This window comes from Pituophis catenifer, unplaced genomic scaffold (genome assembly GCF_029215685.1).
Source record: "Pituophis catenifer annectens isolate HBS135680 unplaced genomic scaffold, rPitCat1.0.hap2 SCAF_16, whole genome shotgun sequence".
Lineage (NCBI taxonomy): Eukaryota > Metazoa > Chordata > Lepidosauria > Squamata > Colubridae > Pituophis > Pituophis catenifer.
In genome coordinates this window covers 7,951,317-8,095,495 of record NW_027256896.1, presented here as the reverse complement: position 1 = coordinate 8,095,495, position 144,179 = coordinate 7,951,317, and positions in this window count along the sequence as shown.

Here is a 144,179-nt window from a genome sequence, read left to right as displayed (position 1 = left end):
AAATGTGATTAGATTGAACAGAGCTAGATTGAAAAAATTATGTGTGGCTGTAACAATAGTTTTTCTGGACGTCTTCTAAAAATATTTGCAGGGAAATTGGCTGGAACGGATTCTAAGTTGGAACATGAGACTTTGAGGTCTTTCACTCCCCCTTTCATATATATTTTTTTTCCTTCTACAGGTACGTTGTTTTCATTTCGAAAAAAAAATGGATGCAAAGGTAAAACTCACACATCTGTTCTAACTACGGGATGAAATGGTGCCCTTGCTTTCTAAACTCCCAAGGACATTAATCAATCTTGGGTTTTTTTTGGGGGGGGGGGGTTGGGATTCTGGGGGAAGTTTAAAGGTTATTTAGTAGGTTTGAGTGCCTGGGGTGATTATGCGCACCTTGCTTATTCAACACTATTTCTACGAAAAAACATTTTATGCACCATAAGCTCTATTGCTTCTCATTTGTTTGTGATGCTTCACTTCCCATACAGGTGCCAGGTACCTGGTATATTATTCATCTCTGGGAAAAAGAAAAGTGCTTAGCCATGTTCCTTCCATTGGCTACTCCTGCAAATTGCTTCTGATTAATCACACTCAAGTTGTTGAACTTCTCGGAGCTGAGTCGGTAAGGAGAAAGGGTTGGAACAATTGAACAACAGAACATCAGCCTCTTCGCTTAGCTCCGGAGATCTTAAGGGAACTCTCTGGGGCGAGACGAGAAAAATAGTTTTTCCTCCTTAATTATGAGAATAACCTTTAGAAATATCGAATTAAGTTTACAGGAGAGCATTTTATATCGATGTTGATCAAGAGAGTAATGAAAATTGGATGATCCAGCAGACAAAAGAGTGGTGTCTTTGGCTCAGAGTGCTATCCTTTGATCAATAATATATTGGAGGGGTATTTTCATAAGATAAACACACTGTAATTTATTTCAGCCTACTAATTACTGAAGTCTTCTTCCAAGCGAGTGAATTTTTACCAAGGTTCAGGGGCCGAAATCTTGCTCATTTGGGGATAAATGAAAGGGAGATGATTGTATATATAGGTAGTCCTTGACTTACAAGCAGAGGCGGTATTCAGCCGGTTCAGACAGGTTCACCCGAACTGGTAGCAGAAATTGCTCCAGCTCTATGCTAATCTATTTAGGCACATTTTTGAGACTGGGAGCATGTGTGGAACACAAGCGTGCAAGCAAAGCACATGTGCGGAAGGCGGGCGCATGCGTGGAAGGCAGGCGTGCATGCAAATCAGGCACGTACACACATGAAGCGAGCGTGCACACGCACGGTGAACTAGTAGTAAGTGTTGTGGCCCATCAGTAGCCTATGCGGATTGTAGCTGATTCTGACAATGAGGAGGCTGGTGTGGTGCTGCGCCAGCAGCCTGTGCAACTGGTGCTCGAGTCAGACAATGAGGAGGCTGGAGAAGATGTAGTGCCAGAGGCGGGGATTCAGCCAGGGCCTTCAGAACCTCCAGAAGCTCCTTTAAGTGAAGAGGACAAAGAGGAGGAGCCTCTTCTCGATGCATGGGCGCGCAGAGCTGCTAAAAGGCAGGAATGGCTTCTCAGGAGGAGGTCTCCTCGAGAGTAAGGCTTGGGGCTAATTGGCCACTCCCTTAGCCTATTTAAGGAGGAATGCTGATTGCAGCAAGCTGTAGGGAACAACTTTAGTTCACTCTCCTTCGCGTCTGGATTCTCTGCACAATTGCTTCTGGGCTTTCTGCCAACTCTAGTAAGACTGTGATTACCTTATCTTAGAATGCTTGTAGGCTGTTAAGGAAGTTTATTAACAGCCTTTGGTTGAAAAAGACTGAGTTATTTGAGTAAAATCAGCTTTGTATAGATTTTGTGTGTGCTGCGTTCTTTGGGGTCCGTAGCTGGGACAGAACAGTAACATAATGTGAAACCTACCGCTGCTTATGACCATCAGTTCCAAGCACTGAAAAAAGTGAGTTATTTTTCACACAACTGTTGCAGCCTCCCCATAGTCATGTGATCAAAATTCAGACACTGAACTTTGACAATTGGTTCATATTTATGACAGCTGCAGAGTCTCGGGGTCATGCAATCACCGGTTGTGGCCTTCGGAGACGCAAAGTTGATGGGGAAAGTCAGATTCACTGAACAGCCGTGTTGCTAATACGGCTCTTAACAACTGTAGTGATTTACTTAACAAGAGCAAGATCTTAAAGACACTCACTTAACAAGAGTCTTGCCTAGCAACAGAAATTTTGGACTCAATTGTATTGGACTCTATACATTTCTATAATTATAACTATAACGATACATTTCTGAAGACGGCATTTAGTTTTGTTGTACCATGTGCAATGACAATAAAGTAAACGAAATTAAACTAAACATGTTATGCACTTTTTACCCTCATCAGAAGTCGGTTTCAGCAGGTTCTGACCAGTTCTGTAGAACTGGTAGCGGAAATTTTGAGTAGTTCGGAGAACCGGTAGTAAAAATTCTGACTGGCCCCGGCCCCATCTATTCTCTGCCTCCCAAGTCCCAGCTGATTGGGAGGAAATGGGGATTTTGCAGTAACCTTCCCCTGGAGTGGAGTGGGAATGGAGATTTTACAGTACCCTTCCCCTGCCATGCCCACCAAGCCATGCCCATAGAACCGGTAGTAAAAAATTTTGAAACCCACCCCTGACCCTCATCTGTAGTGTTCTAACAGACAGATATTAACAGATTAACAGAGTTCAAAGGGACCTTGTAAGGCATCTAGTCCAACCCCCTGCCCAAGCAGGAGACCCTACACCCATGATGGTGAACCTATGGCACGTGTACCATAGGTGGCACACATAGCCATATCAGTGGGCATGCCAGCTCAGCTCTGGTGCACATGCACGGGCCGGCCAGCTGATTTTTGGGTCCTCTGGGCCCACCAGAAGTAGGGAAACAGACTGTTTCCTGCCTCAGGAGGGCCTGGGGGTGGGGGGGGAAGGCCCATTTTTCTTTCTTACCTGGCTCCAGATCCTCTTTATGCATCTGGGGAGGACGAAAACACCCTTCCCCACCCCCTCAGAGGCCCTCTGGAGGCCTAAAATGGCCCATTTCCCAACTCCCGGTGGGACAGGAAGTGACGTTTTTTGCTGTCCCCAGCCTCCAGAGACTTCTAAAGAGGCTCACAGAACCAGATGTAAAAAAAAATTGAATTTCACCACTGCTATTGACTCTACCACCCAGATTCTGCAGGATCTGGAGATTCTGGATTTCATAGGTTGGCTTTATTCCAGCCTGATCCCAGCTACATTTGATGACTTGGTGACTCAGAAGAACAAATGATGAAGTTCAAAGCAATCAAAAAGTTAGCCCAGGAAGTTGAAGGAGACTGGAAGGACTGGGGGAAAAAAGTGAAATAGGCATAAAATTAACTAAATTTGATAGGAGTGGACGAAATACAATTCTAATTACTTTTAGATGGTCTATATTAAAATGGGTTAATTATGGCGTAAAAATGAAACTCACTGAAGCAATCATAGGGACACAAGGGCTTTAGGGAGCCTTGATGTTGGAGAAACACAGGCAAATTAGGAGGAAAAGTTACATATGTTTTTTTTTTCTAAGTTGCTCTCATCTTTTTTTTGACTTTCCGCTTTATTTTCTAATCTTGAGCCAAATACTATTGAGCCTTAAATCTGAACACGTGTGGTTAGTGAAATGGTAATCAAGATGCCAACAGATTTGAGCTAAATGGACAGAATGAAATGATGCTTTGAGAGCCAGTATCTGAAGCAATCATGTTTTCTTCAAAGCTTGGGAATTTCTTCTAGCTAGAGAAGTATATGTTTACGAAAGAAAAGAAAAGATTAAAGGAAAAACGCAAGAAGAAAGTTGACCAGTTTAGACTGAGTATCCTGAATGGAGTACTGCATAATACATTGATAAGTAGCCTTACGTGTAGAGTTTTCCCAGAATTTTGGAGGAATGTTGTGGGTATCTGCACAAAATGACTGTGAAAGGGAAGAAGGTGTTTTCTCTTAACTTGTTGGATAAGGCTATTCAAAAGACATGCATTTATCATGTGAAGATCACGTGAAGTATTAATACCACTTTATCTTGCCTTGGTAAGGCCACACTTGGAATACTGCATCCAGTTTTGGTCGCCACAATGTCAAAAAGATGTTGAGACTCTAGAAAGGCTAAAACATATGAAGAACGCTTACAGAAACTGGGCATGGCTAGTCTAGTGAAGAGGAGAACCAGGGGAGACATGATAGCAGTCTTCCAATATTTGAGGGGCTGCCACAGAGAGGAGGGAGTCGGGCTATTCTCCAAAGCACCTGAGGGCAGGACAAGAAGTAATGGCTGGAAACTAATCAAGGATAGAAGCAACTTAGGAGAAATTTCCTGACAGTTAGAACAATTAATCAGTGGAACAACTTGCCTCCAGAAGTTGTGAATGCTCCAACACTGGAAGTTTCCCTTCCCTTCCCTTCCCTTCCCTTCCCTTCCCTTCCCTTCCCTTCCCTTCCCTTCCCTTCCCTTCCCTTCCATTCCCTTCCATTCCATTCCATTCCATTCCATTCTATTCTATTCTAATCAAGCAAATAAGTATTTCCTCTCTGTCCCTTTCTATTTCCTCCAGGAGTCAGTCCTTTAAGGTAGACCAGATTAGAAAACTACGTAAAGTCGTGCATGCTAATACTCCCTTTACATAAAATCATAGTAACAGTCTCTTCTAAGCCTGAATATGCTTCCTCTCTGCCTCTCTTTATCTTTGTGAGAACTAGGAAAGGACTTGAATGCTTTCTCAGATTACATTTCTGTCCTGATTCAGGTTTCTTTTATCTGACTATTAAGTTGGGATGACCAGGCAGAGCCTGAGGGAGGGGTTAAGTGTGTCATTAGTCTGGAGTCCCTTCACACCCACAAGAGATCTAAGTCCTTGAATTCTGCTGACTTTTATACCACCAATTTGCCTTGACTGTTAATAGATTCTTGTTTAGAGGTTGTTGTGGTTGTTAGTTGTGAAGTCATGTCTGACCCATCGCGACCCCATGGATAATGTTCCTCCAGGCGTTCCTGTCCTCTACCATCCCCCAGAGACCATTTAAGCTCACACCGACTGCTTCAGTGACTCCATCCAGCCACCTCATTCTCTGTCTCCTTCTTCTTTTGCTCTCAGTCTTTCCCAGCATTAGGCTCTTCTCCAGTGAGTTCTTCCTTCCCATTAAGTGGTCAAAGTATTTGCATTTTATCTTCAAGGTCTGACCTTCTAAAGAGCAGTCAGGGTTGATCTCCTCTAGGACTGACCAGTTTGATCGCCTTGCAGTCCAAGGGACTTGCAGGAGTCTTCTCCAGCACCATAGTCCAAAGGCCTCAATTCTTTGGCGCTCAGCCTTTCACAGCCATACATTGCTATGGCTATGGGAAAACCATAGCCTTGACTATACACACTTTTGTTTAGAGCAGGGGTCAGCAACCTGTGGCTCTGGAGCTGCATGTGGCTCTTTCACCCCTCTGCTGTGGCTCCTTGTCATTCAAAATATGTGTCACAACCGGCAATGTGCGACAGTTGCCGGCACGCGATTTATTGAGCTTTTCAACCCTCGGTAGGCCAACCATGGATAAATCCAAGAAAAGTTTCAGAAGAAAAACAGAATGTTTAATTCAACTACATATGCTAGTTTTGTGGACGTTCAAGAAATAGTCGGGTATGGGAAGGGTTTTGTGGCTCCTGGTGTTTTCTTTTCTGTGGGAAACGGGTCCAAATGGCTCTTTGAGTGTTTAAGGTTGCAGACTCCTGGTTTAGAAGTAGCCTGGAATTAACTTGTATTCATTTGAATAACCCTGGTTCCTGATTTCTTGCACCTGATGTCTTTCTTCTCTTCCTCAAGGTTATACCTTCCATTCATCACATCTGAATTTTTCTTCTTCTTTTTTTTCTTCCCCCCCCCCTCCTTTTGGTTGGAAGTTATCCAAACTCAACACAGCAGTCACTCACCATCTTTTTTTTTTTTTTTTTTTTTTGAGAGTATCTTGTGGGGATTGTGTACCTTCTTGGAAATAAAAATTATGCTGGAGGTTTTAGAGCATGCCAACTGATTGTGGATGATCTTTAAATTAACTTCCTCCTGAAATTCTTGAGGCATTTTACTTTTGGTAATAACCATATAGATACACCGCTCACAGCTGTTGTTGCAGCCCACATTGAGTTGATGCTGCTTAGACAAACAAAAGATTTCCCTCTGGTTATTGAAAAAGAATTAAGCCACAGGAAGAAGATGGGAGGAAAAAGTACATTTTAAAAAGAGCAAAGTTCTGTTCCTTAGCGTCAGCCACAAACTATGAAATGTGCTAAAGGACAAACAATGCTTTGAGATTTGGTCATAAACATATAAAATACGTTGGAATTTGAATTCTTCAGAGCATTTCTAAATTGGGTACGCTAAATTATAATTTGTTACTCCATAAAATTGAAGGTCAATTGAAATCATGGCACTCATTAAACTTTTCCAAGGGAGAATTTCATCCCACCAAAATAATTATATGCCCAAAATTATTGTATCTTTTCAAACAGAGCCAGCCTCCCTAACTAGGAAAATCTTAATTTCATGGCAAAAAAAAAAAAAGACCATACTTAAATAGAAAATAGTTATATTACATCTTAAAAAATCTGAGAGGGATGAGGATTTCTTAATATGAATTATATATGTTTGTGTGTGTATGTATGTATATATGTATGTTTTGCAAATGAAATATGCTTTTCTATTATAATTTATTTCATTATAATGAAACATGCATTAAAAATAGAGATTAAAAGTTCAGATTCTTCAGAACATTTTTATAATAAAAATCCTTTTAGCTGACATGAAGACTAGATATAAAATGGCCTAAAAAGAGAAATGACTGAAATTTGCAAAATTCTCATCAAAATTCAGCCCATACCTTTCCTTATTAATACCTGTTATAAAATATAAAAAGTCTTTTCTGGGAAATTTATAATCACTGCAGGCAAAGAAACAGAAACTGCCAAATCTTTAAGAACTAAAAGATTATTCTATACATGGAGGAATGATTCTGACACTTGAGCCTACCTTTGGGCTCAGCCTGGTCATCTCCTACAATCAAATTTGCACAATTCTTGTTAATTTAGCCTTGCAATAAGGTAGAATCATGTTTCCTATCTGGTCTACCTAGGATAGGGGTCTGCAACCTTAAATACTCAAAGAGCCATTTGGATCCATTTCACACAGAAGAGAAAACACTGGGAGCCACAAAACCAGGGTGGGCGTGGCCAACTCGATGTCACTCACATCCCAGCCACGCCTACCCAGCCAGTCGTTAGGGCAGAGAACCAGTTGTTAAAAAACACTGGGAACCACAAAATCCTTTTGACATCTCTCCCTCCCTCCCTCCCTCCCTCCCTCCCTCCCTCCCTCCCTCCTTCTCCCTCTCTCTATGTCTCTCTCTCCCCCTCTCTCTGTATCTCTCTATGTCTCTCTCTCTCCCTCTCTCTGTATCTCTCTATGTCTCTCTCTCTCCCTCTCTCTGTATCTCTCTATGTCTCTCTCTCTCTCCCCCTCTCTCTGTATCTCTCTGTCTCTGCCCTGGCCGCTTCTCCCATCCCCTGCCGTCGCCCTTACCTTCTCAAGCCAGGTGAGGAGTGACTGCGAGGGGAGGGTGAGGGGCGGGGCCAGCCAGTGGTGGGATCACCTGACAGGGAGCCACAACAGAGGGCCCAAAGAGCCGCATGCAGCTCCAGAGCCTCAGGTTGCTGACCCCTGGGTTAGGAAGATTGTCAGTTACTGATTAAAAAAAAAAATGGAACATATTATTTATTTATTTTATTGAATTTGTATACCGCCCTACTCCCGAAGGACTCAGGGCGGTGAACAGCCATAGAATAAAACATATAAATACAAAATTTAAAATAGATTAAAACGAATTAAATAATTTGGCTGAACAAATTTAAAACCCCAATAATTTAAAACCAGATTTAAAATTTCCATTTAAAAGGGGAAGGACTTAGATCAGGCTGGCTTGGTGAAATAGGAAAGTCTTGAGCGTGCGACGGAAGGTATGCAGATCCGGGATCCTCCGTATCTCCGGGGGGAGCTCGTTCCAGATAGTAGGTGCCCCCACAGAGAAGGCTCTTATGGATGTACTTTCTGAAGGAGCACAGAAACTACACGTTTATACACACAGAATATGCCAATAATTTTTAGCAGAAATATTGAAGTCTGTATGCAAGGATTGTAGGAAGGGATATGGTAACATTGAAAACATTGGCTCATTTCCCCAAGCTATCACAGCTTTGGGAATCAATTAATCTTTAGGGAGCTTAATAAGATCTGCTTGCCCTTTCCCTTAGCAACACCAGAATAATGTCTTTCATCACTGTTCGAAAGAAGAAAATTAAGGCTCATTCTAGTGGGAACAAGAATATTGATAGCTCAGAAATGGAAACGGGAATAGCATTTCCGCGTTAGACCTTTGATACTTCAAACTGTTATAAAGATCCTTAATGAAGAAACTCGTGAATGCAGTACATCAGTTGAAGAGTAGCGGGTATAATATCCTTTCGCTCTAACTTGGAACGACTTCATCTAGCTTGTTAACAATTAAGAATGAATTAAGAGATTTCTCACTGATATGGATTTTGTGGGGCTAAGCATTTGGGAGGGGAGAATCTAAAAACTACCCTGAATCCATCAAAAAGGAAATTGTTACTCCATGTTACTTGCATAGCATCTTCTCCGGTAATATTGAACTGCTAACTAAGGCATATAAAACATTTGCTAAACCAATTTTCAAATACAGCTCATCTGTCTGGAACCTGCACTGCATTACCTCTCGTCACCTCTCGCCTTGACTACTGCAACGCTCTCTACATAGGGCTCCCCTTGAAGAGCACCCGGAGGCTCCAACTGGTCCAGAATGCAGCAGCGCGGGTAGTGATGGGAGCAGCATGGCGCTCCCATGTAACACCGCTCCTGCGCGAGCTGCACTGGCTCCCAGTGGTCTTCCGGGTGCACTTCAAGGTGTTGGTTATCACCTTAAAAGCGCTCCATGGCATCGGGCCTAGCTATCTTCGAGACCGCCTGCTGCTACCAACGACCTCCCATCGTCCCGTGCGCTCCCACAGAGAGGGCCTCCTCAGGGTGCCATCAGCCAATCAATGCAGGCTGGTGACCCCCAGGGGGAGGGCCTTCTCTGTGGGGGCACCTACCCTCTGGAATCAGTTGCCCCCAGAGATAAGGAGAATCCAAGACCTTAGCGCCTTCCGCCGTGCCCTTAAAACCCACTTTTTTCAGCAAGCCGGGCTGGCTTAAGAAGAAATTTTAAATGTTTTAATTGGTTTGTATTTTTAATTTTGGGCCAAATTTATATATATTTTAATTGTTTTTAATATTTGTATTCCATGTTTTTTAATTCTGGCTGTACATCGCCCTGAGTCCTCAGGGAGAAGGGCAGTATATAAATTTAAAATAAAATAAATAAAAATAAATAAAATAAAAATATCGGACATTAATACAATCAAACGAGTCCAGAGATATTTCACGAGAAGAGTCCTCCACTCCTCTGCTCACAACAGAATCCCATATGCCACCAGATTTTAAATTTTGGACCTGGACAACCCAGAACTACGCTGCCTTCGGTCTGACCTAAGTGTAGTACATAAAATTATCTGCTACAATGTCCTACCTGTCAATGACTACTTCAGCTTCAACCACAACAATACATGAGCACACAATAGATATAAACTCAAGGTAAACTGCTCCAAACTCGATTGCAGAAAATATGACTTCAGTAACAGAAAGGTCAATGCCTGGAATGCACTACCTGACTCTGTGGTTTCTTCCCCAAACCCACAAAACTTTAACCTTAGATTGTCTACTGTGGACCTCACCCCATTCCTAAGAAGTCTGTAAGGAGCGTGCATAAGTGCACCAATCGTGCCTACCGTCCCTGTCCTACTGTCCCTATTTATGAGTATCCATCTCATGTATTCATAATTATGTTTATACATGTATCTGTTATCAAATACATGAAAATAAATAACAAATAAATAAATTAGAAAGGTCCCTAAATGGCCCCTGTTCAATTTCTCCTGTGGACTTCCTCATAAGAATGAAGAAGAACATGCTGAACAAAACTAAATCTCCAATCTGCCCCAACCTAGGGCCTCCCAGATGGGTTGGAACTACAACACCCATAATTCCTAGCTAATATGGAATTCTGGGAGTTTTAGGCTTGATACATTCAGGGGCCTTGAATTTGGAGAAGACTTTATTTTATTTTATTTATTTATCTATTTATTTTGTCAAGCATATATAAGATTACGGATATAAGTATAAACATGATTATGAATACATAAAATGAATACAATTAAAGGGAATATTAGGACAGGGACGGAAGGCACGCTGGTGCGCTTATGCACGCCCCTTACAGACCTCTTAGGAATGGTGTGAGGTCAACAGTAGACAGTCTAAAGTTAAAGTTTGGGGAGTTTGGGGAAGAAGCCACAGAGTCAGGTAGTGCATTCCAGGCATTAACAACTCTGTTGCTGAAGTCCTATTTTCTACAATCAAGTTTGTAGCGATTTACCTTAAGTTTGTATCTATTGTGTGCTCGTGTATTGTTGTGGTTGAAGCTGAAGTAGTCATTGACAGGTAGGACATTGTAGCAGATAATTTTATGTACTATGCTTAGGTCAGACCAAAAGCAGCGTAGTTCTAAGTTGTCTAAGACCAAAATTTAAAGTCTGGTGGCATAAGGGATTCTGTTGCGAGCAGAGGAGTGGAGGACTTTTCTCGTAAAATATCTCAAGACTCTCTCGATTGTATTTATGTCCGATATGCAGTGTGGGTTCCAGACAGATGAGCTGTATTCGAGAATTGGTCTAGCAAATGTTTTGTATGCTCTAGTTAGCAGTCCAATATTACCAGAGAAGAAGCTACGCAAGATTTGGTTAACAACTCTTAGAGCCTTTTTGGCAATGTTGTTACAGTGGGCTCTGGCACTTAGATCATTAGTTATGAGTAGATAGATATGACTTCTATGCAACAAAGGACATTTTCCTATAATGAAACAATAGTGACAAGCAATGGGCTTAGTATCGCAAGTTTAAGGCTATTCTGTAAGACAACTGCAGTCCATTGCTTTAGCTCTTTTAAGATGTCGCCTTTAGGCGGAAAAATATTCTCTTGCTGACTGGGGAATTCTGGGAATTGAAGTCCATACCTCTTAAAGTTGCCAAGGTTGAGAAATACTACTGTGTGTGTGGAAGTAATACATTAGAACCAAGCATTAGTATATTTTATTGATAAGTCAGTTGACCGGATCAAAGCATTAGCATCAGCCACTGTAAGTTACATAACAAGTGATAAGGCAAGATACAGTGAAACGAGATAAAATAGACTCATTTTAAGATGAGACAGAATGAAATATAGTAGATCAGATGAAATAAAGATTAAAGCGTAAGATAAAATAGATTAAGGTGAAATAGAATGCAAAGATGTATAATCAAATGAACATTAAAGTTCAAAACCGGTGTGTGTTTAAGAGCATTAACGTTTAATGTTTTATATTCCTGTTTTATGATATTGTGAGCTGCCTGGAGTCACTGGACAGCAAAATGGGCGGCATATAAATTTAATCAATAAAAAAATAATAATAGATAAATCATTGGGTTTGCGAGAACCAAGCAACAGGGCTACACTGATTCTAAGCTTCTTCCATTTGTGCCCTCCCCCACTTCCCATTTCCACTGATGATTAATGCAGCCAAGTCTGGTCACTACCATACAAAAAGACACAGAAGCTGTAGAAAGAGTGTAGAGAAGAGCAACTAAGATGATAAGGGATCTGTAGGATAAATTGTACGAGGAACGGTTAAGGGAATTAGATATGTCTAACTTGACAAGAGAAGAATTGGGGGTGACTGACTGGCTAGCACAGTTGGCTGAGGAATTCTAGGAGTTGATGAGAACAACAAGGATATACATTCAATTTTGCATCTACTAAGTGTCATGCTCACATCTGAGTCTGAATTCAAAGGGGAAGATGAACAGCTGACAGAGAGCGAGAGAGTGGCTCTCTTGGCTATGGAGGAAACTGGGGAAGGGCAAAGTCAGGCTGGGCAGAGCAGGGGAGAGGTAGAACAAGGGGCTTCAGATGAAGACCAAGGGCCACCCCCTCCTCATCCTAGGGCATGCAGGGAAGAATGCCGAAGAGAGCAACGTGGGTTGCGTGGCTTACAAGGAAGGAAAGGGCCCCGATTCCCTTCACAAGGCACACCTGGGGATGGAGTTTAAAGGAGAGGCAGTTGGGAGGGGCATTTGTCGGGAACAAATGCTGAATTAATCTGGTGTTGAGAGTTGTGGCCTGCATTCCTGGCATTCCATCCTGACTGTTTGAATTACTGCCGTGCTATTGTGTGCCTATATTGTCTTGCTGGGATTATTCTTCTTGTCTGGGACTCATTATCTTGCCCTGCTGCAGTCATTCGGTTTACAGCATTTGGACTGGAGTATCTGCAGGTTTGTGGTAGAGCTTTGCTCCAGGCCATAAAAGGGACATTGGGGGGCAGAGTTAGTGCCAATAAAGGGATTCATACTGGTTCTCTGGCTGTGTTGCCTTCGTGCCATGCCCTGGGTCATCACACTAAGATTGTTGGCCAAGCAGGTACAAAAATAGCCATGGAAATGATTGAAACCTGTGAAATGGGCCTCTTGTCAATCAACAGGAATGCTAATTTATCACCAGTTTATCAGGGACTCAGGAGCTGAGGACTTGGCAACACAAGGAAACAACAGCCAACAACTTAATAGCTGACCCCAATCCACAACTAAAAGGCCGCACACAATCAGACAGCACATAAATACTACACGTAGAATATAGCCCAAAGCGCACATTCTGGTGAAAGAGAAGTTCCCTAGGATGGGGTCCAGCATGAGTCCAAAATTCACCGAAATCTCTGGTCTCGGAGACCAACCCAGATTGGACCCTTGTAGGAGTTGAAGTCTGCAAGTCTTGAAGTTGTCAAGGTTGGAGACCCCTGACCCTATAGCTAAGAGAGAAATGGGAAGCGGAAGCAATTTAGTGACTTTTTTTAAAAAAGAGATCTGCTCCAATTACTTCTCTCCCCTCACCAAAATGTACCCCTTCAAATGAGTCATAATATCATATCATTGTATCTGTAGAAATGAGTTCCAGTGTTTTCCTCTTCTCCTCTCCCCTGATTCCCCCATTTGTATCATTTCTTTTTTTTTTGGACCTTAAACCTGGTTGTGGAGGCTAACATGTGATTGATTTTATGTGAGCTGCTCTGGAAGCTTTTCTTAGATAAAGAGGAAGACAATATTTTAAATAAAATGAGTAAGGAGAAGCCGGATGCTAAAGTCATCTTCTCTCAACCAACTGGGGTCCTTGCTGTTAAGTACAACTGTCTTGCGGGGGTGCTATTCAACTGGTTCTGACCGGTTCTGGCAAACCGGTAGCGGAAATTTTGAGTAGTTCAGAGAACCGGCAAATACCACCTTTGGCTGGCCCCACTCCTAATCTATTTGCTGCCTCCTGAGTCCCAGCTGATCGGAGTCCCGGCTGATCAGCTTTTGCTACCCTGCACAGGAGAACGGAGCTGGAAAGCAGGTTAGTGGGGTGGGTTGGAAATGGAGATTGTACAGTATCCCTCCCCTGCCACGCCCACCAAGCCATACCCACAGAACTGGTATTAAACATTTTTTTGAATTCCCACCACTGCTATCTTGGCAAAGTTGGAAGAGGCAGCTTGAAACACAACTGACTCCCAGTGTCAGAATGTCGTTTGACAAGGGGAAATGTTGTTTTATTCTTTTTTACTTTGCTGTATACAGATCTTTTCCTTTATTCAAAGAAAGATTGTTCTCTGGACCATGAAAAGAGAACAGTGAATTTCTTGGCTGGGTGATAAACACTTTTGCGAACTCTTAGCTAGCTGGCTAATCTGACAAACCAACAGATGCCAAGATTTATTCATCCCACGTCTTACTAACATTGGGGGTGCGGGGAGAAGCGTGTTTCTTCCTAAAAATCATTTCTGTCTCAGACAAGAATACCCAATGACTTTATCTTGGAGGGAGGGAAGTCATACGGCCTCTGTTAAGAAGGACCACAAGACTGAAACAATGAATTCCTAGTCTCACATTTCCTTTTTGGTGGGAGGGGGGCAGGGGAATAAAATATTTCTGGGGTGAGCACACTTGGTCTGTTGTGTGGATGTTTGGGTGGTTTAGGGGTGGGGAATTTGTGGTGGGTGGGGGGGGTGTTTGGGGATTGTTATGTGTGTTGGACCTCATCTTTGGGTGTTAAGTGAATTTCGTTGTGTGCATATACTGTGTATACACGTACAATGACAATAAAGTTATTTATTTATTTATTTATTTATTTATTTATTTATTTATTTATTTATTTATTTATTTATTTATTTATTCTGCAACATTATATTGCTTGATTGAATCAGGGGTGGCCTTCAAAAATTTCAGCAAGGGGTTTTCTGCCCAGTTGCTGGGTGGGAATGGCCATAGTGGGTGTGGCCTAGTCGGCCTCCTGCATCACGCCGGGGGGGGGGTGTTTTTGCCCTCCCCGGGCTCCAGAGTTTTTTCTTGAGCCTCCGGGAGAGGGAAAACAGCCTCCCCAGGTTCCGGAGGCCCTCTGAAGGCCAGAAACCACCTTTCCAAACTTCTGGTATCCCTGTTTTTCACCCTCCCTGAGCCTCTATGTGTGCCCTGCACTTACCTGCATCCAAAATCGGCCACGTGGGGACTCCTGGGAGGGAAGGGGTGGCGTGGGTGGGGCCAGCCAGGAGTGGGATTTGGGGGTTCTCCGAACTGCACAGAATCTTAGCGAGAGGTTCTCCCGAACCCCTGCGAACCCCCAGCAACCCACCCCTGGATTGGATGAGATGGAGAAGATTTCAAACTTCTTTAAGTCCTGTCATTAAATCCTGTACCAATTTTACTTGCCTTGTTGATGCCCTCTATGAAAAGAAGAAAGAGTTATCACATCAACTATCTTTATTGCAGTCTTTGACCAGCCTTTACAATAAAAGAGTACAGTACATGGGAAAAAAAAAATACTTTAATGCAGGAAATAGTTATTAGGGAAGGAAGGAAATGCTAATAGGACAATAAAACAGCGTATCCAATTAAAAATTTTGCCCGGTTGCATAACGTGGTGAAAATATTCACCACGCCTGATACATGAGTGTAGGGCTAGTGTCCCTTAAAAAATAATAAATATAACATTTATTTGCGTGGCACACCTATTTGGAAATGATCGAGACAATCAGAGTGTCAAGTTTCCGAAAGATGCCCTAATTAATTCATGAGCCATGATCCAAACTTCAAAGGAAATATAGTGATTTATTAGGAGCAACATTTCCGGCAATACTCGGATGCAGTCAGGACTGATCCCACGTAGATTTACGTTCCCCTATGACCCTGTCTCTCCCCTCCTCTCTGGCCATGTCATAAATCACATTCTCCAATTAACCACTTTGGCTGGCTGTGAAATCCAACACCCTCCTTCTGATTGCGGTCAGAAAAATGTATGGAATTCACTTCAGTTCTCCCTTCCTCCTGCTCATGGCAACTTGAAAGCTTTGCAAGTTGACAAAGAGCACATCTATATCCTACGTCTATGGCCGTGATGGCAAACCTATAGCATGTGCGCCCGAGGTGGCACACAGGGCCATCTTTCCGGGCACTCGAGCTGTCACCCAACTCACCTGTAGCTGCGCATACACATGCGCCCCAGCTGGTGTTCAGACCTCCAGTGTGCATGCGTGCAATTCAGGGGACCCAGCTGGTCTTTGGAGCTCTCCTGCACAAGTGCGCCCATTTGCGCATGTGCTCGAGAGTACTTGCGCGCAGCGCGTGCATGCATAGATGGCATTTGTGCATGTGCATTGTGCATGTGAAAACTTTGCACATGCGCAGGGTACAATTGCACACGCAGCACATGGGAGCCACGCGAAAGCCACACGCATGTGCAAATGCTGTGGTTGCGCACACAGTGCACGGAGGGACATGTGTGCAATCCATGCACATGGGCAGATGGTGCAGTTGCGCATGCAGTGCATGGGGGAGGAGCCATGTGTTAGCACAGAAGCACGCGAAATGCATACCTGTTTGGCACTCGGTGAGTAAAAGGTTTGCCACCACTGGTCTAGGGGCATCATAGAAAGGGCACCATACAAAGACATGGGCAAGAGTTTCTATCACCCTAGGACCATAATGGCAAAGTCTCTATGAATAAGGGGGGGGGTCTCATAAAATCTTCCCTCCAATAATGGAAAGGTATCAAATCAGACTCTAGAAAAGAGCCGGCTATATTTGCTTGGGATGGTGTGTGTGTTGGCTCAGACATTAAGGTTCCTGAGCTTGTCAGCTGGAAAGCTGACAGCCCTGGGTTCGAGACCGGATTGCTGTGCGACGAGGTGAACTGCTGTCTAAAGCATGCAAATCAGAGGTGGGTTTCAGCAGGTTCTGACCAGTTCGGGAGAACTGGTAGCGGAAATTTTGAGTAGTTCGGAGAACCGGTAGTAAAAATTCTGACTGGCCCCGCCCCCATCTATTCTCTGCCTCCCAAGTACCAGCTGATTGGAAGGAAATGGGGATTTTGCAGTAACCTTCCCCTGGAGTAGGAAAGGAATGGAGATTTTACAATACCCTTCCCCTGCCACGCCCACCAAGCCACGCCCACAGAACTGGTAGTAAAAAAATTTGAAACCCACCACTGATGCAAATGCGAGTAGATAAATAGGTACCACTTCAGTGGGAAGGTAACAGCGTTCTATGTACCTCGGCATACAGTCATGCTGGCCACATAACCATGGAAGTGTCTTTCGACAACATTGGCTCCCTCAGCTAAGAAACAGAGATGAGCACTGCCCTCCCCCCCAGTCGAACACATGGATAGGAAAACCTTTACCTTTATATTTCCTTAGTGTTAAATTGTATAAGTATCCCACAATAGAGGCTTCCGACTGTCTAACAGTTGACAATAGAATTCAGGGGCACTGGTGAAAGAAGGAGTTAGTGTGACCTAAGCTTTCCTTTGTCCATGGGGTATTCATTGCAAAGGTACTGGAGTGGGTTGCCATTTCCTTCTCCAGTAGATCATGTTTTGTCAGAGCTCTCTGGTATGACCTGTCCATCTTGGGTGGCTCTGCACGGCATAGCTCATAGCTTCATTGCACTGCGCAAGCCCCTTCGCCATAACAAGGCAGCCTGGAGGAAAGTTGTCCATGGGGTTGTGATGGGTCAGACACAACTTCACAACTAACAACAACAACAAGCTTAACTCTAGGTCTCTAATTGCCTTTAAACCACACACACCATGTATAGCCAGGAGATGTTTCCTTTTCATGAATGGTTTTTAAATGTAGCATTGGCAAATGCCAAAAGGGGTCAACCCAGGGGTGGAATTCAGCAGGTTCTGGAGAACCAGTAGCAGAAATTTTGAGCAGTTTGGAGAGCCGGTAAATACCACCTCTGGCTGGCCCCAAAATGGGGTGGGAATGGAGACTTTGCAATATCCTTCTCCTGGAGTGGGGAGGAAATGGAGATTTTGCAGTATATTTCCCCTGGAGTGGGGAGGAAATGGAGTTTTTGCAGTATATTTCCCCTGGAGTGGGGAGGGAATGGGGATTTTCCATTATCCTTCCCCTGGAGTGGGGAGGGAATGGGGATTTTGCAATATCCTTCCCCCGGGAGTGGGGTGGGAATGGAGATTTTTCAATATCCTTCCCCCAGGAGTAGGGTGGGAATGGAGATTTTGCAATATCCTTCCCATAGGAGTGAGGAGGGAATGGAGATTTTGCAATATCCATCCCTGGAGTGGGGTGGGAATGAAGATTTTGCAATATTCTTCCCCAAGGAGAGTTGGACAGTGAGGAGGCTGGGGAGGAACATGGGCCAGTCCTGGAGTCTGGGGAAGGCTCGGATGAGGGTTCTGTGTCGGAGGCAGAGATGGGGTCAAGGCCATCTGGGAGTGATGTGCGGACTCCGGAGCCTCCAGAGTCAACAGCAGAGAGGCAGAGGAACAGGGGGAGCCTGTTCCTAGTGTGCGCATGCACAGAGCTGTCAGAATGCAAGAATAGTTAAAACAAAAGGGACGAATTGGGAGTAAGGCTTGGAGATGATTGGCCCCTCCCATAAGACATAAAGGAAGAGCAAAGGCCCGTGGGCCTTTGCAGGAAGCAACATTGTGGATGGTGTCAGTTTGTACTTTGAAGCTCCATTTTTGACTCTGTGTTTCCGTGTGGCCTTGCCAAGATCATTGCCAATTAGGTCTTTGGCAGCGTGTCAAAGAAGATGAAGGTGGGTGTTTACCAGCCTTATCCGAAGGACTGTGGCAGACTTCTGTTGGACTATTGATAAACTCTGGGTGATTCAGCACATGCTGTGAATGAAAGGAATTCACAGCCGTTAAAATAATAATAAAAAAGGAGTTTTTGGGACTAATTGTGTGCTTTTTACTTTATCAGGAAGCCTAAGTCAGAACAACCAGCTGCAAAATCCCATCTTTGTCCCTACCTCTGTGTTCTTTAGAGCAAATTCTAGATTTAGTAGTTGCCCTGTTTTTTGTTTAATTTTCTCTTGTGCGAGTACCTTGGAGAGCGACTTAGATTTGGGTTTCCTGCAGGCAAATAAATAAGGAAGTGACTTGGCTTGCAGGCATTAGCAAGCGATCAGGGTCATTTCCTTGTTGTGAAAGGTGTTACTTACTCTGATGGATATAGAGCAGGCTGTGGTTAAATGCAAAACAAGAAGCGAAGTCATTTTTCCAGACAGTTAGCAATCTCACGAGAGAGAGAGGGGGGGGGGGGTTGCCACAAAAAAGAAGGCAGTGGCGGGTGATTTATGGTAATGATTATTTTGCCTGGACAGCAGATGAAATTTTGAGTTATAACTAAATGATGCCTCTTGATTTGTGGATGTTAAATGGAATGGTCAAAGATGAAGAATCTTTTTTACAGACCAAGGCTTTCTCATTACGTGCAGAAAAATTCCCTCTTTGCTTGCATTTATTGTTGCAAGCATTGCTCTCTGTTGGCCAGTGTGTGCGTGCGTGCTTGTGTGTGTGTGTAGCTGGATGTGCGTGCAAGTGTTTTGTGTGCACCGAGGGACATTTAATTTTAAATGACAACTGACTTTTATTGTTTCCTAGACGCCTTGCATTTTTTTGGGGAAAAAAAAGAAAGAAAGTAGCCAATCCTGTCTGTGAGAGAATTAAGCAAAATAATGTTTAAGAGATACTCATTCTGTCTGATATAATCATTAATGGAGCAGACAGTATTTTAGCTGTCATATCAAAGGACAGAGATTCTTCGCCTGTAAACGATAGCATTTGATGAGAGTTTGGTTCGGAGTGGCAAACTTAGCATAGCTGACATTCAGAAGAATATATTCCGATATTCTGAAGGGTTTTGCTTGGCTCAGAAGCAATGTTGCATCACTCATTTGTGCAATATGATTGGCTCATTAAATACTGTTGATTCAGAATCACACATAGAGACCCACACCGACTGTTGAACATGGGCAATCAGGAAATCCAGGCAGTTCAAATAAATATAAAGGTTTTGTTGCAAGCGTAAAATCTGTACAAGAATCTCAACTACTAACAGTCAAAGCGAGTTGGCGGTAGATAAGAGTCAATGGAATGCAAGGTGGGCTGGACTTGTGGGTACAAAAGGGATTCAAAACTAATGATGTGTTTGACCCCTCCCTCGGGCTCAACCTGATCATCTCCTACACAGACATATAGATATACAAGTGAACCTCTGCATAGATTAAATCCACATGTGTTAAAATTAATGTAATTGCTTTCTTTTGACTTAAAAATTATGGGAACCTACCGTATTTTTCAAAGTATAAGATGCACCGGAGTATAATGAATTCACCTTAGTTTTTGGGGAGGAAAATAAGAAAAAAGCTGATTGGTGGGTGGATCGGCCTCCTGGAATACCTCCAATCAGCTGTTCCCAGTGATGAATTTTAGGAATAGGTTCCTTTCCTTGGTTATGAGCTCTGTGCCTTGCTTTTTTTTTTTTTTTTTGCTTTTTTTTCTGCCTCTGAAAGCCTTCGAAACAGAGCTTCAGAAAAAAAGCTCTGTTTGGAGGCTTTTTTTCTGAAGCTTCTTTCAGAGGCTTTTATTCTGAAGGACTATCTGTACTCTGTTCAATCTCATTTCTTTGGTATTGGTATATAGATTAACCTCTTCCGATCTGTTGGTTATTGTGTCATTCCCCAGATTTATTGGCATAGTTTGGTTAGAACCTTTACTGATTCTTCTTTTGTTGCTTGCCATAGTATTTTAGATAAAAGCCTTTCAGAGGCTTTTCTTCTGAAACTTTGTTTCTGAGGCTTTTTTTCTGAAACTTCTTTCAGAGGCTTCTTTCAGCCTCTGAAATCTCCATTTGCGAGGCTGGATGGGGCTACATTTGGAGTATAAAACGCACCCAGATTTTCATCCTCTTTTTTGGGGGAAAAAGGTGCGTCTTATACTCCGAAAAATACGGTAAATTACTGTAGTTTACAAACCATGGTTCATCTTGTATTTTTTTATTTACTTGAGAAGCTACCATTGGCTGTCGATGGTTTACCAGAAAAGTGTGCCTCCAGAATGAATTATTTTAAAATGATTTAAAATTGAATGTTAAAATTAAATTAAAGCTAAGAGGGATTAGTGTATAGAACAATGTGTTTTGAGGTCTTCTTAAGTGCCAACAGTGAGTTTGCTTTTTTTAAAAAATAATCTTTATTTACATTTATAATTAAAAACGAGAAAACAAAAGAAGGAACAAAACAAAACAAAACAAGAAACATAAAAGGATATAAACAATACATTAGTAAACTAATATTTTGCGTACGCCTGTACAATAAATTCATAATACAGTCCAGGAGAGACAAAACCACCTATTTGAGTTTATAAACCAATCAAATCTGTCCAACCTCACTCTATATATCCAGTAAAATATTTTCAATATATACAGCACCTATTTATGTTAATCTGATTGTTGTCTTCTTTTCAATAACCAAAGATACCATTTTTCCCAAGAGAGACATGATGACGTTTGGTCTCTGTCTTTCAATTTTTTCATCAGGCTATCTGCTTCCACACAGTCCAGTATCTTTTTTATTATTGCTTCATCTGGTGGGATATATTTGTCTTTCCAGAACTGAGCAAATGTTATTCTCGCTGCTGTAATAATATGTAACACAAGGTACCATGAATCTTTTTTGATGTTTTCCGGTCTAGAGCTGAGCAAGTATGTCTCTGGTCGCAATTCAAACTCCTGATTTAAAATTTCTTTTAGCCATTTTTTTAATTTCCCCCCAAAATTAAATTGCTTCTGGGCACGTCCATCATAGATGATAATAAGTACCCCGTTCAAATCTTTTAAACTTTTAAAATGATTTAAAATTGAATGTTAAAATTAAATTAAAGCCAAGAGTGATTAGTGTATAGAACAATGAATTTTGAGGTCTTCTTAAGTGCCAACAGTGAGTTCGCTTTTCTTACTATAATAAGAAATATAATTCAGCAACCTCAGGCAGTTAGAAGAAGGCTTAGCTCTGAGTTGCCAGCAGATGAGGCTGTGGCATCTCTCTGTGTGAACTCAATCAATTGTGGCTCACTTAATAAACCATAGGTAAGCATGGCTAAGGATGAGGTAATCAGAGAGATAGGGAGAAAGAAATGGAAAGCAGAAAAACTCAGAGTAAATAAAGGTGACAACGCTTTTGTAAAATGACAACTAAAGAGACATTCCCCTATAGATAGTTTTAGACTGATCTATAGTTACATTTTTGTTGTTTTAGACATTCATTGTGTTTTATTAGGAATTGCCCTTGAAGATCCAGATTCCAATGAAGCAAACTGGAAAAGTTTTATAAAAGACAAGAGAAAACTTGCACATAGTCACTCATTCTGGAGTCATCTCCCAGTTGGATTCCTGCAATGCCCTGTACATGGGGCTACACTTGAAGAGTATTTGGAAGCTACAACTGGTACAGAACATAGCAGTGCAGATACTGCTATGGTACAAGGGTACATGGGACACCACGGTTACATGAGCTGCACTGGTTGCCAGCAGGTCTGGGGACTCTAGGGTAGGGGGGAAATCCAGCAGGTTCTGACAGGTTCTGGAGAACCAGTAGCGGAAATTTTGAGCAGTTCGGAGAACCAGTAGCGAAAAATTTGAGCAGTTCGGAGAACTGGCAAATGCCACCTCTAGCTGGCCCCAGGAGTGGGGAGGGAATGGAGATTTTGCAGTATCCTTCCCCCTGGAGTGGGGAGGGAATGGAGATTTTGCAATATCCTTTTTCTGCCACACCCACCAAGCCACATACTTGATTGATGTTGTCAGGGGGTGGAGTTTATTAGATTTTATATTGGGGTTTTATTTCAGTAAACTGCCCAGAGTCACCGTGACTTAGGGTTAGGGTATAAATTTATAAAAATAACAGTACAGAACAGAATAACAGAATTGGAAAGGATCTTGCAGGTCTTCTAGTCCAATCTCTGCTCAAGCAGTAATGTCAACTCGCAAAGCATCCCTGGCCTGCTCTCGAGTTGCCATAGGCAAGGGGGAATGGGAAAACGAACTCTGCAGCTGTGGCGAGGCAGCAGATCAGTCAAAACAAAAGCACATTCCAGCCATATCTCTGTCAAGGCCATCTCCGTGGTTACCTACAGTGGCCGGAGGGGAATCATCCCTACAGCCTGTGAAATTGCTTCGTTGGAGAATGTGACTGATGACACACCTTGGAGGGAGGGGAGGAAACAGGGTCAGAGCTGGAACATAAATTACATGGGGTCAGAGTTGGCTTCATTTGGAACATGCTGATATGAAGCTCCTAATTAATAACTAGATTTCTTTTGAAGCTTGGCTCGAGGCTCATGATTTAATTAGGGCATTGGTCGTAAACCTGACAGCAGATCCTATATCACTTTAGACAAGTGGATCTTCAGTCTCTTCATAAAAGCCTCCAGTGATGGAGCATCCATAACTTCTGAAGGCAAACTATTCCACACTGGTTAATTGTTCTCACTGTTAGTAAATTTATCCTTACTTCTAGGTTGTTTCTCTTCTTGATTAGTTTCCATCCATTGTTTCTTGTCTTGACTTGTGGTGCTTTGGAAAATAAGTTGACCCCCCTTCTTCTTTGTGGGGGCCCCTCAAATATTGGAACAGTGCTATCATGTCACCCCTGGTCCTTCATTTCTAGACTAGCCATATAAATAAATATGCATAGCATTTTCCTGATCAGCCAGTGTGTTAACTCAATTATTAAAGAACCCAAGATAGTTTGGCATGACTCATTTAGCATTACTCATTGTTGGCTTCTATCAATTAATAAATTCCTATTTAAGTGCTCAAGGACATGTTGCTAGATAATCTGCAGAAGCACCTTGCTCAATATTGTTGCGAGAACCCAGGTCTGTGGTTTTTCTGGATCTTGGTCCTTCCCTGTTTCGAAAATAAGAGCAAGATCACTTTCTTTGAGTTAGGGTTCCATTTGTAGCACAACTACCAGATTGTGTAACAGCTTTGCTCCCTAGGCCATCCGTCTGGTAAGCCTGCAAGATTTGTTTGTCTTGCCATGTACATGTGTACATCTGAACTTTCTCTTTGTTTTTTCTCTGTGTCATATAATATGTGTGGGTATATGCGTAATTTTGTATGTATGTATGTATGTATGTATGTATGTATGTATGTATGTATGCACCATATTTTTTGGAGTATAAGGCACACCTTTTTCCCCCCTAAAAGAGGGTGAAAATTTGGGTGCGTCTTATACACTGAATGTAGCCCTGTCAAGCCTCTGAAATGGAGGTTAGAGAAGCTGAAAAAAGCCTCTTAAAGGGAGGTTTCAGAGGCTGAAAAAAAGCCCCAGAAACGGAGGTTTCAGAAGCTAAAAAAAGCCTCTTAAAGGGAGGTTTCAGAGGCTGAGAAAAAAGCCTCTGAAATGAAACTTTCAGAGGCTGAAAAAAAGACTCTTAAAGGGAGGTTTCAGTGGCTGAAAAAAAGCACCTGAAACAGAGGTTTCAGAAGCTGAAAAAAGGCTCTTAAAGGGAGGTTTCAGAGGCTGAGAAAAAAGCCTCTGAAATGAAACTTTCAGAGGCTGAAAAAAGCCTCTTAAAGGGAGGTTTCAGAGGCTGAAAAAAAGCAAGGCACAGAGCTCACAACCAATGAACCTGTTGCTAAAATTCACCTCTGGAAACAGCTGATTGAGGGTATTCTGGGAGGCCGATCCACCCACCAATCAGCTTTTTTTAAATTTTTCTCCTCAAAAACTAAGGTTATACTCCGGTGCATCTTACAGTCTGAAAAATATGGTATGTATGTATGTATGTATGTATGTATGTATGTATGTATGTATGTATTCTAGTCTACTCTACTCTATTCTATTCTATTCTATTCTATTCTATTCTATTCTATTCTATTCTATTCTATTCTATTCTATTCTATTCTATTCTACTCTACTCTACTCTACTCTACTCTACTCTACTCTACCCTACCCTACCCTACCCTACCCTACCCTACCCTACCCTACTCTACCCTACCCTACTCCATTCCATTCCATTCCATTCCATTCCGTTTTGCTTTAATTGTTTGACTGTTTTAGCTATATATTTACTCTCTGTTGCTTCAGATTGTGTGTAGCACATAGGCTGTAAATATCCAAAGTAGAGAAGTCAAGACAGTTGATGAAACGGCATTTCAGCTGAAGCGAAGCTGAATGAAAACTATTTGTACTGAGCAAGTTGAAACAAGAGAAAAGTGTAATAAGTGATCTTAAAAAAAAATAAAAAAGCCCCACCTATCTGTGATGTACACAGGGGTTGAGTAAAAACAGTTAAAGCTGGGGGGAAAACTGTGCTGTGAAAAATGAGCAGGTGAAAAATGAAATTACTTCTTGCAAGGGAAAATAAAAAAGAATTGCTTCTGCAAATTCATCTGACATTCAACCAGATTTGATTCCCAGATAATGAGTTGGAGGATTAAAATACCTCTGTTAGCACTTCGCTGACGGAAACTCTGCACAAGCCGGGGGTCTAAATTTGGGGCCGAATCCAATTTAGCTAGAAAGGAAATCTAATATTGGGAGCCAAATATATCTTTAGCAATTGGAGAAGGGGTGGGGAGTCAATGAGAAGGTAGCTCTGAAAGCTTTCGTTTTGTTGCTGACTCATAGAATCTTGTCCTTCCAAGAAACTATTTTGGTCAATTTCAATCTCCTGTTCAATATGAGAATCTAAATTAAAATGTTCAAAGCTGATGATTGTCCAACTCTGTTTGAAGAGACCCAACAAAGAAAAAAGAATCCGTATTCTCTGCTTTAATAGTTAGGAAGTTTTTTCCGGCATTTGGTTAGGATCTGCTTCCTTCTAATGCAGGGGGGGTCAAATTCGATTTCATTGAGGGCCACATCAGGGGTTGGGTTTGACCTTGGGGGGCTGGGGTGGGCTTGGCCAGGGTGGGTGTGGCCATCTCGACATCACTCATGTTGGGGGGGGGCTGTGGTGGCCTGAGAGCTCTGCCAGCGAAAATGGGCTCCTGAGCTCCTTTCAGATGCAACCAGTGGTGAGATTCAAATTTTTTTACTACCAGTTCTGTGAGCGTGGCTTGGTGGGCGTGGCAGAGGAAGGATACTGTAAAATCTCCATTCCCTCCCCACTCTGGGGGAAGATTACTGCAAAATCCCCATTTCCTCCCAATCAGCTGGGACTCGGGAGGCAGAGAATAGATGGGAGTGGGGCCAGTCAGAGGTGGTATTTACCGGTTCTCTGAACTACTCAAAATTTCTGCTACCAGTTCTCCAGAACTGATCAGAACCTGCTGAAACCCACCTCTGGCATACACAGGCTGGCTCATTATTTTGGAAACCTCTGTGGCATCATAATTAAAGTGCTGAACTCGGGATGAAAAGACTCAAATTCAATTTTTCTTTGAGGAAAGAACTCACCAGATTTTGTTTGAGCAAAAGGGTAGAAGCGACGTTTCAACAGAATCTCATCTGCCATCATCAGGCTTATGTGAGGGGTCTTTTGCAGTAACTGCTGTTACTATTTCAAATCTGGTGCTGGTAGTCTGGGATGGCTCCACCTTTTCATTCTGATTGGTTGGGAGTCCCAGTCTGTGTTTATTGGCTTGGCTTCTACCCTTTTAGGGATATGTTCACAATTACACGAGAAGAAACCCGAAATATTAACTGTACACACATATATACCCGTGAAAACTTACATAGACAAATTATATATATATATATATATATATATATATATATATATATATATATATATATATAGAGAGAGAGAGAGAGAGAGAGAGAGAGAGAGAGAGAGAGGGAGAGGGAGGGAGGGAGGGAGGGAGGGAGAGAGAGAGAAGGAGAGAGGGAGGGGGGAGGGAGAGGGAGAGGGAGGAGGAAGGGAAAGAGGGAGGGAGAAGGAGAGAGAGAGAGAGAAAGAGAGAGGGAGGGAGGGAAGGAAGGAAGGAGGGAGGGAGAGAGAGAGAGATTCTGAACATGATGCCATAAATTTAAATCACATCCCCAGTTCCGCATTTAAAATTTAATGTTCCTTGAGCAATACAAAGTGATTATAGCTCCCAACTGTCATGGTCTATTTTATTATTATTATTATTTGCCATGTGTCGTAACTCATCAGGCTCCATTGCTTCAACTGGAAAATGCAAATATGGAACGGCATCTAGTACACCTCTTCAGACCGCCAAGATCATGTAAAAGCCAACTTATTATTTTTTTTAAAAAAAAACTCATTTTAAATCTGACTTTGCTGTTTGATATAAATCAACCATTTCCCTGTCCCCCTGTTGAAATAAGATTTCTTTCTATAAAAAGGGCGCAGCGATACGTAATAATCTTTTTTTCACCTTGGCTCTAAAGATCCGTAATGCTGTCCGTGGTGCTGAAGTGTAAAAAAAGATGCCAATTGCTTAGACGATTAGATGGCATTAGATGGAAATTTTGGTAGCCTCTGCAGAAGAGAACAGAGAGCGAAGCAAATGGATTTCCCCTCCTCCATTCCCCAAAAAAACCTTTAAAACTTTCTTGAAGAAGTTTCATGAGAAAAGATCAGGTCGGTAGGTTGTTGACTATCAAGGTCAGTAGTAACACGGGGATGCGGTGGCTCAGTGGTTAAGATGCTGAGCTTGTCAATCAAAAGGTCGGCAGTTCAGTGGTTTGAATCCCTAGTGCTGCATAATGGGATGAGCTCCCGTTACTTGTCCCAGCCTCTGCCAACCTAGCAGTTTGAAAGCACATAAAAAACACAAGTAGAAAAATGGGGATCATCTTTGGTGGGAAGGGAACAGCGTTCCGTGTGCCTTTGGCATTGAGTTATGCTGGCCACATGACACAGAGACATCTTTGGACAGCGTTGGCTTTTCGGCTTTGAAATGGAGATGAGCACTGCCCCCCAGATTTGGGAACGACTAACACATATGTGCGAGGGGAACTTTTACCTTTAGTAACAGTACTCACCCCACAGCTAGTCTTTCAACTCTCCTGCCAAATTTTGGTTTGCTTCCGTTGAAAACTAAATCCAACTCCAAAAGTTTTTGTTTGTGTGTGTGTGAAATTTCGTGCACATTTTTCTAGCTTCCTGGTCAAGCTTTCGGTTCTGGAATAGTTTATACACCTTTTTCAGGGAATTACCACACAGGTCACGCAAAGACTTTGAAAGAGTGAAATGAAAAGCTTCAATTCCATCTCACAACTTCTAAGCCAACTTCGATATACATTTGGGAAAAATGCTTTGGACATTTATTAATGCCTAGGGTTTCTTACCAAGGAAAATAGATTTGAATTCTTCGGCGTAAAAGAAAGGAACAAAGAGGAAACAAAAAAAACCTGTCTTTTCTCCATATTTTGGGTTGTCCTGTAATTTTCTGGCCTAGAGCCCTCTGCCTTTTTCACTCTCTCTCTCAGAATATCATCATAATAAAAGAAAATGATTCCTTTCATTATTCTGAAAGGAAGTTAAAGAGGTTCTCTTTTTTCCCCTCCCTTTTCTTTCTCCTCAAAGTTTTCCCTTTCATTATGCATTTCCTTTGCTGTTTGCACCAGCTAGGAAAGCCAGCACTTCTGAAAAAACAATTTCCATTTATTTTATTCATTCCAACTTAAGAGATGAAGGCTGTTGTTAGTGAGAGCTTGGGGACTAGACTGCAAAACAGCAGAGATAGCAAATAAAAAATTCTGTTTCAAGAACTGGAATTGACATGGGCTTTTTAGAGTGTCCCATCATGATGGCATTTTTTTTTCCCAGGCGTTTCCACCACCCCCCTTTTTTTTATTAGTCAAACTTTTCTTCTTCTGTTCTTTTCAATAAAAGAAAATGAAAGCATCAAGGCCTTCAGACTGGAGAAGATCACTCAGATCTCTCATAAATTGACAATTGCTGAAAAGGTACACAGCTATAAACATTAATTCAGAATCTAGGAAGCTTTCAGATGCAACTCTTTGTAATGTTTTTTTTTTAAAAAAAAATGCAAATACCTCTAATACAAACACTCTAGTGCTGTGATGGCCAACCTTTTTGCCATCACGTGCCAAAAGCATGGGGAGTGTGGGGGGGGGGGGTCACGCATGAGCGGGCCCACACCCATAATTCAATGCATCCTGCCCCCCCACTTTTGGCACGTGATGGCCCGGTGGGCCCGGTAGGCCCATTTTTTCGCCCTCCCCAGGCTCCGGAGGCTTTCTAGGAGCCTGGGGAGGGCAAAAACTGCCTTCCCCATTTCCTCGGAGGCCCTCCAGAGGCTGGAAACAGCCAGTTTCCTGACTTCCAGTGGGCCTGGAAGGCCAAAAAAAATCAGCTGTCCAGCACGCGCATGCACACTGGAATTGAGCTAGGGCAACGTTCATATGCCCACATATATGGCTCCACATGCCACCTGTGGCACGCGTGCCATAGGTTCGCCATCATGGCTCTAGTGTATTCTAATATACTGACCATTCTAAGATACTGGCCATTCTAAGATACCGACTTAAGTTTATTTCCTACATTGTAGCAGAAGAGAAGGCAGAGTTGGGGGCAATGTTAAGTGTGTCATTAGCTTCGAGTCGTTACACTGCCATAAACAGTCCAAGTTCAACCCCTTTTGAATTCCATTGACCTTTAGCCATTGCCAATTTAGCATTGAACTTTACTTGACTAAGTTCTAGTGTATAGGCTTGAGCCATAAATCTTTTGGAACAGCAACTTAATGTGTGATCCTGGTTTTTCTCAACAGACATATGTATGTTTATTATTTACTAAAGGCATCTTTTCTAACTATAAATTTGTTGTGGGACATTTGTAAAGTCAAACTTGAATTTTTTTTGGTGGGATCCATTCATTGCTGCCCATCTGGGCATAGTGGAATCTGTTTAGAGAGAGTATACCAATTCTATTCCCTTCAAACTTTTGGCAGATTTATTTTCCACCTCTCCCGAAAAATGATGAGAGAACAATGTTCCAATTTGAATGTGGGTGATTTTAATTTGCAAGTTTTATTAGAACTTTAATAGGGTTTTTTTGTTGTTGTTTACTAGTTTTAGAATTAAGTGCACAGGCATATGCTTACAAGCAATGGAATTTATTTCAAGTATAAGTTAAACGAGCTCATGGTCTGCTACAAAAGAAATAATACATAATCTTGATTATTTGTTGTTGTTAGTTGCGAAGTTGTGTCTGGCCCATCACGACCCCATGGACAATATTCCTCCAGGCCTTCCTGTCCTCTACCATCCTCTGGAGTCCATTTAAGTTCACATTGACTGCTTCAGTGACTCCATTCAGCCACCTCATTCTCTGTCGTCCCTTTCTTCTTTTGCCCTCAATCGTTCCCAGCATTAGGCTCTTCTCCAGGGAGTCCTTCCTTCTCATTAGGTGGCCAAAGCATTTGAGTTTCATCTTCAGGATCTGGCCTTCTAAAGAGCAGCCAGGGTTGATCTCTTCTAGGACTGACCGGTTGGATTGCCTTGCAGTCCAAGGGACTCACAGGAGTCTTCGCCAGCACCAGAGTTCAAAGGCCTCCATTCTTTGGCGCTCAGCCTTCCTTATGGTCCAACTTTCACAGCCATACATTACAACCGGGAAAACCATAGCCTTGACTATAAGCACATTTTTTGGCAGGGTGATGTTTCTGCTTTGATTATAGTGATGGGGAACCTATGGCATATCTGCTGGAAGTGGCACGCAGAGCCTTCTCTCCAGGCACGCGAGCCGTTGCCTGTTGCTCTTCCGGGTTCTGATGCGCCGGCCAGCTGGAAGCGCCTGCACCTGCCGGGAAGTGCGCATGTGCGTGCTAGGAAGATGATTTCCGCTGTGCGCATGTGCACCGGCCACCCGGTCTTCCAGTTTCTGACATGCATGTGCACACAAAGACTAGCTGACTAGCACACGCACAAAGATCATCTTCCCGGCGCACGCATGCACACCGGGTGGCTGCTCTTCTGGTTTCCGGCACACACACACACACACAGACAGACACGGACACACACACACACGATCCTGTTTTGGCACTTGGTGCCAAAAAGGTTCGCCAACACTGGTATAGGGTCTCCTGCTTGAGCAATGGGTTGGACTAAAAGACCTCCAAGGTCCCTTCCAACTCTATTTTGTTATTCAGTTATTCTGCTACTGTCTTCCTTTCCCTGTTCAGTTTTCATTAAAGGTGGACTAGGGGTGACATGATTGTCTTCCAATACCTAAGCGGAGAATATGGGGTCAACCTGTTCTCCAGAGCATTGGAAGGCATGACAAGAAGGAATGGATGGAGACTAACCAAGGAGAAATCCAACCAAGAATGAAGGAGAAATTTCCTGACTGTGAGAACAATGAACCAGTGGAACAGCTTGCCACTAGAAGTTGTGGGTGTTCCATTACTGGAGGTTTTCAAGAAGAGATTGGACCACCACTAGTATGAACTGGTATATGGTCTCCTGCTTGAACAGTGGGTTGGACTAGAAGACCTCCAAGGTCCCTTCCAACTCTGTTATTCTATATTCTAAGTGTCATTCCATACAATTCATATGACAACTTCTCAGGCATTTAACAATTTGTCCCCTTGTTACCTTCAGGGGCTCTGAAAAGAGTCTAATTTTGCTCTTGATGTTGTTTGATTCACTGCCTTTGGAAATCCTCTCCTCCTTTTGCTTAATGAAAATTACACAATTGGAACTACATGCCAGATAGTCCTCAACTTACAACAGTTTGTTTCAAGGTTACAACAGTGCTGAAAAAAAGTGACTTATTACCGTTTTTCATACTTAACAACTGTTGCAGCTTCTCCCATGGTCACGTGATTAAAATTCAGATGCTTGGCAACTGACTTGTATTTATGATGGTCGCATGGATCTGGAGGTCACCTGATCCCCTTTTGCAACCCTCTGACAAGCAAAATCAACGGGGGATCCAGATTCACTTAAATGACCGTGTTACTCACTTATCAACGGCAGGGATTCCCTCAAACAACTCTGGCATGGAAGGTCGTAAAATGAGGCAAAATTCATCTAACCAATGTCTTGCTTAGCAACAGAAATGTTGGGCTCCATTGTGGTCGTAAGTGGAGGACAACCTGCCAACTATCCAAGGAGCCTTTGCATTTCTTTTTTTTGTAAAGAAAAAAAAAACATGACTCCTTTTTTGCAAAATGTTTTGCGGCTGTGGTCGGCTTTTTAGCACATCTCGAGCACTACTTAACACACCACGGCCGACGTATTTGGTATGTAATTATGCACTTAAAGGGTTTTTTTTTCCCTCTCCCTTTCTTTTTCTTTTTCTTTTTTTTTTTTTTAAAAAAAAGGCTAGAATGCAAATCACTTCAGCAGTAGTAGAAACCATTATTCCTAGCTCTTCAGGCTACTTCTTTCTCCCCCATCCCCTCCCTTCCCCAACTCATGCTCTAAAGCAGCCACCCACTGAGAGCTATTAATGTGAATTAATTATTCCTCCTGCCAGCTTCTTTACAACTTACTCAGATGAGGGATTCTTAAACGTATTGTGGCCTTGTGCGTTTCTTTTTTTTTTTACCCGTTGGAAGGGGCATCGGCAGCCAGACATTACAGTCATCTGCATTTTCCTGCTCACGTTTTCTGACATTTAAAAAGGAATCGCCAGGCATGGATGCCTGAGTCGTTTTTAATTCTTGAGGCAAAGAGTAAAGTGGGCCCTCCCTCAACCTCGCCGCTCCCCCTACCTGCAAATTCAAAGTACAAGAACGGACGAGATTAGGAACCGAAGCTTAATTCTACCCTGAAGATGGGCCCGGATGCTCCATTGTGTATGGCGGTGAGACTGTGTAGAAGTTTAAAGATGAAAGAGGCAAGCTGTGTGTCCTATTTCTTTTTGATTTTATATATATATATGATTTTTTAAAAGAAAAAAACAGAAGAATAAGAAAAGAACCAAACTAAGAAAAAGGAAGAAAAAAGGAAAGAAAGAGGAAAACATTAAAGAGAAAGCTAAAAAGGCAAGAAAGGGGGAAAAAATAAAAGAAGAGGAAAGGAAGAAGAAAAAGAAATATATATATATATAAATATATATATAAAAAGGTAGTTTCCAATCTTCTTTAGAACAATTATAAGTATGGTTAGGGTTAGGGTTTCTTATAATCTTTTCCTTCTCATCAATGTTGTGGTCCCCCAGCAGCCTGCGGAGCTGGCAGTGGAGTTGGACAGCGATGAGGCTGAGGAAGAACATGGGCCAGTCTTGAAGGCTGGGGAAGGCCCAGATGAGGGCTCTGCGTCGGAGGCAGAGATGGGGCCAGGGCCATCGGGGAATGAGGTGCGGACTGCAGAGCCTCCAGAGACTGATAGTAGTGAAGCAGAGGAACAGGAGGAGCCTGTTCCTAATGCACGTATGCTTTTTTTTTTACACATTCCCCCAAACACGATGAAATGAGAGGAAAATATATCCAGTTGCATTGTAGATTGTAGATTGTATTTTACAGTAATGGCACTATTGAATCGCTTCCTTCCATTACAAGAAGTAATGTGTGGAAGCTTGTCAAGGAGAAATCCAACTTGGAAATAAGGAGGAATTTCCTAACAGTGAGAACAATTAACCAGTGCAACAACTTGCCTCCAGAAGTTCATCGCAGGGAGGTTTTCAAGAAAAGAGTGGACAGCCCTTTTGACCGGGATGGTATTAAGCAGGGGGTTGGACCAGAAGACCTCCAAAGTCCCTTTCAGACCTATGATTCTATCCTTCCTTCCTTCCTTCCCTCCTTCCTTCCTTCCTGCCTTCCTTCCTTCCTTCCTTCCTTCCTTCCTCCATCCCACCCTCCCTCTCTCCCTTCCTTCCTTCCTCCCCCTCTCTCCTCCCTTCCTTCCTCCCTCCCCTCTCTCCTTCCTTCCTTCCTTTCTTCCTCCCTCCCTGTCAAAACAAATTCGTTCCTTCCTTCTTCCCTCCCTCCCTCCCTCCCTCCCTCCCCTCCTCCCTCCCTCCCTTCTTTCCCTCCTCCCTCCCTCCCCTCCCTCCCTCCTTCTTTCCCTCCTTCCTCCCACCACTCCTCCCTCCCTCCCTCCCTCCTTTCCTCCCTCCCTCCTCCTCCCTCCCTCCCCCTCTACTATGATGCAAACATATAATAAAGTCCCTCCCCATCCCCTTCTTCTTCCATGATGCTGGGCTACCAAGAAACAAGTCAATTTTTTAAAAAGGAGACAGCCTCAATATAAGAGTTGTACCATTATCATTTAGTGGGATGGGAGGCGGATGAAGAATATTGTCCTCCAAATAAAACTTAGAAGATGTTTGGCCATATCTGACTAAATGAATATGGTTTCACCCTAACTAGCTTCTTCTTCTTCTACAGCCTGCATCTTTTTGTTGTCTAGGCAGTTAGAATCTAGAACAACTCTAGTAAAGTCAGTGAAGTCCAAATTTGGACTTGCAAAATTGGTTCCCTGCTCCTCTTTTAACTTCTTCATTTGCTTGGGACAACTTAGAAGCCGTCTTCCAGCCAGCTTAAAAACCAACAAAAAACGCAACAGCTTCTGTTCAGATAACCCGAGATACGATTTGCCTCGTGTCACTTTCTGTTAGCTAGGAAGAAAGTGATAGGGGAGAAGAGAGAGAGAGAGAGAGAGAAACGGAAAGAATAAACACTGCATTTTGATCTGATTTCCCTTGGGTGGAAATCAGAATTGTTTTTGAGCTCTTTGATGTAATAATGCTTCCTGTCACATGTGAATCTTGGGAGGTTGTGTTTTTTTGTTTTTTTGTTTTTGGTAGAAATTGCTTACTTTGCTTCTTGGGATAAAACTTTACATGGTTAATAAATTGGTTGCAACACAGCCTCTGGTGTGTGTAAATTCAAGCATGTGGCTTAGCTTTTAGCTACTATCAATCAGATGGCTGTAATCAACAGATGGAACTCATAACTTGGCCCTGGGAAAAAGGTGGAGTAGCATTAAACTAAACTAAGCAATTTAGCCTCAGGCATCAAAGTTGTCCACTTTAACCATCATTAAAAGTAGCTAACTTCTATTGGGTCCTTGATGCACTGCACGCTTGGCTATTTTCCTGCAGATGTTTCATTACCAGTCTGGGTGACATCCGTACCTGGGAGAGTTGGAAACTAATTACACTTTATCACAGCTATTATGCCGGGCCCATCTTTCCTCATAGACCGGTGGCCTCACAACTCATCATAAGCCAACAAGTGTTTATTGCCCAGCAGATCTTAGCTTTGTAATAAATTAACATTTTCAAAGGATGGGCTGGTGTAAATCTTATCAGTTGCTGGAAGAGCAGAAACAGTTTTGTATCTGTTGAAGTGCCTGCCTGGAGATTTGCATTTAATGTTTCCAAGCCAAAGGGAAGTTGGTCTCTTATTGCTTATGCATATGTTTGTAAGTCATCATAGTTTGCAACTAGAATACGAGCAGAAGGCAACGGAGTAGGCTAATTACTACAGCTTAAAAAAAAACAAGTGCTGGTCTTCCATTAATCGGGTAGGTCTGATCTTCTCAACTAGGAGTGTCCGGAAAACTATCCTCCAACTTCCTAAACATTTTTTTCCCATTTTGGTCGCCACGATGTAAAATGTAAAAAATGTAAAGTGTTAATACCACTTTATCATTTACTCGCCCAGTTTTGGTTCCCACAATGTAAAAAAGATGTTGAGACTCTAGAGCAGTGGTCCCCAACCTTTTTATCGCCGCGGCCCGCTGAGCGCGCGCAGGGGTGGGGGTATGGCCCAGGAGCTTTTGCGCACGGCCCATTGCGCACGGCCCAGGAGCCTTTGCGCTGCAGCGTTGATGTCCCCCGGCTGCTGCGCGGCCCGGTGCCAGGTACTCCACGGCCCGGCACCGGTCCGCGGACCAGGGGTTGGGGACCACTGCTCTAGAGAATAGGCTGGACTTATTCTCCAAAGCACCTGAGGGCAAGGCAAGAAGCAACTGTTGGAAGATCATTAACCTAGAACCTAGAACTAAGGAGAAATTTCCTGACAGTAAGAATCAGTAGAATGGTTTGTCTCCAGAAATTGTGAGTGTTTTCAAGAAGAGACTAGACAGACATTTGTCTGGAATGAGCAGGGGGTTGGACTAGAAGACTTCTAAGGACCATTCCAATTCTGGTATTCTGAATTCTGATGTACTTTTCCAGCCTTCTTTATATGAGCCAGGGTGGCGTAGTGGTTAGAATGCAGTATTGCAGGCTAATTCTGCCGACTGCCAGCAGTTCGATCCTGACCGGCTCAAGGTTGACTCAACCTTCCATCCTTCCGAGGTCAGTAAAATGAGGAGCTAGACCAAGGGTCGGCAACCTTAAACACCATTTGGACCTGTTTCCCACAGAAAAGAAAACACCAGGAGCCACAAAACCCTTTTGACATCTAAAATGAAGATAACACTGCATATATCGTTTTTTTTTACCTTTATACTATGTATAAAAAAAACTATAGTGTGTTGTATTTATGAAATCAATGACCTGCTACAGAGAAAACAAATTTTTATTTCTGCATGCAACAAAAACATTTTTTTTATTTATTTATTTATTTATTTATTTATTTATTTATTTATTTATTTATTTATTTATTTAATTTGTATACTGCCCTACTCCCGAAGGACTCAGGGTGGTGAACAGCCAAATAAAATACATATAATACAAATGTTAAAAACGGTTAAAATACAATTAAATAATTGGCTCAGAGAACGAAATTTAAAACCCCCAAATTCATAAGACAAAATTTAAAATTTAGAAATTTTAAAAAGTTTAAAAGAGAGGTTAGGCCAGGCTGGCCTGCTGGAAAAGAAATGTTTTGATGGCATGGCGGAAAGCGCGCAGGTCCAGGATCCTCTGTATCTCCGGGGGGAGCTCGTTCCAGATGGCGGGTGCCCCCACAGAGAAGGCTCTCCCCCTGGGGGCCGCCAGTTGACATTGTTTGGCCGACCGCACCCTGAGGAGCCCCTCTCTGTGGGAGCGTACTGGTCGGTGAGAGGCTACTGGTGGCAGAAGGCGGTCTTGTAGATACCCCGGTCCTAAGCCATGGAGTGCTCTAAAGGTGGTAACCAAAACCTTGAAGCGCACCCGGAAGACCACCGGGAGCCAGTGCAGCTCACGCAGGAGGGGGTCACATGGGAGTGCCCCGTTGCTCCCATAACCACCCACGCGGCTGCATTCTGGACCAGCTGGAGTCTCCGGGTGCTCCTCAAGGGGAGCCCCAATTTGAGAGCATTGCAGTAGTCCAGGCGGGAAGTGATGAGGGCATGAGTGACCGTATTTAACAAGTCCCGATCCAGAAAGGGACGCAACTGGCGAATCAGGCGAACCTGATAAAACGCCCTCCCGGCCACAGCCATCAAGTGCTCTTCTAAAGACAGCTGTGAGTCCAGGAGGACCCCCAAGTTGCGAACCCTCTCCGTGGGGGCCAATGACTCGCCCCCAAAGTCAGTGATGGCACCAACTGACTATATCGGGATGTCGGAAACCACAGCCACTCAGTCTTGGATGGGTTGAGCCTGAGTCTGTTCCTCCCCATCCACATCCGAACTCTGAAAAAATAAAAAGATGGGTCGAAAAGCTCAATAAATCATGTGCTGGCGGGTGTCGCCCATTGGCGGTTGTGAGGCATATTTTGAGAGACAGGGAGCCGCATCAGAGGGATGAAAGAGCCACGTGCGGCTCCAGAGCCACAGGTTGCAGATCCCTGAGCTAGATCATTGGGGGCAATATGCTGACTCTGTAAACCACTCGTCAAGCCCTGCGAAGCGGTATATAAGTCTACGTGCTGTTGCTATTCTGGAAAGAATGAAAACCTAGTTCTACCAACTCATATGAGGGATCAAGCAGCAGCATATAACCATGGAGGCAATTGGTGAACTCACTGTGCTTCAAGATCATATTTCACAGACAGGATGATTTTGTTTGCATTTGTTTCTGATTCTCTCTGTAGAGAGTCACCGGCTCTTACAACTCTCCGATTTGCCCCTAAACGTGATAAGCTGCTGCGATACTTTGTTTGCTCGGACAGATTTCCATCTTCTCTTCTAAAACTGTTGTAGTTACTTTCTATTCCAATTCCATCTTTTTTTCTTTGCCAAGTAACGTTTTTAAACCACGCCAAGGGTGTTTTCAAGACAAGCGTATAAACATGCCACCATCACTGCATGTTATGAATGTCCTGCTTTGTCCCATCTTCTCATTTCTTAAGAAATGGCTTGTACAAACCTGAAATAGATGTTTTTTTTTCTTCTTCTCTTCTGAGGATGGCGTGACTTCGAAAACCTATTAGCTACCTTTTTCTTGAACTCCGTTGAACCGCCGTTAAATTCTTTTCATTCTCTCTGCGAGAGAATGGTGCTGAGAGACGGGCTGCCTTACATCCCTCTGACAGTTTCTACAGCAACCCCTGTTTACTCAGAAAAAGGCAATCATAGTTTCCCCGCAGTGGACGGTCAGGTTTTTACTTCTTGCCATCAGAGGTATTCGGGAAACGACCCCCTTCGTTCCGCCCAGCCGAGGAATATTAACTCTCAAAATATTCATCTTTTCATTCCCTCTTCCTCCGCTTAAAATTTCATTTCCAAACTCCTTTCGAATTTTTGTTGTTGTTGTTGCTGTTGTTCATTCACTCAGCAAGCCTGAAACAGGAGCTAGAGGATGCTCGTTGGAACGAAAGTTGTTATAATGCCATTTTCCCTCCAGCGTTATTTGCTATCATCCAGTTATAGCTACAGAAGGCCATCCATTACAACGCGCTGATGAAAATAAAGAGAATACTGACTTTCATAGCTGTATTAAAAATTCTCTCTCTTTTTTCCCCCCTGTGTTATGTCAAAATTGTTTCTCTCTGCTTACGGTTAAAAGCTTTGCCTTGATGTTCTTGGTTTTAACATGGAAACAGTAAGTCATACAGGAATGAAAATGATGTAATATTTAAATGACTGTGGAGATTCATAGTCATTCAGGTCATCGTTGTCTCAATGGTGCTTTTTCAAAAGGCAACTGAATCAGTGGTGGGTTTCAAATTTTTTTACTACCGGTTCTGTGGCTGTGGCATGGTGGGCATGGCATGGCTTGATGGGCGTGGCTTGGTTGGTGTGGCAGGGGAAGGATACTGTGAAATCCCCATTTCCTCCCGATCAACTGGGACTTGGGAGGCAGAGAATAGATGGGGGTGGGGCCAGTCAGAAGTGGTATTTACTGGTTCTCCAAACTACTCAAAATTCTGCTACTGGTTTTCCAGAATTGGCCAGAACCTGCTGAAGCCCACCTCTGGACTGGACATTGTTTTTCCTTGAAGTCGTTTTGCTTCTCATCCAAGAAGCTTTTTTCAGTTTTGACTGAATGGTGGAGGATGGAAGGATTTCTTGCTTTCTAGTGAATATAAATCATAAAGCACAGCTGATTGTTGGAAATACCAGTTTGGACCAACCGGTAACTTTTGCTTACTACCCGTTCACCGAACTGGTAGTTTTTATCACTACCAGTTTGACCGAACCTGTACAAACTGGTAGGATTTCACCACTGCCCCAGTCCTTCTTTTCATCAGACTAGACATGCCCAATTCCAGCAACTGTTCCGTATATGTTCCTTAGCCTCTAGTCCCCTAATCATCTTTGTTGCTCTTCTCTGCACTCTTTCTAGAGTCTCCACATCTTTTTTACATCGTGGCAACCAAAATTGGATGCAGTATTCCAAGTGTGGCCTTACCAAGGCATTATAAAGCGGTAGTAACACTTCACGTGATCTTGATTCTATCCCTCTGTTGATGCAGCCTAGAACTGTGTTGTCTTTTTTTAGCATTAGATGTAGATTAGGTATTTTTTTTTTAATTTTCATTTCATAAATTTGCTTACCACAAGACAACTCTTAATTTGTATTAGGTCGTGAGCATTAAAAGAATTACAGCCCAAATAGGATGGTGCACTAGGTCTTGAGAAAAAGCCTAAGAAAGATTAAGCATGCTCAATTGCTACAAAACATAGATTTTCAGTATAAAAAAAAATTGGAAGAGAAATGTCAGAATTGAAGGGAATCATTGCCACCTGAATGAGAGCATTCCTGTTAAGTAAGAAGGGGACGCTTCACCATAAAATGGGCCATATAACCAGTGGTGGGATGGTGCCAGTTTAACAACAGTTTTAGTGATCGCACATTTTACAAATACTAACCTTCTGTGTTACCGCTTGGGAATAATGCAGCCGAGGCGCGGCAATCCGCTCTACTGCGCCAATCAGCTGAGAAGATAAAGGTAAGTAAAGCGCAGGAGTGGGTGCAAACCAGTTCACTCCCAGCTGATCGTCAGAGCTACCGGTTCGCCTGAACCAGTCCGAACCGGTAGAATCCCACTCCTGCATATAACTTATTTTGGTATAACTTTTCTTGTGTGCATAGATGCAAATCACATCTTCCCAAGTCCTGGACTGGCAAGGGTCAAATCCTTTGTCTCTTGTGAAGAAGTACTTTTAGTTGACCGAATTGACCATATCCTCGTGGCCTGACTCTGCTTGCCAACCTGTTGAAAAGGGTGAACTTTTTCCTGTTGCTTCTCGCTCCGCATGCAAAGCAACAAGACCCTCGTAGTAATCTCCTCCTCTTGCCCTTTCCCGGCTCTGATGGTTTCTGCTGTTTTCCATCCTTTTTCGCTTTTTTTTTTTTTTTTTTGCCCTATAACGGCACTTTGGTGCTAAATGTATCCTGTCGCTTTTCCAAGATAGGGTTCTGACAGATGGTGCCATGATTAGGAAGCGGGTAGCGACATTGGACTCAGCCAACAGCTGGCTGTTTGGCTTCAGTTTGAGGACTGATGTGTACGGCAGATGCTCCATCTGTTTAATAGACTGGTTTGCTTCATAAGTAGCTGCCGGGCCATTTTCTAAGATGCTTGGCCCTGCTCGTATGGGAGGAAAAAAACAACTCATCTCTCTGAAGCTGAAAACAAGGACTCCGATTATATAGCTTCAGCCACTTTCTTTTCTGCTAATAATATTTGCATTCATTGAAACATTGAAACAGAATAATAGAGTTGGAAGGGACCTTGTGTTGTGGCCCGCCAGCAGCCTGCGCGGATCGTGGCTGATCCCGACGACGAGGAGGCTGGTGTGGTGTCACCTCGCATTGGACAGCGAGGAGGCCGAAGAGGATGTGATGCCAGAGGCAGAGACTCAGCCAGGGCCTTCAGAACCTCCAGAGGCTCCTTCCAGTGGAGAGAGTGAAGTGGAGGAGCTTCTCCTCAATGCTCGGGCACGCAGGGCTGCCAAAAGGCAGGAGTGGCTACTCAGGAGGAGGAGGTCTACTTGAGAGTAGGGCTTGAAGATAATTGGCCACTCCCTTAGCCTATTTAAGTTACATGCTGTTAGTAAGTTTCTTGCTAGAAACAACTTGTAATTACCATCAGAGCATTTTTTGGAAAAGTCTTATCGTATCTTGCTTTCTGGACTGGTTGCCAACCTTTGCTGGACTTTGGTTTATTCTTGCTACTTAATAAACTTGATAAGGACCATTGATGTGTGTCAATATCCTCGGGAATCCGGAGCTGGGGCAGAACACCTTGAAGATCTTCTTCTCCAACCTCCTGCTCAAGCAAGAGAGTCTATACCAGGGCTGTCAAATTCGTGGCCTGTGGGCCGGATGCGTCACATGCTGGCCACACCCATGCCCAGTTTAGCGAAGGGGGAGAAAGTTGTGATACGTCACATGATGACAGCGTTATGATGTGGGGTTTGACACCCCTGCCCTATGCCATTCCAAACAAGTGGCTGTCCATCTCTTCTTAAAAGTCTCCAGGGATGAAGCACCTACAACTTCAGCAGGCCAGCCATTCCACTGGTTAATTGTTCTCACTGTTAGGAAGTTTCTCCTTCGTTGTAGGTTGTTTCTCTCCTTGATTAGTTTCCATCCATTGTTTCTTGTCTTGCTTTTAGGTGCTTTCTTAAAATAAGTTGACCCCTCAGGGGCTACTCTAAAGTAGAGGGAGTCAAGCTATTTTCCAAAGCACCTGAAGGTAGGACAAGAAGCGATGGATGGAAACTAATCAAGGAGAGAACTAAGGAGAAATTTCCTAACAGTTAGAACATTTAATCAGCGGAACAACTTTCCTCCAGAAGTTGTGAATGCTCCAAATCTAGAAGTATTTAAGAAGAGGTTGGACAACCATTTGTCTGAAATGGTATAGGGTTTCCTGCCTGAGCAGGGGGTTGGACTAGAAGACCTCCAAGGTCCCTTCCAACTCCTATTCTATTCTATTCTATTCTATTCTATTCTATTCTATTCTATTCTATTCTATTCTATTCTATTCTATTCTATTCTATTCTATTCCATTCCATTCCATTCCATTCCATTCTATTCTTCCTCTTTGTGTCAACCACTCAAATATTGGAACAGTGCTATCATGTCACCCCTGGTCCTTCTTTTCTCTAGAGTAGCCATACCCAATTCTTGCAACCATTCATCATACGTCTCCAGGCCCTTAATCTTCTTAGTTGCTCTTCTCTGCACTCTTTCCAAAGTCTCAACATCTTTTTTTGTAATGAGGTTACCAAAACTGGATGCAGTATTCCAGATGTGGTCTTACTAAGGTTTTATAAAGTGGTATTAATACTTCACGCGATCTTGATTCTATCCAGTGGTGGGTTGCCCCAGTTCAGACCGGTTCACAAGAACCGGTAGTAAAACCGGCAGGAGGCCCCACCCACTGCCCCGGATGTTGTCATCGGTGATCTGCGCATGCGCGGGCAAAGTCAGCACATGCCCGCATCCCGTTGTGAACCGTTAGTAATGGTAAGTAGAACCCACCCCTAATTCTATCCCTCTATTTTTGCAACCCAGGATTGGTTCTCCTTCGCCAGTGAATCTGGGGACAATAGTGTGGTGAGTTATTGTTTGGCCAAAATAATTTCTGCATTCTGTAGAAGGGTGATGAGTAAAATGTGAGAATCCACCAAGGCTGCCTTGCTATTGCTTTCAAAAGCAAACTCAAAACGCTGAGTCTTTCCAACTGCTTTCACAGGCAGTCTCCAACATGTCCTTCCAGGACATTCAAAGTTAGATACTTGGCAGCTAAATGGGCTGTATCAGAAAGATGTCCAAGGAACAGGTACACATGACCAGGTTTGTGAATGACATTCTTGAATCCTGACCCTTGGCTCAGGGCAATAGAACATAGAATTAAAGGTTAGAAGGGATCTTGGATGTCATATAGTCTACCTCTTGCTCAAGCAGGAGATCTTATATACTCTGCTCCAGTTTCCATTTTAATTCTTATTGAACACTTTAAGTACAAACACAAATTACACTCGGGAAAAAAAAGAAAAAAAATAAAAAGTGCAAAGAAAGAAAAAGAAAAATAGAGAAAAAGGGGAAAAAAGTAAAATAAGCCAAAAGAAAAGGAATATGTAAAGAAGTGACTTCCAATTTTCATTTGTTTCAAATAGAACTCATCACACCTTGTAAAGTTACAAACACATGTCTTCCCATAAAGTATCTGTCCTTTTTGCAAAATGATAAATCATCAATTTTTCAGTCCTGGTATCAGCAAAAAGTCTGTAAAGGCAGACTTTAAAGACTAGAGCTTTATAATTACGTGTCTTATTTAAGTTTGATCAAACAAGACAACTTTATATTCCTTTCTTTTTAGTTCTAAGAATCTTGATCTTTAATTTATTCATAGGTTGTCTTCCTTTTTCTCATTTCAGAGGTTTCTTTGAGGCTTTAACAGATCCCTTTTGTAAATCTAGTGGAAAATCATTAACCGGGTCATTGTATTGGGTTTGTCTTTTGTATTTCCCCTTTGATTTTCAAAACTTTAACCAACTTCTTTTATGTATCCAGTAAAAATTATGCTCCTGTTTCAACATTCCAAATATTTAAATTGTAATATACCTTTTATATTTTCACATTCTGAAAATGTAAACTTGCCTATCATGCTGCAGAGAAGTGTGACTTTAGCATAAATATTTTCTCTAAATCATACCCATTGTCAAAAAACCATTCTTCAGGTTTCTATTATATTATTGACTTTAGATAACCTTACCATGCTCTTAGTTTTGCTAAAACAAAAAACCTTATATTGGAGCTCAAATAAAACAGACCCCAAAGAAATTTGTTTTTTTTCCCCCTGAGAAGCTGTTTGAAAAGATTCTTTTCCTTAAATAACCTTAGAATGGATATTTTCTCCTGAGGAAAATACAGACGTTTTGCAGAAATTTATTTGACTGTTGTAACCAGTAATTAGGATTTGAATTCAGTTTGCACTAGGTGGCATTGTATTCCTCTTCGAAGAAAGCAGCTGCCACCTGGAATCCTAGATCCTCAGCTGTCACTGCATTTCCAGGTAGAAGCTGTGTCAGTGAGCACAAAGGCACAATTACAGCTTGAATGCAAAGTGTGATTATTGCTACAGAATAGAATAGAACAGAACAGAACAGAACAGAACAGAACAGAATAGAATAGAATTTTTTATTGGCCAAGTGTGATTGGACACACAAGGAATTTGTCTTTGGTGCATATGCTCTCAGCGTACATAAAAGAAAAGATATGTTCATCAAGAATCATAAGGTACAATACTTAATGATAGTCATAGGGTACAAATAAGCAATCAGGAAACAATATCAATATAAATTGTCAGGATACAAGCAAAGTTACAGTCATACAGTCATAAGTGGGAGGAGATGGGTGATAGGAACAATGAGAAGATTAAGTAAATAGTAGTGCAGATTTAGTAAATAGTTTGACAGTGTTGAGGGAATTAGTTGTTTAGCAGAGTGATGGCGTTCGGGAAAAAACTGTCCTTGTGTCTAGTTGTTCTAGTGTGCAGTGTTTTATAGTGTCGTTTTGAGGGTAGGAGTTAAAACAGTTTATGTCCAGGATGCGAGGGGTCTGTAGATATTTTCACAGCCCTCTTTTTGACTCGTGCAGTATACAGGTCCTCAATGGAAGGCAGGTTGGTAGCTATTGTTTTTTCTGCAGTTCTAATTATCCTTATCAGTTGCAGGGCACTTGATAATAGGGTGAGCATGGCAATGTCTGAAAACTTTCGTGGGTACAAAATGCTGGATCAAAATACAAAATGCTACCGGTTCTGTGGGTGTGGCTTGGTGGGCGTGGCTTGGTGGGCCTGGCAGGGGAAGGATACTGCAAAATCTCCTATTCCTACCCTATTCCAGGGGAAGCATACTGCAAAATCCCCATTCCCTCCCCACTCCTGGGGGAAGGATATTGCAAAATCTCCATTCACTCCCCATTCCTGGGGAAAGAATATTGCAAAATCTCCATTCCCACCACGCTCTGGGGCCAGCCAGAGGTGGTATTTGCCGGTTCTCCGAACTGCTCAAAATTTCCACTACCAGTTCTCCAGAACCTGTCAGAATCTGCTGGATTTCACCCCTGACCCATCCAATAAAGAACAGTTTATTGGATATATTATATTGGCACAGGCTGGTGAAAACCGACTCTGAATGTCCCGCAGTTTTCAACTAATTAAAAGTAAAAGTTTTCTTCCACTTTCCCAAAACTATCAGTCACATGGTCCAATGAAGGGGCCGCCTGGTTGCTAGGTAACTTCACTCCTCCTCTCTCCAACCATCTCTGGGAATGTCCTTGGTTCCCAGGAGAAAGTATTTTATTTTGGCTACAAACCCCCAGCTATCTCTATTCCCCTCCCCATCCCTAACCCTCAGCCTGTCAGCGTTTCAACCCTGGGATAGAGAGCAGAGGAGAGCGAGAGATAAACTCTGAAACTTTTGCCTGCTAAATCCCTTTGAAGCCGGGTTGTCGTGGAAATGAGGGGAGGGGGCACATTCCTGGGAGATGACGAGAAAAGGAGTCTGAAGAATGACTTGGAAGATAGCCAATGAGAAGCAGAGATTTGGGGATCAGAAAGGGAGGGATTGGGGGGCAAAAGGTCAGTCTTGTCTGCGCGGAGTCATGATCTGGTGGCTGTGCTCAATTAAAGAAAGATTTCCTTAAAGATTGGCAGTTTGGAAATTCATTTAATTTTGACTTAGCACCGTAGTCTGACACAGCCCTAGTGTAGCAACACTGAAGCCTCAAAATGGCCTTGGTCAGGCCAGCTTCAGGGTTGACACAGAGATACACTTAACAACAGTGGTAAAATGGGATAAAATTCACTGAACCACTGTCTTGCTTAAGAACTGAAAATTGGGGCTCAATTGTAGCTGTTGAGTCGAGGCTTACCTCTCCTCTGTGTTCAGAAGAGGACAGATGTAGACAAACTCACATGAAAAGGTCAGCTGGGCAATGCAGGCACATTGGTGAGTTTCATCTTCGGGAAGAAAATCAACAGCATCATCTAGATAATTTGAAGGCAAACAGTAGATGGCAGGATGCACCTTAAATACTTTCTCTTTTTTTTTTTTTTTTGCACGAGCCTCGAAGTTTCCAATAACTAGTGGACTGGAACATGAGTTCTGCTAAAAGTGATTTACTTCAATAAAATTATCTGTGGGAACGGGGGTAAGGGGGGCCCAGGGTTGTCTCCCTCTGCCTATCTGTGTGACATTTAAACCATTCATGAGGTGTTGCTCAGAAGCCCATTGGGTGATCATTTTGAGTGACGTCCCAGAAAATGCCTTCTGACAGCCTTTGTTTCCCTCCCCTCCTCTCCCCATCCCCGGCACAAGGATACGGCATGTATACGTTATGGGGAAAATCTAAGTGCTTCTTGTAGAAGGGCAGGAGAAAAACCATTTCCTGATATGAATTAAGAGAACAATGCAATATACTGAAGTGGTTACTGTCTACTCGTGGGAGATAGATAGAGAGATATTTTTTTTTACAAGCCCCATTTATGTGTCTGACGATAACCATCAGGCTGAAGGGATAATGGCTGGGACTGACGCTTTCGGCGGCCATCTCCAGAGGGTTCTGATGGAACAACTTGATTTCTAGCACAAATATGATTTTGTGTTGCCGTGTGGCCAGCAGCCTTTTCACTTCTCTGAACACCGAAATGACAGGACTGCATTTCTAGAAATGAGAGACTTTGGCGTGAACATCGAGTTTAGGATTGACAGAGTTGGAAGGGGCTTCCCCAACTCTGTCTCTCGTCCAACTCCTTGCCCAAAGCAGGAGACTTTTTACCATCCTGGTCAAGTGGTTGTCTGATCTTTATGTATATGTGTATCAGAGGTGGGTTTCAGCAGGTTCTGACCAGTTCTGGAGAACGGGTAGTGGAAATTTTGAGTGGTTCAGAGAACCGGTAGTAAAAATTCTGACTGGCCCCACCCCCATCTATTCTCTGCCTTCCAAGTCCCAGCTGATCAGGAGGAAATGGGGATTTTGCAATAACCTTCCCCTGGATTTTTTTTTTTTAATTTGATTTATATGCCGCCCTTCTCCGGAGACTCAGGGCGGCTTACAATGCGCTAAGCAATAGCCTTAATTCTTTTGTATATTTATACAAAGTCAGCTTATTGCCCCCACAAACTGGGTCCTCAATTTACCTACCTTAGAAAGGATGGAAGGCTGAGTCAACCTTGAGCCTTGGCGAGATTCGAACCTGCAGTAATTGCAGGCAGCTGGTCTTAATAACAGGGTGCCTTAGACCACTGTACTACCAAGGCTCTTTGGGGAGGGATTGGGGAGGGAATGGAGATTTTACAGTATCCTTCTCCTTCTCAGAAGGAGCCAAGTTCTTAGCTTTACATACAATTGACTATCTTGGCTTTGTTTAGTGCAATTTTTCTTCAACCATGATAACTTTAAGCTGTGTGGATTTCAATTCTCAGAATTCTCCAGCTAGCTAGGCTGCTTGGAGAATTCTGGGAATTGAAGTCCACCCAGCTTAAAGTTTCCAAGATTGAAAAACACTGGTTTAGCATATCGTTTGGGGTCAATTATTGCAATTTATGGGATGCGGTGGCTCAGTGGCTAAGACGCTGAGCTTGTCGATCGAAAGGTCGGCAGTTCAGCTGTTCGAATCCCGAGTGCCGCGTAATGGGGTGAGCTCCCGTGACTTGTCCCAGATTCTGCCAACCTAGCAGTTCGAAAGCACATTAAAAAATGCAAGTAGAAAAATAGGGACCACCTTTGGTGGGAACGTAACAGCATTCCGTGCGCCTTCGGCATTGAGTCATGCCAGTCACATGACCATGGAGACATCTTCGGACAGCACTGGCTCTTTGGCTTTGAAGCGGAGATGAGCACTGTCCCCTAGAGTCGGGAACAACTAGCACATATGTGTGAGGGGAATTTAATTTAATTTAATTTAATTAATTCAATTTATATGCCGCCCCTCTCCGAAGACTCAGGGCGGCTCACAATACAGTAAAGGGAACCTTTACCCTTACTATTGCAATGTAGTAAACTCATTGTTTACTGATCTGGTTTAGAAATCCAGGTCAAATCACTTCATTTGAACAATTCCTTTCCACAATGTTCCAATCAAGTCATTTCCCCAAGTTGGTTTTTTTATTAAATCAAGGCACCAATTCTAATCAGATTTTTCATAATTTGCCCAAGCCTAATTCAGGGTAAATTGTGCATATTTTTCATCATTTGCACAGGGACAATGAATCCAACCTAGGAGTCATAAATGAGAATAATGTGACGTCGAAGCAGGAGTTCATTCATCTTCATCTTATCTTCATTGACAGGAAGCTGCTCTCTAGAGTTTCAAGCTGGAAGTTCTTTTTTTTTCCCAGCCTAATATCGGGGCAGAGCGATTTTCTTTTATTCTCGCCCACTTTTTGATTCAATTGGATGAAGGAGACTTCGTTTTAGAAATTCTTCCAATTTTTTTCAATGAAATCTTAAGGAAAAACACCAGGAAGGAATTCTTTACCCACTGCTATGCTCCTCTTACTGCAGAGATGGCGTCTTGCCAGGGGTGGACCTCAAACCTTTAGCAAGGGGTTCTCTGCCTGGTTGCTGGGTGGGCGTGGCCATGGTGGGTGTGGTCTAGTCGGCCTCCTGCACCACGGTGGAGGGGGGGCGTTTTTGCTCTTCCTGGGTTCCGGAGGCTTTTGTTGAACCTCCGGGAGGGCGAAAATGGCCTCCCCAGGCTCGGGAGGCCCTCTGGAGGCCAAAAATGGGGCCCATTTCCAGCCTTCCCAAACTTCTGGTAGGCCCATTTTTTGCCCTCCCTGAGCCTCCATGCATGCCCAGCACTTACCTGCATCCAAAATGGGCCGCGTGGAGACTCCTGGGAGGGGAGGGGAGGGGCAGGGTGGCCAGGGCCAGCCAGGAGTGGGACTTGGGGGTTCTCCGAACTGCACAGAATCTTAGCTAGAGGTTCTCCCAAACCACTGCGAACCCCCAGCAATCCACCCCTGAGTCTTGCCTATCAAAAACAGTTGGATAATTTCTTTGTCCATTTGAGAAATGCCGATATATATTTTTATTCCGTGTCTCCACTCCCCAATTTGTTGGAGAAGTTTGAAAAGGGCCATGTGTCCAACTACCATATTTTTCGGAGTATAAAATGCACCTTTTTCCTCACTAAAAGGGGGTGAAAATTTAGGTGCGTCTTATACATCGAATGTAGCCCCGCCCACCCACTGGCCCCCACCCTTTGGCTTCTGCCTCCCAGCAGTTACCTCCTCGCAGCAAGCAGCAAGAAGAAACAGCTCGTTTCAGCTTCAGCACAGCCTAATTAGCACAAGTTGATTGGATCAGCCTCCCGACTCTCAGCTGTTTTGCTCTCAGCTGTTTTGCGGGGGCCTCTGCTGCTTGCTGCAAGGAGGTAAATTGCTGGAGCAGATTTTTTTTTCCCCTTGTGCTAATCAAGCTATGTTGAAAATGAAAGTAAAGCAGGCTGTTTGTTGCAACGAGGCAAAATTGCTGGGAGGCAGATTTCTTTTTCTTGTTTTCCTCACCAAAAAAGGTAGGTGCGTCTTATACTCCGAAAAATACGGCATCTTCTAGCGCTTTGTGGAGAAATGGAGGTTTCTTAATAGATGCCCAGAACATATGGATCCTAGAAGGTCAAAAATGAGATTAAAAAGGCATCTCCAAGGACAGCCATATGGCATTGTCAGTTTGGAGCAATCTTAAGCACATTTTATGTTGCCAATAGATGGTTCCCTGGTCAGCTATTTCATCAGATCTTCGCAGTTTGAGGTAGTCCCCATAGCTATAGCATCCCAGCCACCACTCGTGTAGCAATATCTTCTGAGCCAGGTGCTCATCTGAGGAACAGCAACTCGTAATCAGAAAGAAAAAAAAAATCACAAATGTATGCCCACTGTAGGGTGGCAATCTGTGCAAATTTCATTTTATTGTGCCCCCCACAACACCACAGGCACATTTTCAATATAGCATCACAACCAAATGTCGCCACTTTTTTTTCTCCGAGATCGGCTAGTTCCCACATCTCATAATTTCCTAATGATGGGTTTTCAACAGAACAGGTAAATTACCTTGGAGCTCCTATAATGTATATTTTCCCATAAATGCATGCATTGAGATGCACGAAGCTCACTTTGCATCGGGCCTCAGGTAAGAGGGAGGGGGAAGTTTACGGTGCAGTCTGACTTAAACCAGTTTTTTTTCCAAGATATTGAATCAGGTTCCAAATGTAAGAGAACCATGTAACCTCAAGGGAATTTTATTTTATTTTTTGAAAGCCGTCTGGTAGGTTTATGAGATGCAAGAAGTCAGGAGCTAGGAAAGGGCTCAAGATTGCTACTTTCAACTCTGAAGCAAACATGGCTGAGGCCATTTTGTCCCTGCCTCATAGTTGCCACAAGCGCTGAGAGGGGGAAGAGGAGGTGGGGGGGAAATAGATAGACCAGCTGGGACATCAAAACAAAAAAGTTTTCCTGTGGGAACCAAGGTCATATGAACCAGGTGACTGGGAGAGGAAAGGAGGAGTAACTAAAAAATCTGCCTGCACCTTGATTGGATAATGTGATCTGGGACATTGGGGCGGCGGGGGAGGGAGGAGTTTTACTTTTTAATTAGGTAAAAACCACAGGAAACGTAAGGGTTGGTTTTCACCAGTTGTGCCAATATGATGTATCCAATGAACCTGTTCTTTGAGGAATCTACCTGCCTCAGAGTTCTGTTCTCTGTGGGTGCATTACCCGGAATGCTGACAGCTACACGTTTATTTCGTGATACAAGAAACTGAACTACTATTGGTCAAAGTGAATTGATGCCAGAGAAGAGTCAATGGACTTCAAGGGAAGCTGGAGTTAGGTCTCTTGCAGGGGTGTTAAAGACTCCAAACTGATGATGCATTTGACCCTGCCCTCGGGCTCAGCCTGGTTGTTTCTTACATAGCTAGGGCTGAACTAAAGAGGGATAGAATCAGAGGTGGTATTCAGCTGGTTTGAACCAGTTCACCCAAACCAGTAGCGGAAATCACCTACTTGCCCTGGCTGTATGCTGTCCTATTTAGGCACATTTTTGAGGCCAGGCACATGCATGGAAGGCGCACGCACGGGGCGTGCCAGTGGTAATAAAATGTGAAGCCCACCGCTGGAAGAATGGAATGGACATCTGTTCTGAATGATTCTCTGTAATGGTACATGGAAAAGATCTTGGGAGAAGAGAGGAAGAGATGCTGCCTAGGAAACAGCCAGGTAAGAGATGTCATAGCCTCACAGCTGCAAAATTGTGTAGAGAAAGAGGTTGAGAAGGGACGGTCCCTATGTTCTCAGCCTGTAAAGGAGGTGGCAGGAGATTCATACTTTCAGACTTGCAAGACTAATGTCAGACAGACCAGGCAGGAGATAGGAATTAGATGAGCTAATTCTACTTTATTGTAAGGCTAGATTAACAGAAACTTCCAAATGCAATCTATTGCCTGGTCTTGGCAAGGGGTTCTTGAGACAAAATCTAAATAGTGTTTCCTTCCTTCCTTCCTTCCTTCCTTCCTTCCTTCCTTCCTTCCTTCCTTCCTTCCTTCCCTCCTTCCCTCCCTTCCTCCTCCCTCCCTCCCTCCTTCCTATTATCATCTCAATTTCCTTCCTTCTTTCCTTCCTTCTTTCCTTCCTTCCCTCCTCCCTCCCTCCCTCCTCCCTCCTATATCATCTCAATTTCCTTCCCTCCTTCCTTCCATCCTTCCTCCCTCCCTCCTTCCTATATCATCTCAATTTCCTTTCTTCCTTCTTTCCTTCCTTCCCTCCTCCCTCCCTCTTATATCATTTCAATTTCCTTCCTTCCTTCCTTCCTTCCTTCCTTCCTTCCTTCCTTCCTTCCTTCCTTCCTTCCTCCCTCCCTCCCTCCCTCCCTCCTTCCCTCCCTGAAATCTCTTATTATCTTAGGACTGGAGTGTCTTGATTTCTAAACAGTCCTATGAACAAACAGTTCTGTTTGTTGCCTGAACTTATCATGATTTCTTTAACCACCATTTAGCCACCTTTCGTTGGCTTTATTGCTGTCAGGTGCTGCTCTGAACTGGGCCCTTGACATGTCAGCATTCTACATTTTCTCAGTCTGTGCTGAGTGAGGGAAAAGAGGGAAAGGAAGACGTTTATTTATTTATTTATTTATTTATTAAATTTATATACCGCCCTATTCCTAAGGGACTCAGGGCGGTGAACAGCGAACGATAAAAATACATGTAATACAAACGTTAATAATAAAAAACCAATTAAAATATACTAAACATTCTGGTCCTAGATAATTCAAGACATCCCAGTTTAAAATAAAATCAAAAAGCAATATAAAGGGAAAGTTAGGCCAGGCCGGCCTGCTGAAACAGGAATGTTTTGAGGGCACGGCGGAAAGTGCGCAGATCCGGAATCTTCTGTATCTCTGGGGGGAGCTCGTTCCAGATGGTGGGTGCCCTCACAGAAAAGGCTCTCCCCCTGGGGGCCGCCAGTCGACATTGTTTGGCTGACGGCACCCTGAGAAGCCCCTCTCTATGGGAGCGTACTGGGCGGTGAGAGGCTATTGGTGGCAGAAGGCGGTCTCGTAAGTACCCCGGTCCTAAGCCATGGAGCGCTCTAAACGTTTGTGAATTATCAGATTTGCTTTTACGAAACAAACAGCTAGTAGGATATATGACTTTTCCTAGACTCTTCTGTTCTGCTCTCTCCCAAATAGATAGGATCATAGGCAGTTATGGTTTATCTTTTGTTTACTCAAAGATTGGGTTTATGTTCTATTTCCCCCCACCCCCGCTATCTGTCCCAGAAAGCAATATACTTTTCAAAATGTACAGATGCTATGTGTGGAGGAGAGAGAGAAAATGGAGGTGGGGGAAGCAGCGGGTTTATGGAAAATGGCTTTGTGGCAAACTCTTGTCATCATTTCTCTCCTGGCTCCAAAAACTTTTGTAAAGTTAAAAGCTTTGGTAGTTCTCAGATTCTTTTTTTTTTTTTTTTTAAATCATCACTGGAAATATAAATTAGAGCATCTTTTCTTTCTGGCTTTCTTGTTTTTCTTTGTTTCTTTTTCTTTTTCTGGTTTGTTTCTTCATTTAATGTCTTGGTGCCCCCAAAGTGAAGATGTCGGCTGCACCGATCTGGGAATTCAGGAGATGTGATTTATTATAATATGTACCATTTCTGTGGCTTTTTGTCCTCAAAACAGCATGGGGACCCAAGCTCCAGCTACTTTGCATACTAATAAAAATTGCAGCCTGTAATTATTCAGCAGTTACCGTATTATCCTCTTGATATAAATCACGCTTGGTTTACTTACTCTTCTTTGTTTCTGTTCCTTCGCCTCTTCCAGCGTGGATGAGCTGCTTCTACTGGAAGTGTGATTCATTTTCTTTAATTCCTACATTTAGAGCAAGGAATGTCAACAAGACTCCTTTTTTTTTTTAGGTTGATGCTTTATTTTTATTGCCGATCCTCCATGTTGGATGGGATTTGGGCATGAGCCTTAAGTGAAAAAGAGGGTTCCCCCCCCCCTTGTATCCTGTCAATATCGACAACAGGAACATGATGGGTGTGACCAGGGGTGGGATTCAAAAATTTTAGCAACCGTTTCTCTGCCCAGTTGCTGGGTGGGCGTGGCCATGGTGGGTGGGGCCTACTCAGCTTCCTGCACCATGACAGGCAGAGGATCAGGGAGAGCCTGTTCCCAGTGCGCGCATGCGCAGAGCTGCCGGAAGGTTTTGTTTTAACTTGTGTTAAAACAAAAGTGACGACTCGGGAGTAGGGCTTGGAGATGACTGGCCCCTCCCATAAGACTTTTTTTTATTTGATTTTTTTTAATTTGATTTATATGCCGCCCTTCTTCGAAGACTCAGGGTGGTTTACAAGGCGTTAAGCAATAGCCTTCATACTTTTGTATATTTATACAAAGTCAGCTTATTGCCCCCACAATCTGGGTCCTCATTTTACCTACCTTAGAAAGGATGGAAGGCTGAGTCAACCTTGAGCCTGGTGAGATTTGAACTTGCAGTAATTGCAGGCAGCTGATGTTAATAACAGTGCTTTAGTCTGCTGCGCTACCAGGGCTCTTAAGAGACGTAAAAGAAGACTTAAAAGAGAAGCAAAGGCACGTGGGCCTTTGCAGGAAGCAACGTTGTTAATTCTGTGCAGTTTAAAGCCTGAAGCTCTGTTTGATTCTGGACTCCATGTGGCTTTGCCAATTAGGTCTTTGGTAGCATGTCAAGGGAGATAAAGGTGGGTGATTATCAGCCTTATCCCGAAGGACTCTTTACAACTATTTGGGACTCATCTGTGAATGAACAGAATTCACAGCCGTTAAAATAAAACAGGTTTTTGGGACTACTCCTGTGTTTTACTGACTCAGGAAGCCTAGGTCAGAACAATGACCGGATGACTGCAAGGAATATAAATCCTTCCATTCAGTCAAAACTGAAGCAACTTCTTGGATGAGAAGCAAAGCATCTTCAAAAGTTGCCTTTTGAAAAAGCACCTTTGGGACAACCATGACCTGGATGACTGAGAATCTCCATAGACATCTTAAACCAAAGACTCTTTTTCTTGGAATTTTTCTCAGGTATGGAAACAATCACACAAGGCAAACAGATGGAGCTGTTTCAAAGTGTTCCTCAAAGATGTTGTCTATGTCCTTTCTTGATCACCATCAAAGGAAGCTCTTCAAAGGAAGCCTAGTTCCAGTGATTATTTCCTCCACCCTTTCATCAATTTTCCCTTTGATCTTATGGGAAAGTTTGGCACCTTTGGGAAAGGATCTTCCAAATTGTTTTGAAAGAATCCCAGTTTGTGGGAGATTGTGGACCAGTGTGTGCTGGATTCCAACTCACTAGGAATATTTGGCTCCTTTGTATCTTTATAACATTACCTTGAACTTAATACTAAACATCCTTTTGAAAGAGTCATTTTGAAAGCATCCAATTAATTGCAAACAAAAGTGAGCAGACTTGATCCATCTCTGTTTAACTGTAAAGAATAAAAAGTTAATATTCTCTTGGAATTGATGTTTCTAAATATGAATATATATTTTTTTATTGCCAGCTTATGAAAAAGAGATTGGACAACCAGTCTGGAATGGTATAAAGTCTCCTGCTTGAGCAGGGGGTTAGACTAGAAGACCTCCAAGATCCCTTCCAACACTTCTATGTTCTCTGAATGCTCTATGCACAATTGCAACCTCCAAATAATATTGAATCTCACTCCAAAGTACAGGATATTGGTGCATCCATTGGAGTTTTATCAACTTTTGATTTCAACCAATAAAGGCTCAACAATCAAAAGGTAAAGGTAAAGGTTCCCCTCACACATATGTGCTAGTTGTTCCCAACTCTAGGGGGCAGTGCTCATCACTGTTTCAAAGCCGAAGAGCCAGCGCTGTACGAAGACTTCTCCATTGTCATGTGGCCGGCATGACTAAACGCCAAAGGCTTATGAAACACTGTTACCTTCCCACCAAAGGTGCTTCCTATTTTTCTACTTGCATTTTTTACCTGCTTTCGAACTGCTAAATTGGCAGAAGCTGGGACAAGTAACGGGAGCTCACCGCTGAACCGCTGAACTGCCGACCTTTCGATCGACAAGCTCAGCATCTTAGCCACTGAGCCACCGTGTCCCTTTCAACAATCAAATGGAGCCCCAAATACATTTCTGAACATCCAGAATTTCATTTACTTACCCATTCAAGTACCCCTGCTCAGAAATTATATTATTTCATTGTAATATAATAGTTAATCAAGCCATAATAAGTGCATTTTTTCATAAATCGCACCTGCAAAATGCATGAACAGTAAAGATACAACAAATATTGCCAGATTTTGCCTCATTGAAGCCTGGGGACAAAATCCCCTGATCCATAATGCTTAAATGTTTATTTATTTATTAATTGTTAATTCATTGCAAGCATTTTTATTCCAGTTAAGGGTCGGGTCTCAGAAAGGTTTATATACAATCAATTGTTGTTATTGGTGTGGTTTTCTTAATGTGTGTGGGATGGGGTTTTTTTTTTGACATATGGTGAATTAAAAAAAAAAAACATTGTAAGCTACTCAGAGTCACCTATTGTATGTGTACATATACCTGTACAATTTGTTCTATAAATCGCAAAGTAAATTTAATCAATAAAAATGTGATTTGACTGATTGATTAATATAATGGCTAAATACACAGGTGATCCTAAAATAGCCTGAAAGGGGAAGAAGAGAAGTCAGGATCAATTTATGATGATGTGAGATGGTCATCCTATTTTTATTCCTATTCTCATATCCTATTGATTCTTCTTCAGCAGTTACCTAGAGACAGCCTGTTCAGCTGGCTCTCTGAACTGTTTTTCTCGGCTGGTGATTTTACTAATATAATTGCATGAGAAGAAATAATCTTAACTTTTCCTCTCCCCACCCCCACTCCCCATTTTTTCCCTTGGATGATGTATCCTTTAGCTTGTAAGATTCAATGCAGAAAATGCAACAGGACTGGACATAATACAGGTAGTCCTTGACTTACAACAGTTGGTTTAGTGCAGGGGTGAAATACTACCGGTTCGGACCGGTTCGCACGAAACGGTAGTAAAATGGTACTGGTTCGGGCGAACTGGTAGTAAAAAAATGCTACCGGTTCAGGCAAACCGGTATTTCCAACAATCAGCTGTGCAATGATCAGCTGTGCCACGTGATCTAAATCTAAATCTAAATCTAAATCCAAATTCAAATTCAAATCCAAATCCAAATCCAAATCCAAATCCAAATCCAAATCCAAATCCAAATCCAAATAATCTAAATAATCTAAATCTAAATCTAAATCTAAATCTCTAAATCTAAATCTAAATAATCTAAATCTAAATAATCTAAATCTAAATCTAACTATCTAACTATCTATCTATCTATCTATCTAACTATCTAAATAATCTAAATCTAAATAATCTAAATCTAAAACTAAAACTAAATCTCTAAATCTAAATAATCTAAATATCTAAATATCTAAATATCTAAATATCTAAATATCTAAATATCTAAATATCTAAATATCTAAATATCTAAATCTAAATCTAAATCTAAATCTAAATCTAAATCATCTACATCTAAATATCTAAATCTAAATCTAAATCTAAATATCTAAATCTAAATCATGGGGCTCAGCTGTTCCTCCCCCCTGGCTGTTCTACTTACCTTTGCAGACTCAGAAAAAGCTTCTTAATCCTCCTTTTTCAACACTGCACGGTAGCGCCTGCAGTGCACAGGCATGCGAAGCTCATGTTTGGCTTGCACTGCACATGTGCATGTGCACGCAGCGAACCGGTAGCAAAGCGAACCGGTAGCAGACTTCAGAGCATTTCATCCTTGGTTTAGTGACCATCCAAAGTTATAATGGCACTGAAAAACCGGATGTATGACTGTTTCTTACACTTACGAGTGTTACAGCATCCCCATGGTCATGTCATCAAAATTCAGATGCTTGGAAACTGACTCATATTTATGACTGCTGTAGTGTCCCAAGGGTCATGCGATTGGCTTTTGCGACTTCTGACAAGGAAAAAAGTCAATGTGGAAGCCATATTCGCTTAACAATCATGTCCCTAACTTAAGAACTGCAATGATTCGCTTAACATCTGGGGCAAGAAAGGTCATAAAACGGGGCAAAATGTTAAACAAATGTCTCACTGAATGACAGAAATGTCTGTAAGTCAAGGACCACCGGTAACCTGTTCTAAGAATTTTGGGGATTAGAAAGCAAGGTTTCAAGCAAATCAAAAACCATTTGGCAATTTGAAGAGCTCGTGAAGATATCATCATCTTGTTCAAGTTGATCCTTTTTCTTCTTTTGACAGCTATTTTTTTTCTCTGAATGTTTGACATGAAATAATACTCGATTGGAATATTCAATATTTTATTTGACATGGCATGTTTCACAACGAACATGTCACAGTGTTTCGTGGTGGTTGATTTGACTTCAATTCCTGGTGTCTTAATGGACAGTGGCTAAGACTCTGAGCTTGTCGATCAAAAGGTCGGCAGTTCAGCTGTTCGAATCCCTAGTGCCGTGTAATGGGGTGAGCTCCCGTTACTTGTCGCAGCTTCTGCCAACCTAGCAATTCGAAAGCACGTAAAAAACGCAAGTAGAAAAACAGGGACCACCTTTGATGGCGTTCTGTGTGCCTTTGGCATTGAGTCATGCTCATCACATGACCACGGAGACGTCTTCGGACAGCGCTGGCTCTCTGGCTTTGAAATGGAGATGAGCACCGCCCCCTAGAGTCAGGAATGACTAGCACATATGTGCTAGGGGATCCTTTACGTTTACCTTAATGGACACATTAAGTCAATGAGACACAAAGTCAATGAGGAACCCGGATTCACTTAACAACCATGTTACTAACTTAACAACTGCAGTGCTTCACCTAACAGCGGTGGCAAGAAAGGTCGTGAAATGGGGGCAAAACTCACTTAACAACGGTCTCACTTAGCAAGAGAATTTTTGGGCTCAGTCAGGGCCCTAATCTGAGGACTACCTATGCTTGTAATGCAGCAGGAAAAAAAGGAATTTCCTATATATGCAGGTTGGTATAAAAGAGAAGGTATGATTTGATGGAGGCCATAGAGCAGGGGTGTCAGCGTTCCAGAAAAAGCCAATTCCAATTAAAAACTCCAAGACAGGCATTTTCTCAAAGTTCCATTTATTAGAGTAGGAATACTGGCACGTCTGGGAAAACCCAAATCTGAGAGTTCCGGGTTTTCCCTCAGTAAGTCAAAACCCCCAAATCCATCCTCTGCACCCATCAGTCCATCACATGGTCCAATCACCATCCGTCCCATCTCGAGACATCGCTCCAACCACTCCTTCTCCAGATGCAGGACTGTCCTGACCAGTGGTGGGTTCCTCCCGGTTCATCCCGGTTCCGCTGAGCCTGTAGCGGTGACGATATGACATCACCGAATCGGTTCTGCCCCCCCTGCCCCCCATCCCCCACGTTATTCTTATCTTTTATTTGGCCCCACCCCCAATCTATTGCTGCCTCCTGAATCCCAGCTGATGACTAGAGGGAAAAAAACTGTTTAAACTCTTGCTGTGGGGCTTCAAAGGGCCGCCCTACAGCTGATCAGTGTTAAAAGAAAACAAATGAGTAGACCGGTGCCTGCAAAAATACATGAGTAGATCAGTACAGCTCTGCAAGCAGTTAAAAGCCTGGTACTGGTAGACCAGTACCTCTGCTAAATCGTAAAGAATTGTCACATGACCATCAAGCCACGCCCACAAACCCGGTAGTAAAAAAATTTAGAACCCACCCCTGGTCCTGACCTTGACCGAAAAAAAGAATGCTATTTTGTCTAACTACATTCCCTCTACTAAATCCCACCCCCACTCCTACTTTCCCACACACGAGAAGGTGGCAGCCTGGAAGCTTCCGGTGCTAATATGGCTTCCACAGCTGACAGGGGGTGTCAAACTCAATTTCATTGAGGGCCACATCAGGGTTCTGTTTGACCTCGGAGGGGAGGGGCCGGGGGGGCATGGCCACCTCGACGTCACTCATGTAAGGGGCACCTGTGGTGGCCCGAGCACTCTGCCAGCAAAAACGGGCTCCCGAGCTCTGTTTTTGGCTGCGATGGCCTCCTGCAACCCTCTGCCAGCGAAAACAGAGCTCGGGAGGGCTGCCTGGGGCCCTCACAACCCTCTGCCAACGAAAACGGAGCCCACAGTCCTCCTGAACTCCAATTTTGCTGACAGAGGCACCATGGGCTGACCCTTTGCTGTTTCCCGGGCAGCCCCGCAGGCCAGATGTAAGCACCCTGCTGGCTGGATTTGGCCCCGGGGCCTTGAGTTCGACACCCCTGCCATATAGCAATTCCTAGGTTTTGGCAAACTTGTACAATAATGTGACTATACCAGCGGCAAACGAAGAAGGAGTACTATTCTTTTTAAAATGTGAAAGGCAAACAGTTTAGACTGTGTATATACCAAAGTCACATCTCTGCACGTTGGCAGCATGCCCTGCTCTGCGTGCTTGAGGGTGCAACCTTAGTACTTGGCATGTTCATTAAAAAATCATTGCAGGTTTATTTATTATTAAATATATCTTACCCATAGGCTATTGCATCCACTACCACTACTCGGCTTTCTCTCCAGATTATAAGAAAAAAAATAATACAATTTCAGGTGAATAAAATAAAACTCGATGTGGATCAGAGAAAATGAGTGGAAAAGTTTGGGTGGGGGCATACACATCCCCCACCCCCCAAAGAAGAACATAGAATAATAGGGTTGGAAAGGACTTTGGAGGTCTTCTAATTCAGAAGATCTTATGTCATTCTGGATGAATGGTTATCTAGCATCTTCTTGAACACTTCCAGTAATGAAGCATCCACAATTCTGAGAGGCAAGTTGTTCCATTGATTAATTGGATTCATTGTCAGAAAATTTCTCCTTCGTTCCAAGTTGGAGCTCTCTTTAATGATCTTCCTCCTGTTATTTCGTGTCCCGCCTTCTGATTCTATGGAGACACAGACTGCTATCATGTCTGTCTATCTGTCTGTCTGTCTGTCTGTCTATTTAATCAGAGGTGGTATTCAGCTGGTTCAGACAGATTCGCCCGAACCGGTAGCAGAAATCGCCCTGGCTCTATGCCTCCTATTTTGAGGCTGGGCGCATGCACGGAAGGCGTGTGTGCGAGCAAAGCACGTGCATGGAAGGCTGGGCACATGCATGGAAGGCGTGCATGCACATGAAGCGGGCATGCATGCGTGGGGTGAACCGGTGGTAAGGAAATGTGAAACCCACCGCTGTATTTAATGTCTTTCTATACTAAACGGGATTATTCTTTTATTGATTTATAATGTTAGGAGACCTCCAAGGTCCCTTCCGAGTCAGTTATCCTGCTGACTAAACTATCAGGTGGTCCCTGTTTTTCTACTTGGATTTTTTCGTGCTTTCAAACTGCTAGGTTGGCAGAAGCTGGGACAAGTAATGGGAGCTCCCCCTGTTACGCGACACTAGGGATTCGAACTGCTGAACTGCCAACCTTTTGATTGACAAGCTCAGTGTCTTAGCCACTGAGCCACTGTGTCCCTTATATATAAGATAGATAGATAGATAGATAGATAGATAGATAGATAGATAGATAGATAGATAGATAGATGATAAATAGATAGATAGACAGATATAGATATAGATATAGATATAGATATAGATATAGATATAGATATAGATAGATAGATATAGATAGATAGATATAGATAGATAGATGATATAGATATAGATATAGATAGATAGATATAGATAGATAGATAGATAGATAGATAGATAGACAGATAAATAGATAGATAAATAGATAGATATTATATAGATATATTGTAGATATATACGGTGCTACAAATTGCTAAGGCCAGCGAAGTAAGTGAAATGTCATCAGAAACAGACTGTGATGTATTTTGATGGTGCAAAGCAAGAGTGCTTTGATGGTCATCCTGAATTGGTTGGGTCAGTTCAGGGCCTGAAGGCACTCTGTATAGATTGTCACCTGTAGTTCAGTAGTTCGGTCTCTTGACATAGTGCTGAATTGACTGGCAGCATGGGAAGGAAAGGCAGAAAAAAAAAATCATCCTAATATTTCATGGCATGCTATATTTGTATCACAGCTATTTCAACAAGAGGTTTACATTAGGTTGTGTTATTGAAAGAAATGCTTTTTCAAGCATATCAAGCATTAATTGTAAGTCGTATACAGGTAAATCCTTGACTTCCAGCCATAGTTTGTTTATTTTTATTTATTTTTGTCAAGCATGTATTAGATAACAGATATAAGTATAAACATGATTATGAATACATGAAATACGAATAAATGGGGACATTAGGACAGGGATAGAAGGCACGCTGGTGCTCTTATGCATGTCCCTTACAGACCTCTTAGGAATGGGATGAGGTCAACAGTAGACAGTCTAAGGTTAAAGTTTTGGGGGTTTGGGGGAAGAAACCACAGAGTCTGGTAGTGCATTCCAGGCATTGACCACTCTGTTGCTGAAGTCGTATTTTCTGCAATCGAATTTGGAATGATTTACCTTAAGTTTGTATCTATTGTGTGCTCGTGTAGTATTGTGGTTGAAGTTGAAGTAGTCATTGACAGGAAGGACATTGTGGCAGATAATTTTGTGTACTACACTTAGGTCAGACCAAAGGCGGCGTAGTTCTAAGTTGTCAAAGTCCAAAATTTCAAGCCTGGTAGCATAAGGGATTCTGTTGTGAGCAGAGGAGTGGAGGATTCTTCTCGTGAAATACATCTGGACTCGCTCAATTGTATTAATGTCCAATATGCAGTGTGGGTTCCAGACGGATGAGCTGTATTTGAGAATTGGTTTAGCAAAAATTCTAGTTGGTCTAGTTGTGACCGGAACTCCCATCATTAGACAATGCAGTTGTTTAGAATAGAATAGAATAGAATAGAATAGAATAGAATAGAATAGAATAGAATAGAATAGAATAGAATAGAATAGGAGTTCTTTATTGGCCAAGTGTGATTGGACACACAAGGAATTTGTCTTTGGTGCATACGCTCTCAGTGTACATAAAAAGAAAAGATACATTCATCAAGAATCATAAGGTACAACACTTAATGATAGTCATAGGGTACAAATAGCAATCAGGAAACAATATAAATATAAATTGTGAGGATATCAGCAACAAGGTTACAGTCATACAGTCATAAGTGGGAGGAGATGGGTGATAGGAACGATGAGAAGACTAATAGTAATGCAGACTTAGTAAATAGTTTGCCAGTGTTGAGGGAATTATTTGTTTAGCAGAGTGATGGCCTTTGGGAAAAAAACTGTCCTTGTGTCTAGTTGTTCTGGTGTGCAGTGCTCTATAGCGTCGTTTTGAGGGTAGGAGTTGAAACAGTTTTTGTCCAGGATGCGAGGAGTCTGTAAATATTTTCCCAGCCCTCTTTTTGACTCGTGCAGTAGACAGGTCCTCAATGGAAGGCAGGTTGGTAGCCATTGTTTTTTCTGCAGTTCTAATTATCCTCTGAAGTCTGTGTCTGTCTTGTTGGGTTGCAGAACCAAACCAGACAGTTATGGAGGTGCAGATGACAGACTCAATAATTCCTCTGTAGAACTGGATCAGCAGCTCCTTGGGCAGTTTGAGCTTCCTGAGTTGGCTCAGAAAGAACATTCTTCATTGTGCTTTTTTGATGACGTTTTTGATGTTAGTGAGTCACACCCAATTTTATAACCTTTTTGCTGAAGTCATTGAGCAAGTCACACAGCCATTAAGTGAATCTGACTTTTGCCATTGACTTTGCTTTTTGGCAAATCTCTGGAAAAGTCACAAATGACAATCATGTGACCTTAGTATATTGCAACTGTTCTAAATAAATGCTGGTTGCAAAGCACCTGAATTTTGATCATGTGAGTGTGAGGATGCTGCAACAGTCATAAATGTAAGGATAATTGTAAATTGCCTTTTTTCAGTCTGCTGTAACTTTCTTTTCTTTTTAACAGTTTATTTATATATTTTCACAATACATACATAAGTGCTTAGTGAACAGCGTATTGTCTGGATCAATTTATTTTTATACAAATAAAAATAAACTCCTAATTTCTATTTCTGCTATCCAACCATGTATAAAGAAGTCCCATGTTTGAAAATACTCCGTATCTTCTTTTTCTTTTATTTTTAGTGTCAGTCTGTCCATTTCTGCACAATTACATCATCCTCTGTAGGTGTTTCCTCATTTTTCCAGTACTGTGCAAATACAATTCTTGCTACTGTCAAGACATGTAATATTAATTATTTTATTGTTAGTTGCGAAGTTGTGTCCGACCCATCGTGACCCCATGGACAATGTTCCTCCAGGCCTTCCTGTCCTCTACCATCCTCTGGAGTACATTTAAGCTCACACCAACTGCTTCAGTGACTCCATCCAGCCACCTCGTTCTCTGCCGTCCCCTTCTTCTTTTGCCCTCAATCGTTCCCAACATTAGGCTCTTCCCCAATGACTCCTTCCTTCCCATTAGGTGGCCAAAGTATTTGAGTTTCATCTTCAGGATCTGGCCTTCTAAAGAGCAATCAGGATTGATCTCCTCTAGGACTGACCGATTTGATGGCCTTGCAGTCCAGGGGACTCACAGGAGTCTTCTCCAGCACCAGAGTTCAAAGGCCTCCATTCTTTGGCGTTCAGCCTTTCTTATGGTCCAACTTTCACAGCCAGACATTGCAACTGGGAAAACCATAGCCTTGACTATACGCACTTTTGTTGGCAGGGTGATGTCTCTGCTTTTTAGAATGCTGTCTAGATTTGCTATTGCTTTCCTCCCCAGGAGCAAGCGTCTTTTAATTTCTTGGCTGTAGTCCCCATCTGCGGTGGTCTTGGAGCCCAGGAAAATAAAATCTGTCACTACCTCCATTTCTTCCCCATCTATTTGCCAGGAATATTAAGTATAAGTTCCCTTTATCATACTTTATCAAGTTGTAACTTTCAACGGTCATTAAACAAATGGTCATAAGGACCAGCTTATAGGTAAAAGTTTAATCAACGCCAATGTCAAATTGTAAGTGTAGATTTCTTCCACATCATGTATTTTCCTGTTGAGACTGTGCGTGTATCTTGCTATTCGAGTAAGCCAAAAGAATTCAGTTCTGTTTTCTTTTCCATGGTTTAAAAAAATTGCAAGTCTGCACCAAAACAGATCTGAAGAAACGTTTCCTTCTGAAAATGCAAGGGGTTTGCAGCCTCACTTTCATAGTTCCACCTCGATGTCTTTCTAACTTTTCCTCCTGGTGAATTTTAATACTTCTTGGTGACTCACTGCCTACTTTTCAAATAACCGTAACGTTTGAAAGAGCTGCACTTTTAAAAAACTCACTACAAAGCAAGAACATCTTATTTCAGAATCTAATTCAATTACGAATCCCTCATCATTCATGGATGATTACGGTGCAAATTGTGGGTGTCCGTCTTATGACAAGCACGCGAGTCAGGTGTGTTTGCTGCTGGAATTCCGCTTTCCACCACTGCCATATATTTTCCTAGACCACTCAAGGATGGAGCTGCCTGCCCAAGGTATAACAAGTTGCTTAGTATTTATGGTGCATCTGATAGAGCAAATATCTCCTTCAAGGAGACACACATATATCACTTGAACTTTAGCACATATTACATTGTCCTAATGGAAAACTGTTATAGCTGAATGATTTTTTTTTCTTTTTTTTGCTTTTTTCTTTCCTTTTTGTACTCCCTCATATTGGAACATGGCTTTTTTTGAAATGTGCTCATTTATGTTTTATTGGAACATGAACTTTGGGTTTATTTCTCACCAACATTCTGCCCTTACAAAAGAAATCTCATTTTCTCCGGGAAAGAGACAGAGCAAGGGGACGACATCAATAAAGTCAGTTTTGAAATAAGAACGAAATTCCTATTTGGGGGCCTTCGTTTTGAAAATGTGCCGTGACAAAATAAAACTTCACTCTCTTCCATCTCATGGTTGGCCAGGTGGAGGAAGGCCTCGGCAGGCAAGGTTGGTCCTAGGCAAGGCCTGGAGGATGACCCATTCACTGGTGGGATTCAAATAATTTAACAACCAGTTCTCTGCTCTAATGGCTGGGTGGGCGTGGCCAGGGAGTGTGACAGGGAGCACTCAGCCTCCTGCATCCCCCTGGGAGCAAAAACAGGCCACGGAGGGGGTGCACCCCCCTGTGGCCCATTTTTTATTTTTTATTGATTTATTGTTATTTATTTTATTTTGTTGAGTACATATTAGATAATATTTATAAGTCTAAGCATGAATTGAATACATAAAATGAATACAATTAAAGGGAACATTAGGACAGGGATGGAAGGCATGCTGATGCTCTTATGCACGCTCCTTACAGACCTCTTAGGAATGGGGTGAGGTCAACAGTAGACAGTTTTAGGTTAAAGCTTTGGGGGTTTGGGGATGAGACCACAGAGTCTGGTAGTGCATTCCAGGCATTGACCACTCTGTTACTGAAGTCATATTTTCTGCAATCGAGTTTGGAGTGGTTTACCTTGAGTTTTTATCTATTGTGTGCTCGTGTATTGTTGTGGTTGAAGCTGAAGTACTCATTGACAGGTAGGACATTGTAGCAGATGATTTTGTGAGCTATGTTTAGGTCAGACCGAAGGCGACGTAGTTCTAAATTTTCTAAACCCAGAATTTCAAGTCTGATGGCATAGGGTATTTTGTTACGAGCAGAGGAGTGGAGGACTCATCTTGTGAAATATTTCTGGATGCGCTCAATTGTATTAATGTCCGATATGCAGTGCGGGTTCCAGACAGATGAGCTGCATTCGAGAATTGGTCTAGCAAATGTTTTGTATGCTCTGGTTAGTAGTGTAATATTACCGGAGAAGAAGCTACGCAAGATTAGGTTTACAACCCTTAATGCATTTTTGGTGATGTTGTTACAGTGGGCTTTGGCACTTAGATCATTTGATATGAGTGAAAATGGGCCACAGAGTGGGAGTGCCACCCTCCCGCAGCCCATTTTGGGCCTAGGAGGCCTCCCTGCACTTAACTAGGAGCCAAAATGGAGTGCGCGGGGACTCCTGGAAGGAGCAGGGTGGGAATGGGCGGAACCAGCCAGCAATTTAACTACTGGTTTACCCGAACTGGCCCGAACCAGCTGAAACCAAAGGACTGTGTGTTTAACACAATTTATCTGTGTGGCTCTCAGAACACGTCTTGGGGCATCACAGAAAGTGTACCGTGCAAGGATATGAGTGACAGTTTCCACCTCCTTGGAACTACAAGAACGAAGATCAGTACTGTTGCAATATTTTCAGGATCAGACTCAATAAAGATAATAGAAGTTAAAGATTTAAATATATTTCTCTTTAATCATAATAGGCATTCTATATTCGCTGAATATTCAAGATAGAAGCAAGGAAAATGGGGAGGATAGCTCCTTTTATATACAAGGGGCGGAGCCAGGAATGGGAGTGGTAAATTATGAATACATTAAAGTCCAAGGAATAAGTTAACCCCTGATGTTTCATATATACATTATTTACACATTAGAGAATAAGGCATTTACATCTGACAAATCCCCCTCTAAATGCCGGTTCGATATACAACACCAGTTACATTCAGATTCAGGACAATATAATACATATAATTTAGAAGTTAAATATTTGTGTTGTTTAGAAGGTAAGGGTTTTGTTAATATGTCAGCTAATTGTTCAGAAGTATCACAATGTATTGCTTTGATGAATCCGTCTTGAGATAGTTGTCTCACGTGCTTAAATTTTATATCAATATGCCTGGACCTTTGTCCAATTGCATCGGATCTAGAAATTCCAATGGCCGCTTTATTGTCTTCATGCATAATAAATGGTAAAGTAGGTTTCTTCCAAACATCTGTGATCAAATCATTGAACCATACAAGGTTATTTGCAGCTTTAGACAAGCAAACATATTCCGCTTCTGTGGTAGAGGTGGCTACCAGTTCTTGTTTACCAGTATACCAGTAAACTGGACAATCGTTCAATAGAAAAACATAACCAGAGGTACTCTTTCTGCATGATGTATCACCAGCCCAATCTGCATCAGCATAACAAGTAATTTTTGGTTCTTTGTCATTATTGGGTTCCAATATTAAACAAAAATCTAATGTACTTTTCAGATATCTTAAAATTCTTTTGACAGCTTCCCAATGATACAAGGTTGGTTTGCTAACATATCTTGACAATAAATTGAGAGGTAATGCAATATCTGGCCTAGTCCAATTAGATATATAAAGGAGTGAACCTATAACTGATCTGTAAAATGTGTTGTCTTTAAACTCAGGGGAAGATTCATCATTGTTTCTAAGAAAATCAGTTTGCATAGGTGTGTCACATGTTTTGGCATTATTTAAGTTACATTTGTTTAGGAGTTCAATGATTTTATCTTTCTGAGTAAGTTTGAATCCCCTTTTTGTTTTGTTAATTTGTACACCAAGGTATTTATTCACTCTACCTAGTGATTTCAATGAGAAGTGTTCGTTTAACCTATTTACAAAGATTTCCCTGCTCTCTTTATGCTTTCCAATATATAAAATATCATCCACATAAATTAATACAAATTCAATATGATCATTACTCTTTTTTACAAAGAAACAGTTATCAGCAGTGGTGGCGTTGAAATCCATGGTCTTTAGTACTTTTACCAAACAATCGTACCATCTTTTGCCAGATTGCTTCAATCCGTACAGACTCTTATTTAGTAACCAAATTTCGTTCTTATTAGTGTATTGACTGTGTGGTGCTCTTACATATATTTCCTTATCTAATTTTGCATGTAAGTATGCAGTCTGTATGTCATATTGAAACACGTCTAGATTGAGTGCAGATGCTACTACAAGAGCTGTTTTGACACTCTCTGTTCTCACTGTGGGTGAATATGTGTCAGTATAGTCTTCTGGATATTTTTGTGCATAACCTTGTGCAACTAGTCTGGCCTTGTATAAGGTATTACCTCCTTCTAAATTCTTAATTTTATAAATCCACCTGGTACCTATAATTGTTTTATCCTTAGGTGCGATCGCAGGTGTGAATACATTTAATCCTTGTAAACTTTCCATTTCTTTTTCCATAGCTAGTTCCCATTTTTCTCTTTCTTCACGGGGAAGTTTCAATACTTCCTCATATGTATTAGGTGTTATTTGTTCTCCATCCATATGCATAATATAATCTTTGTATTTATTTGGTATTTGGTTTCTATTATTTCTAATATTTCTTTCAGGTTTGCTATGGTTGTCATGCAAATATCTGGCTTCCTTTTTTGTTAATGTGTCTGTCTTTATTTTATGCTGACTATTTGTCCAAGTTTTGGTTTTGTTCTTACTTTTGTTAATATTTTGATTTTCTGTTGTTCCTTCCTCGCAAGATATATTATCTTTGCTTTTTTTAGGAAAAATTTCATTAAGGTGCAACTTAGACCAATTGGCCTGCTCATGAAACACAGCTGTTCTGGATACTATAAATTTGTTATTATTATCGATGAATCTGTACCCTTTGGTTCCAGTTTCGTATCCCATGAATCTTAATCTCCTGGATACGTTTTCTCCCTTTCTCCTCAATTGTTTAGGTATGTGCACGTCTGCAGTAACTCCAAATATGTGCATGTGTGCTAATTTAGGTTTTCTATTGTACATCACCTCATATGGTGTCTTATTCACAATACTGGACCATGTTCTATTTTGAGTGTAATTTGAATAATGTAAGGCTTCTGACCAAAATTGTTTGCCTAAACCAGCATCCTCTAATGTGCATCTAATCATGGTTTGTAGTGTGGAGTTCTTTCTCTCTGCAATCCCATTTTGAAAGGCAGAAAATGGATTGGACGTGAAATGTAGCATCCCTCTATCCTTTAACCATTGGGAGAATTCTTTAGACATGAATTCACATCCCCTATCTGTCATAATTTGTTTTATTCTGATATTATGTTGTGTTTCTATGCGTTTGTAGAATTCCTTAAATTTCTGAAAGGTTTCATCCTTGTGCTTTAATGTGTAAACAAAACCATAGCGACTGTAATCATCCACTATTGTTAGGAAGTAACGTTTTCTATAGGTAATTGATGGAGTTAATGGACCAACTAAGTCCATATGTACCAAATCAAAAATATTGTTAGTTGATCTGTTAGATTTTTTTGGTCTGGGACTGGTTTTTAGTTTGGTGGATTTACATACTGAGCATTCTAAATAATTTTCACAATTTTTTATTTTTACACCTTCTGCGTGCTCAGTCATTTTTTGTACTACAGGAAAGCTTGCATGTCCTAACTTCCTATGTAAGATGTGAGCACACTCATCATGAATTGGTTTACCTATTTTTGGTTTCTTCTCATTGTGTGTATTTTTGTTATCATGAGTTATTTTACATTCATCATTGTCACTGTTACTGACATTTTCATCATCTGCTTCAATACAATCTTCCATATTTGAATCAATGTTATGTAACCATCTTTCTTTGGTTATCAGATAGGGTAGACCCCCTTTTATCATCACAGTGCCTACATTTGTTTTGTTCTTTTCTATAGTTGCTTTCCCCTTTGAGAAAACTATATTGATGTCAGATTCTCTGCTTAGTTTTATAGCACTTAGTATGTTGTGAGGTATTTCTGGGATTAATAATACCCCCTCTATTTTCCCTAAACCAGGCAAGGTCACATTTCCTCTACCTAATACTTGAACCTTTTCTTGATTAGCTACCTTTATCACAAACTTATCTTCTGTAAATGAAGATAATATACTTTTGTTGTTAGTGGTGTGATTTGTTGCACCAGAATCAATAAGCCAATTATTGTTCTCATCTTGTTGTGTTTTGGTGCTGTCTTGTTTATTTAGCCCATTTAGTGACCCAGATTTTCTCTCTTTTGAATTTTCTCTACCCCCTCTACTTTCTCTGTAGTTTGGTGGACTTCTATATTTGTGTCTATCTGTGGAAGATTGTCTGTAATTGTATTTGCTCCTATATTCTGGCCTATGTCTCTCCCTTGGGACTTTGGGACAGTCTCTTCTACTGTGTTCCCTGGATCCACAATTGTGGCATCTAAAGGCCTCATTATATTTATCTTGAAAGACTACTTTCCTAAAAGATTTGTGTTCTGTTTGGATACTGGAACGATTTTTTCTTGAATTGTCTTCTGCTATCAATTTGTTAGATAGACTTTCTATTGATAAATATCCCAAATTAATGGTATCTAAGTGTGACATAAAGCTATCCCATGATGGATCAAGTGAATTGATAATAACACTTTTCATAGTTTGATCTGAAATCACTTCCCCCCTCAATTGCAGCTCAGCTCTTATTTTGTTTAGATTTATCAAATGTTCACTTATAGAAACCCCTGGTTTCACTCTAGAAGAAAAGAAATCCTTAGACATTCTTGTGGTTGTGGCTACGCTATCGCTGTGAAATAGATTAAACATGCATTGAATTATTTCTGATACAGTTAGGTTTGGTTTGATGCTATGATACATTGCAGGAGACACGCTAGAAATTATTATGAAAAATGCTCTATGATGTAAACAGTCTATTTTTAAAGTCCAAGGTCTTCTTGGAGGACTAGTTATAAAGAATAGTAAATTTTCTTTCATAAAAATAACCTGAAGCTGTTGGTACCACTCTTGTAAATTAATGCCATCAACTCTAAGTTTTGGGAAGTCACTGGGTAAGTTCCCCACATTATTTTGTCCATTACTTACAACCTGAGGCAGTCCGTGGTCTCTCAAGTGCAGGAAATTACAGAACGGCATTGGGATGCTTGTAACGAGTCTGCGCGGTTCTCTGGCCAGTTCAAGTCTTTCGGGGCCGTCTACGTAGTTTTGCACATGCGCGTTGCTCATTTCTTCTTTGGCGCCGTTGTGGAAGGTTCTCTCCATTTCAGCTCTCTCGATCTGCTCCTCTTCAGATGAGTCGGTCTCTGGCTCGGTTTTTGGGGCTTTGGTGATGGCGGCGGTTCTTCTCTTTCTCTTGTGTGTGCTGGCACTCGATTCTGTCTGCGGTGTAGGACGGAATCGGCATGGCTCTCTGGGCTCGGGTGTCGTCGTTTTCGAAGTCAGGATGGGAGCGTGCAGGTCTTGAGTTGTCGGTTTGATTGCTTGCTTCTTCGTTGATGTCTTAGAAATTTTCAATCTTGGCCCAAAAGCAGCAAAAAGTGTTTTCATTGCTGACTTTACTTGAGACTTTGTTAAATCGTCTTCACTTTCTGATTTTGGTTCATCTGAAGAGTTTGAGACTTCTTTTTCACTTTCTTTGTCTGATAGCGTTTTTCGCGCCAGAAATTTTGAACTGAGCGTTTTGATTGGCTCTGCTTCACTCTCTTTTGAAGTTCGTTGAAACCAAGATGGCTGCCGTTCAAAATTTCGCGCGGGGTCACATCTTTTCTTTTTTACAACTATTTTCTCAGTAGTCATTTCACTCACAGTTTTTTGATCTTTGGGTTTTTCTTTAATGATGTTTTTCTCTCTCGCTGCTCCGCTGTTCCTCAGCATCTCCTGGAGGTCCGCGATGAGGCTTTCATCATTCTTTTGGCTTTTTAGTATTTTTAATATCTCTGACCTGAGTTCGTTATTTTCTATCTCGATTTCTTCCTGGTCGTTATTTTCACTCATCAGTTCTTCTTCTTCAGTGGTGTATTCTTCGGATTCTCTCGAAATCGCATTAGTGGATTCGTTGATCATCTCTTGATCAGTTTCTATTTCTTTGCTGTAGGCCCTGGTGTTGGGCCTATCTTTCTTGGACATTTTTAATTACTTATTGAGTCAATTAACCATCCTCTGCTACCAGCTTGTTGCAATATTTTCAGGATCAGACTCAATAAAGATAATAGAAGTTAAAGATTTAAATATATTTCTCTTTAATCATAATAGGCATTCTATATTCGCTGAATATTCAAGATAGAAGCAAGGAAAATGGGGAGGATAGCTCCTTTTATATACAAGGGGCGGAGCCAGGAATGGGAGTGGTAAATTATGAATACATTAAAGTCCAAGGAATAAGTTAACCCCTGATGTTTCATATATACATTATTTACACATTAGAGAATAAGGCATTTACATCTGACAAGTACAAGATAAACTAATAAAAATAGATTACCTGTTTTTATTAGAACAAACCGTAAAATTAACTTGGCTTATCCATCAGTTGGCTTGTATGTTACTATTAACATAGCAGAATGTAGACTAACATTTAGGCCAGCAAAATCGGTGATGTCTCTGAGTACACAATGCAAACAAAATTTGACCAGAATCACTAGGATATAAACTTAAATGTGAGGATATCAGCTCTGACTGTGGGCATTAATTAATGTGATTAAATATGTTGAATTATTTCACTAGACTTATTAAGGCATGGGCAAAACCTTACACCAAATAGGATATCTTTGTGTTTCTCTCTAAGGCTACAGAAGGGTTGGCGGGAGTCAAGTCAAACCAAGGAGAATTTATATTTAGGCAATATACAATAGTGGCCAAAATTGTGGAAACCTTTTGGGAAAAGTGTATTTTTGAGATTTGATGGCTAATAACACCACTTTTGGGGGGGAGTTTCAAGATAATCCTATTTCACTGCTGGAATGGCCTGGGAATAGCCCAGACCTTCACCCAACTGAAAATCTATGGAGCCGACTAAAGAAACTTGTTAGTCAGAAGCAACCTGGCAATAAAACCCCTAAAATAGAAGCAATCATTCAATCTTGGTTTCACATGATAACAGTTGCAGAACTAAAAGACTTGGTTCTCTCCATGGGAAGATGTTGTAAGGCGTAATTTATGCCAAAAGTTACCCAATTAAGGATTAACTGACATGGTAATAATTTTTGTAGATCTCGTTTTTTCTATGGTGATAATTTTTGTAGATCTCGTTTTTCCTACGTGTTTCGCTTTTCTTCCTTATACTGTAACTGCTATTCTAATAGCAAACCCTTCCTAAAAGTTATTGCATGACATTCTTGATTAAATTATCTTTCCATTGATATATAATTTTATGGTACTAGTCAAAAAAAAGAGGTGTTATTAGCTAGTTTCAGAAAATACACTTTTCCCAAAAGGTTTCCACAATTTCGGCCACTACTGTAAGAGGCTAAATCAAAAAATTGACTCAAGGGATGGTCAGTTAAGCTGGTCATTGCCCAGGGATGATCCAGCTTGAGACAAATAATTGTCTTGAGGGAAAGATCTAAACCTAGAAGTATGACTCATTGCATAGCAGGCTTTTTACTGCATTAAGGGATACTCTTAACCTCTTGTTTTGGTAATCCATCATGGCGAATGGCATGGCTCAAATTGCAGCTTTCTGACTGTAGCCGCTGCATCAGAACACTGTGATCATATAAAGCAGGGCTCAATATTTCAGTGGATGTTTCTGCAAAAAAAAAAAAAAATGGCTGATATATCATAAAATGTTCAAATCCCGTGATTTGTTATATATAGTTTTTGAGGTCTTTCCATTCCGTCGAGACATCATGCTATTAAGGTATCACAAATACCTGTAGAGGTGGATGGAGGCAGCCTTGAAGTGCTACAACTGTTAGGAAGATGTTATTATGGTTTGTCACACAGTCAGCCAGATGTTTGGCATTTTTATTCATCTATTGAGTCCTTACTGAGGACCAGGGATAGGCAGATGTTGCTGTTTGATGGTGTTCAAAGTATCCTCACAGGATGTAAGCTGTTGCAAGTTAAGGCTCCCCCCAGAGATACGGAGGATCCCGGATCTGCGCACCTTCCGCCACGCTCTTTTTATTCCACCAGGCGGGCCTGGCCTAACTTTCTCCCTCTTTTTAAACAATTTTAATAATTTTAATATTTTTAATACTCAAAGTTTAAATTTGTTTTAAATTGATTGGGGTTTTAATTTGTCTGGGCCAAACTATTTAATTCGATTTTATTTCTGCTTTTTAAATTTTGTATATATGTATTTTATTGTTGGCTGTTCACTGCCCTGAGTCCTTCGGGAGAAAGGCGGTATACAAATTAAATAAAAGTATAAAGTATAAGGCTGCCTTTTGCAATTGACTGATGGGGATTTTGTCAATGCCGATGGCATTCAAGTGGTGCTCCAGATATTTTGGGATTGCGCTAAAGGCACCTATTGTTATTGGTACAATCTTTGCTTTGTTTTGCAACAGTCTATTCCAGGTCTTTGTATTTTGTTATTTTCTCCAGTTCTTCCTCTTCGGTTTTGCTGCCTCCAGGTACTGCCACATTCACCATTTAAACTTTTATTTTCTTACTTAAGTCTGGGGTTTTATGTGCCAAGTACTCATCTATTTGAATTTTGCACTACCCTACCTTACTCTACTGTACCCTACCGTATCCTACTCTACCCTACTCTACCCTACCCTACCCTACCCTACCCTACTCTACTCTACTCTACTCTACTCTACTCTAGTCTTCATTCCAATATTCTATTCTATTCTATTCTATTCTATTCTATTCTATTCTATTCTACTCTACTCTACTCTACTCTACTCTACTCTACTCTACTCTACTCTACTCTACTCTACTCTATTCTCCTCTTGAAAAAAGCACCTTTGGGACAACCATTCATTTAGTGACTATTCAAACTTACAACAGCACTGAAAAAAAGAGACTTACAACCAGTTCTCCCACTCAAAACTGTCACAGAATCTCCATGATCACATGATCAAAATTCAGGCATTTGGGAACTGGCATTGATTTAATGACGGTTGCAGCATCCTGGGGCCATTTGTGATATTTCCAGAGAGCTTCTCACAAGCAAAGACAATGGTGGAAGCTGGATTTGCTTAATGTCTGTTTGATTCGCTTAACAATCCACCAATTTGCTTAACAATCCTGTAAAAAAGGGGACATAAAATCGGGCCCAACTCACTGTACAACCACTTTCTTTAGCCACAGAAATGCCGGTCCCAATTGTAGTCATAAATGGAGAACTTCCTGTATTTAGATTTCTTCTCTGGGGAGAGCTTCATGTTTGTTTCTTCTTTTCTGTTTTGGTTTTGTTGATTTGTCTGTATTTTTGTTGTATATAATTGTGCTAGGTAAACTTGCAAAGTCATATAAAATTAAAATCAAGTTTGAAGTAGGGTTTGTTAATTGCAGCATTTTGTTGTGGTTATTGTTTCCTAGGAGATTAATGAGGTGAATTATTGTAATATAATTAGGCTATCGTACGTCTAATCTCTTACATACCCTTGCGGTTTTCCGTTATTCAAGTATCACTTGAAGGTTAATTTCACTTAGCTAGTGTATATTTGACTTTGGTAAGACGCTTTCCATTGAAATATGTTTATAATTATATTTGAAAGTCATTAGTAGCAGCTTTGCCAAAATTACCGTAAACTTCACCAGTAGAGGTAAGGATATTGTAAATTACTTAATCTACAGAAGCTCGGAACGTGCCCATCAAGCTCAGAAGGACCATATGCTCTTCCTTGGATTGCAGCAGAGTTCGTGAATGCACCAAGGACGGAGGGCTGCAGAATTTGCTTTCGATTGTCCATCATGATGATCTACAGCAATGTTTGAAGAAAACCCAGCTTGAGAAGTCTGCGAATTCCATTAGACAACTGCAAACGATGTAATTTTATGTTTGTTAAATGACAAATCCAATAATCCCTTTGGCCATTTTCAAAAAGGTTTTTAATTTCACCTTTAAAAAGGGGAAGGGGAAAAAAAAATACTCTTGCACACCAGAAGTTAACCGAGTCCTCTTTACACAACCAGAGGCAAAGAACTTGAGCGAGTAGAATGCACGAGCTAGATTACATATTTGTGTGTGTGTGTGTGTGTGTGTGTGTGTGTGTGTGTGTGTGCCTGAGGTTTTTTTTAAAAATTATCTTTCCTCATTTTGAACAGCTGTGTATATTATTGATGCCACGAGGCACGATGAAACTGTATATTCATCGTGGTTTGCCTTCTTCTCTCCCAAAGCATCCAATCAACTATTATTGCCATGATATTAATTCTTCTCAATTCTCGATTCCTATTCTCTGTCCTCCAGGGCTGGCCCATGTTCCTCCCCAACCTCACTGTCCGACTCTGCTGCCAGCTCCACTGGCCGCTGGTGGGCCAGAAGTCAAGGGATGTAGTTTCTTTATTTGTATTTCTTTTTCCTGAAGTTTGCACATTTCTTTAGAATGTAGAAGTTGGGCTCAAACTGCTGGAGGGCAGGCCATGTCTGGCCGGCAATTCCAGCATTGTTAAGCCTCTGTGACATCACATCCTCCATGCTGTACTAACATGCACAGAATGAAGGAAGCTTGGATAGCTGCAGGAGTGGTATTCACTTACCTTCGCTACCGGTTCACAAATGAGAGTGCATGTGCCACCTCTGCGCATGCGCAGGGCCTTCCGCGCATGCGCAGAACATCAAAAACATGCATTAATGGGATGTGATGACGTCCAGACAGGTGAGCGGAGCCTCCCACAGCCGCCGCTACCGGTTTGCCCAAACCGGATAGAACTGGCTGAATACCACCACTAGATAGCTGTTATCTGTTTTCTATCAGGCAGTCTTTTTCAACCACATTGCAAGCCATGTGCTCATTTGATCAGATTAAGTATAAAAGAATAAAACAGGTTTAAACAGCCTGGCTGTTTCAAGAGAACTGGAATAATGTTCTTAAACTGAGTATCTCTGCAAAAAATTACAGCGCAGATTACACATGGATCACATTCCCTATTTCTCCTGATCCACAGGGGCAGCGAATATTCTGTCTGTGTATAAAATATTACTCTATTGGCCCTGTGAATTGCTTCCTTAAGTGCCCTCCTTTGTTTAGATGATCTGAAATGGAAAAGAGAGGGAACAGATTTCCTCCAGGGTGAATAACTCAGTTTCAAATTCCACTAGAGAGAGGCAATAACTTCCTGCAAATCTGTGTGGGTCTCACAAATGTTGCTGCTTGCACAAGGAAAGGAAAGGAAACCCATTCAAGAGAGAAGTCTCCAGAATATGGTTTTAATGCCGTGACAGCCCCTGAATCATGCTGTCCATCTGCCTGGACAATTTCCTCAAACTAAACCAAGACGGTATGATTTTCTGTACTTTTGAAGCAAGAAAATAGCAATAGAAATAGCATTTAGACATCTATACCACTTCACAGTCCTTTTACAGCCCTCTCTAAGTGACTTACAGAGTCAGCCTATTGCCCCCAACAATCTGGGTCCTCATTTTACCAACCTCGGAAGGATGGACGACTGAGTCAACATTGAGCCAATCAGAACTGAACTCTTGGCAGTGAGCAGAGTTAGCCTGCAATATTGCATTCTAAGCACTTCCCACCAGAAGAAGGAAGGAAGGAAGGAAGGAAAGAAGGAAGGAAGGAAGGAAGGAAGGAAGGAAGGAAGGAAGGAAGGAAGGAAGGAAGGAGGGCAAGCACTTAGATTTTATACACTCTCTGGGTGGTTTACAATATCAGAATATTGCTTGCAAAAATCTGGATCCTCATTTTGCCAACCTCGGAAAAATAGAAGGCTGAGTCAATTTTGAGTTGGTGAGAATCGAACTGCTGACAGTCAGCAGAATTAGCCTGCAATACTGAATTCTAATCACTGCAGCACCATGACCCCCGCAAAAATCTGAAATTACTGAAAAACAGAACAATTACCCAGTCAGTGAGTCTAAAATCCATCTTATCCTCTATTTTTTTTTTTTTATTGTCATGAGCAAAAAATGTGCCTCTTGGGAACTTATAAGGAGGCGATGTGGACACACAGTTCTATTGTCCCTCTGTCCCTGAAACTGGTATTTGGATAACCCTGCACTCAACCTCCGATAGACCCATCTTCCATAATCACATTCACTTATCCTTGGATGCCATCCAGATTAACAGTCACCACTATGTCTCCGGTGATTGAATTCCCTGATTTAATGATGTGCTGTGTGAAGAAATGCTTTAAAAAAAACGTTCTAAAATTCCTTTTATTGGGCTTTATTGGATGATCCAAGATCCTAATGCTTTAGGAGTGGAAAAAAACTACTTCTGGTCCCTTTTCTCCCTGTCATTACAAGTTTTAATTTGTCATTAAAAGTTTTCCAGGAGAGAGTAGACAACCATTTGTCGGGAATGGTGTAGGGCAGGGATGTCAAAGTTGCGGCCCACGAGCCGGATGCGTTATGTGCTGGCTCCGCCCCTGCCCGGTTTGGCAAAGGGGGAAAAAGTCCCGATACGTCATGTGATGACGCTGTGATTACACGAGTTTGATACCCCTGGTATAGGGTCTCCTGCTGTAGTAGTAGTAGTAGTAGTAGTAGTAGTAGTAGTAGTACCCTGTTTTCCCAAAAATAAGACATCCCCTGATAATAAGCCCAATCAAGCTTTTGAATATATGGCAATAAAGCCAAGCGCTTATTGCAGGGTTCAAAAAAATATAAGACAGGGTCTTATTTTCGGGGAAACACGGTAGTAGTAGTAGTAGTACCAGTAGTAGTCAAAAATTCAATTAAAGTTTTGGGAAAATTCCTGAAAAATTTGTATCATGTAATGTTAAACGTAGCCAGAACTCCAAGAGATTACAGTACCCATCTCTGCTTTAGTAAAAACAGTAGATACTACCTTGTTTTTAAAATCTACAGATGAAAGATTATTGCATAACCTTTTTTTTTTTTAATTTGATTTATATGCCGCCCTTCTCCAGAGACTCAGGGCGGCTTACAATGCGTTAAGCAATAGCCTTCATGCTTTTGTATATTTATACAAAGTCAGCTTATTGCCCCCACAAACTGGGTCCTCATTTCACCTACCTTAGAAAGGATGGAAGGCTGAGTCAACCTTGAGCCTGGCGAGATTCGAACCAGCAGAAATTGCAGGCAGCTGTGTTAATAACAGGGTGCACTAAACCACTGTACTATCAAGGCTCTTATAGAGCGATGATGGTACTATCAAGGCTGTACTATCAAGGCTCTTATAGAGCGGTGATGGCAAAGCCTATGACACATGTGCCCAAAGTGGCATGCGAAGCCATGTCGCCCGGTATGTGTGGTCTTGCCTGTTGGTCTTCCAGGTCTCTGGTGTGCATGTGCACATAATGATCAGCTGTCCTTTGCAAATGCAGCAGTGCCGAAAACCAGTGTGTGCATGCGCACCGATCAGCTGATTGTCGGGTATGCATGTGCGCCAGAACCCAGAATTTAAGTTTTTCCGGAGCGTGATCTGTTCGCACTTGTGGCAGTGCCAAAAACCAGTGTGCGCATGCACGCCGATCAGCTGATTGTTGGGTGTGCATGTGTGCCAGAACCCAGAAGTTCAGCTCTTCTAGAGCGTGATCCCTTCGCACACGTGGCAGTGCCAAAAGCCAGTGTGCGCATGCACACCTATCAGCTGATTGTTGGGTATGCATGTGCGCCAGAACCCAGAATTTAAGCTTTTCCGGAGCATGATCTGTTCGCACTTGTGGCAGTGCCGAAAGCCAGTATGCGCATGCACGCCGATCAGCTGATTGTTGGGTGTGCATGTGTGCCAGAACCCAGAAGTTCAGTTTTTCTGGAGCGTGATCCCTTCGCACACGCAGCAGTGCTGAAAGCCAGTGTGCTCATGCACGCCGATCAGCTGATTGTCAGGTGCACATGTGTGCCAGAACCCAAAAGTTTGGCTAAACCGGAGCGTGATCCCTTCACATGCATGGAAATGCTGAAAACCAGCCAGTGCATATATGCCGGCCCGTTGATCATCGAGCACACATGCGCACTGGGACCCAGTACTTTGGCTTTTCCGGGGCGCGGCCCTGATGAGCGCATGCGTGCAACGTTTCCACATGATTTTTCGCTGAAAATGTTCTCCATCACTGTTATAGAGCAAGAGCAGTTGAACTTTGAAGAGAGTTTGTCCCATGTACACAGGCAATGATCTTCGGTCTTATAGGTATGTCTTTCCCATCATTTATATTTCAAAGGGAACATCATATTCAATATCTGGAAGGGTCCTGAATGAAACATTTGGCCATCATAAATTTCAGGCTTAGAATGTATCCCCAAACCTCCATCCTTTAATTGGTCCAGCGTGAACTGTTAGGGGACAAAACCCCTTTAGCATTGCTCCTTTAGCATTAAAACAGATGATTCTGTTCAAAGCATTATTTGAACTAAGGTTTAAATGTTAAATTGCTATATTTCTAAAATTAAAAAAGATAAGATTTAAATTTAATAAAGTAATAATGGAATAAATTTAATGAGCGTAATGAAATATAAATATGTTTGAAATGTATTGTTAGTAGTGAGGATTTAGGGTAAGAACTGTTGTATTGTGAGTAATTAATTGAATTAAGAATTAACGTGGGTTAATAGAAGGGTAATTGTTTTGATTAAGTAAATATGTGTTATTTTTTTAAAGATAGTATTAGTTGAATATGTGATATAAGATTTAGAAATAAGTGCTATGGCAAAATAGTATAGATAAAACTTATATTTCCTCTTGCCAGGTTTTTCCTACGTAACCAAGGTTTTTCTGCAGCCTTGGTTACGTAGGAAAAAACCTCCATCCTTTAATTGGTCCAGGGTGAACTGTTAGGGGACAAAACCATGGTTTGCCCCTTTAGCATTGAAACAGATGATTGAGTGGAAAAGAATCAAAGCCTGCGGGTGGAAGAGAACCAATATGCTGTTGATCAAATCATTTCTGAAGGTTAATTTCATTTGGCTGGTGTACATTTGACTTTGGCAGGATGACTTATATTGGAATATGGTTTTTAATTACATTTGAAATTCATTAAGCGGCGTCTTTGCCAAAGTGATTGTGAAGCTCTGCCATTCTTGGCGGGGGTGGGGGGGTGTTGCAAAAAATAAAGCAGGAATGTTGAAATCCTGGGTTATCAGGGACCTCCAAAATTGCAGGCCACACGCAAAAGCAGAAGCAAGAAATAAAGCTAACTTTAGAAGTTAAAAACTAATTCTTCTTCTGTCCCAAAAGTGCTTTTTCAGGAAGAAATTGGACTTCCTTGTTTTTTCTTTTGAAGATGTTTCGCTTCTCATCCAAGAAGCTTCTTCAGCTCTGATAGGGTTAGGGGAAAAATTGCAGACTACAGGAACCAGGAGCACCACTCAGGTGACCCTGAGGACACAGATAAACCTCCAAGTGCTTCAAGGACCCTCTAAAAGGATGCAAATGACCAGCTGTTTGCAAGGAGTATCAATCCTTCCATTCCCCACCATCCTGTCAGAGTTGAAGAAGCTTCTTGGCTGAGAAGCGAAACATCTTCAAAAGAAAAAACCAGAAAATCCAGTTGCCTCCTGAAAAAAGCACCTTTGGGACAACCATGACCTGGATCAGAGGTGGGTTTCAGCAGGTTCTGACCAGTTCTGGAGAACTGGTAGCGGAAATTTTGAGTAGTTCAGAGAACCAGTAGTAAAAATTCTGAGTGGCCCCGCCCCCATCTATTCTCTCCCTCCCGAGTCCCAGCTGATCGGGAGGAAATGGGGATTTTGCAGTAACCTTCCCCTGGAGTGGGGTGGGAATGGAGATTTTACAGTATCCTTCCCCTGCCACGCCCACCAAGCCATGCCACGCCCACTAAGCCACGCCCACAGAACCGGTAGGAAAAAAAATTGAAACCCACCACTGACCTGGATGACTGAGAATCTCTAGACTTTTAACTCTTCTTCTCCTGAAACCATCTTTAATGTAAGGATAAGAAGTTCTCTGGTGATAATCACATTTTGTAAGTTGCCCAGGGGTTGCTTTCACAGTGAAATGGCGGCATATAAATTTAGTAAATAAATAAATAAGGCTGAGCCCTTCCTACCAAATATTAGCCTGGGATGTGGATTAAAATAAACTCTGACCCCCCCCCCCCCCGGTGTCCGAACATCTTGGAGTCATTCTATCTCTAAGTGAACCTCTGATTAAAAATAAGTCAACTCACATCCTGCATTAAAGTCCTGAAATGTGTCTCTTTCCATTGACTTTTTCACTAATTATCTATTTGTAAATATTTGGTGAGAGATTCATTTGGGTCAAGAGAGAAAGTGAAAGTGAAAGTGAAAGCTAGTCCGTTCATACATTTCAAGGGGCCCATGAGTTCCAAAGCTATGGAGCATGTTTGGTTCATGTCCAAATCGTCCTAAAGAGACAGAGAGTAAGAGCCATGATGATGCAGTGATTAGAAGGCAGAATTTCAGGCTGACTCTGCCCACGGCCAGGAGTTCGATCCTAATCGACTCAAGGTTGACTCAGCCTTCCATCCTTCCGAGATTGGTAAAATGAGGACCCAGATTGTTGGGGGCAATCTGCTGACTCTGTAAACCGCTTAGAGAGGGCTGTAAAGCACTGTGAAGTGATATATAAGTCTAAGTGCTATTGTTATTGCTAACTCTGCCCACTGCCAGGAGTTCGATCCTGACCGGCTCAAAGTTGACTCAGCCTTCCATCCTTCCGAGATCGGTAAAATGAGGACCCAGATTGTTGGGGGTAATATGCTGACTCTGTAAACCGCTTAGAGAGGGCTGTAAAGCACTGCGAAGTGGTATATAAATCTATGTGTTACTGCAAAAGCTGGTCAAAGACTGTAATAAAGATATTTGATTTGATAATCGTCTTTGACCACAATGAGCATCAAGATGCTACTCTTGTCCTGGTCCAGATCCCATGACAATCCATGGTTCCCGGATGCCTTGAAAATCCATTATTCTCTTTGGATGGCTCAAGCCTGTTTCCTTCACAATGGCAGCAGTGTCCGATCAAATTCCTTGAAGTCAGTAATCGGGAGTGTCCATCTCTAGGAATGTTTCCTGATTATCTAAGGTAGCATAGAAGTCTTTGCTTTGCGGCAAACTAAAAGGACCACTGCACCTCACTGAAAAGCAGGCAACTGCGAAAGGTAAAGTCAACATATGATATGATTAATATGATATGATTAATTAAACATCCCACCTTCCTCCTTTTCCCCCTTTACCCAATAGCAAATTGTTGTGTTAAACTATTTCACTTTTGTACTGCATTCTTTTTATTATATTTATAGAACCGTGGTGGCGCAAGGGTTAGAATGCAGTATTGCAGTCTAATCCAGCTCACTGCCAGGAGTTCAATCCTGACCGGCTCAAGATTGACTCAGCATCCCATCCTTCCTAGGTGGGTAAAATAAAGACCCAGATTGTTGGGGGCAAGAGGCTGGCTCTGTAAACCACTTAGAGAGGGCTGTAAAGCACTGTAAAGCAGTATATAAGTCTAAGTGCTATTGCTATTAATCCATGTTCTCACAAGAGTCAATCTTTTTTTGTACAAAGAGCTGACCTACCCATCATTGAAGCTTCCTTCAGAGACTCCCTTGTCATCTGATATAAATGCCTGTATTACTTGCCTGTTCTGATACAGATAATTTGGGATGGTCGTGCCCAACGTGTAGAATTTGAAAAGAATCGCGATTTCCCTCCCATGGAGGCAGCACTATTGAAAATGGCCAAGGATTGCTAAGGAAACAGATATCTTTCCCTCTCTGCAGAACTGAAATTAAGAGAGAGAGAGAAATTAATTTTGTAGCAGCCCCAGGCTGATCCAGTGAAAGCTGTATAATTAACAGGCCTTGTGAACTTCAGACTGGATTTATACAGCCTGAGATGACTGTAGGCTGTAGATGAAATAAAAAATAACATTAGAACAATCTAACCTCAAAGAACAAAGGCAAGACTTTTGGGTGGGGGTGGGGATGGATAGACAGATAAACAGATGATGGATGGATAGATAGATAGATGATGGATAGATAGATGGATGGATGGATGGATGGATGATGGGTGGATGAATGGGTAGGTAGGTAGGTAGATGATGGATGGATGGATGATGGGTAGATAGGTAGGTAGGTAGATAGAAAAATGATGGATGGATGATTGAATGAATGGGTAGCTAGCTAGCTAGCTAGGTAGATAGATGATGGAAGGATGGATAGATAGATGATAGGTGGATGGATGGATGGATGGATAGATAGATAGATAGATAGATAGATAGATAGATAGATAGATCTGATGTTGCATCCTGTCCTGTTCCTTAAGCCTTTTCTCTGAATTTATTAAAGTATCATAAATGCTGTCAAAAGTTTTTCATTTTCTATCCTAACACATTTCTTGGTTGCAATTCATCCAGCCTGAAGCTTTGTTGGCTTCTGTTGGCTTCTAATTGCCTAATTAAAGTATCAACTGTGGTACAACTCTGCAGCCTTTGAAAAACAATAGTTTCCCCACTGTGTTTTGGCTGGATGGTTTTTGCTTTTTAAAAACTTTGCCTGGCTCTATATTTTGTGTACTTGGTTCAACTTGTAGTTAATGTTATTATATCTCATTCCATTGGAATACTCCTCCTCCTCCTCTTCTTCTCCTTCTCCTTCTCCTTCTCCTTCTCCTTCTCCTTCTCCTTCTCCTTCTCCTTCTCCTCCTCCTCCTCCTCCTCCTCTTCCTCCTCCTCTTGTTCTTCTTCTTGTTGTTCTCCTCCTCCTCCTCCTCCTCCTCCTCCTCCTCCTCCTCCTCCTCCTCCTCCTCCTCCTCCTTTTCATTCCCCTTTTCCCCCTCCCCCCTCTCCTTCCCTCCTCCCCCTCATCCTCTTCCTCATCTAAACTCAAACTGAAATTTTCTGCTTGGATTGTGATGACTTGAGGTAGCTGTAAGTGAACTCAGAAGATTTTTTGTTGTTGTTGGCATCTCTGGAAATGTGTTATTGACAAGGCTTAATTTGAATTGAAACATGTACTTTAGGGCAAAAACTCCCACTGATCCCGAATGCCATAGCTCTTGAAAATGTAACATGAATGGTAACTTGCTAGTGTTTGTCAATTGCTTGGGAATGAATCAACAAAGAGAACATGTGTGTCAGCTACCCCCCCAAAACTAAAACAACAACAACACAAGAGTTAAAAGGTAAAGGTAAAGGTTCCCCCTTGCACATATGTTCTAGTCATTCTCAACTCTAGAGGGCGGTGCTCATCTCCGTTTTAAAGCCGAAGAGACAGCGCTGTCCAAAGACGTCTCCACGGTCATGTGGCCGGCATGACTCATGGAACGCTATTACCTTCCCACCAAAGGTGGTCCCTATTTTTCTACTTGCATTTTTTAACATGCTTTTGAACTGCTAGGTTGGCAGAAGCTGGGACAAGTCACGGGAGCTCACTCCGTTACGCGGCGCTAGGGATTCGAACCGCTGAACTGCCGACCTTTCAATCGACAAGCTCAGCATCTTAGCCACTGCGTCCCTTTAACACAGAGTTACTTCTATGCAATTTCCTTTATTGTTCATTACCTATAGACAGAAATCTTGCCAAACGGAAAAAGTTACTTGCATCATTAAGGATAAACCTCTAGGTTGAAAACCTCTAGGTAGGAGCTGCCTTCACCCTTTCCCCCACAAAACTTCTGTCTCTTGGTCCTCTGGAATGCAGCCCGTCCATTTTGGGCAGTGGTGGGTTGCCCCTGGTTTGGACTAGTTCGCAAGAACCGGTAGTAAAACTGCTACTGCCATTGCTTTGAGTAGTAACAATGATCCCATCCAGTGGTAGGTTTCAAATTTTTTTACTACCGGTTCTCTGGGCTTGCTTGGTGGGCGTAGCATGGCTTGGTGGGCGTGGCTTGGTGTGTATGGCAGGGGAAGGTTACTGCAAAATCCCCATTTCCTCCCAATCAGCTGAGACTCAGGAGGCAGAGAATAGATGGGGGTGGGGCCAGTCAGAATTTTTACTACCGGTTCTCTGAACTACTCAAAATTTCCACTACCGGTTTTCCAGAACTGGTCAGAACCTGCTGAAACCCACGTCCGGTCCTGTCCCACCCCACATGATATTATCATCTCATTGATTCCATTCCATTCCACATTCTGTTCTGTTCTATTCTAATACATTTAATTTTGTATGCAATTCTTTCTAACTTACAGAGCTTATTGTTTCCCCTCTCCCTCCCCCCTCCTCGCCCACCTGTCCACCCTGTGGCATATTTCTGAAAAAGACAATTCCAACATAGAGCTTTTCTGCATGTAACAATCCCCAATATGCCTTCTACTCCGGCTACATCTTTCATTGTAATTGTTGAACACAAAATGGCTGATACCAGCAGATGTTATTCCTTGATGCCCATCTGTGCTGTAAAACAGAGTGTGTTCTGGCAGATTGCTGCCTAGCACTCCCATAAAAAATGTGTAGCAGTTTTGCGTATTTTTGTTGTTTTGGTGTATATTTTATTGTCCCTAATTCTATCTGGACAGCCAGCCAGGTGTCCGAGAAATTTACCCTGCAGAAGGAAAAAAACAACAACAACAGTCCAGTGGCATCTGCTCCATCACCCTATTTTCTTTTGATATAGAGAAGAAAGAAAGAATGAGAAAGAAAAAAAGAATAGCCAGCTTCTTTAAATGCCCCTCCTCGATATTTCTTTTAATCACAGCAAAATGAGGGAACCAAAGTGATAAGAGAGAAGATTGCACTGGCCAAGCTATCAATCCATGCAATAGATCTCTTGGGTCGCGATCATGCTCACATCTTCTTCACTAAACTGATGGTGATAAATTAGAGCCGGTCGAACTTCATACCCCGGTGTGCAGGTAGGCTGTTGTGCTGCTAAACCTGAACGGCATAGAGCTTCTGAAGAAACCAGAGTGCCTGCGTTTCCAAAGCATTCATCTTTCTGTTAGAAAATGTTTCAATGTGGAGGTAGTCTAGCGATAGATTTCTCTGCTGGGATGACAGAATTTGGTCAGGAACTCACACAGTGTATATGGCATAGCATGTTGTACAGCTCCTATAGCATGCAAATCTGGATGGATGGATGGACAGATGGAAGGAGGGAGGGAGGGAAGGAGGGAAGAAGGAGGGAGGGAAGGAGGGAAGGAAGGAAGGAGGGAGGGAGGGAAGGAAGGAAGGAAGGAGGGAAGGAAAGAAAGAAAAAAAGAAAGAAAGAGAAAGAAAGAAAGAAAGAAAGAAAAAAAAGAGAGAAGAAAAATGTGATTACAAATTCTACTTCCTAGATTGCTTTAAAAGAAAAAAACTTGTAACAGATCTTCCATAAAGCGTTTCATGATCTGGCAGAAACGGGGTTAACTTATGGGAGATTCTTATCCTTGGTCATTTCTCCCTGCCTTTTACATGAAATACTGGGCAAGGGAATTTGGAGAAACTGTAAGAGATAAATAGTTTGAGATATAACTGTTCTACCAAACCAATTATTGGGGGAATCGTGACATGATCCCTTTTTAGATTTGTTCTGTAGGAAGTCTACAGAGGAGTCAACTGCAGAAATCCAGTATGTCTGTCTATGGGGAATCTTTTTTGAATGGAATGGAATGGAATGGAATGGAATGGAATAGAATAGAATAGAATAGAATAGAATAGAATAGAATAGAATAGAATAGAATAGAATAGAATAGAATAGAATAGAATAGAATTCTTTATTGGCCAAGTGTGATTGGACACACAAGGAATTTATCTTTGGTGCATATGCTCTCAGTGTACATAAGGAGAATAAAATACATTCATGAAGAATAAAAAGATACAACACTTAGTGATAGTCAAGGTTACTAATAAGCTTTCAAATCGTACTAGGAAACAAATAAAAACAATATAAATCGAAAGATACAAGCAACATGGTTATAGTAATAAGTGGGAAGAGATAGATACTAGTAAGGAAGAGAAGAATAATAGTAATACAGTCTTAGTAAATTATTTGACAGTGTTGAGGGAATGACTTGTTTAGCAGAGTGATGGCGTTTGAGAAAAAACTGTTCTTGTGTCTAGTTGTTCTGGTGTGCAATGCCCTATATCATTGTTTTGAGGGTAGGAGTTGAAACAGTTTATGTCCAGGATGCGAGGGGTCTGTAAATATTTTCACAGCCCTCTTTTTGACTCGTGCAGTATACAGGTCCTCAATGGAAGGCAGATGGGTAGGAATTGTTTTTTCTGCAGTTCTAATTCTCCTCTGAAGTCTGTGTCTGTCTTGTTGGGTTGCAGAACCAAACCAGACAGTTATAGAGGTGCAGATGACAGACTCAATAATCCCTCTGTAGAACTGGATCAGCAGCTCCTTGGGCAGTTTGAGCTTCCTGAGTTGGTGCAGAAAGAACATTCTTTATTGAGCTTTTTTGATGATGTTTTCAATGTTAGGTGTCCATTTTAAGTCTTGAGATATGATAGAACCTAGAAAGTTGAAGGACTCTACTGTTGATACTGTGTTGATACTGTGTATGACCATGACCTTGATCTTTATTCGCACCTCATCAATTGAGAATTGATCTGTAAATTTTGCTGTGTTGGGTTGGTCATTGAGTAGTGCATTTAAGAAGGCTTGCCCATCTGGAAGCTACACAAATAAAAGAAGCTATCAATAACCCCAAATGACCTCTTTTAACATCAGGAGGGGAAAAAAATATGCCGCAACTTCCATCAAGGAATAATAGCAGTTTTCTGTCTTGTTTCAATGAATAATTTATCTTCCTGTTTGTTATTTATCTCCTTTAAAAAAAATTTTCCACCAAGTCCTTCTTTCTATTCATAATTATGGCAATTCATGATTTTCTGGAAGGCTGGCACCTGCTGCAGCGAGGATAATAACATAATTCAAAATTTCTACAATAGAAAGAATAGAAGGCTTGCTAATTTCTGTCTGGAAATGGTTGCATTTCTAGCAAGGCTGCCTGTTACAATTAATAAGTATTGGATACCAAATAGATCTCTTTCTCTCTTTCTCTTTCTCTCTGTCCCTCTGTCCCCCTTTCTCTCTTTCTCTTTCTCTGTCCCTCTCTCTCTTTCTCTCCCTCTCCCTCCCTCCCTCCCTCTCTCTCTCCCTCTCTCTCTCTCTCTCCCTCTGTCCCTCCCTCTGTCCCTCTCTCTCTCGTTTTCTCCCTCCCTCCCTCCCTCCCTCCCTCTCTCTCCCTCTTCCTCTCCCTCTGTCCCCCCTCTCTCCGTCTCCCTCTCTCTCCCCTCCCTCCCACTGTCCCCCTCTCTCTTTCTCTCTCTCTCTCCCCCTCTCCCCCTCCCTCTCTCTCCCCCTCCCTCCCTTTGTCCCCCCTCTCTTTCTCTCTCTCTCTCCCTCTGTCCCTCCCTCCCTCTCTCTCTCTCTCTCTCTCTCTCTCTCTCTCTCTCTCCCTCCCTCCCTCTGTCCCCCCCCCCTCTCTCTTTCTCTCCCCCTCTCCCCCTCGCTCTCTTAATGTTCATGAATCCCACTATATCAGCAACTGGTTTTCTACCTTACTAAGGATGGGTTGTTGGATATAATTTTATTGCATTTTGTTTTGCAGGAAGAGGAAAACTGATTATTGTCCTTATTCCCTAGTTTATATTCTCAAACCCTTCAGGTTTCTTTCTCCAAAATATTTCTCGCAAAATAATGTTTCCAAGTCCAGTTCTCCTTCTCCTTGAACCAAACTTTTTGGTCTTTCTTTCCCAAATGAAATTTTTTGCAGTTGTGTCTCTTGAAATTCTCTTGATTACTTTGGGCCTATTTCTTTGACCTCATTTGGAGTACTGTTATGTCTTCCAGGTTATTAAATATCCCACCCAATTTCTATTAGACCTCCCCTCCAACTCCTCATCCAAATAATTAATAGTCACTGAGCCGAGAGATGCCCACTTGATGAGTCCTTCAGGTTTGAGGAAGAGAATTCTGCTGAGAATTTTATGGATTTAAATAGCCACATCATCCAGTCAGGGGTGAAATGCTCCTGGTTTGGACCGGATCTCCCGATCCGGTAGCGATGGCGGCGGGTGGTTCGGAGAACCGGTAGCAAAAATCCCTGCCCCCCCCCCCATGCCCAGCTGAGCTGTGCGATCATCAGAGGATTTTTTTTAACTTTTAAAAACATTTTTTCTTCGGCTGAAAAAATGCTTTTAAAAGTAAAACAAAAAGCTTCTGATGACCGTGTGGCTCAGCTGGGATCGTCAGAGTCTTTTTAAAGCATTTTTTCTACAACCTCTTCGGCCAAAGAGATTGTAAAAAAAAAAAATGCTTTTCAAAGGCTCTGACGATCCCAGCTGAGTTGCCTGATCATCAGAGGCTTTTGTTTTCTTTTAAAAGCTTTTTTTTTTTTTGCTTTTAAAAGGAAAAAAAAGCCTCTGACGATCAGGCAACTTAGCTGGGATCATCAGAGGCTTTTAAAAGCATTTTTTTTTTTTACAACCTCTTCGGCCGAAGAGGTTGTAGAAAAAATGCTTTTAAAAGTAAAAAAAAAAAAAAAGTTGGCTATGCCCACCCAGTCATATTACCACCACCACCACCAAGCCACGTCCACAGAACCAGTAGTAACAAATTTTACATTTCACCACTGCATCCAATGCACACTTAACTACAGGAAATCCTTGACTTATATCCATTCATTTAGCAACCATATAGAAATGAAACATGTTCAAAGAAAACACCAAGAATTGCCTTTTGGGAAAAAAAATCCCTTTGGGACCTAAATGTAAACATCTGACAGGTCCCCCAAAACCAAAAAAGACACACATAGAGTTATTATTAAGAAAATCTATTTACTGTTCGTCATCTAAAAACAGAAATCTTGCCAAACAGAATATTTGGCTGGTTCACAAATTTAAACAGTGTTTAGTCATTTCAATTAAATTTACAATTTCTATATTTCCTTTTTGCCATATTTATTCCTCATCTATTTTTTTAAAAAACAATATTACCCTTCATCCTCATCTCTAATCTTAATCAAATTCAATTTTTCCCTTCAATTCTATATTATACCCCTTCCCATTGTCATCTATTTTTATATCCATCCTCACATTGGTTAATTATGTAATTATGTAATACAGTTGTTTAATACAAATTCAACATTTTAATATAAATCAATTAGTTATATAACTATCTTTTTTGTATATTAATCAATATGAACATGAAAATTCTAATTATTTCCATGCAATCCAATTTCTTACAAATCAATTAATATTTACCAATAATAATAAACCAAATAATTTCCCCCATATATTCCTCCAAACCACAACTTAACCATTTCTGCTTTCAACACAATATACAATTAATAGTATCTCAATTATTACAATTCCCTAATTCTGTTCAAAGAAAATACATTGTATGTTTGTATGTGTGTTTCTAATTATTGCTATTTATTCATATTTGTTCTCTTTTATTCTTTAAAGTTTAACAATTCATTCTTTATCTTAATATCTTTATATTTGTTTGGGGTTGGCTTTTTTCCCTTTCATCTTTTTTATTGTACAGCAATCTTTCTCCTCAAACCTACCACCTCTCTCTTTTCTTTCCTTCTTACTTTCTCTTCCCCCCCACCCTCTTCTTCTCCTCCCTACTTCCTCTTCCTTTCTCCTTCTCCTCCTCTCTTCCTCCCTCTCTTACCCTCACTCATACTCTAATTTCCCTTCCCTTCCCTCATCCCTCTCTATTGCTGTATCCTTTTATGCATATGGACTACTCAGAGGGCTGAAAAAGTTATTTTTGACTGGTCCTCACACTTTTGACCAGTCCTCAAACTTACGACTGTCCTCACATTTTACGTTTTTTGCCCTATCTTATCACCATGGTGAAGAGAAGCAATTGTGAAATGAGTGACATGGTTGTTAAGAATGCTGCACGGGCATAAATGTGAGGATGGTCATAAGTGTGAGGACCAGTCAAAAGTGCGAGGACCTGTCAGAAATGACTTTTTTCAGCCCTCTGAGTAGTCCCTATACACATAGCCATGGCCACCCGGTCACATGACCAGCTAGCCACGCCCACCCAGTCACATGACGTCCAAGCCACGCCCACAAAATAAGCCACGCCCACAATGGTGTCCCTCTTTACCAATGTTAAAATCTGGTCACCTTACTCTGGGGGAAGCAGTTTTCACCCTCCCGGAGGCTTGAGGAAAGTCTCCGGAGCCTGGGGAGGGCGAAAAAGCCCCCCTCCGCCGTGGTGCAGGCGGCCGATTAGGCCACACCCACCATGGCCATGCCCATCCAGCAACTGGGCAGCGAACCCATTGCTAAAGGATCTGTAGCCCACCCCTGGTTTTAAGGTACTTAAAGAACAAAAGTCTGAATGGGAATAGTTGAATAAAAACATTTTAAAGACCCTGCATTATGGAAAGTTCTACTTAAAGCAGATCTGGCAATTGCAGGCTATTTATTTATTTGAAATAATTCGACGGAACTGAGCCATGTGGGTATAAATACGTCCCTCACGTCGGCTGGCTTTAGGCGGATTTGAACAGCTGTGATCACCCCTTCACATTTGCGATGGTTAATGTTGTGATTTACAACATCTGCTTTATTTTGATATAGTTGGGGATTTGTGTGCAGCTTTTTAAAACACACACACACACACACACACACACACACACACACACACATGCCTGAAGTTCTCTGACATTCGTAAATTTTCTTCTCAGAAGCCTTGGCAATGTTTCCATTTGTCAAGTCCTTGGCTTGAAAGCACCCTGCTCCAAAAGAACCCGGCATCTTAAACATCGCAGAAGCTTGTCACTTAAATAAGACATTTGTCTTGGCAGCTGCAGACCGCTTTTCAATGAGATGAGACTGTCACCCTTCAGTCATCATCTGGTTTAGAGAATGCCCTGCAAAGGATGGTTTGAGGCACGTTAGAATTCATCAACCTGGAAATCATCTGTCAAGAGGAGTTACAGTTTGGACCCCAAACAGTTCACTTCTAGAGTTCTAGATGAATGGATGGATGGATGGATCAATCAATTGATTGATAGATTGGTAGATCGATAGATAATGATAACGGGCAGACAGACAGACAGACAGATGATGAATGGATAGATAGATAGATAGATAGATAGATAGATAGATAGATAGATAGATAATGATGGATGGATGGATGGATGGATGGATCGATAGATTGATAGATTGATAGATCAATAGATAATGATGATGGACAGACAGACAGACAGATAAATAGATAATGGATGGATGGATAGACAGACAGACAGACAGACAGACAGACAGACAGACAGATAGATAATGGATGGATGGATGGATGGATAGATAGATGAAATGAGATAGATAAATAGACAGATAAACAGAGGAAGACAGACAAACAATGACATTAGATAGACAGACAGACAGACAGACAGACAGACAGACAGACAGGGGTATTTCTTTCTGGCCTACTTCTGAAATCACTTCTGAGCCCATTCTGCGTCTTGCTCTCTGCCATAACCTCTCTTCCAAGCGACACAAGTAACGTCCATAGCCCTTACTATGTCCATCCATAGCCCTTACTATTAGTGCAACGTGCAAAGGTCACACGAAGGTCATACCTGTTGCAAACTTTGCCTTTGAGATTTGCACGGGCACGAAAGCAGACAAGCAAATCTGAAAGGGCCATTAGTTTAAATGTTGAGGGGAAGATCATTTTTCAGGGACGAGGGAACTTCTACACCGAACCTATCTGGACTGTGAATAATTAAATTGCCCTGCCAGTTAGATAGATTTGAGTCTCAACACCGTCAAAGCAGGAGGTCTCTCTGCATATTATCCAAGCCTTAAATAACCTAGACCTTTTTAACACCCTGGCTCTAGGAAGCAAACCGAGTGCTATGCAAGAATCATTATCATATGCTATGTCTGCCTCTATTTTTTTCTCCCACAAAACTTGACAAATTATTTCTGAAACACCCACTCATTTAAAAAGCATGCACTTGTTTCTATATATTTGTGTAATTGGTGCAAAAACTCAAAAGAAGCAGCAGTATAATACTGAAGCAATTAGAAGTTTATTTCGAAGTCAAATTCCTGTCTCACCAACAGCGGAAAAAAACAAAGAAACCAGTAGAATATCAGTATTTTGTTCAGTGAAACGATAGAAATGTATTTGGGATTAACTGATTAACAGAGTTGGAAGGAACCTTATAGGTCATCTAGTCCAACCCCCCGCTCAAGCAGGAGACCCTACACCATTTCTGACAAATGGCAGTCCAGTCTCTTCTTGAAAGTCTCAAGTGATGAAGCTCCCACAACTTCCGAAGGCAACTTCTGTTCCATTGGTTGATTGCTCTCACTGTCAGAAAATTCCTCCTCATTTCTAGGTTGAATCTCTCCTTGGCCAGTCCCCGGCCCTAATCATCTTCTTTGGTCTTCTCTGCATTTTTTCTAGAGTCTCAACATCTTTTTTATAGTGTGGTGACCAAAACTGGATGCAGTATTTTAGGTGTGGTCTTACTAAGGCTTTATAGAGTGGTAATAGTACCTCACTTGATCTTGATTGTATCCCTCTGTTAATGCAATTTAGGATTGCATTGGCTTTTTTGGCTGCCGCTGCACACTGCTGGCTCATATTTAACTGGTTGTCCACTAAGACTCCAAGATGCCTCTCCCAGTTACTGCTATTAAGGCTGGTTTCCCCATTTCTATGTGTGCTTTTGGTTTTTCTTACCTAAATGTAAGACTTTACTTTTCTCTACATTGAATTTCATTTTGTTAGATAGGGCCCAGTGTTTTTGGGTTTTTTTAAAAGTTTTTTATTTTTATTTCTCATAAAAACATTTACATGTACAGTCATTTATCCATCATTTTTCATTCATCTTTTCTTTTAACTTTCATTTTTCATTTTTACTTTTTCGGAGCTGCTCTTTTACCCTTTACTTTTACTCCAACCTTTCTTCTTCTCCTCCCCTTCTCTTCCTTCCTCTTTGTCCTCCTACTTCCTTCATTCTTCCTCTCCTTCTCTTTCCTACTTCCCAGTGTTCAAGTCTGTCAAGATCCATCTGCATCTTGAGTTTATCTTCTAGAGTGTTGGGATTAATACATTGGGATTCATATTTGCATTCCATTTTTTCCCAACCTTCACCAAAGATACAACCCAGTATATTCAATACAAGGAGATGAAATAAAAGAATATAAGACTTTCCTCAATTTGTCCTGTCTGGTTCATTTTTATAACAAGGAATTATTTAGCCTGCATCTTGTAATAGAGAATAAGAGCCGTGGTGGTGCAGTGGTTAGAATGCAGTACTGCAGGCTATTTCTGCTGACTGCCGGCTGCCTGCAATTTGACAGATTGAATCTCATCAGGCTCAAGGTTGACTCAGCCTTCCGTCCTTCTGAGGTGGGTAAAATGAGGACCCAGATTGTTGGGGGCAATAGGTTGACTCTGTAAACTGCTTAGAGAGGGCTGGAAAGCACTGTGAAGCGGTATATAAGCCTAAGTTCTATTACTATTGCTATTCCATTTCTCCTTCCTTCCTTCCTTCCTTCCTTCCTTCCTTCCTTCCTTCCTTCCTTCCTTCCTTCCTTCCTCACTCCCCTTTCTTCCTTCCTTCTTTCCTTCCTTCTTCCCTTCTTCCCTTCTTCCTTCCTCCCTCCCTCCCTCCCTCCCCTCTTCCTTCCTTCCTTCTTCCCTTCCTTCCTTCTTTTCTTCTTCCCTTCCTTCCTCCCTCCCTCCCTCCCCCTCTTCCTTCCTTCCTTCTTTCCCTTCCTCCCTCCCTCTCTTTCTCTCTCTCTAACACTCGTCTCTCTGGTGCCTTTTCCTATCCATCCTTTCCCCCCTCTTAAATCCAGTAAAATGCCCGGTTGCTAGCGAGGGCCCATCCAACTAGCAAATAAAAGAGCCCAATGGACACAGGGAAGCCGCCTCTTTCTTCAGAGTGCTGATTGTAGCTTCTGGCAGGAGAGTAAAGCTGGCTGGCGACCTCACAGCTACAGGTCATCCTTTCTTCTTCCTGAGCTTCATTATACTGCAATCCCCACAGACAACAGAACTCGCAATTCTGAGTGCCTCTGGCAGAGAGCGAGAGGCAGCGGTCTAATGAAACAGTCAGCGAGAGGGAGAGAGGTGCGTGGCATTAAGTAATTACTGTCAAGGAACCAGGCACCGCGTTAGAAACACAGCTCCCAACATCAAACTAATAGCCCCGATTTCCCAATTAATATGTTAGGTAGAAATCGGGAAGGCTGAGAGGGCAACGGGTTTTGATTTATTCAGCATCAACACTTACCCTTTGATCTACCTCTGAGCCCTGTTCCCCTGAAGGGTATCTTCCTCCTTTCAGGAACAATTGTGTTACTTTCCGGGAAGAAAAGGACAGACTTGCTAAGCTAGCTAGTCATGAATAAACACAATGGCTTAAGCAATAATGTGTATTTAAAATTACTATAGAGAACCGGTGCTTCGTAATGGTTTCAGCTATCGTGGCTTTTGTATAACATTCTGGCTCGTGCTCTATTTTCCTCTTTTCCTCTCGAGAACTTTGAAGAACTGTGCCAGGTAAAGGTACAGATGATCCTCGACTTACAACAATTCATGTGTTGACCGTACAAAGTTAAAACGGCCCCGAGAAATGACTGCTTCTCACACTTAGGATCGTTGCAGCATCAATCAATCAATCAATCAATCAATCTTCAATCAGAATAGAGCTGAAAGGGATCTTCAGATTCTTCTAGTCCACACTAGAAGATCACCACACTAGAGAAAAGATGTTGAGACTCTAGAAAAAGTGCAGAGAAGAGCAACAAAGATGATTAGAGCCTTGGTAGTACAAGGGTTTAAGGCACCCTGTTATTAAGCTGCTTAAGACCAGCTGCCTGCAATTACTGCAGGGTTCGAATCTCGCCAAGGCTCAAGGTTGACTCAGCCTTCCATCCTTTCTAAGGTAGGTGAAATGAGGACCCAGTTTGTGGGGGCAATAAGCTGACTTTGTATAAATATACAAAAGGATGAAGGCTATTGCTGAGCACATTGTAAGCCACCCTGAGTCTCCGGAGAAGGGCGGCATATAAATCAAATTAAAAAAAAAAAAAAATTAGAAGCAGTGGTGGCTTTCAAATTTTTTTACTACCGGTTCTGTGGGTGTGGCTTGGTGGGCGTAGCTTGGTGGGCGTGGCAGGGAAAGGATACTGTAAAATCCCCATTTTCCTCCCGATCAGCTGGGACTCGGGAGGCAGAGAATAGATGGGGGCGGGGCCACTCAGAATTTTTACTACCGGTTCTCCAAACTACTCAAAACTTCCGCTACCGGTTCTCCAGAACTGGTCAGAACCTGCTGAATCCCACCTCTGATTAGAAGACTGGAGACTAAAACATACAATTAACATTTGCAGAAACTGGGCCTGGCTAGTCTAGTGAAGAGAAGGACCAGGGGAGACAGGATAGCAATCTTCCAATATTTGAGGGTCTGCCAGAGAGGAGGGGATCAAGCTATTTTCCAAAGCACTGGAAGGCCAGACAAGGAATAATGGATGGAAATTGATCAAGGAGAGATTCAGCCTAGAAATAAGGAGGAACTTTCTGACAGTGAGAACAATCAACCGATGGAACAGAAGTTGTCTTCGGAAGTTGTGGGAGCTTCATCACTTGAGGCTTTCAAGAAGGGACTGGGCTGCCACCTATCGGAAATGTTGTTGGATCTCCTGCTTGAGCGGGAGGTTGGACTAGATGACCTATAAGGTCCCTTCCAACTCTGTTAATCTAGTCCAACCCCCTGCTCAAGCAGAGGACCCTATACCATTTCTGACACATCCAGTCTCTTCTTAAAAGCCTCCAGTGATGAAGCATCCACAACCTCTGATAGCAAGCCTGGGAGAAGGATACTGCAAAATCCCCATTCCCTCCCCACTCCTGGGGGAAGGATATTACAAAATCTCCATTCCCACCCCACTTGGGGGCCATCCAGAGGTGGTATTTGCCGGTTCTCCAAACTACTCAAAATTTCCGCTACCGGTTCTCCAGAACGTGTCAGAACCTGCTGGATTTCACCTCTGGGACTATCCATATCTCTTATTAAAAAGCAAAAGAAACAACATTCTATGAATATAATTTGACCTTATATTCCGTGGGTGGCAGTAAAACCTTTTGGGTTGGTAGAGCAAAACAAAACTTATTTAAAACTTTGGTCTAAGTTCTGGCAGGAATTAAATGTTGGGGTTCGTGCCAAACCGAAGAAATTCTGTTCAAAGCATGTATTTTAAATGTAGCCATTCTCTAGCGTGATCCTGCTACTCTTTGGGGAATTTTGCGAGCTGTTGCAGAATTGACAGGAGAGTTGCCTTTGGGAGTGAACCACATTCAGAACAGCACAAAACAACACCCTCTGTGAGTCTCCAGGAAGCAGGAAGCCCATGTCTCAGAACTACTGAAGAAGTAGAAAAGTCTCAAAAAGTGTATTTTTTTTCCCTGCTTTGGTTATTTTCGCTAACTAGCAACTTTGTAATGTTGTGCTGTGCTGTGCTGTGCTGTGCAACACAGCCAGTGTGGAGGCAGAGAGTTCCCTCCAGCGGTGGGTTTCACATATAATTACCCCTGGTTCACCGCACGTGCACCCCTTCCATACATGTGCCTGGCCTTCCACATGCTTGCTGCACGCATGCGCCTTCCACACATGTGCTTTGCTTCTGCGCATCATCATCATCATCATCATCATCATCATCATCATCATCATCATCATCATCACTTTATTGTCATTGTACAGTGTGGGGGCAATAAGTTGACTTTGTATAAATATACAAAAAGGATGAAGGCTATTGCTTAGCACATTGGAAGCCACCCTGAGTCTCCGGAGAAGGGCGGCATATAAATCAAATAAATAAAAAAAAATACACAGTATACCCATACAACGAAATTCACTTAACACCCAAAGACCAGGTCCAACACACATAACAGTCCCCGAACACCCCCCCACCCATCACAAATTTCCCACCCCTGAACCACCCAAACATCCACACAACAGACCAAGTAATGCTGTCCAACAGCTCACTGATGGTGGCCCTTTGGTTCATTGTTGAGTGCCATTATAGCTCTGGGATAAAAACTATTCAGAAGACGTGTGGTCCGAGTTTTCATTGTTCTGTATCTTCTGCCAGAAGTCCAAAAAGATTGTAAGCAGGATGGGAAGAGTCTCTGAGAATGTTATGCAACTTTCTCAAACAGCGAGATTCGAAGATGTTGTCCAGGGCTGGTAGCTGGAGTCCGATGATATTCTGGGCAGTTTTAATGATTCTCTGTAGAGCTTTTCTGTCTGCTACAGAGCTACTTCCATACCATGCAAGAATGCCGTATGTCAGGACACTCTCAATGGTGCTGCGATAGTAGGACAAAAGTAAATGCTGAGATAGATTTATCTTCCTGAGAATGCTCAGGAATGTACAGCCTCTTCTGTGCCTTCTTCACGAGCATGTTAGCATTCATAGTCCATGAGACATCCTTTGAGATATAAATGCCCAGAAATTTAAAACTACCCACCCTCTCCACCTCCTCACCATTTATGTACAATGGTAGATGTACATATCTCTTCCTCTTGAAGTCAATTATAAGTTCTTTAGTTTTTGTGGTGTTAAGTGTGAGATTATTTTCTTTACACCACAATGTCAGCCCTTGTACTTCCTTTCTGTAAGCAGACTCATTGTTCTTATTAATGAACCCCACCACTGTCGTGTCATCTGCAAATTTAATAATTGTGTTAGTTTTATACAATGGGGTACAGTCATGTGTATACACATCCCCTGATAATAAGCCCAATCAGGCTTTTTGAGCGCAGAGAAATCCCAACCTTTTGTCAGGTTCGCCTGATCCGCCAGTTGCGGCCCTTTCTTGATCGGGATTCCCTGTGCACAGTCACTCATGCCCTCATCACCTCTCGCCTTGACTACTGCAACACTCTCTACATGGGGCTCCCCTTGAGGAGCACCCGGAGGCTCCAACTGGTCCAGAATGCAGCAGCGCGGGTAGTGACAGGAGCAGCCTGGCGCTCCCATGTAACACCGCTCCTGCGCGAGCTGCACTGGCTCCCGGTGGTCTTCCGGGTGCGCTTCAAGGTGTTGGTTATCACCTTTAAAGCGCTCCATGACATAGGGCCTAGCTATCTTCGAGACTGCCTGCTGCCACCGACGATCTCCCATCGACCCGTGCGCTCCCACAGAGAGGGCCTCCTCGGGGTGCCATCAGCCAAACAGTGCAGGCTGGTGACCCCCAGGGGGAGGGCCTTCTCTGTGGGGGCACCTACCCTCTGGAATCAATTGCCTCCAGAGATAAGGAGAATCCAAGACCTCGGTGCCTTCTGCCGTGCCCTTAAAACCTTCCTTTTCCAGCAAGCTGGGCTGGCCTAATTTTTTAAGTGTTTTTAAGTGTTTTGTTTATTGTTTTTAATTAATGGGGCCAAATTTATATATGTATATTTTAACTGTATTTTAATATTTGTACTTGATGTTTTTACTTGGCTGTTCACCGCCCTGAGTCCTCAGGGAGAAGGGCGGTATACAAATTCAAAATAAAATAAATAAAATAAAAACACGATGATTAGCGAACTAAAGTTGTTTCCTGCAGCTTGTTGCAAGCTGTGTTCTTTCTTAAGTAGGCTAAGGGAGTGGCCAATTAGCCCCAAGCCTTACTCTTGAGGAGACCTCCTCCTAAGGAACCACTCCTGCCTTTTGGCAGCTCTGCGTGCCCGTGCATTGAGAAGAGGCTCCTCCTCTTCATCCTCTTCCCTTAAAGGACCCTCTGGAGGTTCTGAAGGCCCTGACTGAATCCCTGCCTCTGGCACCACATCTTCCCCAGCCTCCTCACTGTCCGACTCGAGTGCCGGCTGCACAGGCTGCTGGCGCAGCACCACACCAGCCTCCTCATCGTTGGGATCAGCAACAATCTACGCAGGCCGCTGGCGGGCCACAACACTGGGATGCTATAACTATAACTAATACATGCCAGTTGCCAAGTGCCTGAATTTTGATCAGGTGACTGGGGAGGGAGGAGAAATGCTGCAACAGCTGTAAGGGTGAGGACTAGTTGGAAATCACTTTTGTCAGTTCTGTTTTAACTTCAAACAGTTACTCAATGAATGGCTCTAAGCAAGGACTACAGTGGTGGGTTCTACTTACCTTCCCTACCGGTTCGCAAATGTGAGCGCGCGTGCATAGACTCGTTCTATAGAACCGGTCTGAACCGGGTGCAACCCACCACTGGTGGGCAGAGCCTACCGCAGTCGGCATTACCGGTTCGCCCGAACTGGACAGAACCAGCCGAATCCCACCACTGAAGGACTACCTGCAATCGGTTGTGCCATTTGCTCCTACACGTTTTTGTGTAGTTCTTGAGAAACATCATTACATAAAAATAACATTCTGTCAGAGAAACTGAGCAGGGCAGCAAAGAAAGAATATCTACACAAATTACCCCCCCCCTCCCAATAATAGCAGCTTCAGAACAGGAGGGAGAGGGGAAGAAGAAGAAACAACAACAACACATGCACACACGCACAAATCTTGAATTACCATTCTGTTCATTCACATTTGAAGCATGACATTTTGCTGTCTCACTGTACTCATCGGCTCTGTAGACATTTGTCAGAAAGAAACATTATGTGTCTGTTACAAGACCTAAATTCTCAGTCCTGACATATTCACAAAAAATTGGTGTATCATATGAATATATCTGCTCAGAGCAGATTTCTTTAAAAAAAAAAAAAATTAAATAAGCCAGTAAAAAGAAGAATCAGAATAGAGCTGGAAGGGACCTTGGAGGTCTTCTAGTCCAGCCCCCCGCTCAAGCAGGAGGCCATTTCAGACAAGTGATTGTCCAGTCTCTTCTTAGAAACCTCCACTGATGGAGCACCCACAACTTCTGGAGTCAAGCTGTTCCACTGGTTAATTGTTCTCAATGTTAGAAAGTTTCTCCTTAATTCCAGGTTGCTTCTCTCCTTGATTAATTTCCATCCATTGTTTCTTGTCTTGCCTTCTGGTGCTTTGGAAAATAAGTTGACCTCCTCTTCTTTGTGGCAGTCCCTCAAATACTGGAATACTGCTATTATTATTGTGGTGTGGAGACAATAACTTGGTCCTTAACACAAACAAGACCAAGGAGCTTATAGTGGACTATAGAAGGAATAGATCAGACATCCAGCCCTTGGTTATCAATGGAGACCGAGTGGAGCAAGTGGCCAGTTTTAAGTTTCTGGGTGTTATCATAAAAGAGGACCTGACCTCACCTTGCAGCACTGGTCAAAAGGGCCCAGCAGAGATTATATTACCTGGGACTTCTCAGGAAACAACAACTGAATGAAAAACTGCTGATGACCTTCTACCGCTGCACCATAGAGAGTATTTTGACTTACTGCGTCTGTGTCTGGTTTGCCAATTGCACAGTGGCATATAGGACAGCACTCCAGAGGGTCAACATCATTGCCCAGAGGATCATTGGTTGACCTCTCCTCTCTTTGGAAGAGCTTGATAGCTCCCGCTGCCTTAAGAAAATTCAAAACATTCTTAAAGATCCATCTCATCCTGGGCACCCTTTTTTTGAACTATTACCATCTGGCAGATGGTACAGGATAATAAAAACAAGGACAAATAGGCTGAAAAACAGCTTCTATCCCAGGGCAATAACCATATTGAATTCTACAGTATAGTGCAATACTGGGTTTTAAGTTTCAATTATATAGAATGTAAAGGAAGTATGTGTTTTTATTTTTATAGTTTTTTTATAATGTACACTGAGGACGGCATTTAATTTCGTTGTACCATGTGCAAAAGGGATGCAGTGGCTCAGTGGCTAAGATGCTGAGCTTGTCGATCGAAAGGTCGGAAGTTCAGAGGTTCGAATCCCTAGTGCCGCCTAATGGGGTGAGCTCCCGTTACTTGTCCCAGCTTCTGCCAACCTAGCAGTTTGAAAGCACGTAAAAAATGCAAGTGGAAAAATAGGGACCCCCTTTGGTGGGAAGGTAACAGTGTTCCGTGTGCCTTTGGCGTTTAGTCATGCCGGCCACATGACCACGGAGACATCTTCGGACAGCGCTGGCTCTTCGGCTTTGAAACGGAGCTGAGCACCGCCCCCTAGAGTCGGGAATGACTAGCACATATGTGCGAGGGGAACCTTTACCTTTACCTTTACCATGTGCAATGGCAATAAAGTAAATTAATTATGTCCCCCCCACCCCCGTCCTTCTTTTCTCTAGTCTAGCCATATCCAAATCCTGTAACCATTCTTCATATGTGTTTGTCTCCAGGCCTTTAATAGTCTTCGTTGCTCTTCTTTGCATCTTTTTTGTAATGTGGTGACTAAAACTGGATGCAGTATTCCAGGTGTGGCCTTAACTAATGCTTTGTAAAGCGGTACTAATACTTCATGTGATTTTGATTGATTCATGTGATTTAGTTAGTATTGTGGTCTAATACTGTCTTTCATCATTCATTTTCATGTCATCTAAAGTCTAAACTAATTTGTACATTCTGAAGTTTGGAAATGTCCAGATAAAGCTTTTATTGTAGTTTGTCAGATCTCCCTGAGATATGATTTGCGTAAAAATTTGATAGAACAACAATTTGTTACTTTCCTATTTCTGAAAATAAAATAGAAGAGAGTTCCAAAGGAAAAGGTGAAGGGGAGGAAAGAAAGAAGGTAAAAATCAGTATATATATATTTATATTAATCTTATAACCAGCTGAACACAGAGAAGATTCCTGGGAATTTACACTGTCAAAAATATGTATGCAAAGCTGATCAAAATCATCAATGCAACCTGATATCTTCAATCTAGAGTGATAACCCTTGCAAATGAAAAGCTCCAAGGTATAGTTATTTATTTTTAATGGATTTGCTAAATGGATTTGCTGCCCATCTCGTTCTGTGCAGCATATAATGGTAAAACAGGGAGAAAAAATGATAAAACCAAATGTAAACATAACAACAGCAAAGCAATGAAACAATAAAAAAAGCAATAAAAGTACAATAACATGAATTAAAAATATGAGCAGAAGGGGAACAGAGAGCACAAGGGAGAGGTGGAGACAGTAAATAGTGGTGAAATCCAAATTTTTTTACTACTGGTTCTGCAGGCATGGCTTGGTTGGCATGGCTTGGTGGGAGTGGCAGGGGAAGGATACTGCAAAATCTCCATTCCCAGCCCATTCCAGGGGAAGGATACTGCAAAATCCCCATTCCCATCCCACTCTTGGGCCAGCCAGAGGTGGTATTTGCCGGTTCTCTGAACTACTCAAAATTTCCGCTACCGGTTCTCCAGAACCTATCAGAACCTGCTAGATTTCACCCCTGCTTCTTCCCTATTTTTCTAAATATCAATAGAGTGAATCTCCAAGAGAAAACTGTTCCAAACAAAGGAAGTAACGATGATACATTCTTATTTATTTATTTATGTAATTAATTTACATCCTGCCTTTATTATTTTTATAGACAAATATTATCTTCTGACCTCAAACTACAAATCTGGGGGAAACTTCGATATCCCTGCTTATGAGTGGACATGATGAGACAATGTGATTTGAAGTTTTTGAAGTTATTTGCACGCCAAGCTATAAAAACTTTTATAGATTAAAAACCACCCAAGAACAGGCGCTAATAAGGATTAATAACTGTTTGCATGTAAGATGAAAACAATGGTCTTTGTTGAGCCCTATCGGTTCTTATTTTGCTGCTTCTTTTCAACTTTTCCTAGCTATGTGTCAAATCTGTTCTTGCAGGGGATTTAAAGATCATTTCAATAAGTCGGGCATGTATAAATCAATTCATTTCTTTCACACGAGTTGAACACAACCTTCTGTCTCAGAAAGGAAGATTATAAACTGGATCTTTCAAGTGATGGGGCGAATTGCCAAAAGCATACTAACAGGATACTTTGATGTCATTTACATGCCCGGTACTTTACGCAGCTGGGACAATGTAGGCAGCGTTGCTCAAGATATTTAATCTGGTGTAATCCCTTTTCGAAACAAACCAGAAGTCCATGGACTCCTGACAGGATGGATTTTAAATATAACAAACTGGTAATCCAATTTGGACTATCTACTTCACGTCAACAGAGCGCCCTTTGCTGAGATGAAGCATGGATCGTGTGGTTAGTAGTGAGCTGTAGGGCCGAGTGTTTTGATGTTGTGTGGCTTTGTTGTTTTCACTCTTGCCATCCCTGTAAGGCAAATCCCGCACGTGCAGCCATCACAAATATAAATGCTCCCTTATGGAATATCTCATGTATGGTCTTCAAGGACAGGACATGGCAATACATGGACATCGCAATCATATCCTTCTTTTCCACATCAATTTCCTATCTACCACACAATGCTCCTTAAGAGAAACAAACTGTTGTGGCCTGTCAGCTGCCGGCCCCTCCAGCAGCTGAATCAGAGGAGGAGGAGGCATTGTAGTCAGGGTCAGCATCCAGGCAACCTGAGAGCTCCGAGGGGGAAGAGGGAATGGAGCTGTCAGAGAGAGAGAGAGGCAGAGCCTGGGCCGTCCGTCAGCCCTCAGATGGAGAGTCAACAGCCCCCAGGTCTGGAGATTGCTGATGAGGAAGAGGAGGAACAGCTGGGTTCAGTGCCTGATGCGCTGATGTGCAGAAGGCAGAGGAGAGGAGAGCAGTGGAAATCTATGGGCCGGTCCTTGGGACGGAAGAGCCACCGCTGCTAGCAAAGACGCACTCTAGCTCTGGGGGAGTGGAGATGAATAGATGTGGCAGACAACTATTCATCTCTCAGCCGGACAGAATTGTTAACCTGAAGTGAGAGAGAAACTTTTTGCACTCCTAATAAAGTAATTATTGAGTAAGAGCAATTAAGAATAAGAATGAGCATAGGATGTGAAACTACTGCATTCAGTTTTGGTTGCCACGATGTAAAAAAGATGTGGAGACTCTAGAAAGAGTGCAGAGAAGAGCAACAAAGATGATTTGGGGACTGGAGGCTAAAACATATGAAGAACGGTTGCAGGAACTGGGTATGTCTAGTTTAATGAAAAGAAGGACTAGGGGAGACATGAGAGCAGTCTTCCAATATCTCAGGGGCTGCCACAAAGAAGAGGGAGACAAGCTATTCTCCAAAGCACCTGAGGGCAGGACAAGAAGCAATGGGTGGAAACTTATCAAGGAGGGAAGCAACTTAGAACTAAGGAGAAATTTCCTGACAGTTAGAACAATTAATCAGTGGAACAACTTTCCTCCAGAAGTTGTGAATGCTCCAACACTGGAAGTTTTTAAGAAGAGCTTGGGTAACCATTTGTCTGAAGTGGCATAGGGTTTCCTGCCTAAGCAGGGGGTTGGACTAGAAGACCTCCAAGGTCCCTTCCAACTCTGTTATTCTATTTTATTCTAAATACCTTGATTCAGCAGCCCAGGTTTTAACAATGATTCCACTTTTTGAGAGAGAAAAAAAAGAGGAGTCATAATCGGCATTCACCTACAAACAATTTTAAATACAGCTCTTAGCCACCATTAAACTGCTAATCATGTCACAGCCTCTAGAATTAGCATTCTGTGTGTTCTTAAGGGGACTGTGTATGCCGGAATAATTACATTCTAATCTAGGTATCATTAAACCCCTGAGTTTGCTCCCATGTGTATTGTTAGTGAACTTTATATTTCAATAATGGCTCCAAGAAAGCTGAGGGAGAAATCCTGTTCGCGGAGCCCACCTGATGGAAGCTATTTAAAGTCGAGTAATTTCCAGCCAACGAAAAGTATGTAAGCAAAAAAAAAAAAAAATGGCGGGGGTGAGGAGAAGGATTATGCCATTAAGTTAATAATTCATAGGCTGCCGAACATAAAAATGAAGAAAAAATGACTCTGCTCACTGCAAGCGAGTTAACATGCAACATGTCAACAGAGGTCAGGCTGACTAAAATACAGATACTTGTGACAAATATTTTCCCAGCAGGATTTTCCCTACGGTTGGGGAGGGGGAAAAAAAAGCATGATAAATTCATAATGCATTTTATAGGCAGCTTACCTGCAGACAATTGAAAGGGAAAGGGGTTTTGTTTTCAGAAAGTCTGTTGTGTGACTTAAGAATTTAAGCATTGGCTTTGGACCAGAGGAAAGGTGTTCAGAATTTGGATTGGTTGCTAATTAGGAATAGAAGTAAATAGTTTGGCTGGTACCCATTTTGTTCCCAATCTGTCAAAACCATCTTTTAGAATGGAATGGAATGGAATGGAATGGAATGGAATGAAATGGAATAGAATAGAATAGAATAGAATAGAATAGAATAGAATAGAATAGAATAGAATAGAAATCTATCTATCAGTGGTGAAATCAAATTTTTTTTACTACCAGTTCTGTGGGTGTGGCGTGGTGGGCGTGGTGTGGCTTGGTGGGCATGGCTTGGTGGCCATGACAGAGGAAGGATACTGCAAAATCTCCATTCCCACCCCACTCTGGGGTCAGCCAGAGATGGTATTTGCTGGTTCTCCGAACTACTCAAAATTTCCGCTACCGGTTCTCCAGAATCTGTCAGAACCTGATATCTCTATCTCTATCTCTCTATCTATCTATCTGGAGAGGGTACTTGCAGGACCATCTCCAGCCATTCTCCCATCGTCCTGTGCGCTCTCACAGAGTCGGCCTCCTCAGGCTGACGACCCCCAGGGGAAGGGCGTTCTCTGTGGGAGCCCCGACCCTCTGGAATGGATTGCCCACTGAGCTCAGGACAGCCCCCGACCTTCTTTCCTTCTGTCGCGAGCTGAAGACGTGGCTCTTCCGCCAATTAAACTGATCCGTTTGGGGGTACACTGGTATAATTTTAAATTGTTTTTTAATTGGGTTACTGATTTTAATTTTGTATTGTATTGTGATTTGTATTGAAGTTGTCATTTTGTAAGCCGCCTTGAGTCCCTAGGGAGAAAGGCGGCATATAAATCACAATAAATAAATAAATAAATAAATAAATAAATAAATAAATAAATAAATAAATAAATAAAATCTACCTACTTACCTACCTATCAATCTATCAATATATTTATCTACCTATCTATCTATAAATTTCTGTTGCTAACTGAAACATTTGTTAAGTGAGTTTTGCCTCATGTTATGGCATGCATGCCACATTGGTAAGTGAATCACTGCAGCTGTTAAGTTAGTAACACAGTTGTTATGTGAATCTGGCTTCCCCGTTGACGTGGCTTGTCAGAAGGTTGCAAAAGCGAATCATGTGACCCCACGGGATGCTTCAACCGTCATAAATATGAGTCAATTGCCAAGTGGCTAAATTTTGATCACATGACCATGGGGATGCCACAACAGTTGTAAGTGCAAAAAATGGTCATAAGTTGCTTTTTTTCAGTGCCGTTGTAACTCTGAATGGTCACTCAATGAAATGTTTGCAAGTCAAGGACCACCTGTACATGAAACTTGAATACTGCTCATCTGTCTGGAACCCGCACTGCATATTGGACATAAATACAATCGAGATATTTTACGAGAAGAGTCCTCCATTCTTCTAACCGCAATAAAATACCTTATGCCACCAGACTCCAAATTTTGGGCTTAAACAACTTAGAACTACGCCGACTTCAGTCTGACTTAAGCATAGTACATAAAATTATCTACCACAATGTCCTTCCTGTCAATGACTACTTCAGCTTCAACCACAACAATACACGAGCAAATAATAGATACAAACTCAAGGTAAACCGCTCCAAACTCGAATGCAGAAAATACGACTTTAGCAACAGAGTGGTCAATGCCTAGAATACACTACCTGACTCTGTGGTTTCTTCCCCAAACCCCCAAAACTTTAACCTTAAATTGTCTACTGTTGACCTCACCCCATTCCTAAGAGGTCTGTAAGGGGGCGTGCATAAGAGCACCAGCGTGCCTTCCGTCCCTGTCCTAATATTCCTTTTTACTTACTCTTTTCATGTACTCAAATTATGTTTATACTGTTAGCTGTTATCTTATATATGCTTGACAAAAACTTATGAAATAAAAATAAAAATAAAAACTGGTTGAGGATAGAACTTACATTTTTCAGAATTCTGCAGATGAACATGTGTAGCTATTAATAGGAAAATTACCATATTTGCTTCTCACCAAATCAATGCATTATTTAGCTCTTTCTCCTCCGTAAACAGTCAGATCTTTACTTCATCCAATCCCTCACCCCCCCCAGTCAAATAAGTGTTGACATTAGAAAGAGATGACTCTGACAATACAGCCTGAATTAAACACAATGCACTGTGTAATCTAGCAAATTTTTTGGAGGGGAAAAAAACGTGTTTTTTTATTCTACTATACTGGAAGTGGCAGCTGGCAGACCCATTGCTAATGTGATGTGATATTGAACAACAGTAAAAAATAAATAAACCATGTATATTTCTAAAGGAATGCTGAAATTTTGAGTGGGGTAGCTTTTGCATATCGGGAAGGGATTAGTGTGCGGAAGGCTGGCCTTTTCACTTAGAAAGTGTGAATAAAAGAAGCCTGCATTAAAATGAAAACTGCATCGATTTCTTATTCTTCTGTAGCGCATTCCTAGGTGCTGCTATAAAATGAATCAGAGGTCTATGCCTATAGCGTTTAATACTGAGCTATAAACTGGAACATTAACTCCTCTGCCAATATTAAAATGGATAATAGCTGTAATGATCCTAAATTATACAAAGGGATGGATTCTACCGAGTCCTGGAATTGTAAACCTTGATAAGCATTCATCTAAAAAATAATAAGAAGCACTTAATTATTATCTTCAAGTTCCAGCCACTGAGAACAAAACATCCAACTCATTTTTCTTTCAGTGTGTTGTTCTGAAATAGGGAGATCAGGAGCTGTCTTTGTAGGCTGCAACTATCAATTGCACATCCTTGCCAGATATGAATTCTCCTACATTTATTTGCTATTATGGTAGCACTTTCCAAACAGCCTGTTTGCTCAAAGGCAAAATGGGGGCTTTTGGCTGGTTTGTACCTTGTATTTACTTTAAAAAAAAAGTTGAATGAGGAGAAGTAAATGAATGATTTAATTTTTGTTTTCTGTTTTTGTGGGGGTTTTTTTCCAAGGAAAAGCAACAACAAACAAAAGGGCATTTATTTAACTTGACATTTAATATCAGACAAGTGTTGTTTCAGGTTGCATAAACCTCCAGAGAGAAAGAGAGGGAAAATTATTGTTTTTAAACTTTCATAATTTGAAGTCTAATGAGCAAATACTTTATTTCATTAAAGGCACTTTGGGAGAAGATTGGTTAAGTCCAATAACTCCAATGGGAAAAAGAAAGAAAGAAAGAAAGAAAGAAAGAAAGAAAGAAAGAAAGAAAGAAAGAAAGAAAGAAAGAAAGAAAGAAAGAAAGAAAGAAGAAAGAGAGAGGGGGAAGGAAGGAAGGAAAGAAAGAAAAAGTGAGGAGGGAAGAAAGGAAGGAAGGAAAAAAGAGAGGTAGGGAGGGAGAGAGGAAAGGGAGGAAGGAAGGAAGGAAGGAAGGAAGGAAGGAAGGAAGGAAGGAAGGAAGGAAGGAAGGAAGGAAGATGCTTCAAGATGAATTCTGGGAAAAGTTTATGGGACCAGAAGAAAAACATACAACCTTTCCTCTCTCTAAAGAAAAAAGATTTTTTTTTACTTTTACCGGTAATTTATTTTTTCTGGAAGGTACCTTATATTACTAAATAATACAAAAATATGATGTGTTATGGTTTGTCACACATTCGGCCAAATGTTTAAACTCTATTTCATATTTTTCTCCAAGTATTGATTCCTTCCCAAGGACCAAGGATAGGCAGATGGGGTTGTTTGATGATGTTGAAGGTATCAACACAGGATGTAAGCAGTTCCAAGTAAAAGTGCCTTTTGCAATTGATGAATAGTGAATTTGTCAATAGTGAATTTCTCAAGTGATGTTCTCAGGATATTTTGGGATTGCACCCAAATTGACTATTTTATAAGTTGCCTATTTTGGGTCCTCATTATTTACATTCATTGCACAGTCAGCCAGATGTTTAGATTGGATTTAGGATTTTTTTATCCACCTATAAAGTCCTTCCCAAGGACCTGGGATAGAAAGATATTGGGTATTTTTCATAGTATTAAAGGTATCCTTGCAGGATACGAGATACTCAACATAACTCCTTCTGGATTCTACTTGATGTAATGTATTGCAGAGACAAAATGTGATTGGTTCTCAGGACTAACCCTACGACAAATTTCTTTATTTATTTGAGAAATAACTCAAAATCTGTCTTGTTGGTCTACCTATCTACCTATGTCTGTTCATTTTCTGATTGCCTTCTTTTTGAAAACCTACATCCTGTGCAAAACAATGCAGGCTTAATACAAATAGAACAGAATAGAATAGAATTCTTTATTGGCCAAGTGTGATAGGACACACAAGGAATTTGTCTTGGTGCATACACTCTCGGAGTACATAAAAGATACATTTGTCAAGAATCATAAGGTGCAACACTTAATGATAGTCATAGAGAAACAGTCAATACAAATTTTAAGGATACTAGCAAGGTTACAGTCATACAGTTATATGTGGGAGGAGATGGGTGATAGGAACAATGAGAAGATTAATAGTAATGCAGACTTAGTGAATAGTTTGACAGTGTTGATGGAATTATTTGTTTAGCAGAGTGATGGCAAACTGTTCTTGCATCTAAATAGAGGGAGAAGGAGGAGGAGGAGGGGGGGAGAAGATCAGTATCAGTTCTGTTACCATTTCTTCCTATTCAATTCAAAATGAGAACAAATTCATTTTTTTCCATCTGGCCTTCCATTCCTTCCTCAGTATTGAAGGCACATCTGGGAGATTCCTGTGATCTTTTTTTTTTTTTTTGCTTCTATTAATACTTAGCCTTGATGTGAGAACTGTGAATAGAATGGAGATTTTTGTGGAGATGGCAAATTGACATCTAAATCAGATCCTTAGTTTTGAAAGAAAATTCTCTTTCTTTCTCTCACTCTGTGTCTCAATGCTTCCTCAAAGGAAGAAATTCAAACTATTCCAAAATGCCCAGAACATCTTCTCGGGGACTATAGGATCAGAACTCAAAAAGCTTGAAACAGAAAACTTATGTGATTTTTTTTTAAAAAAAAATCATTATTAAAGTCAATGTAAAAACATATTTTATCCACTGTCTTTTTATCTCACATTTATTTTTATATTTCTTCATAGCAATTTATTGCAGTAGATATATCACCATTACCACAGACGTTTATGGGGCTATTAAAATTCAATGCCATCGTAAATTTAGGCTGCTTAAAGTGTTGACATTTGTAACAGCTTCCACAAGGACATATTTTATAATGAAAGTGAAACTTGAAACCGAAACTTTTGTTAAGGAGAGAAATAAGATAGAGAGTAAAACACGTTAATGTCAGAGATAGAAGAAATCATTCTGATTCACGTGTGGAAAATGAATTAGCAAGTAGTTGATGCTAATATTTTTGGTACTATAGTTGAATAATAGAGTTGGAAGGGAGTTTGGAAGTCTTCTAGTCCAATTCCTTGCTCAGGCAAGAGACTCGATGCCAGTGATGGCTAACTTTTTTGCCATCGTGTGCCAAATGTGGGGGGAGCACAGGGAGGGGGGGTCGTGCGTGTGCGTGCCCACACCATAATTCTATGCACCTTGCCCCCCACACATGCACGTGTGACCCCCCGCTTTTGGCACGCGATGGCACAGTGGGCCCAGTAGGCCTATTTTTTTGCTCTCCCCAGGCTCCAGAGCCTCTCTAGGAGCCTGGGGAGGGTGGAAATGGCCTTCCACACACACCCAGAGGCCCTCCGGAGGCCGGAAACAGCCCATTTGCCAACTTCCGGTGGGACCGGAAGGCCGGTTTTTTGCTCTCCCAAGGCTCCAGAGCCTCTCTAGGAGCCTGGGGAGGGAGAAAATGGCCTTTCCCTTCCTGGAGACCCTCCGGAGGCAGGAAACAGCATGTTTCCCTACTTCCAGTGGGCCCAGAAGGCCTGAAGGAGCTGAGCTTGCGTGTCCAGCGATATGGCTTTGCGTGCCACCTGTGGCATGCGTGTCATAGGTTCGTCATCACGGCTCTATGCCATTTCAGACCAATGGCTGTCCAGTCTCTTCTTCTTCTTTTTTTTCAAAAAGTTTTTATTTTTATTTCTCATAAACATATTTAAATGTACAATCTTTTATCCATCATCTTCCATTCATCTTATCTTTTAACTTTCATTTTTAGTTGTTCAGGGCTGCTCTTTTACCATCTACCATCCTTCATTTTACCACAACCTTTCCTCTTCTCCTCCCCTTCTCTTCCTTCCTTCCTGTATCTCTTCCTACTTTCTTCGTTCTTCCTCTCCTTCTCTTTCCTACTTCTCCTTCCCTTCCCCCACTCCTCTCTTCTTCCTCCCTTTCTGACCTTCTCTCCTACTCCTCTTTCCCCTCCCTCTTCTTCCTTTCCTTTTTCCTTTCTTCTATCTCTCCCCCTCCTCTCCTCTCTTCTCCCTTCCTCTCACTCTACTCCTTTCCCTCTCTCTTATTGTTTCCCTTTTCAATTCAATCTAGAATGGGATTCGAGCAGCCCCGATTTTCTATTTGCATCTATCTTCATTTCAATTTCTGATTTGTTTAGTAATTACATCTATTTCATCATTTGTCTACATTTTTATAAATAATCTCACTTTTTCCCTCCCCCCTTCCCCTTCTTCCCTTTACCTAGGCATCATCTGGGTTTCTATTCTTCTAATTATTTTTCTTTTTTCCATCTTTCCCCTATCTATTTTATCTGCATACCTTTATTCATATTTTTTTCTAACCAATCATAAAATTTACCCCATGTCTTGAAATACATCGATTCCTCTTTATCTTTGCTGTCCAGTCTCTTCTTGAAAGCCTCCAGTGATGGAGCACCCACAATTGCTGAAGGCCACCTGTTCCACTGGTTAATTATTCTTACTGTCAGGAAATTTCTCGTTCGTTCTAGGTTGGTTTTCTCTTTGTTCAGTTTTCATCCATTGCTTCTTGTCTTGCCTTCTGGTGCTTTGGAAAATAGTTTGAGCCTCTCTTCTTTGTGCCAGTCCCTCAAATATTGGAACACAGCTATCCTATCTCCCCTAGTTCTTCTTTTCACTAGTCTAAAGGTAAAGATTCCCCTTGCACGTATGTGCTAGTTGTTCCCGACTCTAGGGGGCAGTGCTCATCTCCGTTTCAAAGCCAAAGAGCCAGCGCTGTCCAAAGACATCTCTGTGGTCATGTGACCTGCATGACTCAATGCCAAAGGCGCATGGAACGCTGTTACGTTCCCACCAAAGGTGGTCCCTATTTTTCTACTTGCATTTTTTACGTGCTTTCGAACTGCTAGGTTGGCAGAAGCTGGGACAAGTAATGGGAGCTCACCCCCTTACGCAGCACTAGGGATTCGAACCGCTGAACTGCCGACCTTTCTGATTGACAAGCTCAGCGTTTTAGCCATTGAGCCACCGCATCCACTTCACTAGTCTAGACAAACCGAAATTCCTGCAACCGTTCTTCATACGTTTTAGCCTTCAGCCACTCTTTGTCGCCCTTCTCTGCACTCTTTCCAGAGTCTCAATATTTTTTTATATATTGTGGTGACCAAAACTGGATGCAGTATTCCAAGTACCAAAGCATTATAAAGCAGTAGTACCCCTTCTCAGGATCTTGAGTCACAAGAATCGATACTTCCGCTTTATAATGAATCAAGAATTGAATAATTAAATTCAATTCTTGGATTTGATTGGATTGGATTGAATTGAATTGAATTGAATTGAATTGAATTGAATTGAATTGAATTGAATTACCATTGGATTATCAGCTGGGTAGAATTTTGTCCAATTCATTTTGTTTAGTGGAACTTTCTTCATTTTTTCAGTCTCCTTCTCTCTCTGTCTCTGTCTCTCTCTCTTTCTCTCTCTCTCTCTCTCTCTGTCTCTATGTTTCTCTGTCTCTGTCTCTCTGTCTCTCTCTCTCTCTCTCTCTCTCTATCTATCTATCTATCTATCTATCTATCTATCTCTGTGTGTGTGTGTGTGTGTGTGTGTGTGTGTCTGTCTCTCTCTCTCTGTGTCTCTCTCTCTGTGTCTCTCTCTCTTTCTCTCTCTCTCTGTCTCTATGTTTCTCTGTCTCTCTGTCTCTCTATCTCTGTCTCTGTCTCCGTCTCTGTCTCTGTTTCTCTGTTTCTCTCTCTCCCTCTCTCTCTCCCTGTCTCTCTCTCTCTCTCTCTTTCATTCTAAAAGCTGGCAACTGTATGAGTGAGCTCTCTGTGCATGGAGTTTGCAGTTTGATTTCTTTTTCATTAGAAGAGATTAGACCCAGATTCCTAAAATGGAAGCCTGGCATGCTGCAATAGCACAATGAAATTCATTACTCAGAAGGAATTGGACTGATCAGATTTATGTTGGTGGAAATTTGAACACGGCCAGGAGGGTGGGTATACTAATCAAGACATCTTCAAATTTTATAGTTGAACAAGACATTTTGCATACTGATGATTGCTATATAATTATGGTTGTTAATAATAATAATAGCTAGGATGTCTCTGATCAATTTTATGGCTCAACCAGAAATAAACCAGGTATCTCACATAGTAATTTTGTCAATATTTTAATTTATAAGTGGATAAAAATAATAGTCCAGGGGATTTTAATTTAATCTGGACAAAATAAAGCTTCCAAGAAAAATAATTTACATTGCTCGTGTGTCCTCTGCACTTATATCCAGGAATTTAAGTTGGTTGATACAGGGTGTAACTTAGTTTGATCAAGCAAGATATACTTTCTTTTCAACTCTTCATGGTATGTATTCCTATGTAAATCCTTTTTTTAATGTTTCAACCTATAATACATTGAATGAAAATTATTCTATAGCTTCCATTACACTATCTGATCATTCTCTGGTGGTAATGTTAATTAAATGGTGTCTAAGTCAGATAATATATAAAGTGTTTCTCTATCAAAGCTACCTGATAGAAAAGAAAAGAAATTTTGCTGATTTCTTTATCAGCATTATAATTTATATTTGCTGATAAAGAAATAAAGAGAGACTAGTATAGATTTATTTCAAGCTATTTGGCTCTCATCAGCTAGCCATACCCTTACTCGGATTCGAACTTGGGCTGCCTGCATATTAGGCAGTTGTTTTAACCTCTGAGCCACAAGTTCTTCTCCCTTTATCAGTTTGAGCCAGTGGAGAGATTAAGTGCTCCCTCCCATATTGGGGTAGACCAGGTGCTTCGACAGAAAAACACTTAATATATATATATGGCCCATTTTTCGCTCTCCCTGAGTCTCCATGTGCACCCTGCACTTACCTGTATCCAAAACAGGTTGCGTGGGGACTCCTGGGAGGGGCAGGGCGGGGTGAGCGGGGCCAGCCAGGAGTGGGATTTGTAGGTTCTCCAAACTGCACAGAATGTTAGCTAGTGGTTCTCCTGAACCCCTGCGAACCCCCAGCAGCCCACCCCTGATTCCATCTCCATCTCCATCTCTGTTGTGACTCCGACCCCCAAGGCCGACTTATCGGAGGGAGAAGGCTAAGAACATGAAGGAGAGGAGTTGGCCAGGCCTCCCTCTCCAGGAGCCTCCTCTTTGGCAATGCCTCAGGTGTCTCCCGAAGGAGAAGAGATTGGCCAGGAGTCAGGTATCTCCTCTCAGTCGGACAGTGATGGAGATAAGTCTTGGCTGGATCCACGCCAGCGTCGGAGAGACAAGCGCACGCAGCAGAAAAGGAGGCATGCCAGAGATTAAGCTGAGTCACTGGACCACACCCCACATGGAATAAAAGGGGGTGAGGTGGCCATTCAGACTCTGTGATGGACAAAACTAAACTACTAGCGAGTCACATTGTATCTTTGGAAACAACGTTATCTGCCTTGGATTTAATACAGACTGGATTTGACAATTCTTGAACTGTGTGTATCTTGTTTGGGTTTATCTGACAGAGGAACAACCCCTCCCTTTGTGAGTAAAGTTCTTGGCAAGGAGCTACTGGGTTGCTGCCAATCCTCTTATCGAAAGAATTTGTTGTCTGCCAGTTTTATTTAACCCCTGGCTGTCTGTTTGTGTGCGTGTGTGAGACAGAACAATCTCCATCTCCACTTCCACCTCCACCTCCATTCTATCTTCACCTCCCTCTCCCATCTCTCCCATCTCCCTCTCTCCAGGGTTTTAGAAGTTTATCATTCTTCTGTGCCAAACAAAGAACACAATAAATATTTTATCTGAAAGTATCGCTTTTCAGCTGTTTTTGAGCAAAGTGTGTTCTTTTTTGAATCTTTCAAAACATAGCCAAAGTATCACTCATAATTAAGCAATCAAGAATAACAGCATTTTCAGCCCATATTTTCCAGGGAAAGACAAGAGTTTTCTTGCATTTTAAAATAAAGAGAATCTGACTATTCTAAATAATAATAATAATAATAATAATAATAATAATAATAATAATAATAATAATAATAATCACTAACTGGCCAATTCATTCAAAAGAGTTAAACATGCAGGCATCCCACTTAAAAGATATATCAGCCATGGGATTGTATTCATTTCTACCAAAATTATTCTCTATAGGCTCAAAGGCTTTTTCAACGAACTACTGTAGTAGCATCATAATTATTCTGCATTATACAATTTGAAATATTTACATCTATCAAATAAATGTGTGTTCCTAAGAATAAATATCCCCATATATTTTGCAGAATCTGAGCAAACATGGCCCAATTGCCATAGAAACATTGTTGCCTACTGTTGAAATGTTAGATTCATTCCAATTTATCTTCTAAGCAAAACAGTTGACATATTGCTATATAGTCTACTCAGAATTAGCTAGGAAGCTTTGACCACCATTAGGAAGAATTAATTAATTAGAAATATCACCAGGATACAAGAACAGATGTTTTTGTTCCAAAGACTTGTAGTTCTTGAATATCACAAAGTAGTTTAATAAGAGAAGTTAAAAATGTCCACACCAAATCTATATATACTGTATAAAAGCCAAATACCACTCACTCATCACGAAATCTCCAGAACGGTAAAGCCTACAAACTTGAAATTAGGCACCTATGTTCCTCTTGGCTTCTAGGTGCTCGCTAAGAAAGGATTTTTTGATATGACCATCAGATCATTAGTATTTCATATACAGTATTATATTCACACGCTCTGATGCCAAGGACTTAGACCCGTGATGACGAACCTGTGGCACACGTGCCACAGATGGCATGTGGAGCCATATCTGTGGGCACGTGAGTGTTGCACTAGCTCAGTTCCAGAGTGCATGTGTATGCCAGCCAACTGATTTTTGGGTCTTTTGGGGTCACCAGAAATCGGGAAATGGGCCATTTCTGGCCTCTGGGAGGGTAGGTTGGGGGGGAGAAGGCCATTTTCGTCCTCCCCAGGTTCCTATAAAGCCTCTGGAGCCTGGGGAGGGCAAAAAACAGGCCTACCGGGCCCACAGGGCCCTCGTGTGCCAAAAGCGAGGGGAGCTCGGGGGGGGTCGCACATGCATGCATAGGGGGTGGGACACAGTGAATTATGGGTGTGGGCACATACGCGCTTGACCCCCCACGCTCCCTCCGCTTTTGGCACACGATGGCAAAAAGGTTAGCCATCACTGACTTAGACGTTCTGCTCCCCTTCCCCACCTGAAAGGAACTCTATTCCTACTCCCAGTTGCCTTACATTCACACACTCTGATGCTATCCTTTCACTAAACCGGGCATGGGTGTAGCCAGTGCATGACTCACCCAGCCTGCGGGATGGGACATTCTACTCCCCTTCCCCCTCTGTTCCAACTGCCAGTTGCCTTATATTAACATACTCTGATTCTATCCTTTCACTAAACCGGGCATGGGTGTGGCCAGCGCGTGACTCACTTTCGTAGTGAAGCACGGGCGTCCAGCTAGTTAAATATAACAGGAGGTAAAGAATATCCTTGATGAGTTCCATGATGTATTCTAATGAAAGGAAGGGTAAACTCAATAATAATTAAGTAGAACTAATTTCCAAATGCACTACAAGGCAAAACGTGGCACAGAGTCTCTCAGAGTCACAGAACGAATGAATTGTTTACTGCAAAAGCCTATTCTACTGTTCGCTCCTCTTTTGTTTCCTATGGGAGGGGCCAATCACCTCCAAGATGTGGCTTTACTTCCAAGTCAACCCTGCTTTCTTAGTTGTTCTTGTCTTCTGGCAGCTCTGCACATGCGCACACTGAGAATGGGCTCCAGCTGTTCCTCTGCCTCACTGCTGTCTTGTTCCCTCTCTGCCTCTGACACAGAGCCCTCATCTGAGCTTTCCCCAGCCCCCAGGACTGGCCAACCTCCTCACTGTCTGACTCTGCTGCCAGCTCTGCTGGCTACTGGCGGGCCACAACACTAAGATAGCTAAGAAAAGCATAAGATAATTTCCCCCTTTCCCCTTCTGGTTCTCCCATGGTCCTTTGTCCACCAATCGGTTATACCTGGGTTGCTTTGAGAATGATCTGTCTGCCTTGGACTTTCTCAAAGTTGATGACCTTGGGGAGGTACTATCTCAGATGTCCAGATGACACACTTGCATTCCAGAGTTTCCCTCTCAAACCATCCTCCCATTCTAATACCTTCCCTCCCCCCCCCATTATTGTTGTCTGGTTGTGAGCAGGCTGCCTAGCAAGTCGACCATGACACTAGTTTTTGCCTTTTCCAACCAATAAGCCAAAGTTGCATCCACATTTAGCAAGGATATTATTATCAATCACTTGCACAGTTTTATGGTCCTTACTCACTTTCAAAGTAACCATTATATACGCCTCATAAAATAATATAGTTAGGGATACTGTCTCAAAAGATGTATCCCTAACAGAACAGGAATCAAGATCTGTTTATCCCAGCCTCTGAAAAGCTTATCTAAGCCAAGGGATCCCCAGATTTCATTGATTCGAAAGCAATAGCACGCAGATTTATATACTGCTTCACAGTACTTTACAGCCCTCTCTAAGTGGCTTACGGAGTCATCCTCTTGCCCCCAACAATCTGGATCCTCAGTTTACCCACTTCGGAAGGATGGAAAGGCTGAGTCAACCTTGAGCTGGTGAGAATCAAACTGCCAAATTGCAGGCAGCGGACAGTCTGTAGAAGTAGCCTGCAGTACTGCATTCTCCCCAAAAATATTTAAACGCATGTGCAGACAGTCCCTGCCATTTCCTCTGGTTAGGGTTAGGAAGACAGAGCTGGAAATCAGGTAAGATGGCAAGAGGAGCTCTGTCTTGCTCCACGCGCCCCAAACTAATAAGACCTCCCCGAAAATGAGGCCAAGCACTTATTTCAGGGTTCAAAAAAAAAAACAAGACAGGGTCTTGTTTTCGGGAAAACATGGTAGACAGACAGACAGACAGACAGATGGACGGACGGACGGATGGACAGATGGATGGATGGATGATAGGTAGATAGGGATAGATGATAGATAGATAGATAGATAGATAGATAGATAGATAGATAGATAGATGGATGGATGGATGGATGGATGGATGGATGGATGGATGGATGGATGGATGGATGGATGGATGATAGGTAGATAGAGATAGATGATAGATAGATAGATAGATAGATAGATAGATAGATAGATAGATAGATAGATGGATGGATGGATGTTAAATAATACAGAGTTAGATAGATGGATGGATGGAGATAGATTATAGATAGATCATGTGTGTGTGTTTGTGTGTAGACACTAAAGCTCCTAATCATTCATTTTTCCCTTTCCCTCCTAATCATTTGTGTTTCCCAGTTCAAAGAAAGATGTCTGAACTGGGTTCATCAGTGCTAAAGATCCCTTTACAAGTCCAGAGAATCTGCACTGATGTAGTATGCCAATATGGGTGGCATATTTTTCATGTTCGGGAACAATTGTTTCACCTCTTTTATACCAAACACCTTCATGATGTACTTAGAAGTTTCCTTGAAGCCTCTAACCATTGTTGGACTGTGGGGGAAAAACATAGAAATCGACGGAGCTTTATCTGATATGGCCATGCAGTTCTCAATATTCGTAAATTATATGGTATTTTCTTGACCCCATCGGATTTTGTTTACCACAAGGATGAAGTGAAAATATTGAATGGTGTTTTGAAATCGTCGGCCGCTTCCAAGGTGTAAGATTTCTGTAGCATTAAACGAGAAATGAAACACTATTCTTATCCACTGCCTTTATTAATGGAGGAAAAAAAAATCAGAACAATTAAGATTCATCGTGCTACTTTCTTTTGGAACTTTAAAACACAGTGTTGAGGCGGCTCTCCAAATCTGTCATTACCTTTTCCTGGAACACTCAGATTACTTTTAAATTACTTTTTCTACATTTCCTCTACTATTTGCTAGTAGGGGGTCAGGCGTTCTAGGTGGAATTTTGACCCTCCACTACAAACCTGAATTGAAAGGTGGTGACATTGTTACAAGGAGACTTTTAACCCATTTATTTTTTATGATTACCAAAAATGAAGAGAAGATGACACCGCACCCCGTGTTTGTATTGCGAAATTGAAAGCCGGGAAATGAACGGTTAGGGTGAAGTTTGGGGGTAAGGGAGAGTCTGCAACAGATACTTACAATAAGCGATTGCAGTCTGCAGGCACTTCTGCCCGTGATTTCTGAGTAATAATGTACAATGTAGTTTGGAGGACAGTATTTTATTTGTTTTATAAATCAAATGTATTGGACTCTTGATAGTGTACTAGTTAAAAGCGAAAGTCAAAATAAAACATGTTCAGTTTGGAAAAAGATCTTGCCCATTAAAACTGCAGACTTTCCCAGGCAAGCTCTTAGAACTTTTGGAAGAAACCTCCTTCTAGGTTCTGCTCCAAGTGGGGAAAAAGACACTGGAAACATGGAGACTGCTTGGAAAGATGGTTTAATGGTGGACAGGATCACATGGCTTGAGTTCCTGAACAGAAAAGGGGCAAATACAGTAAATCCTCAGGTTATTATGCTCTCTCTGGCTCTGCATTTCTTGGGGCCCTGAAAGAGTATCCTGATTGGTTGTCAGACTCCCAGGGGGTGGGGGCCTTGCTGGCTGATGGTCACATGTGCTTCCCAGGTCACATGTGGTGAGTTTCTGCTGCTATTGCATAGAGGGCTAATCCTATCTTTGTTGGATCTTTGGCAATTCCTACTATGGCTCTGCCTGAAGGAGGCAGATCTTTGTTATGTAGAATAGACTGGCCCAGGCCTTAATGGCCCATTGACAAAGAGTGGGGGGCAGGAAGGTGGGAGCTGCTTTGTCTGTAAAATATGCTTCTCCATTTCTCATCCAGGGAAATATAATATTCTGCCTTTTTCATATTTCCTAAAATATTTCACTCTTCCAGGAAAGGGGTGGGTGCTAACTTCCTACAGAACCATCAAGGCAGAATATAGAATAACGGAATTGGAAGGGACCTTGGAGGTCTTCTAGTCCAATCCCCTGCTCAAGCAGGAGACCCTATACCCGTGATGGTGAACCTGTGGCACATGTGCCAGAGGTGGCACACAGAGCCCTTGTTGTGGCCCCGCCCTCTGAGCCTGTCCCATCGGAGGAAGAAAGCTCCGAGCATGAGGAAGAGGAGTCAGCCAGGCCTCCCTCTCCAGGCCCCTCCCCTCTGGCATTGTCTCAAGTGCCGGCCGAGGGAGAGGAGACAGCTGATTCGAGTCAAAGTGATAATGACACATCATTCCTGGACGCACGCCTCCGAAGGCGTGATAAACGTTTGCAGCAGCTTGGGAGGCGTGCTAGGGATTAGAACTGAGTCACTGGACCACACCCCAGAGACCACACCCCAGAGACTATATAATAGAGAGTGGTGGTCAAGGATCTTTTGTGACGAACAAAGCAAAACCTTGGACAGTCACTAAAGCCTCGTCCGGAACTGCTGGGAGGAATATTATTTCTGTTTGGACTTTCTTGAACGTTCGTATCTTATCTGTCTGTTTGTGAAAATAAAGTAACTTGGCAGACGGTGTGTCTATCGCTGCCAAGTCGGAGATAAGAACTGGGTGCGTTCCAAAGTGTTTCCTTAACCCTCGACTGGCTGTGTGTGTGTGTGTGGGGACGGGGACAGATCAGCCCTCTCTGTGGACACGCACACCGTTGCCAGCTGCTCTTCTAGTTTCTGGTGCGCACAGGCCATTTTTTGGGCTGTTTTCAGGCTGTTTTTTGGGTGGAAAACGGGCCTGAAAAACAGCCTGAAAACGGCCTGAAAATGGCCCCCAAAACAGCCAAAAACATCCAAAAAACAGGCATGTGTGCCCCAGCCACATGCATTTCCGGTGCTCCAGGATGTGCAAAGACCAGGCTGACTCTGTAAACCATTTAGAGAGGGCTGTAAAACACCGTGAAGCACCGTATATAAGTCGAAGTGCTATTGCTATTTCTGGAATTACTGTATTTTTGGTGCAGGGGTGGTGGAGGAATTACATGCAGTCCATTGGGAGAAACAAATCGAAATAATGGAAATATCAAGAATCTGAAACTGATAGAACAAATTAGTATTTCACTGCAATCTGCCTTTTGTGTCTAGGGAAGATTAGATTTTTTTTTTAAATAGCAAATAGAGAAAAACCTTTATATCCTGACTAAATTCTAGATGTGAGAGGAAATAAAAGGAAGGAAAAAACCTTTCGCATTTTGCAGAAGAGAAGAGGATTGATCAGTAGTGCTTGCAGGGTAGTAAAAAGAGACAAAGAAGACTGTTCTGCATTTGTATATGTACTTGTACGGTTGTGTGTATGTGTGTCAATGGATTGCAGTTTGTGTCCTGACACCAGTTTTGTTATTTTAATGAAGGCTGTGAGTTCTACAGACTTCTCTGGGTGCAAAGTGACCTCTCAGTTATTCCTGGTTGTAAACTGAAAAGAATGATTCCCTTTTTTTAAAAAAAAAACCCCCATATAATTCTATAATATTATAGTGTCCAATCTGAGCAACTTTAAGACTTGTGGACTTCAACTCCCAGAATTCCTCAACCAGCCAGCTCCAGAGGTCAAAAGTTGCCAAGATTGGACACCCCTGATCTATAGATAATGCCTATAGATACTTTAGACAATATCTATAGACACTTTTTCCCCTTTCCCTGGCCCTCTCCCCTTGACCAGTCCATCAATGTCCAATAGTATGCCTTTCTGATGTTTTGGGAACTACTTAGATGTTTGGCACCTCTCAATCCAGTGGCTAAGACACTGAGCTTGTTGATCGAAAGTTTGGCAGTTCAGGGGTTCGAATCCCTAGTGCAGTGTAACGGGGTGAGCTCCCATTACTTGTCCCAGCTTCTGCCAACCTAGCAGTTCGAAAGCAGGTAAAAAATGCAAGTAGAAAAATAGGGACCACCTTTGGTGGGAAGGTAACAGCGTTCCGTGCGTCTTTGGCGTTGAGTCAAACGGCTACATGACTACGGAAACGTCTTCGAACAGTCTCTTCAGCTTTGAAATGGAGATGAGCACTGCCCCCTAGAGTCGGGACCGATTAGCACGTATGTGTGAGGGGGACCCTTACCATTACCTTTTAATGCAGTTTCGCATTCCCAGACCAGGTGTCTTTGGCAGCTGGTTTATTCTGGTTTGGAATCTCTGGTTCTTGTCAATGTGTCTCCCCTCCCACCATTTGTCTCCTTACTCCCAAGCCCAAACATTACTGCTCCAAATTCCTTCGTCCCTCCCTTGCATTTTATGACAGGATGCCACTGAAAAGAAGAAGCTGAAGATGGCAGACCTGACATCTCTCCTCCTGAGACTCTGGACTGTATTCTTTCACATCAACCCAACTTGAAGGAGTTCAGGAAGCTTATGAAAACTTGGCTGTGTGGCCCAGAATACCATCTCATTTTCCCATCACATTGTAATGCTTAATGTGGTGAAAAATAATTCAACATATGATGAATAATCTTCACAAATAATTTCTATTTGGAATTTGCTGATAGTGGTCTATGACCGTAATAAATCATTCTCTCTGAGAAATAAACATGTCTGCACGAGAATACTGGGTTCTAATGTTGCATAATTCTTCTATTTATCTTATTCTAAGGTTCTTTATTTTTCTTTCCCAAAAGGAAAGCTTTATTTGTTTTAAATAACTCTGTAAAACCACCCAGAGACATTGGTTCTTGGATGTATTTAGAGTCCAATAAGTAAAGGACAATTGTCTTTAATTAAAATGTAATTTTAATGAATGGTAATTTTAATTTAATATCAATTTGGAATACGGCCTCAGGAAATATGTTCAGAGGTGAAGCACCATTGCTGGAAGCAAGGGAGGAAAAAAGTGAGCCTGATTTAATAAGACGTATTCAGGGAAAAAGACATTTTGCCACTGTTCCCCAGTTTTAATTCTATCCATTAACCTTGTTAATGAAACATCTGTGTGATGGAATGTGCACCTGGAATAGCAGTGGTGGAGATTTGTGGCAGAAAATAGAGGCTCAGATTAAGAATAGAGGCCCAGTCTCTAAAAGAGACTACACAGTACCAAGCTGGAGAGAGGAGAGGAGAGGAGGAGAGGAGAGGAGAGGAGGTTCAGGGTAGCCACACCCTAGAATCTCTCAGAATATATCTAGTAGGTTAGAATGCTATAGCTTTAGTCTGGCAAGATTCTGTCCGTTAGGTGTAAGCATTAGGTGTCATGTCATCTTTGAGTTTAGACCTGACAATCTAGGACCAGGACTCAAAAATCTTCAGTAATAATAGCCTTAGTAAATGATAGCCTGCTGGCTGGGGAATTCTGAGGATTCTGGGGATTCTGCCTTTCATCTACTTGATGAAGAAGTTGATAGTTTTAGGAATTTTATGGTGGATTGTTAAAAAGAGAGAGAGAGAGAGAGAGAGAGAGAGAGAGAGAGAGAGAGAGAATCAAAAGAATATCTCATCCAGTGAGCACAGCAAGAAAAGGCATTGCCCAAGATTAGGAAGGAGGAAGAGGAGGATGAGGAGAAGGAGAAAGAGAAGGGAGACAAGGAGAAGGAAGAGGAGGAGACAATTGAATTACAGGATTCATTTATTTATTATGTTCATGGTATGTTCACTGAGCAGTGAAAGTATGTAAGGCTTGAACTGAAAAATTCAGCATGAACCTCATTCCTCATACAACTTTAATTGTCATTTCTGTTTTCACATTTTGCTAATGCCAAGGTCTGCTCGCGGTACTGTATTCACCATAATATGAAAGGAAGCCATAATTGTTTAAGCTGTTCCTCATAATTAATTATAAATGCCAAACTAAAATTGCTTCTAGCATTTACTCTGAGAGATCTGTTGTGCCACTTAATTAATGCTCTTTAAAAAGAAGTGGAGAAGAATTCTGTTAATATTTTTTTAAAAAAAGAAAGAAAAGAAATGCATCTGTGCTTCAGTATATCATATTTTAATTAATCACCCATTTGAGCTGACCATGAGAATGAAGAGATTTCTGAAGTTATTCCCCTGCCTTAAATGATAAAATAATGTTTACAGGAAAAGGAAGTGTGATTCACAACATTCGTAAGGTCAAAGATGTACAGATCCTTGAAGTTAACTCTTCTAAAATGGAGATTGGCAAAGTGTCTGTAAGAACTTCATGATGCCATAGAATCCCAGCTGGGTTTCTCCAGGCTCTTTGCCCATTTCACTTTAAAATGAGAATAAAATAAAATAAAAAAGGGAATCTGACAAAGCTGCAAAACGACTTCTAGCCTTATCCTAGGTGTTCCTAGCCATTCTTGTAGAATAAAACTTGTGGGCGGTTTCTGTCCCATTTTGTGTGAGTAAAAGAGTCAAACCTACGTAGCAAACAACAGAAAATTGGAACAAGGGAAAGTGACAATCGGGGACAGAAGAAATGTCACGGAGCAACTGGAACCTTTAACCTTCAAATAATAGGGGTTTTGTGAGGTAGCTTGGAGATCCACAATGGCAGTCGTTCTGGGACAGCAGCCATCGGAATCCAATATGTGTTCATCATCATCTGAGATAGTTCTCAAACTCCATTCTAAAACAGTCTGGTTTAATGTTGTTATATAAACTTATTTAATGCACATACATGTGCATAGACACACAGACACACAGACACACAGGAAGGAAGGAAGGAAGGAAGGAAGGAAGGAAGGAAGGAAGGAAGGAAGGAAGGAAGGAAGGAAAAAAGGAAAAAAGGAAAGAAGGAAGGAAGGAAAGAAGGAAGGAAGGAAGGAAAAAAGGAAGGAAGGAAGGAAGGAAGGAAGGAAGGAAGGAAGGAAGGAAGGAACCCTACACCACTTCAGACAAATGGTTGGAATGCTCCAACACTGGAAATTTTTAAGAAGATGTTGGATAACCATTTGTTTGAAGTGGTGTAGGGTTTCCTGCCTGGGCAGGGGGTTGGACTAGAAGACCTCCAAGGTCCGTTCCAACTCTGTTATTCTATTCTATTCTATTCTATTCTATTCTATTCTATTCTATTCTATTCTATTCTATTCTATTCTATTCTATTCTATTCTATTCCATTTACATATGCGAGTAGTTGGATGCAATCCACTGATCAACAATGTGGATGCAAACATTTCCAGATCAAAGTATGGTGGTTTAGAAAAATCTGAACCTTGCAATTTCTCCAGAAATTAATCTCCATATTGCACCAATGGCCTTTTAAAATTCTCTAGCTAGTTTGGGCAGAGAGAAATGGAGAGATGGAGAGATTTTTCTGAATTTACCCAGAGACAGCAGAGTTTTTCCACCTTCTTCAAGGTCAAGTTTACCTCTGTAGTGAATAGTAGCAACAATCTTACCGAAAAGAACCATTGCTTGGAAAAATATCCTCCTAATGTCTTCTTTGGGGATTTAACAGATGTCTAGGACGACAAGGAAGCTGCATGTAAAATGTAAGATATGACATTAAAACATCAACACAAGCTGAGGCTGTTCACCGTTGCACTTCTAAAGAAGTGCAAGAAACACCAGTTGGAGTTTCTCTGAATTTCTCCTTTTTCTTTTAGAAAAGATCAAAACCCAGCTCTCTTTCAGGAAATTGATTGAGAACTGGAAGGGGGAAAAAGGCAGAATGATTTCTCTGCCTGACACTAATATATCTACAGTTAGACTTAGGAGTCCAATTCTCTACAATGTTCTGGGTGAATGGCAGCAGTGCTGAAAATGTAGCCTAGGGCATTTGCCGTAGGTTGGCAGTGTGAAAACTCCCAAGCTTGATCCTCTTGCTACCAACTTCATTTTGCGTCACACATCCATTGTGTTTCTCAGCAAATGAGGTGTGCCACATACCTTCCAGTTTTCCTCTTCGGCGTTAACGCTTTTGTAGGCTTTAGTTTCTTTGCAAATATACAAGGTGTGAAAATGCCAACGGTTACAATTGGTTGCGTGGCTTACAAGATGAAATAGGAGAACGGTGTGTTCTATTTTTGTCCACCAGATTCATTATTTCTAAAGTTCTCATCAGTGGTTGAAGGTTTTCCAGGTAGATGCTCTTAAAAGGATATACGTAGATATAACATAATGTGTTTGTTTTCTCTTTCAATATTCCTCTCCTCTCCTCTCCTCTGCTTTTTTCTGTCTTTCCTTCATTTCCCTCCCTTTCTCTTCCTTTCTCTTCCTTTCCTTTCCCTTCCCTTCCCTTTTTCTATTCTCTCTCCTCTCCTCTCCTCTCCTCTCCTCTCCTCTCCTCTCCTCTCCTCTCCTCTCCTCTCCTCTCCTCTCCTCTCCTCTCCTCTCCTCTCTTCTGCTTTTTTCTGTCTTTCCTTCATTTTCCTCCCTTTCTCTTTCTTTCCCTTCCTTTTTCTTCCTTTTCTTTCCCTTCCCTTCCCTTTTTTCTATTCTCTCTCCTCTCCTCTCCTCTCTCCTCTCCTCTGCTTTTTTCTGTCTTTCCTTCATTTCCCTCCCTTTCCCTCCCTTTCTCTTCCTTTCCTTTCCTTTCCTTTCCTTTCCTTTCCTTTCCTTTCCTTTCCTTTCCTTTCCTTTCCTTTCCCTTCCCTTCCCTTCCCTTCCCTTCCCTTTTTTCTTTCCTCTCCTCTCCTCTCCTCTCCTCTCCTCTCCTCTCCTCTCCTCTCCTCTCCTCTGCCTTTTTCTGTCTTTCCATCATTTCCCTCCCTTTCTCTTCCTTTCCCTTCCTTTCCCTTCCTTTCCTTTCCTTTCCTTTCCTTTCCTTTCCTTTCCCTTCCCTTCCCTTCCCTTCCCTTCTCTTTTTTCTATTCTCTCTCCACTCCTCTCTCCTCCTCTCCTCACCTCTCCTCTCTCCTCTCCTCTGCTTTTTCCTGTCTTTCCTTCATTTCCCTCCCTTTCTGTTCCTTTCCCTTCCTTTCTCTTCCTTTCCTTTCCCTTCCTTTCCCTTCCCTTTTTTCTATCCTCTCCTCTCCTCTCCTCTCCTCTCCTCTCCTCTCCTCTCTTCTCTCCTCTCCTCTGCTTTTTTCTGTCTTTCAGTGGCATGGGGGTGGGGGGGGACAGGAGGCATGGATATAAATCCTCTTTAAAATGCTGTTGCTTCCTTGCTTTCTGCTTGTTCTGAAAAACCTTCAATGGTTTTTCCCTAAAAGAACCTTTCCATTTATTTGAGCAACGATGCTACGTATTTGGAACAACGTTCAGACCAGGGGTGGGTTCTACTTATTTTTTACTACCGATTCGCAATGGGGCTATGCACACTCTCTTCTGCCCATGCGCAGAAGTGTAGGAAGTTAGCACCCACCCCTTTCCTGGAAGAGTGAAATATTTTAGGAAATATGAAAAAGGCAGAATATTATATTTCCCTGAATGAGAAATGGAGAAGCATATTTTAAAGCACCTCCCATCTTCCTGCCCCCACCCTTTGTCAATGGGCCATTAAGGCCTGGGCCAGTCTATTCTACATAACAAAGATCTACCTCCTTCAGGCAGAGCCATAGTAGGAATTGCCAAAGATCCAACAAAGATAGGATTAGCCCTCTACCCATCTAGCAACAGAAACTCACCACATGGCACCTGGGAAGATTACATCAGCCAGCAAGGCTAGCTAAGACTCCCACCCCCTGGGAGTCTGACAACCAATCAGGATACTCTTTCTGGGCCCCAGGAAGTTCAGAGCCAGGGAGAGCATAAAAACCCGAGGATTTACTGTATCTGCCCTTTTCTGTTCAGGAACTCAAGCCATGTGAACCTGTCCACCATTAAACCATCTTTCCAAGCAGTCTCCATGTTTCCAATGTCTTTTTCCCCACTTGGAGCAGAACCCAGAAGGATATTTCTTCCTACAGAAGCGTTCTGATGACATTGGGGTTGGTGGGCGGAGCTTCCCTCTGGTTTTACTACCAGTTCTATAGAACCGGTCTGAACCGGGGGCAACCCACCCCTGGTTCAGACTGAAATGCTTTAGAAGTTTCATCTCATGAACATCTGTTCCACCCTTTAGAGGGCTCACACTGAAGCTTAGCCAGCCTACCTCAGTAAATATATCCCTCTGGTTTGGTATCGCCCCTTTCTTTTTTCCCAGGCTTGTCCAATGCAAGAATAATAATGACAATGTAGCTCCGAATTCCATCACTGAGTAGAGAAAGCTGGAACTCTTACTGCTTGGATGTAGGAAAATGCATTTCTTTAGAGGACATGAGGTTTAAAGAGCCATGATCCTTTGTCTCTTGCGAATCGTTAGACGTTGGAGGAAGTGTCATAGGGCAATTTAAGAACAAGAAAATGGAAATACAACCACGTTTTTTTAATTTCTGATACAGACCCAGTAAATTAAGAGGACCTTTTCCACTGCTTTTTTCCTTTCTTTCACAGGAAATAACTTCCTTTTTTGAAGAATAGAATAGAATAGAATAGAATAGAATAGAATAGAATAGAATAGAATAGAATAGAATAGTTGGAAGGGACCTTGGAGATCTTCTAGTCCAACCCCCTGCTTAGGCAGGAAACCCTACACCACTTCTGACAAATAGTTATCCAACATCTTCTTTAAAACTTCCAGTGTTGGAGCATTCACAACTTCTGGAGGCAAGTTGTTCCACTGATTAATTGTTCTGACTGTCAGGAAATTTCTCCTTAGTTGTAGGTTGCTTCTCTCCTTGATTAGTTTCCACCCATTGCTTCTTGTCCTGGCTTCAGGTGCTTTGGAGAATAGCTTGACTCCCTCTTCTTTGGGGCAGCCCCTGAGATATTGGAAGACAGCTATCATGTCACCCCTAGTCCTTCTCTTCACTAGATTAGCCATGCCCAGTTCCTGCAACCGTTCTTCATATGTTTTAGCCTGCTGTCCCCTAATCACCTTTGTTGCTCTTCTCTGCACTCTTTTCTAGAGTCTCAACATCTTTTTTTAAATCATGGCGACCAAAACTAGATGCAGTATTCCAGCTGTGGCCTTACCTCCTCTGCAAATGCAGCTTAAAACCAAAGTGAGATTCTGCATTATTTGTATCGGGGTTGAGATACAAAATCAGTGAGAAGACAGGATTGATAAAAGTTGAAGCAAGAATCTGTATAGCATCCTTAAATCTCTGGCTAAAGCTTAACTTCTTTCCGCAACGTCTTGCTCCGTTAATCCTCCAAGATAAATTCTCTTCATCATGGATCAAGGCTGTCAAGTCCAACCTTGCCAAATTAGGCTTCTCTCCAGCTTTAATACTCAAGATGGACTATGATCTAGCAAGACAAACCTTGCGACGAAGGGTGGAGGACATCGAAAGGCAGGTGGACTTAGGGAAAGCTCCGCTGTTTCTGGCTCCAGATGCCATTAGATGTGTTGTTGTTCCTGCCAGATATTTTAGTCAGTTGGAATCAGCAAACCACTGGAAAGCATTTGCGCTTGCATGGTGCCATGCGCTTCCATCGGCCATCCTGTATGGCAAGTATAAAAGGATACCATTCACGGAACTGTCCCTGCGGCTCAGGAGAGAAGGAGACTGTGAGTCATATGCTCCTTAGATGTTCCTTTTATATGGAGATTAGGAAAAAACATATTCTGCCAATAACTGCTAGGTATCCTGGCCATTCTGACATGACCTATCTTCAGTGGCTGCTTAAGGATGAACAGTCCATAACTACAGCACAGGTGGCCAGATTCTGAGCAGCAGCATGTTCTGCCCCAGCTACAGACCCCAAAGAACGCAGCACACACAAACTCTATACAAAGCTTATTTACTCAAAATAACTTAGTCTTTATCAACCAAAGGCTGTTAATGAACTGTTTTAACAGCCTACCAGAATTCTAAGATAAGGTAATCACAGTCTTACTAGAGTTGGCAGAAAGCCCAGAAGCAGTTTTGCAGACACAAAAGAGAGTGAACTAAAGTTGTTCTCTACAGCTTGTTGCAAGCAGCGTTCCTTCTTAAATGGGCTAAGGGAGTGGCCAATTAGCCCCAAGCCTTACTCTCGAGGAGACCTCCTCCTGAGGAGCCACTCCTGCCTTTTGGCAGCTCTGTGCACCCGTGCATTGAGAAGAGGCTCTTCCTCTTCGTCCTCTTCACTTAAAGGAGGTTCTGGAGATTCTGAAGGCCCTAGCTGAATCCCCACCTCTGGCACCACATCTTCTCCAGCCTCCTCACTGTCCAACTCGAGCGCCAGCTGCACAGGCTGCTGGCGCAGCACCACACCAGTCTCCTCGTTGTCGGAATCAGCTACAATCTGCACAGGCCACTGACGGGCCACAACACAGCACTGGGGATTCATCACAAATATGTGTCTTCTCCACCATAGCGATGTATATAACAATTGTGACAAATCCTTTGCACTGCTTAGTCATTTTTCCCTTTTAGCATTGAGCCAGGGGTGGGTTCTATTTACCTTTACTACCGGTTCTCATTTTGTCCATGCACGCATGCTTGCTTTGCACACGTGTCTTCTTCTGTGCATGTGCAGATCACTTCTGATGACGTCCGGGTCAGTGGGTGGAGCCTCCTGCCGGTTTTACTAGTAGTTCTTGCGAACTGGTTGAAATTGGGGGCAACCAACCACTGCACTGAGCCCACAATGGGCCACACAGTTTAGGGATTGCAACTATTGTATAGTCAGACCATGTATAATGGACACTGGATTTTATTATAGATTTTAGTTGTTATTTATTATTTTATAATATACTGAGTGCTTTTATTTGTTCTAGTCTAAGACCGTAATGATAAATTGTATTGTAATCAGTGAGAATTATAAAGGGCTCTGGAATTGTCACTTGCCATGTGGCTTTGCCTTCAGCCTACTTTTTACATCAAGCTGGCAAACCTACTTGGAAAGTCACTTACCGTATTTTTCGGAGTATAAAACGCACCTTCCCCCCCCAAAAAAAAGAGGATGAAAATCTGGGTGGGTCTTATACTCCGAATGTAGCCCTGCCCAGCCTTGCAAACTGAGGTTTCAAAGGCTGAAAGAAGCCTCTGAAAGAAGCTTCAGAAGAAAAGCCTCTGAAAGGCAAGCAACAAAAGAAGAATCAGTAAAGGTTCTAACCAAACTATGCTAACAAATCTGGAGAATGACACAATAACCAGCAGATTGGAAGAGGTTAATCTACATGCCAATACCAAAGAAAGGAGATTGAACAGAGTACAGATAGTCCTTCAGAAAAAAAGCCTCTGAAAGAAGCTTCAGAAAAAAAGCCTCCAAACAGAGCTTCAAAAAAAGCCTTTTTTTTTTCTGAAGCTCTGTTTCGGAGGCTTTCAGAGGCAGAAAAAAAAGTTTTTTCTGAAACAGAGTTTCAGAAGTTTCAGAGGCAGGAAAAAAAAAAAAAAGCAAGGCACAGAGCTCACAACCAACGAATCTGTTGCTAAAATTCACCTCTGGAAACAGCTGATTAGGGGTATTCCAGGAGCCGATCCATCCACTAATCAGCTTTTTTCTTATTTCCTCCCCAAAAACTTAGTTGCGTCTTATACTCCGAAAAATATGGTACAAGAAAGGCATTCTCTATTCTTTCGTTTTACCCCAGCCCAACCACAGGTTCTCCAGCCGCCATTTTGAGAACATTGCATTAAACCGCAAACCACCAGTTTGCAAACCATCTAATGGTCATCCAGAAAAGCCAATCAAACCTGCACTGCAGCTCAGTGGGATGTATGAGCCTCTCCTTGCTTCTCCTGAGTAATTTCGCCCAGCATTGGCCAAGTATGTAAGAAGTACATCTCTATGAAGTGCTGCTAATTGTAAGGAAAGTAAGAACAAGCCTTTTCTGTAAAAGGAATGATGTTGCTTGCGATTCAGCTGGTCTGCTGCCGTTGATAGAGAAATGCCTGCTTTTTAAGCATCTGAAGACTAATTGATAACTAATTTCTTCAATTCATGGTTCATTTCTCTTTTCTTCACCCCACAAAAGATGCTTGCACCTGGCTATGTAAATCAAAAAGTCATTATGGTCAATAAATGCATTATGTCCACGAACTTGCCGAGAGACTAATTGGATGGTAATGTGTTTGCATTTTCCCTAGCTGATTAACTCAGGTTCCTTGGAATGAGCTGGAGTCCAGGAGGATGGCAAGAAGAACAATTTTAAAAAATGATGGAAATGGTTTAAGGGGGCTCCCCTTGCCTTCCAAATGAGCAGTGCGTACATATTTTTTTTTTTTTGCCTCCCACTTCATACCGAGATCTGAAAATAATGGTCCAATGTATCTCTGCAATGCAATTATTCGAACTGAAAAAAAGCCAGCTCTCTTGCATGCTTATTAACTTGTGCCATCGAGGTTGTGCCATCACTTATCTTCACCTTGCAAATCCCTCAAGCCTATTTTGCAAAACTATTTTATAAATTTGTAATTTTAGGGGATCGAAATGGAACCCAGGGATGCGGTGGCTCAGTGGCTAAGATGCTGAGCTTGTCGATCGAAAGGTTGGCGGTTGAGCAGTTCGAATCCCTAGTGCCGCGTAGCGGGATGAGCTCCCGTTACTTGTCCCAGCTTCTGCCAACCTAGAAGTTCGAAAGCACATAAAAAATGCAAGTAGAAAAATTGGGAGCACCTTTGGTGGGAAGGTAACAGCATTCCATGCCCCTTTGGCATTGTGTCATGCCAGCCACATGACCCTGGAGACGTCTTCGGACAGCTCTGGCTCTTCGGCTTTGAAACAAAGATGAGCACTGCCCCCTAGAGTCCGGAACGACTAGCACATATGTGTGAGGGGAACCTTTAGCTTTACCTAAATGGAACCCGTTTCAGAGAGGATGCTAAGCATATCATTTTTATTAAAATCCACCTACTGATTCAGGAGTTGGCTGGATGCTATGAAAATTTGTAAGTCACATGTCATCCAGCAATGGATGGGAACTAAGCCAGGAGAGAAGCAACCTAGAACTAAGAAGATACTGACAGTGAGAACAATTAACCAGTGTGGAATGGCTTGCTTCTGGAAGTTGTGGGGGCTTCATAACTGGAGAGGCTTTCAAGAAGACACTGGACAGCCATCTGTCCGAAATAGTATAGGGTGTCCTGCTTGGATCGGGGGGGGGGGGGGTTGGACTGGATGACATCTCAGGTCTTTTCCAATTCTATTGTTCTATTCTGTTATTCCTTCTATGATCATAAACAGAGGGATAGAATCAAGATCACGTGAAGTGTTAATACCACTTGATCATGCCTTGGTAAGGCCACACTTGGAATCCTGCGTCCAGTTTGGTTGCCATGATGTAAAAAAGATGTGGAGACTCTGGAAAGAGTGCAGAGAAGAGCAACAAAGATGATTAGGGGACTGGAGGCTAAAACATAGGAAGAACGGTGGCAGGAACTGGGTATGTCTAGTTTAATGAAAAGAAGGACTAGGGGTGACATGATAGCAGTCTTCCAATATCTCAGGGGCTGCCACAAAGAAGAAGGAGTCAAGCTATTGACTATTAATCTCCATAGCATCTGATGACAAGACAAGAAGCAATGGGTGGAAACTAATCAAGGAGAGAAGCAACTTGGAACTAAGGAGAAATTTCCTGACAGTTAGAACAATTAACCAGTGGAACAACTTGCCTCCAGAAGTTGTGAATGCTCCAACACTGGAAGTTTTTAAGAAGATGTTGGATAACCATTTATCTGAAGCGGTGTAGGGTTTCCTGCCTAAGCAAGGGGTTGGACTAGAAGACCTCCAATGTCCCTTCCAACTCTTGTTATTCTGTTTCTTCTATTTCTATCACGTATATCCATCCCATGAAGCCCCCCAAAAATCCAGAATGGTATAAGATCTCCTGTCATGGTCAGGGGGCTGGACTAGAAGATTTCCAAGGTCTCTTCCAACTCACTCACTCACTCACTCACTCACTCACTCACTCACTCATTCAAAGATGCCCCACATCATAGATATTATATAATTAATTATATAATTAATTATGATTCTGAAGAGATCACTGTGAAAAGCTGTGCAGCATAGTCTGGACTCATTCTTTTAAATTATATTGAGCTATTTGGCTCTAGACCTTTTCTTTTTGCAAATAAACATTTTAGCAAAAATAAAAAAAATAGGGTAATTCAGAAAGGCTGTCTAAAAAATGGCCGGATTACATCTGGCACATTGGCACACATCATCTGGCATTTTGCCAAATGCAACCACTATTTGATGTCAATCAGCCTGTCAATCAGACAATTCTTTTTCTCATATGGAAAAATGGTGACATTTCTTCCAGGAGTAAAGCAGCTGGATTGCCTGGGGCTGACGTTGATAATATCATCCAGAGGAACTGCCAGTGGGGGTGTGAACTGATTGGGTAGGAGCTTGGCTATATATATCTTCTCTAACTATTGATATAATTGCCCCCATACTTTAAATACTCCGATTCTTCCTTTTCTTTAATTACCAATGTTAATCTATTCATTTCTGCACATTCCAATATTTTCTTAATTACTTCTCCCTCTAAAGGGATTTTCTCTGCTTTCCAATTTTGCGCAAATACAATTCTCGCTGCAGTTACAATATGTATAATCAAATAAGTATTCTCTTTACTATATTTCTCTGGTAAGATGCCCAATAGGAACAGTTCAGGTTTTAAATCAACACGTTGTTTTATCATTTCTTCTAGCCATGTTCTAATTTTATCAATAATTGAATGTTGAATAATACTTCACACGAAGTGTTAATACCACTCTATAATGTGTTGGTAAGACTACTGGTACACTTGGAATACTGCATCCAGCTTTGGTCACCACGATGTAAAAAAGATATTGAGACTCTAGAAAGAGTACAGAGAAAAGCAACGGACATGCTTAGGGGACTGGATACTAAAACATATAAAGAACGGTTGCTGGAATTGGGTATGTCTAGTTTAATACACTAGCATGGTGACATGGTTCAGCCAAATTTATTTAATTTGTTTTATCTCTATTTTAAATTTTGTATTTCCATGTTTTATTTTTATGGCTGTTCACCGCCCTGAGTCCTTCGGGAGTAGGGCGGTATACAAATTCAATAAATACAAAATACATGGTAGCAGTCTTCCAATATCTCAGGGGCTGCCACAAAGAAGAGGGGGTCAAGCTATTCTCCAAAGCACCTGAGGGCAGGACAAGAAGCAATGGGTGGAAACTCATCAAGGAGAGAAGCAACTTAGAACTGAGGAGAAATTTCCTGACAGTGAGAACAATTCATCAGTAGCTTACCTTCAGAAGTGGGTGCTCCATCACTGGAAGTTTTTAAGAAGAGATAGGTGATACAGGGATTCCTGTCGGAGCAGGGGGTTGGACTAGAAGACCTCCAAAGTCCCTTCCAACTCTGTTATTCTGAATCCCAAATATTGGTCTCTTGCCTCAGCTAGACTTTCTTACTTAGCTGAGCTATTGTAGTCTTTTCCAAGCGGGCTCATTAAGATGGGATATATTATCTCCATAACCTAACTCAGTTGGTGCCCGCTAAGCTATATGGATGAACTGAGATGAAAAACGAAGGAAAATATATTAGCGCCTGCAGGATTATTCCATATGAAAAGGAGGAAATTTACGGGGTTGAAACAAGAGTCACATCTGCACAGAAAACCACCCAATCCTTAGCATTGCCAACGGTTGGAGACAAATGGGGTCAAACCCAAATTCCTACTGTTTTTGGTTTCCCCCCATCCCTTGAAGCAAATATATTATCTGTTAGCTGCTGCTCTAATTGTTGAGCAAAGACTGAATAGATATTAGAATAGCAAAGACAATAGATATTACCCAGGTAGCCTTTTAGAACATAAATAAACACTGGATGACAGTTTCTAAATAAATAATGCCATGCCATTAATCCTGACAACGTGTATGTTACTCTCTCTCTTTCCCTCCTTCCTCTTACAATTTTATTTGTTGAAGGGAGTTGGGCACAGTGTTGTGATTTTGTGTGTGTGTGTATTATTATTCTTGGCATAATGTCACCATGACAACCTATTCTGCCTATCCCTCCTCCCCTAGCTATAGGTGGTAGTTACAAATTTTCTCAAGGTTGGTGATGGAGGGGAGGAGGGGGGGAAAGAGACAAAATTATTGAAGAATTTGACAAGTAAATAGATCTTAAAAGGAAGAGTTCCCTTTGCATCAGAGGGAAATGTTTCTAGAGAACGAGGTAGTAGGGGAGCGGGGAATAAGAGTGATCTTCCAGCAATTGTTCCATAATGATTCATTTCACATCGGTGTCTCATTTTTTTGTCATTGTTTTACGGTGACACTTTTGGGAAAGCAGGGATCGTGGGCGTCGCCATGGCAACAACCCCCCCAACAAATTAGACCCCCCCCTCCCCTTGCAACATATTGTGCCATGAGATTTTTTGACAAGCAATTCAGTTGGTGGGATGCAAAGGGCAGGCTTATGGACAGGCTGACTTAAAGAGGCGCGGACTTGGGATGCAGCTAGAATGTGGCGTTGTTTGAGCAGAGGTGCTGGGATCTGAGCTGTTCGCTTTTGAAAGCTGGCAGTGAGAGCGGTTTAGTCTAGTGATGAAGGCAGCAGGCTAGAAATTGTGAGTTCCAGTTTCACCTTAAGTGTGAAAGCTGAGTCGGTGACTTTGTGCCAATCGCCAGGAGATGGTGAGTTCTAGTCCTGCCTTAGACCTGAAAGCCAATTGAGTGACTTTGGGTCAGTCACCAGGAGACAGTGAGTTCTAGTCCTGCTTTAGGCATGAAATCCAATTGTGTGACTCTGGACCAATCAAGAGATGGTGAGTTCTAGACCCACCTTAGGCATGAAAGCCAGCTGGGTGACTTTAAATCAATCGTCAGGAGGTTGTGAGTTGTAGTCCCATTTTAGGCATGAAATCCAGCCAGCTGATTTTGGGCCAATCATCAGGAGACAATGAGTTCTAGACCCATGTTAGGCATGAAGACCGGGTGACTTTGGGGCCAAACACCAGAAGACAGTGAGTTCCAGACCCACCTTAGGCATGAAAGCCAGCTAGGTAACTTTGGGTCAATCACCAGGAGACAGTGAGTTATAGTCCTGCCTTAGGTATGAAAGCCAGCTCAGTGACTTTGGGTCAATCATCAGGAGATTGTGAGTTCTAGTCCCATTTTAGGCATAAAATCCAGCCAGCTGACTTTGGGCCAATCATCAGGAGACAATGAGTTCTAGACCCATGTTAGGCATGAAGACCGGGTGACTTTGGGCCAATCACCAAGAGATAGTGAGTTCTAGTCCCATCTTAGTTATGAAAGCCAACTAGATCATATCAGGCTCCATCGGTCAATTCCTGTTGCAAAAATGGATCAACTCTTTGTTGATCAGGAAAAAAAATTGGACTCTGCACTTATGGGAAAATACTAGGAAGAGTTTTTTAAAAAATTGCATCTGAAAATAGGTTGCCAAATTAGTACCCTCCATTTTCTCTCAAGCACAGAATAAGCAGTCCCAAACAAACCTACTTTAGCCTACTTAAAAGTAGAGCTGATGTTTGGTTCCCTTCTTTCTTTTTGAAGAAGCATTTTCATTTCTGCTTCTCCTTACATATGATTACCCTGACCTATTTTCTCTGTATGTTAATTTTTAATGATGGCACAATCAAATATGCATCACCAGTACACCTGCAAACAGAGAATGGCCCACTGTGGGGGAAATGCTTTAATGCATGGCTGTATGAACTGGACTGTCATATGTAAATATTATGAAATGTATGGTAATATCAATATTAATCATATGTCATTAATTTAAATTAAATTACTTTTAAATAAAAAAAGAGTGCAGAGAAGAGCAATACAGATGATTAGGGGACTGGAAGCTAGAGTATATAAAAAATGGTTACTGGAACTGGGTATATCTAGTTTGATGAAAAGAAGGACTAGGGGAGACCTGATAGCAGTCTTCCAATATCTCAGGGGCTGCCCCAAAGAAGAAGGAGTCAAGCTATTCTCCAAAGCACCTGAGAGCAGGACAAGAAGCAATGGGTGGAAATTAATCAAGGAGAGAAGCAACCTAGAACTAAGGAGAAATTTCCTGACAGTTTAGAACAATTAATCAGTAGAACAACTTGCCTCCAGAAGTTGTGAATGCTCCAACACTGGAAGTTTTAAAGAAGATGTTGGATAACCATTTGTCAGAAGTGGTATAAGGTTTCCTGCCTAAGCAGGGGGTTGGACTAGAAGACCTCCAAGGTCCCTTCCAGTTCTGTTATTCTCTTCTCTTCTCTTCTCTTCTCTTCTCTTCTCTTCTCTTCTCTTCTCTTCTCTTCTCTTCTCTTCTCTTCTCTTCTCTTCTAAATTAATGAGGAGAGATTTAGTTTTTCTGCTAATCCTGTGCAAAGCTGGCTGTGTCCTGGTCTTGTCTCCATTTATGGGGAGGGTAGCAATAGCACTTAGACATATACCACTTCACAGTGCTTTACAGCCCTCTGTAAGAGGTTTATACAGTCAGCATATTGCCCCCCAGCAATCTGGGTCCTCATTTTACGGACCTCGGAAGGATGGAAGGCTGAGTCAACCTTGAGCCTAGTGAGATTTGAACTGCCAAATTGCAGACAGCCGGCAGTCAGCAGAAAGAGCCTGCAGTACTTCATTCTAACCACTGCGCCACCATGGCTCTTAACAGGGTAGCTGTTGATATGCCAATCAAAAGCCCAATTCACCTCACCTCATTCATCCCTCACGGAACATTTTGTACTTCTTTACTGAGTTGTAATATAGATGTAGAAAAATGTATGGTTCTAACCGAAGCCATTTAAATTGCCCTGAGCATGAAGCAAGATCATTGCAATCTGGAGTCCTAAAAAAAAAAAAAAAAGGGAAAGAAATGAAGTGAGAACTCAATCCAGTGTGACAGAAATGAAGTAAACAACACAATCCCATTTATCAAATCAATCAGAATAAAGTACGAAGATCATTCAGAAATGGTCCAGGTAGTTTTATGAAACCACATTTCTGGAGTCAGGATGCGCGGCCAGGGACGAGGCTGAAGGACAAGCCTTGTTTCCAGCAGGGAGATATCTCTAAGACATCACCGTTATCACTTATTAAGGGAAGACGCCTCCTTTCTCGTTTCTCTACCAAGCCGGTCAGATTGAACAGAGTCACATCTCCCTCCAGATCCTGTGTCTTTAAGGATGCCATCTCATAGAAAACTAGCATTTTTCATTGTTGCTCCTAAACTTGAAATTCATTTTCTTCAGAGAGTCTACTTTTTCCCTCCTGGGTTATGACCTCCATCAAGGAGGCATATTTTGAGCGTTGGGATGCATTGACAGATACATGATTCATTCTCTTTCTCTCTCTCTCTCCACTCTCTCTCTCTCTCTCCCTCCCTCCTTCTCTCTCTCTCCCTCCTTCCCTCCCTCCTTCCCTCTCCCCCTCCCTCCTTCTCTCCCTCCCTCCTTCTCCCTCCCTCCTTCCCTCTCTCCCTCCTTCTCTCTCCCTCTCTCTCTCTCTCCATGCATGTGAATGCATCACCATCACTTATGAAGTTGTTTTATTAAGGAGAATGTTAGATAGATAGATAGATAGATAGATAGATAGATAGATAGATAGATAATAGGGTTTTTTTCCACAATAGGAAAAAAAAACTATTTCTGATCGTCCACTATTCAGAACCTTTAAGAATGAGCAAGAAAGAGGAAGGGGAAGAAGAGGAAGAGGAAGAAGGAGAAAAGAAGAAAAGAAAAAAGAAAAGAAAAGAAAAGAAAAGAAAAAAGAAAAAGAGAGGGAGAGGGAGGGAGGGAGGGAGGGAGGGAGGAAGGAAGGAAGGAAGGAAGGAAGGAAGGAAGGAAGGAAGTCACCATATTGCTCTGCTTGATCCAATTTTGCAGTTAGCAGTAGTGTGTACTTTAAACAAAAAAGTCAGGAGCAATTGATGTATCAAAAGATTTGCCATTTCTTCATGTCCTGCTTATTGTGTTTGGTTAGAGTTGATGAGCTACAATACCCTCGATGGCCATTATAAGAGGTGGCTCTGTTGCTGAAGGATAATCAACCCAGTAACTCCTTCAGTTTACAAAAAAACAAAATTCCTTTTAGTTGTATTCTGGTACCTCAAGGACTTTTAATTTGTTAAACAATACTTATGTCCTAAGATTTCTTTCCCAAGATGGTACTTCCTAGATGTATACAGCTATAACAGTCGATAAATCCAGCCCCAGTGATCGAAATACTTATAGTAAGTGCTAAATATAATCCCAATAAATTAAGGCAGTTGACCTGAGCCTTGGACATCATCTGTTCAATGATCAAGGCCCGTGTGAAAAATTAATATTTGGCCACCTTAATATAATAAGTTCAGAAAATTATTGAGGCATTTTAAAGCTCACTAAGAATGAAGGAGAAAATCAGAAACCTGTTTCACAAGGGAAATAAACTTTGAGGAAGTTGGAGAACAGTATTAGCATCATCACTTCCAAACTGTCTATGACTTATGATTTTTGAAAGAGGTTTACTGTCAAATTTTCTCCAATTTATTTTATGGCTAAGGAAACCGAAAGGCGGATGGACACAATCTTTCAAAATGTAGGGATTTCACATCCGTGAACAAAGGTATCAGTTTGGAAAGGTTGAGAAGAGTTTGGGAGCCGTTCTTTTTATTTACTTATTTCATTTACAACCTGCCAACATTGTGTTACTCTTAGACTTTACAAATATAATAGGATGATACAAATACTCAATATTGTATAATGTTGCCCAGTGGTGAAATGTAAAATTTGTTACTACCGGTTCTGTGGGCGTGGCTTGGTGGTGGGGGGTAATGTGATTAGGTGAGCGTGGCCAACTTTTTTTTTTTTTTTAACTTTTAAAAGCATTTTTTCTACAACCTTGCTTTTAGGAGCCTCTGACGATCAGGCTACTCAACTGGGATCGCCAGAGGCTTTTAAAGGCATTTTTTTTCCTACAACCTCTTTAGCTGAAGAGGTTGTAGAAAAAATGTTTTTAAAAGCCTTTGATGATCCCAGCTGAACCGTGTGATCATCAGAGGCTTTTTTTTTTTACTTTTAAAAGCATTTTTTTGGCTGAAGAGGTTGCAGGAAAAAATGCTTTTAAAAGTAAAAAAAAAACAGCCTCTGATGATCGCGCGGCTCAGCTGAGGGGGGAGCAGGGATTTTTGCTACCAGTTCTCCGAACCACCCACCGCCATTGCTACCAGATCGGGTGATCCGGTCCAAACCGGTAGCATTTCACCCCTGATGTTGCCCCATTTCACTTCCAGGGGAAGGCTGTGCCTTCAAAGGCTGCCAGACTCCTGAATGAAAAATAACTTTACAACAACATAGTACGATTGATTTGCGGGGCTGGCGCGACATGAAATGAGTTCCCATGGTGCAATAGGACTGGGTGTTTGTTTGTCAGTAGGATTCATTGGGCTAGCTCAGGGGTCGGCAACCTTAAACACTCAAAGAGCCACAAAGGTCCTAACCAGAAGCCCCACATTCAATTCTGGAGCTGACTGGAAGTCCAGTTCCCCCACCAAAGAGTTTCCTCCTAGTGTGGCGTCCTTTTTCCTCTGCTGACTGGAAGTCCAGTTCCCCCACCATAGAGTCTCCTCCTAGTGCAGCATCCTTTTTCCTCTACCTGCCCTAACCAAAAGCCCTATCAATTGTGGAGCCGACCAGCGACAGGGAGCCACAGCAGGCTCCAGAGCTGCAGGTTGCTGACTCCTGGGCTAGGGATTTTTGTCTTTCACTGTGAGTTATATTGTGTAGGGGGCAGGGGTGGGTTCTACTTACCTTTACTACCGGTTTGCATCGTGCCAGCGTGTGCGCACTTCGCTCACTCGCACGCCCATTCTTCTACGCATGCACAAAGGCTTCTGTGCATGCGCAGATCACTTCTGATGATGTCCGGGCCAGTGGGCGGAGCCTCCCACCGGTTTTACTACCGGTTCTATAGAATCGTTCCGAACCAGGGGCAACCCACCACTGGTTTGGGGGGGGGGTGCACAAAGGGAAGCTCAGCCAATCTCATTGTACACCTGATGTACTCTGACAATAAATGAATTGAATTGAAATGGGGGAGCCCCAAAGAAAAGGGAAAGTTTTAACTCCCCACTAATCTCATCTCTCATAGGTTAGGAATCCCAATTTTCTACCCAAGATGAAGGAAGTGGACAAGTTCGATTCTAC